At 35.1% G+C, this 144179-nt stretch overlaps 2 protein-coding genes and 4 pseudogenes across 2 annotated transcripts; 1 reads left to right on the forward strand and 5 right to left on the reverse strand.

Annotated features, from left to right (window-relative positions):
- Positions 1–21054: 21054 nt before the first annotated feature.
- LOC120163380 lies at positions 21055–23278 on the reverse strand (annotated as a pseudogene).
- Positions 23279–26295: 3017 nt separating this feature from the next.
- LOC120163379 (autophagy-related protein 18f-like) lies at positions 26296–31485 on the forward strand. Its single transcript, XM_039173333.1, has 8 exons — positions 26296–26688; positions 27200–27655; positions 27735–28154; positions 28591–28827; positions 28920–29747; positions 29966–30132; positions 30463–30831; positions 31224–31485. The coding sequence occupies exons 1-8, from the start codon at positions 26491–26493 to the stop codon at positions 31240–31242; spliced, it is 2694 nt and encodes an 897-aa protein (XP_039029264.1). The 5' UTR covers positions 26296–26490; the 3' UTR covers positions 31243–31485.
- A 181-nt stretch (positions 31486–31666) lies between these two features.
- Positions 31667–39408, reverse strand: LOC120163397 (annotated as a pseudogene).
- Positions 39409–42162: 2754 nt separating this feature from the next.
- On the reverse strand, positions 42163–88809 carry LOC120163382 (annotated as a pseudogene).
- Positions 88810–93172: 4363 nt separating this feature from the next.
- LOC120163398 ((+)-delta-cadinene synthase isozyme XC14-like) lies at positions 93173–95706 on the reverse strand. The gene is made up of 7 exons (XM_039173344.1): positions 95540–95706; positions 95175–95442; positions 94721–95099; positions 94415–94633; positions 94180–94318; positions 93551–93799; positions 93173–93481 (listed from the first exon to the last, which is right to left on the reverse strand). Exons 1-7 carry the CDS (start codon positions 95654–95656, stop codon positions 93173–93175), a joined length of 1680 nt encoding a protein of 559 aa, XP_039029275.1. The 5' UTR covers positions 95657–95706.
- Positions 95707–134035: 38329 nt separating this feature from the next.
- LOC120163399 lies at positions 134036–136569 on the reverse strand (annotated as a pseudogene).
- Positions 136570–144179: the final 7610 nt, after the last annotated feature.

Consider the following 144179-nt stretch of genomic DNA (forward strand, 5'->3'; position numbering starts at 1 on the left):
GAAAAAGGAAGTAAAATTTGTTTGGACTCAAGAATGTCAAGAGAGTTTTGAAAAGTTAAAGAAGATTCTTACAGAAGCTCCAGTGTTAGTTCAACCCGAGTCTGGAAAGAACTTTATAGTGTATAGTGATGCGTCTCATAGTGGTTTGGGATGCATATTAATGCAAGAAGGCAAAGTGGTAGCCTATGCTTCGAGACAACTAAAACCGCACGAGAAAAATTATCCAACACAAGACCTAGAGATGGCGGCAGTAGTGTTCGCTTTAAAGATCTGGCGTCACTACTTGTATGGTGAAAAGTGCTACTTGTATACGGATCATAAGAGCTTAAAATACTTGATGACTCAGAAAGAGTTGAATTTAAGACAAAGAAGATGGTGGAATTTCTCAAGGATTATGATGTGGTGATTGATTTCCATCCTGGAAAGGCAAATATGGTAGCTGATGCCTTGAGTCGAAAGACATTTGCAGCTTTGCGAACTCTTGATGCTAGATTATCGTTAAGAGAAGATGGTGCAATTTGTGCAGAATTGACAGTCAAGCCCGTTTGGCTAAATCGAATTAAAGAATTGCAAGTTAAAGATGAAAAGTGTTTAAAGAGGATACAACAGGTAAAGAATGGAGAGGGTACGAATTATGAGATTAAGTCTGATGAGAACTTGTATTATCAAGAAAGATTAGTAATTCCGGATGATGATGAATTAAAGAATGATTTGTTAACGGAAGCTCATTGTAGTCCATTGACAATGCATCCGAGAGGGAACAAAATGTATATGGATATTAAGAGTCGATATTGGTGGCCGGGAATGAAGAAAGACATTTCGGAATTTGTATCAAAGTGTTTGACTTATCAACAAGTCAAAGCTGAACATCAAGTTCTGTTAGGATTGTTACAACCAATTTCAATTCCTCAATGGAAATGGGAAAACATAACGATGGATTTTGTAACGGGTTTGCCTTTAACTCTAAACAAAAAGGATTCAATCTGGGTAATCGTGGATAGATTGACTAAGTTAGCCAATTTTATTCCAGTACGAACTGATTTCTCCATGGATAGGTATGTTGAATTGTATATTAAAGAGATTATACGGTTGCATGGTGTACCTATTTCCATAGTTTCTGATCGGATCCTAGATTCACATCACGGTTTTGGAAGTCATTACATAGCATTGGGAACTCGGTTAAACTTTAGTACAGCGTTTCATCCTCAAACCGATGGTCAATCCGAGCGAACTATTCAAATTCTGGAGGATATGCTAAGAGCTTGTGTTATTGAATACAAAGGATCGTGGGAAAGGTATTTACCACTTGCTGAATTTGCGTACAACAATAGTTATCAATCAAGCATCAAAATGGCTCCCTATGAAGCTCTATACGGAAGAAGATGTCGTATTCCCTTGAACTGGTATGAACTTAAGGATCGAGAAGTTATTGGTCCTGAGTTGATTCAGAATACAGAAGAGAAAGTTCAAGTAATTAAAAATAATATGAAAGCTGCAGCTGATAGACAGAAATCGTATGCTGATTTAAATAGGAAAGAAATTGAATTTCAAGTCAGAGATAAAGTGTTCTTGAAAGTGTCTCCGTGGAAGAAAATATTGAGGTTTGCACGTAAAGGAAAGTTGAGTCCTCGGTTCATTTGACCTTATGAGATTACTAAGAGGGTAGGATCAGTAGCATATCAACTAGTTTTACCACCTGAAATGGAAAAGATACACAATGTCTTTCATGTCTCAATGCTTAGGAAATATAGATCTGATCCATCTCACATTGTGACTCCTGAAGAAATTGAAGTCCGACCAGATTTAACTTATGAGGAATAACATATTCAAATATTAGCTCACGAAGTTAAACAACTAAGGAACAAGACTATTCCATTGGTTAAGGTCTTGTGGAGGAATCACAAAGTAGAGGAAGCAACATGGGAACGTGAAGAGGACATGAGGATTAAGTACCCCTACCTCTTTGCATAATGAAAATTCGAGGACGAATTTTCTTAAGGCAGGGAGAGTTATAACATCCTCAATACCGGGTTAGTGACTAAATTGGAAAGTTTCAGATTTTGGTGATTAAAATAGAATGAATGAATAGTATAAAGATTCATATGTAAATGATTGTGTAGGATTGAATTGAAAGGAATAAGGAATAGAAGGGCAAAAGAGTCATTTGCAAGGAAAATTAATTAAAGAAGGGATAAGGATATATATGAGTACAAGTGGTATGAAAAGAAGAGAACACCAAAGCCTTCCAGAGTTATCTTCTTCTTCTTTATTCCTTGTACGTGTGAACCAAAGCAAAACTAAGATTTCTGATTATTGAGTTTCTTGTTAAATTTAATATTGGGTTTTGATTATTAGATGATAACTAAGCTTAAGGAAAGCTTAAGTAATCTTAACATCAAAGGATGATTGAGTTAGGAGAGATTTAAGATTTGAAGTTCTTAAATGAAATCTTGGAATAGAGTTCATAACTAGAATTGAAAGTTATTTTTGACTTGTCATCAATCTAGTTAAGATATACGAAGTGTTAAAAACGGAATTCAAACATGTTGATTTATTAATGTAATTCTTGAATTACATATGAAGGATAGGATTTGAAGGTTTAAGATGAATTAAATGAGTATAAATTGTTTTAAGGATGTGTACTAGAGTTAAGAATGAAAAAGGGGATTAAACATGAAGGATTTAATCCAAATGAATGAACTTTCGGGTTCAAAAAGAGGATTCTGGGCAGAGTGCACCGATGCACATTCATGGTGCATCGATGCATCAAGGTTAAAACCCAGAAATTGTTTGAATGTGCACCGATGCATTGGTAGTGCATCGATGCACTCTTTTAAAATAAAGACATCGAATACAATTCGCGCATCGATGCATAAGTAGTGCATCGATGCATCCCATTAATAGTGAAACATCGAATGCAATCGGTATATCGATGCATAAGGAGTGCATCGATGCATCCCAGCAATAATACTACATCGAATACCATTTATGCACCGATGCATCAGTAGTGCATCGATGCATACCTTCATTAAAAGATGAAATTGACTTTTCTCTTAGTCTAAAGAGTGAACCATTAGAGTATATTAGTTATAATACTGATATAGATCCATGTGTGATTATGTAGATACTAAAAGTAAGCTTATTCCGGAACGATCAAAGGATTAGAATCGAATCAAAGAAAAGCTAAGGTGAGTGCATACTATATGTATATTATAATGGAATAAGACTTGTGATAAGTCTAATCCCTATGTTGATTTTTATAATACAGTAGTTGTGAACATGCATACATGATAATTATTGTGATACATGCATAAGATATATATATGTTCATGTGATATGACCTGTGATATGAGAACATGATATGAAGTGATATGAGATACATGATCACAAGAGAAATGATATGAGTACATGAACATATGAAATATAAGAATAATGCCCATAGTATACGATATAAGAATTATAGGTGTATTTGGCATGCCAAGAGTCGAGGGTTCTACGTGGTTCTTCGGGACATATATATAATTATGTGGAACCTATATGTGGTACTTCGGTACACTGATTGGAGCCATTGAATTATGTATGTGGTTCTTAAGGAGAAGTCCTTGGGACGTAGTCCTTCAGGATGTAGGAGTCCTACGGGACGAATACTGAACTAAGGTTCGGTGCCCCATGAGGGAATATATACGAGCTGTGGTGACAGCATTAGTGCACAACCTCAATGAACTCACATACCTCTAATCTCAATAATATACATGGGCTATGCAATTGAAATACCGATTTACAGTGAAAGTGATACAAGAAGGTAAGTTTCGTATGTGCATTATATGTTATCGTGCGATAGATACATGCATATTGAAATGTCATGATCCAATTGTAAGTATGAACATTCATAAGTTTATTGTTGCATATTCATTTATTGCCTCACTAAGTCTATGACTTAGCGTGTAAGTGATTTACACGTAGGTACCAAGAATCAGGAAAAGTGGAAATAGAAGTAGCATGGACAACAATACTACTAAGAGATCAGATCAGAAGTAATTGACAAAGTATGTACTTGGTTATGTATAGAGTGTTGGCATGTAATAAGTGTTAATTACGAATACTCTGATCGATTTTGTATTTTATGGTCTTATGTAAATTAAAGTATTTCGTTTTAATGAAAGTTTTAAAAATTCCCGGGATTTTCTATAAGAGTCAAGGTTTTGAAAAGTCAATGTGACACCTCAGACTTGTATACGGGTCGGATATGAGTTAAGGGTATTACAAATGCGCCGAGGCATAACTCGTCAAACATAAAGGGTTGGTTTTGTTGAAGCAATGTGCACAAGGGCTTAGAAATCTTGGAGAAGTCTTTGATAAACCTTCTATAGAATCCAGCATGTCCAAGAAAACTTCTTATCCCCTTGACCGAAGTTGGTGGTGGCAACTTTTCAATCACTTCAATCTTCGCCTTATCCACCTCAATACCCTTGTGTGGAATTTTGTGGCCTAATACAATGCCTTCAATCACCATGAAGTGACATTTTTCCCAATTTAAGACCAACTCAGCCTCTTCGCATCTTTTGAGAACTTTTGCTAAATTGCCGAGGCATCGTTCAAAATCGTCCCCACAAACATAAAAGACATCCATGAAGATCTCCAGAAAATCCTCAACCATGTCTGAAAATATAGCTTGCATACATCACTGAAATGTTGTCAGGGTATTGCAGAGTCCAAAAGGCATCCTCCTAAAGGCAAAAGTACCATAGGGACAAGTGAATGTAGTATTTTCTTGGTCCTCTGGTGCGATGGCAATTTGATTGTACCCCGAGTACCTCTCCAAAAAGTAATAGAATACTTTGCCGGCCAATCAATCCAACATTTGATCGATGAAAGGTAGAGGAAAATGGTCATTCTTCGTAGCTTTGTTGAGCTTTCTATAGTCCATACATATCCTCCATCCGGTAATGGTGCGAGTGGGTAATAGCTCATTCTCCTCATTAGTAACCACCGTCGTGCCTCCTTTCTTCAGAACACATTGGACAAGGCTCACCCATGAGCTATTGGAGATAGGGTAAATCACTCCAGCATCAAGCCATTTCATAATTTATTTCATCACCACTTGCTTCATAACAGGGTTGAGTCTTTGTTGTTGTTCAATTGAATTGTCGTGGCAATCTTTCAGCAGAATCTTGTGCATGCAGATTGTGGGACTAATGCCCTTCAAGTCGGCCATAGTCCAACCAATTGTTTTCTTATGCTGCATCAACATACTTAACAAACTTTGCTCTTGATTAGTAGTAAGGTTAGCGGAAATAATCACCGATAAAGTCTCATCGCTACCTAAATAAACATATTTAAGATGCTCTGGCAAAGTCTTAAGCTCTAGAGTAGGTGCATGCAATAGTGAAGGCTTAGGAGGAATGAATTCATCAAAATTCAAAGGTTTAAAATTCATACCTGATCTAACTTGTAGTAAGCTCAATTGCTCTTCCAAAATTGAAAAGTTGTCGGACTCCACTAAGCTTTCATCATCCACCAAATAATCATTTTCTACTAGCTGAATGAAATTGTTCTAGCAAAGATATTCAGTCTCTTCTTCAATCACTGAGTTCGATTCAGAAATACCTTGGCATTCTTCAGTGTCATCGACATATTTGAGCGTTCGAAACACATTGACAGTTACACACTGATCAGCCACTCTCATGGTGAGTTCACCTCTTTCACATTCTATCAATATACGTCCAGTGGCTAGGAAAGGTCTTCCCAGAATAATAGGTGCCTTGGCATCAACTTCACAGTCCAAAATTAAGAAGTCGACTGGAAACACAAACTTATCCACCCGTATTATAGCATCCTCGACTCTCCCTTCAAGTTTAACATGGGATCTGTTGGCAAGCTGTAAAATAACCGAGGTGGGTCTTGCATCTCCTATGCCAAGCTTCAAGAATATCGATTTTAGCATTAAGTTGACACTTGAGCCAAGATCACATAGTGCCTTTCCAACAAAATTAGCTCCAATAGAACAAGGAATTATGAAGCTGTCCGGTTCATTTCGTTTTGGCGGCAACTTACTCAATGAAGAACAAAATTCTGTTGCCGTGGCAACAGTCTCTACTTTCCTCTTCTTGGTACAGATTTTCTTCATAAATTTGGCATACATCGGCATCTGTTCAATAGCTTCCAAGAGAGGTACATTGATATGGAGCTGATCAAGAATGTCCACGAACTTCTTAAACTGAACTTAATCACTATGCTTCTTCAATCTTTGCGGGAAGGGTGGTGGAGGTCTCGCTTCCTTAACTGCAGTAGTAGGAATTGCTTTTGCCTTGGCATCAGAATCTGGTGCCTTAGTTGAATCATCAGTAGAACCCTCATCCTTGTCATTCTCAGTAATGGTATCGTCATGCAATTCAGCTTCACCACTTTCAATAGTGGGAGTAGAGTCATCATGTTGTGGCGCACTAGTCTTGACTTGTTGATTGATTTGTGTTCCACTCCTAAGGGTTAACACATTGCAATACTCTTTTCCAGGCCCTTTAGTGACTTCAGTATCACTTGGCAATCACCCTTGCTGACGCTCTTGCAATGTCGTAGCAATCTGGCCAACTTGACCTTCTAAAGCTCTCAAAGACGAGTTATGGCTTTGAAGTAAGGCGCCTTGACTATGAAGTAAAGCTCCTTGATTTTTAATTGAAGTAGAATGGTCTTGCAGCATTGTCTTTGTAGTAGATATGAACTCTTAAATTGTAGCTTCCAAGGAACTCATGTTTGCTGAAGTTAAAGCTTATTTGTTAACATTATGCCATGACATAGCATTTTGGTAACCTTGAGGCTCATTGTGAGTCTGATGCCGAGTAGGTTGACTAGCATTATGGGCTCCTTGATTTCCCCATTAGAAATTGGGGTGCTGACGTCATCCAGCATTATAAGTGTTAGAGTAAAGATTGTTGTTGCCTCGATTGTAATTGCCTACAAAGTTGATGGACTCATGATTGCTTGGGCATTCGCTCTCATGATGATTACCTTGGCATAACAGACATGCCAAGCTAGTTGCTTTCACTTCCTTCACCTCAATAGAACTTTGTAAGTTTTTCAACATATTAGTGATAGTTGAGAGTTGAGCGGACACCGAATCCTTGGTATCTAACTCAAATGCTCCAGGTGCTCTCCTCCCACACCCAAGTCTTGAGAAAGGAAACTGATAATCGTTATTAGCAATTTTGTCCAATATAGCAAACGCCTCAGTAGGTGATTTATTTAGCAATGTCCCATTTGCCGAGACATCCAATAACATCCTTGTGGGTGCATTGACTCTATTATAGAACATGACTACTTGAGTCTAATCGTGAAAACCATGATTTGAACACTTTCGAAGCAAACTCTTGTAACGATCCCAACACTCGTACATGGATTCATCGTCGCCCTAGAGAAAATAATGATATGTCATTCCTTAGTTGTGTATTCATGTTTGGTGGGTTATACCTCAATAAGAAACTCTTGCAAAGATCAACCCATGATTCCATCGTATCGGCTGGTACACCACTCAACCAAGCCCTTGCTCGGTCACGCAATGAATACAAGAACAACTTTAACTTTAGAAAATCCTCATGTACTCCCTCTTGGCGAAAAGAATCACAAACTTCTAGAAAATTGCGAATGTACTGCCTGGCATCTTCATTTGGCATACCCCCAAACTGCCAAATAGAATTCAACATGTTGAACATGACTGGTTTCAGCTCAAAATGTGCAGCTTGTATTTCGGGTGCCACAATTCCAGGATTCAGATCATCCAACATCGGATTTAAGTGATCACGAATAACACGCGGCCTACCAGCAGGTTCAGCATTGCCTAATGCCGCAGCATTCTGATTTCCGTCATCCTGACCAATGCCTTGGTTTCCAATCTGATACATATTTCCTCTAGCGCGTTGTGCTCATCTCCTTTGTCTAAAGAGTCTTTCAATCTCAGGTTCTATCAGTTCTAAAGGCTCTTCAGAATTTCTTCTAGGAATACACTAGATAAACCTGAAAAATTAAACAAAAATATCAAGTAAACTATACACAAATAAAAATGCAAAACAAAATAAAATGCTATGGCAAAACTAAATAACTTCAGGATGTCAATCCCCGGCAACGACGCCAAAACCTTGTTGCGTGTTGTGAGTACTATAAAATATACGCAAATAATGTGCAAGTATACACAATCACTCAAGTAATACAGTGATGAGTGAGTATCGTCTTCACAGGGATTGGGTGAAATTACGAAAGTCTAACCAAATTTAAGCACTAATCTATCTATGTATAATTAGTCTTTATATATACAAATGTCACGGCAAAATGAAAATATGTATGAAGGTGGATGTAGATGAATGGTCTGATGGTGTAGCAGATGGAAATGTAATGGCAAGATAAGATGTTTAGTGTTGAAAATGATATAATATCGAGGTAATGAAAGATGATAAATAACAGTAAATAAAATGAAAAGAATATAATCCTCACGTGACAAACTTCCAATAAAATGAATGGTAGAGATTGATCTAAGGATGCTAAACTTAATTATCAGGTATATCTAAGTTATCTAGTCTTTACTTCCTCGACAGGGCTTTCCTAAAATGTTCTTAAAAGAACCTAACAGAATAGGATGCCAAGGCATCTACTCTCACTCAACGATGTTGGCCAGCCTACTCTATTGATAAAAACACCCTTTTTAGTCGTTGAAATCCTATCTTAGTCTCTCCCGATATCTAAGGGATTAGGTTGTAAAATCCCTAGGCCGGTTCAAAACCCCTAGGAAATACTATAACCCATTGCTTATGAGGATCTTATCTTGCGGTTCTCTCGAATACTTACAAGTATTTCTAGCTTAGGTTTCTCCCGAGTACCTAAACTTCATCTAAGAAATGGACATTTTTATGCCTCTTACAAACCTAGATGGTGAAGCATTCATAAGCAAAGCAAATAAAGAACCAAAATAAACTCAAATATATCATCAAAATAAAGTCTAAACATCCATTAAACCAACCACCACCAAATAAATTAGTTCATGGTGGGGTTCGAAATATCCAAACACAAAGTCATGCAAATATTCGTTCCAACAACCCACAAATAAATAAAAAAATAGTAGCAAAAAGGGAAGTGAGAAGAAGCATTCGACGCGCCACTAGAGGTCTCCTCGGCCACCACGAATCATCTTAGCTCGCTAGCTCCTCTCGGCACCTAGCTTGCTACTCCTTGGAGCTTAATCAATGGAGGAAAACCCAAGGAAAAAGAAAAGGAAAAGGAAATAAAAATCTGATTTTTTTTCTGCTCTATGTGTGTGCCTCTTCACCTTTCTTCCCTTCTCTCCCTTTAGGTGTCATTATAATAAAATAAAAATCAACCACCGAGGGTTAGTTTTTTTAATTATTTTTATTTTGAAATTTTTGTATTATTATTAGATTTTTCATATTTAAATTGATGATATATTTACTGGTAATTTCAATAATAGATTAACCATTTCACTTAGATTGCTTAGTAAATTCATTCGGTTGCTGCCAATACTGCTAAACTGTTTAGTCCTGTGAAGTTAGTATTTGTCTTTGTTTTGTCTTTTGGTTGAAGTAATGCAATTCATTCAAGTTTCAATTTGCAGAAGAATAGTTTTTGAAACTTAAATTCGCAACACGAAAATGAAAATTGCAACGCGAAAATGAAAATTGCAACGCGATTTTAGTTTCGTGTTGCGATTTTAAGTTTCAGAAACTACTATTCTTCTGTAAATTGAAACTTGAATGAATTGCATTACTTCAACCAAAAAACAAGGACAAATACTAACTTCACAGTGTTGCGAATTTAAGTTTCAAGAATAAACTACTACTCTTTATGTTGTCCTTGAACCTGCACTAAACCTATATGTTGTCCTTTTAAATCTTTATATAAGTACTTACTTCTGGAATGTTATCTGATGCATTTTAACTATGATAGAATAATGACTTGGGTGAATATCGTGCTAGTTTGAAACATATTTGGCTTTGTTTTCACTGTTTAATATCATGTTTTTTTATAGTGTATAATTTGTAGTTTTTGGTATATCTAACTTGGTATGTTTATTGTTTTTGTTAGAAATTTTTTTCGGCTTCATTGAATCTAAGGAATAAATTAAGCCTAGCCACTACAATTACGTCGACACTTACACCTGTACAAAGAAAATTATTTGAGGATACTTGCTTCGGGCTATGGCTGAAAGGTGGAGATGCTATATTGACCCATTTGTTTCTTCAGACCATGACTAACGATCTACCCGAGAGAATACAACATGGAGATGAAGAGATATGGTTTCATTTTCTACCGGCGTATACTTGATTTGGGTGGGAGAAGTTTTGCTTAATCACTGGTCAACGCTTTGGACACGATTAAGTAGGTCGGTACACTAGTCATATCGCTCGCCCATCATGGTTATCTCGGGTTTTTCCTGAGCTGGCAAGGGCGAAGCCCAGTTTACACGTTGTTGCGTATTGTGAGTACTATAAAATATACGTAAATAATGTGCAAGTATACACAATCACTCAAGAAATACAGTGATGAGTGAGTATCGTCTCCACAGGGATTGGGTGAAATTACAAAAGTCTAACCAAAGCTAAGCATTAATCTATGTATGTATAGTTAGTCTTTATATATACAAATGTCACGGCAAAATGAAAATGTGTATGAAGGTAGATGTAGATGAATGGTCTGATGGTGTAGCAGATGGAAATGTAATGGCAAGAGAAGATGCTTAGTGTTGAAAATGATGTAATGTCGAGGCAATGAAAGATGATAAATAACAGTAAATAAAATTAAAAGAAGATAATCCTCACGTGACAAGCTTCCAATGGAATGAATGATAGGGATTGATTTAAGGATGCTAAACTTATTTATCAGGTATATCTAAGTTATCTAGTCTTTACTTGCTCGACAGGGCTTTCCTAAAATGTTCTCAAAGGAACCTAACAGAATAGGATGCCAAGGCATCTGCTCTTACTCAACGATGTTAGCTAGCCTACCCTATTGATAAAAACACCATTTTTAGTCATTAAAATCCTATCCTAGTCTCTCCCGAGATCTAAGGGATTAGGTTGCAATATCCCTAGGCCGGTTCAAAGCCCCTTGGAAATACTATAACCCATTTCTTATGAGGATCTTATCTTGCTGTTCTCTCGAATACTTACAAGTATTTCTAGCTTAGGTTTCTCCCGAATACCTAAACTTCATCTATGAAATGGACATTTCCATGCCTCTTACAAGCCTAGATGGTGAAGCATTCATAAGCAAAGCAAATAAAGAACCAAAATAAACTCAAATATATCATCAAAATAAAGTCAAAACATCCATTAAACCAACCACCAAATAAGTTAGTTCATGGTAGGGTTCGAAATATCCAAACACAAAGTCATGCAAATATTCGTTCCAACAACCCACAAATAAATCAAAAAATAGTAGCAAAAAGGGAAGTGAGAAGAAGCCTTCGACGCACCACCGGAGGTCTCCTTGGCCACCACGAATCACCTTAGCTCCCTAGCTCCTCTCGGCACCTAGCTCGCCACTCCTTGGAGCTTAATAAATGGAGGAAAACCCAAGGAAAAAGAAAAGGAAAAGGAAATAAAAATCTGATTTTTTTTCTGCGCTATGCGTGTGCCTCTTTACCTCTCTTCCCTTCTCTCCCTTTAGGTGTCATTATAATAAAAGGATCTAGGGGTAATGATTTGGTTGTTAGGTGCGAAATACCCCTAGAATCACACCATAAGTATGAACTTAATTCTCCATATGGCCTTAGTCCTCTAGAAGGTGGCTACAACCATCATTCCACGTGCAGTGCCAGCTGTCCTCATACAACTGTATCTTTTTGTCGTTTTCTGCGCCAGAAATGCCAAGGCATTTCAATCTGCTTCAGTAACGTGTGATGCCATGGCATTGCTTCCCAACGAATCCTTTTTGCTTGCTATTCCTGCACATTATAGACAAATTGCACCTTTCCCTCAAGAAGCATCATTAAGAAATAAAATAACACTACCACCACAAATGCAACTACATGATCTTAAAATGCCTAAAATAAACTTTTAAACAAACAATAACTTAAGTGAAAAGGGCCTTAAAAGTAGCCTTTTTAGGAAGTTAACACACGTCGACGACTTGAAAAGATTACTTGTTAAAGATGGTTTTACTCGGATGGATGACCTCAATGTTGTCCGAGTATGCCTTTTATTACTTTTGCATGCCGACTTTTTAGGCAAAGAGGCCAGACAACCTATTTATGATGACCTAATATTATTGGTAGAGGACCTAAATGCATAGAACGTGTTTCCGTGGGGTTCATATATGGAAAGATGGTTTTACTCGGATGGATGACCTCAATGTTGTCCGAGTATGCCTTTTATTACTTTTGCATGCCGACTTTTTAGGCAAAGAGGCCAGACAACCTATTTATGATGACCTAATATTATTTGTAGAGGACCTAAATGCATAGAACGTGTTTCCGTGGGGTTCATATATATGGAAAGCTACCTGGAAAAAGTTGTCGTCTGCTTTTGAGGACCGAAAAAGTTTGCGTGGCCATGGTTCCAAATACACTTTGGCAGGCTTTATTTGCCTTTAAGGTAATAATTTTATATAATATTTCCAAAATTATAATTAATTATTTAACAATTACTAATGTTTGTGTATTATATTGTTTATAGATTTGGATATTTGAGGCTTTTCCCAGCATACAGACATATGCAATCAAAAAATTCAAATGATATTCCTAGGGCTATTTCCTGTAGGAGGATCCAACTGTTGGATTGGGAAGAGTTACTACCATATACGATGATGAATGATGTAAGTTAACACAAATACTACCATATATAAATAAGTTATTACTAGTAGACGTTTAACTTTGTTTGAGCTTTTATATTATTAGAAGGCCAACTATCCATTACTGAGTCTGAGCTTGCCACTGATTGGTGGCAAGCTAGTAAGCGTTTTTTATGGCATAGATGATGAGCACCCCCCACTTCGAGAGCCATCACATGATCGAGCCGATTCTACAGCTTGACACCCATAACCATCACCTGATCGAGCCGATTATACACCTCCACAACGAGAGCCATCACCTATTCCATCACATCATCGAGCCTCTTCTCCACCATCACCTCATGATAGGCGACCGACAAAGATGCCATAACATTTATCTCTCTGTTCTCCACCTCCACGGGATGAGTTAGGAGAGTTACGTGATGAGGTCAATGCTTTACGTGAGGAGATCGGTACTTTACGTGACGACAATGGTGCATGGCGAGATGAGGTACAGTCTTTACGTGGTGAGGTAGAGGTTTTACGCGATGATAATGGTGCTTTACGTGGTGAGGTATCTACTTTACGTGATGAGGTAGCCGCTCTACGTGAGATTGTTGCATCGTTGCAGAATGAGGTTCATACTCTACGCAATGAAGTAAGTTTGTTTAATACTATACTAAAAATGCAAATAACCTTTTTTCGGCATTATTTATTTGTTTATTTACTGATTTATGTATTAATTTATTTTTAACGACCCGATAAGGTAGATGCTTTACGTCGGGTTTTTTCTTGCACGACGGGGTTCACGCATCAGACACCGTGCACGTGCCATTATGTCTTTTTTCACCCCAATACTTTCAAGACTCTGTAAGAAGAAGCCCGATTCACCTGTCATCGTTCAAGAGGCCCCCTATTTTTCAAGAGGCCCCTCTCATCCACATAGCATATTATGTCGACATATTGATAAACCCCCTCACGTGCCCGATATGATGAATTCGAGTTGACTTTCGTATCAGTTACCGGTCAGTACCATTTCGGTATCTGAAGTGGAGAGGAGAACACTACCGGACACAATTAAGGATAATACCCTTTGGGCTAAGACCGCAGTTGATTTTTATCTACATGAGCGGAGCTAGGGGTGTTACGCTGACATATGCAAACTCGATGATGATATGCATTTGTTTCTTGATCGGGATGATATGCATTTGTTTCTTGATCGGTCTTGGTGGGGTGTTTTATTAGGGGTTGAAGACAATGGCTATTTTGAATGGGGGGTAAGTATTATATTCTTCTTATATTGTATTTTGATTTTTTTTTTAAATTTATTAAATTCACTAATATATGTATTTTTTATAAAATAACATATTGATGTATGGGCGTCACGTCTTCTGATAATAAGAAAATTGAAGAAAATAAAAAATACGCGATGGACTATTATGCCTTCGTCTTTTCACGTAGCTCACTTGAAGGATCAGAGAGACGCTTCATATGTGTTGGGTAATGGATCAGCTCTCATCCCTGAAAATGATAGTATATGACAACATGTTGAATTACATATCATTGTCTGATCTGAGAGATATTATTTGTAAGGGATGGAGTGCTCATTTGGCTAAATACTTGGATGCGATTGATTATTAGACTAATTCTGGAAACAAGAAGCCAAAAGAGTTCAAAGTTACAATGATCAAAGACAAGACAACGCCACAACAAACGAAGGGAGCCAGAGGGGATTGTGGTCATCTTGTATGCATGTGCTTGGAATGTTTGACGATAGGAAGTAAACAGTTTCTACCTCCCACAGATAGAGATAGAGGTGCAGTAGGGTTGTGGTTTCAGCATTTTATGGCTAGAGCAATATATGCGAGACGTTGCCTACCTGCATCCGCCTGCTGAAAGTGTGCATAAACAACACAAATTGGTAAGTTTGAGCAAGTGTTGTTAACATATATACTCTTTGTTGGTTTGAAAATGTTTGGTTTAGTACCTAGATAATTTGCTGTTTGTTGGTTTTATGTGTAAATAAGAATTATTTTTTTCTTGTTTAATTGATTTGTAAAAGTTGAATTGTTGTTTAAGAAAATTGCAATATTCATTATGTTGAAGGCAAAAAAGACATGTTGAAGGTATACTTTCACAACGCGAAAATCAAATCGCAACGCGAAAGTCAAATTCGCAAAGCAAAAGTCAAATGCGCGTTGCAATTTTCGCGTTGCGAATTTTACTTTCGCGTTTCGAATTTGATTTTCGCAATAATCGCAACGCGAATTTGACTTTCGCAACAATCGCAACGCGAATTTGACTTTCGCAACAATTGCAACAAAATATCGCAACGTGAATTTGACTTTCGCGTTGCGAATTCAAGGAAAACACATTCGAAAAGATAACATACAACAATCTAATAAGTGATAACAACTGAATAGATCATAGTAATATTCAAACTCAAGTTACTAATGAATGTCTAACTGAAAATGTATGTATTCACACATAAAATACACATAATACAACGTTTGTATTTAAAAATCACCTAAGTTAATAAGTCCCAAAAGGGGAGGCCGGTTGTGATTGGGATTTTGATTTTGATTGTGATTTTGATTTCCTTTTGCTTGGCACCATATGAGCTTTGGATTTTGATGAGGATTCATATTTTGGTAGAAGAAAAGTTGATTGTGATGGCACTGGTGATCCACAGGTCAACCTTGTATGACCACTTTCCTTACATCGACTACATGTCGATATCCTCTTCTCTTCACCCTTAGACGGTATACAATCGTGATTTTTTGGTCAGTCAGGTAGTCTGCTATCCATGACTGGTGGCAAAACTGTTTGTAAGTCATCTGGTATGTCCCACTCAGAAGGATGTGGAATAGGGTAAACAATCTCGGCATAAGTCTGTCGATATACTTCTGTAGTGTAGCAATCCATAGCATATGCGCTTGAATCATCTTGGTTTAGATGAAGAATAACTTTATAATATGGCCACACGGATAACCAGATGTTTGTCATTTCATACAACTACATGTCTTTGCATTTAGATCAACAAGCCCATTTAAGTTATTATCCAATACTTCAAACAAAGTGTTTGAACATGGTTCAACTCTCCATGACATTGACTTCACAACACGTTTCGTTATCTTTTTTTCAGTCCATGGTGTAACACGACGTTCCAATGTTCCTGTAAATTTAAATAAATAATACTTAGTAAAATATATAAATATGATAAGTTACGAATTTAAAGAAATAATACCTGCATGGTTTCTTTTCTTGTAGTACCACTGTTGAATAGAGGCTCGAAAAAACTCCATTAACATAGTAATGGGTAATTTACAGGAATGACGACTTAGAGCGTTGATTGATTCTGCACTGTTAGACGTCATGAAATCATATCTTGCTCCAAGTTTATGTACTCTTGACCATTTTTCAAACGCAACATCTTCTAGTGTTTGAGCACATTGAGGCAAAAAACGTCTTAAACAATTTATATGTTTATTAAAATCCACTTCCCGATAAGCTTTTACAGCCTTCCAGTATGTCCATCTGTGATTTTTTATACCAGCAGACCTTGATTTTAGATTCATGTACAAATGAACACCATAAAGTCCATGAAAAGCATCTGGGAAACACCTTCTAACAACATTGTCAATTGAGTTTGCCCTATCGGATATGATTGTCAGATTGCTAATAGGACTTATGCAATCCCTAAGATGCCCCATAAACCATGTCCATGAATAAGAGGTTTCAGATTTGCCAACCCCGTAAGCTATTGGCAGTATCTCATTGTTAGCATCTATGGCTACTGCTAATAAGTTTACTCCAAGGTATCGACCTTTCAAATGTGCTCCATCAACTATAATAACTGGGCGCATGCAAGTAATAAACGAACAAATCTACAAAATAATATATACAAGAAATATAATCATTTAAATGTGAAATGCATGTAACTAACAAAAATGAGTCAACAAAATTATATTGATTTACTAACCGCAGCACCAATGGCGATAAACAACAACTCAAAGTGTCCATCTCTATCTGTTTTGATATGAGTTACCAACCCAGGATTTTTCAGCTTTAAATTGTGACAATAAGCCGACAGTTGGGCAAACGATGCTTCTGGAGATCCCCTCAATAATTCCAAGGCATAACATTTGGTTCTCCAAGCTTGAGAATATGAGATACTAATCTTGAACCGAGCATTCATGTCAGTCATAATTTCATGTCTCCGATATACCCTGTCAATCAAAAACATTAACTCAGCCAGAAAACTTGGGTTCTTGAACATGTATGTTTATCAATAAAAGTCCTAACTTAAAACATTTCGTAATCTTTTATCCTTTTTGCAATCATACGCCATGTACAGTTTTTGTCAATGTTTCGAAATGATCTTTGCTTGATTTGTTAACTTTTAGTTGATTGTCATCTTCCACACATTTCGTATACAAAGTTATCTTCAAGACTTCCTTTGTATCAAAACAATCATCTTTCTTGATACAAATAACTTTTGTGTCACAATCAACTGCTATCTTTACCAACTCTTCTTCCGGTATCTGAAGTAATTTGGCATATTCCAGTTATACTCCAGTGGCATTTTCTTCTTTTTCTTTTCTTCGGGAACTTCTTCAGGGTTATATGAATTACAAAATGGATGTTCAACATGTTCATTCACAATCGTAACTTCCTCTTTATTATTATCAACAACATCTTCCTTGGCAGTGGCTGTTTCATCATCAAAATTTGGGTTTTACCAATATCAAAATCATTACACGCAGGGTCTGTTTATTCTTCTGAAACATCATCAAAATCCGAGTATTGACCAAGATCAAAGTTCGGGTATTGACCAAGATCAAATTTCGAATACTGACTAGTACTCACAATTTTTTCTGTTGGCTCATAATCATCTAACTGGTCAATACGAAAACCGAAATTTGGTGCTGAAAGTTGATTGAGATTTGGATTAGGAAAAGGTTGTGGGTTTTGAGATTGTGTTTGGTGTTGGAAATGTGGTGAAACAAAATTTTCTTGGTGATGAAATTGTGGTGAAACCATTAAATTTTGAGGTTGATAACAACGTTGTACATTGTGAGCACCATAAACTGGGGTTGAAGAACTTAGTTGATTACTACCCGCTACTGACCCAACTTCACTACTTCTAGGTTCAACAACATACAATGTAACATCATGTTCTTGCGAAACACTAATGTAAGCAATGAATCGTTCAACATCTTCATTGTCGGTTAACAAATAAACTTTACCTTTTCTCTGATAAGATAGCCTAAATCCAATTAGATGCTCTAAATTCAATTTCTTTTCAACACGTAACATTAGAGTTTCATAAAGTTAACTTTTTTAATGACAGTTTTAGTTGAAGATTCATGGGTAAAGGCATATATTGTAAAACACCATGAACATTCTCCCATGACCCTCCAAAACAAAAATATATCCAAACATGATCAACATTAGATGATTTCATTCTACAAATTGTAAATTAATTTACTAAACAAACGAGCTATAAACTACATATCATCACTAACTTAGAGAATAACATACCTTTATTAAGTTGATAGTTGATAATTTGGGAGAGAAATCATTGAAAAATTATATAGAAATAAAATTATGTAAAAAAAAATTTAGAGATGGGGAAGGATGTCGTTGGATATAGGAACGGATGTCGCCGGAGAGAGTGATAGATGAAGATGGAATGAGTTACGATTTAGGGATTTAGGTTATGAGTTGTTGCTGCTGCGTAGTTATATACCCAAAACATTTGTGTTGCGAAAATAAAACCTGTTGCGAAATTAAAATTCGTGTTGCGAATTCGAAAATCGAGTTGCGAATTTGAAATTCAGTGTTGCAAATTTGACTTATGTGTTGCGAATTTGACTTTTGTGTTGCGATTTACATATTCGCGTTGCGAATTTGGAAACTGAGTTGCGAAATTAGAGTTCGCGTTGCGAATTTGTTGGTCATTTACACAAATACAAAAAAAAATTGGTTAAAATTGTATATTATAAGACATTTTCGGTCACTGAAGTTATCTTCTCTAAAAATAAATATTTTAGTCCTTTATTATATTTATATGTTCATTTAGTTCATCTACTATAAAAAGGAGCATTTTAGTCCTTATATATTTGAAGGTCCTTTTAATTTTAAATTTATAGCTACCTAATTTGAATATTTGGTTTAAACATTCTATTCTCTGTCGATTTTGAAATTAAGTCAATTGATCCTCTTAAAAAAATGATTTTGCTCAAAAAGTGAGTAAATAACAACGTTTTATGATGATGTTATCTTTTTTTCGTCGGTATATGAGATGTCCAACTGTGATTGGATAATTTTCTTAAACAGAATAATTTTTAATATAATTTTAAAATTAGTTAATAAAATTTCAAATATTTTTCATAAATTTTATATCATCTTTTCAATTAAATTCTTATTCTAAACCTAAAAATTATACGAAAATTCAATGTAGTTTTTTTTATTAATATAAGGTAATGTCTGTTAAAAAAATTCTTAAAACACACATACCCGTAGCATATGTGGTGCTCAAAGTCGAGATCTCAAAAAATAATAACAATTCCTTAATCACCAAGGTTGTTTGATTCGTGCTCAATGTACATTTGTTTAACTCCATAGTTTATATATATATTTTTTAATATTTTTAACTTATAATTATAATATTAAGTTTATAGTTAGGATAAGAATTAACTTTACATTTAGATATCATAAGTATTTAAAAAAAATTATATAGAAGTTCAAAAAAAATATGTCGAAAGAAATTAGTTTGCTCTAGTTCAAAATTGAAAAAGGATCAAAATATTTAAGTCAACCAACAATAACTTTAACATTTTGAATAAAAAAATTTAACTTTTCAAATATAAAAGAAATAAAACAAACTTTTAACTATAAATTGATGGGTAAACTAATAGAAAATAATTTTTATAACGTTATAAACAGTAATAAATACTGATAAATTTAAAAATTATTTTAAAATGATTAAAAAATATAAAAATTATTTTATAAAATTTTGATATATTTGAATAATTATTTTATAACATTTAAAAAATTACGGATAAAAAAAATCATTTTGACAAAAAATGTATTTTATCGAATCTAATTTTTCAGGTTATCAGAAAATCTTAAAATGTTAATGAAGATGTCTGAAAACCAGACTCAACGTTCATTCAAGGGTGAGGCAAGGACTTGAATATTAAAGGTATATTTGTTAGACTGTATTGATTTTCTATAAATTAAATTTTAAAAAATAAATTACTGAAATTTAAATTCTAAAAAATAAATTATATTTCTGGAAAACGTTTTTCGAAAAATATTTTTCATAAAATAAATTATATTTTTCTGAAAAACATCTAGAACACGTTTTACGATGTTTGTAATATATTGTTTAAATATTTTTTCACTAGTTGATGAGTTTTTAAAAAAAATATTTATTACAAATATTAAATACAATAAATAATATTATTTATCATAAAACTTAATATTATTATTTTTAAAATATTAAAATAATTTATTTATTATTAAATAATATTTTTATAATTTTATTAATAAAAATATTAATATTGATATATTTTATTGAAATAAAAATATTACAAATTATATTAATTATTTATTAAAGTAATAGTGTTAGATTATATTTTAAAAATATTAATTAGTATATTTTAAATATCTTTATTAAAATATTATTAGATTATTATATTAATATTAAATATATAAATAATATTTTTCATTATTAATAATTTAATAATATTATTCCTATGAAATTAATAAATAATATAAATTTTATTAATAATCTATTATATATTATTAAAATAAAAATATAATATCTTATATTATTATAATATAATTGATTATTTTATTATAATATCATATTATTAGAAATATTAATAAATATATTTTAAATATTTTAATAATTAATATTTTGATTAAAATGATATTAAAATATTTTATTAATATTAAATTCATAAAATAAAATTATTTTGAATATTTATTCTTTGAAATTAAAAGTTCGGAAAAAAACTTAAGAAAAATCAGACCATAAGTCATTTTCCAGAAAACACAAAGAAAATTTTGTTGACCAGGAAAATGTTTTACGTTGACAAATCAGTTTTCCTCCAACTAAACACTGGAAAATATTTTTCAAAAAACGAATTACGTGAAACAAACAAAGAAAAACATTTTTCGAAAAACGAATTACGTAAAACAACACGGGATTTCAGGTAATTGGTTTTCCCAAACAAATAGACCCTAAGACAAAATAACATATATTCTTATAGGAGACAGATTAACAAATATTAGAAAGAATGAACATCAAAATAAGTAAAGATCAACAGTTTCAAGTACATAACAAGTTTCTTTAACAACATGGGTCTGCAAACTTCATCCAAATCCAATGGAAAATTCATGTCGAAACCGAGTTCCCGAATTTCAAGGCACAAATTATTCTTCAACTACGCTACTGTATAAAACAGCATACCTGATACTTTCTCATACATGTAACTAAACGGGTTGTAGAAGATGATTGAGAAATTAAAAAGAGTGCTATGGCTCAACAAACAGTCACCTGTTGCCACTCCCCATCTACAGCTTCTTTCCACAATGTCACGTTGTTGTTCCCATCAGCCACAGCCAATATGTTTCCGGTCAATGACCATGAAACCCTCCACACAGGGGTACCGAAATCGTGCAATACTTTACCTTCCCACTGGTCCCCTTCCTTGGCCACTGCCCATATAATTACTTTCCCGTCCTGGGATGCGCTAGCGATGGTGGATTTTGGTAGCCCCAAATTGGGTGCCCAAGCTACATCCCGTACCCAATCGGTATGCATTTGAAGAGCTGGAAAGCAGTCCATCTTCCAGATTCCGTTGTAGAGCTTCCACACCTTTACAGTGCTATCACATCCACCAGAGCAAAGTTTCTGAACAGGGTCCAACAAGCCAGAAATCGATCCTTGATACATCCCATCCTTCGTCTGCCCTTGCGGTAAAAACCGATATATTTCCATCAGAAGAACCACACGCCAAACAAAGTCCAAGTTCATGAGGAGCCCAAGCAATCGAATTAACAGATGACTTATGGTCATCAAACACATGAGCCTGACTCCATTCATTCTGATTGCCTTCCTTCCAAATAATCACTCGTCCATCATAACAACAAGAAGCAAGTAAAGAGCCAAACTTTGGATGAGCCCAAGCCACCTGCCATACTGGTCCTTGGTGACCTGTTAGAGTTGCTAAATGCTGATGCGTATTGTTGCTCACCCCAATTATCTTAATCGTGCTGTCTGATGAGGCGGTAGCAATACGCTTACCATAATAATCCATGACCACATCATGGACTGTGTCCTGGTGGCCAGTTTCAATCTTCTGCGAAGGCATTTCTCCTTTTCCTGTGAATTATTCAGTTTCAGTATTAAAAAACTGAGCTGGGATTTTCAGTAAAAATCCAGACATTCCATTAAAGAACAAGAACAAAATAATAATCAAAAGAAACCACAACAAAAAAAGGCAATCGAGCATAAAAATAACAAAATCTAAGGAACCCCATCACAAACGACCGGGCAACTCTGGTTAATTCTTTGTTTCACTATGATTTTCTTTCTTATGGGCCTTGGGTTTCATTTGATGCCTTAGGTTTGTCACATATCTTAATTTAAGGATACAAAGGAGGCAGTGGCAACCAACGAAGATCCATTTGCAGTGGGTTCTTACTCTCAGGCCATCTGTTACAAGACTAATTCCATCACTATTTGACCTTGTAAATATACACATTTCATTAAGGGTAATGTTAGGATAACCATGTAAACTGGTCAATACCAATACAAACAGGAATGAAAGGCTCTTAGATTAGTTCAGTTGAGCATCATGAAACACAATATCTTCCTTGAATCTTCTTCTTCTTCACTTCTTTCCCTTTTTTATCCCTAAATCTTCAGCCCAAATATTTCGGCACACATCACCATCAAGGCCAATAAATCTTCTATTTCATCTCAATTGCTCTAGCTCTCATGTCCAAAGGTTTGTGTTACATATTCATTGAAATTTATTGACATGTTAAGGTTTTTCAGTCCTAGATTTCCTTGTATACCCGAGGTAACAAATATTAACCATGGCTATTGTTTTGAATTCCAGACTACAAAATTCATATCATCTTCAGAATTCCTAATTTGGAGCTCAAATCAATATACGCTGGTTATCAGCGCTTATATACAAATCTATAGGTAATCAAAAAATAAGACAGATCTATGCCAAATGAGAGTACAGTAATATAAAAGGAGGCCGAAATCTTACCGGTAATCGGCGGAAGGAACAGTGGCTTCGATCGGATCAGAACTGCATAATGTTCAAAACAAATAAATCATAATTAGATCTAATAAAACTGAAATAAAAATGCTAACAATTTTTTAAAAAAAGAAGAAGAAGAGAGAAATTAAATTAATTAACCTTTAAAGGGGTATTTGATCTATCAATGAATTCGAAGATTTTTGACTTGTGATGGAAATGGCAAAGGCCTAGGGCTTTATGTGGTTTAGCGAGAAGTGAAATGACGAGAAAAAGCTCCAGTTAATAACGATGCTATGGGGGTGACGTCAAAATTTGAAGAAATTTAAATTGAATTTCTCCGTCTCATTCTTTCTTTGACAAACAATTTCTTACAATATCAAACTAAAGGATAAACTATATTATTAGTCACCAACGGATCATTTCTCTCTTATTTCTATTCATTTTTAGAAGAATATCATTAATTTATTTTTTTATGTGGACGTGATATTTTTATTACTTTTTTAAATCTTCACATCATTATTTTATTTCATCAGTAGTCCAAGTGTTAATTTTATATCTATTTTGTATTAAAAAAGAAAAAGGTATAATGTAAAAAAGTCTTTTTAAAGCACTTTAAGTCTTAATATTCTATTTTTTTCCAAATAATTTTTTATAAAAAATATTAATTAATTATCGGTCAACGTTTGTTGTTGACATAGTACATTCATATATTTTTTGGTAAAGGGACTAATTTCTTATTATCAATTTTTTAATTTGGTTTTCTGATTGTACGTTAAATTAAAGAGCTACAAGTTCTTAATCTCAACATAAATTTCATCAGATAAATCAATATCAGCCAAATTCAACAATTACATCGAATTAAATTTACTATTTGACGATGGAATATTTACTTTCAGATTATTTTTAATTGGTATTGCACCTTCGAATTCTCTTAGGTGACGTTTGGTTAGCAGGAATCCGTTGGAATTAAGGGGAATTGAAATCCAATTCTTCCATTTTTCTATGTTTGGTTCAAGTTTTCCAAGGGAATTGGAATCTCATGACTTCAACTTTCCATCAAATGAGGGAAAGTGAATTTCATCTATTCTATGATGGAATTCAATTCCCTTGTTGGAGGGAATTGAAATTTGACCATACTACTCTCATCAATCTTTTGGTAACTTATTCATATATTGAATAAAAATATTTTTTTTATTATTTCGGGTCGGGTCGGTTTTCTAATTCATATATTCGGGTCGGTCGGTAAAACTTTATTTTGGTCGGGTCGGCTCATTTTTTAAGTGTGATATTCAGGTCGGGTCGAGTTTGGATTTAGGGTGAAAAATACCCGACCTGACCCGACCCGACCCGAAAATATATATAATTTTACCTTATATATTTAGGAATAATTACAATAATACCCCTCTATATATATTTTTTTTCAATTAAGTCATTGTTTTTATTGAATAAAAATATTTTTTTTATTTCGGTCGGGTTTCTAATTCATATATTCGGGTCGGGTCGGGTGAAACTTCATTTTGGTCGGGTCGGGTCGGTTTTTTAAAGTGTGATATTCGGGTCGGGTTCGCGTTTAGGGTGAAAAATATCCGACCCGGCCCAAAAAATATATAATTTTACATTATATATTTAGGAATAATTACAATAATATCCCTCTATATATAATTTTTTTCCAATTAAGTCACTGTTTTTATTGAATAAAAATATTTTTTTTTTATTATTTCGGGTCGGGTTTCTAATTCATATATTCGGGTCGGATCGGGTGAAACTTTATTTTGGTCGGGTCGGGTCTCGGATGGAGGTTCCCTTGTTCTCGGGTCGGGTAGACCAGAAACCCGACCCATGACCATCCTTAATTGAGATGATTTTAACTTATGATGTTTATTAACATGATTTTTATAATTTATTGAAATGAATAATTAATCAATAAAATTAAAATTTAATATATTTTTTAATTTTTATAATATATTGTTACATGTAATTTATAAAACAAACTAAAATTAAGTAAAAAAAAACAATAAGGGCAATCATGTCATTTTACATTACTGAAATCAAATTCATCTAACATGTCTGCGAATCAAACAGAATATTGAATTGGATTCCAATTCAATTTACTGTCAATCAAACGTAATATAGAATTGGATTCCAATTCCTGACAGATTCCAATTCCTTCACGGATTCCAATTCTCTCATAAACATTTTAACGAACCAAACACCATCTTAGTATTCATCGTACCGATATCGATAAAAGTTAGTTGAGCTCTCCCGATATCCCACAAAACAGTGAAAGTTGAATGATGTTTAAAGTTTAGGATAATATCAAAAGAGATGGATTTAAAATCTAATTTAGGGTTTTGAAATCCTTAATATATATATATATTTAAGATAATTATTATTATTTTGTTATAATATGTTAAATTAACAAGTTGTCCCTTGTTCCTGTCTCATCATTTTCTTAATTTTTATTCCTTAAATCAATCAAATGATGTTGTTAGAATTAATTAAAAATTAAAATTAATTTTATAACTTTTATTGAAATAATATAATATCTGTCAGTAGTAATACACTCTGAATATCAATTAACTAATATTTTAGAACGAAACCTACTTAAATAATTATCTAATCAACTATATATACTTAATACATTATATTAAAATATAAAGTTATGTCTATTTTTTTATACAATTTTTTTTTATTTTGAAGGTAACAAGAAATGAGTTAGGCTAGGAAAAACAAACAATCAAAAGAGAAAAAATATGAAAGGGAGGGGTTGAAGTGAGATTTAATTTGAGTATCTAACAGAGGAAATCCACAGGCAAAAGGAAAAGAGAAAACCCTTCGGGAAAAAGAAGACCAATAAAAATAAAATTCTTTATCTCTTTCTCTTCGCTAATTTTTTCGTAAGTTCTTCTCGTTTTGTATTCCTTATTAATCTCAATCGTCTCTTCTTTTTTGTTTTATTTTTCTCAATTCCCAAATTTATTTGTTCAAAGAGATTGATTTTTATTTCTCAAGTCCCCAAAAATTGTATTTGTGTAATATATATATATATATATATATATATATTTTAATTTTTTTCGTTTTTATAAAATAAATAAAATTTTGGGTTCGTCTTCTTCTTTGTTTTGTTTGGATTCGAAGTTTGTTTCTTTTTTAGTTTTCCTTTATTATAAACAATTCCCCCTCTCTCTATATAAGTATTTTTTTTACTGATAGAGTCACTTCTAAACCCGGAAATCTCTTCGATTAAGAGGTTTGTATCAGTTCCTCTTAATTTCTCCGTTTAAGCAAAAACCCAGCTATTGTTTCTTCTTTTTAAAGGAACATCCTTTGGTGTTGTGTTAGAAGAAACTGGGGGAACTATCGGAGAGAATTTTGATTTTTCTGGGTTGTTTCAATTTTGGGTTTTCTTTGTTGGGTGTTTGGGATTATGAGGAATAGTGGAGATGGACAGGGGCAAACTAAAACGCAAGGTGGTGGCGTCGTTTCCAAGTCAGCTTGGAGTTCATTGCGTGCAATTTCCAGTTACTTAAGGATTGTTTCTTCCGGGGCTTCCACTGTGGCGCGGTCGGCGGTGTCCGTGGCATCATCGATCGTGGACAGGGAAGATGATTCTGTGTATGATCAGGTAATAACTAAGAAAAGAAGTGTTTTTTCTTCTAATTTTAAAGTGGAATTTGTTATAGAGTTGGAAAGTTTGTTGTAGTTCAATTTGATGTTTGTTAAAAGAGAAAATTGTTCGAGTATTATTGGTATGCCCATTTTGAGTTTTGTTATACAAAATTGGAATGTCTTAGTGGGTTGAACTTTTCATAAGAGGAATATATATATATATATATATATATATATATATATTACTTTATTTGGAGAACTTTAGTATGCCCATGTTGAGTTTATTTTCTTCAAATGTTCAGTTTTCTTAATGGTTCTTTGCACGTGTGTTTCTTTGTGTTGGTGTTTTGTTTTGGGAAGGGAAGGAAAGTAAGGAAAATTGTGTGATCAGTGGTGTGTTTTTTGTTTGAGATTTCGACTTACTTTTCTACTTTTAGGTTTGTCTTTCTATAACGTGCTTTAAAATTAAGAACATAGTGCAAATATGAGTAATATCATAGTCCTCTGTCACTTTGGTTGATGTAAAGGTTAATTGGGCTGGCTTTGACAAGTTAGAAGGTGAGAAAGATGTCACTCGAAAAGTTCTCCTGCTTGGTTATCGATCTGGTTTCCAGATTTGGGATGTTGAAGAAGCAGATAATGTCCTTGGCTTGGTTTCAAGGCGTGATGGTCCTGTTTCATTTATGCAAATGCTACCAAAACCAGTAGCAGCGAAGAGATCAGAAGACAAGTTTGCAAACAGCCGTCCCCTTTTGGTAGTTTGTTCCGATGGGTCCCTTTATGGGGGCACTAACATTCAGGTTCATTCTTGCAATGGAAGCATCCCACACAGCAATGATTCAGGGAATGGTAGCACTGCCCCTGCCATTGTCCAATTTTATTCGTTGAGATCCCAATCTTATATACATGAGCTAAAGTTTAGATCAGTTGTTTATTCTGTAAGGTGCAGTTCTCGAATTGTTGCTATAGCTCAAGCAGCTCAGGTATGTTATCTTATGCATATATATTTTTAGCATCATTACATCTAATCAGATTTTGAGAATTAAGTTCTAAATCTTGCAGATCCATTGTTTTGATGCCACAACATTAGAAAAAGAATATACCATTGTTACAAACCCTATAGTCACATCCTGCCCTGGTTCCGGATCTGTAGGTTTTGGACCTTTGGCAGTTGGTCCTAGGTGGCTGGCTTATAGCGGAAGTCCAGTTGTAGGTTCCAATTGTGGACATGTCAGTCCACAGCATCTTATGCCTTCTGCAAGTTTCTCTGGTTTTTCTTCAAATGGTAGCCTGGTCGCGCATTATGCAAAAGAATCCAGCAAGCAACTTGCTGCTGGGATTGTGACCTTAGGAGACATGGGATATAAGAAACTGTCGAAATATCTGCCGGACTCGTACAGTTCTCTGCAATCAGGAAATCCTGGCTGGAAAGGGAATGAAAATGTCAATGGTCATGTTCTCGATACCGATTACATGGGAATGGTACATATTTTCTCCCCAACTCTGATTAAACCCACATTTTAGATATTTATTTTTCAGAACTCCCTTTTCTCGTACTCTTTTCATTTGGCCTCATATATAATCTTTAATTTAACATCTGCAAATTGCTATCATTTGTGTTGTTAGACGTGTATAAACTTTCCTGTTCAGTATTTTATGTATTTAGTAGTTATCTTTTAGTCCGAGGCTTGTGTTCTTCTTATAAAGGGTATTAGAAAATGACTTTTCAGTTTTGCTCTGTTCAGTATTTTATGTATTTAGTAGTTATCTTTTAGTCCGAGGCTTGTGTTCTTCTTATAAAGGGTATTAGAAAATGACTTTTCAGTTTTGCTCTCTTGGGTTTTAAATGATCTGAAAATAATGCAAGCAAACCCCTTTTTTACATATCACTTATTATTTTCTTGCATGGGCTTATCAGGTTATTGTCAGAGATATTGTCAGCAAGGTTGTTATTGCTCAGTTTAGGGCACACAAGAGCCCCATTTCAGCATTATGCTTTGATCCCAGTGGTACTCTTCTTGTGACAGCTTCAGTTCAGGGTCATAATATCAACGTTTTCAAGATTATGCCTGTACTTCAAGGAAGCACATCTGCATGTGATGTATCAGCATCATATTCACATCTCTACAGACTGCAGCGTGGTTTTACAAATGCTGTAAGATTAGCTTTAATGTTCAGTGTAATCCGTACCTGTTCTTAGCAACTTGAATTTTTTCTTAATTTTTTCCCATTCTTTGGAGATTTCAGGTAATACAGGATATTAGTTTCAGTGATGATAGCAACTGGATTATGATTAGTTCTTCAAGAGGGACAAGCCATCTATTTGCTATCAATTCAATGGGTGGATCTGTAAGTTTTCAGTCTGCTGATGCTGGTTTTGCTACTAAAAATAGCGGTTTGGGTGTTATGACTAAGCCACAAGTTCATTGGCCTCCTAATATAGGAGTGCAAACACCTAGACAAACAAGTCTTTGTGCTTCTGGACCTCCAGTGACACTTTCTGTTGTTAGCAGAATAAGGAACGGAAATAATGGTTGGAGAGGCGCTGTAAGTGGTGCTGCTACGGCTGCAACTGGAAGGATGGGTTCCCTTTCAGGGGCAATTGCTTCCTCTTTCCATAACTGCAAATGCAATAATCTTGTGTTTGCCGAGAGCAGCTCTTTGAAGACAAAATATCAGCTTCTGGTTTTCTCTCCTTCTGGATGTATGACACAGTATGCTTTACGACCATCTCCTGACCAGGATCCAACACCAGTTGTTTCTGGATTAAACTCAGCATTTGAATCATCTGCAGAATCTGATGGAAGGTTAGTAGTTGAGGCAATGCAGAAATGGAATATTTGTCAGAAACAAACCCGAATGGAACTAGAAGATAATATAGACATATATGGAGAGAATGGAGCATCAGAAACTGGTAAAGTATATCCAGAAGATATCAAAGAGGGAACTACATTCCCTGACCCATCCACAATTGACAAAGCAGATACCAACCCCGAGGAAGAGCATAATTTGTATATTTCAGAAGCTGAACTACAGATGCATCAAGCTCAGGCACCATTGTGGGCAAAACCAGAGGTATTATTCTGCAGCTGCCGGCTAGGATATCTTAGACGTTTCGTTGTGGAGATATATACGCTTATACTTGAAGGTGCCAGTTAGCTCAGTTAGTATAGTCTTTTGGTGGTCATATGCCTAGGATTTGGGATTGAATCTCAGTTTCAGTAAGACTTGGAATGGCAATGTTTTTTCTTCTCCCTGAAGTAACTTATCTTTCTTGTTATATATCTTTGCAGTTATACTTTCAATCAATGGTGATGGATGGCATCAACATGGCTGAAGAAAATTCTTCTGTTGGGGAAATAGAAATTGAAAATTTGCCAACTCACATGATTGGAGCACGGAAGAAAAGCTTAGTTCCAGTTTTTGATTACCTTCAAACTTCTAAATTCCAGCAAGCAAGGTGTGGTGAAAGCTATTTATGTCGGCCTGTTTTACTGATTCCAAGGATAGTTGTCAATTGACTCAATTCTTTATACCTCCTCCCAAGTCATGATACTTATAGATCATTTTGAAATAAAGTATCCTACATCTTAATGAAGGAGTTGTTAATTAACAGAGTGTAGCTGTGTAGGATCCGTTATTTCAATCAGTTGCTTAATGTGTATCACACTTTTGGTTTTTGGCCCTTGTTTTTCTTCGCTTTATCATCAAGGGAATTTCTTGCAACTGCTCTATTTGCTTATGTTGGCATCCATGGATATGTTATTAACTCTTATAATCTGGTTTACAGGATTCCAACTGTAAATAGCAATAGCAATGGATACCTGCTGCATCAAAGGTCTGGTGTATCTGAAAATGGCCGGCTTTCATGTAGAAGTAGCTCTGGCTCTCTTATCTCTATGACTGGAAATGGTGCTATGCTTGCTGAACTTCAAAATGGCATCAAGGAAACTAGATTAAATGGTCCTCAGATGCCTTTAGGAACCAAGGGCTGTGTAAATAAAAGTGACAGCCTTAAAACCAACTCCCAGGTTGATATTGTAAATAATAGTGAGAACTCAAGAATGGAAGCTGAACTCAAGTTTGTAAATAATTACAGTGAAGACCTCCAGATGGGGAATCTTTTTGAAGAAGATGAAGGTGATGAGTATGACCAGAGGTAATCTTATTATTTCTAGTTTAAATTATTTGTTTAGTGCCTTTGATGTGCCTGAACATATCATCTTCACTAGAACGAGCTTGCACCGAGATATTCATTATTCCTTATCATTTTGATGTGTCATCACTTTCCTTTTGGTTAATTTAATTGCTTAATAAAGCTCTGCACTTGGGACACATAGTCTTCTGCTTGAACATGGCATTAAACCATGCCATTGTTATGACATTTGAGGCGAGGCCGCTCTTGGGGATTCCATCTGCTGAATATTGATTATTTTTCACCTATACCATCTCTATCCCTCTTTTTCCTCGTTATGCTTTTAGTTAGATTAGATAACAAGCTTTTCCGATTATGATTATGAACTGAAGTTTGGCCTTAATCTTCTATTTCAGGTGTGCATTTATCATTTGATTCTCCAGAGACTGATTAACATTGTTTCATAGTATGGTTTTAATACCATGTTTAGCAATGTAAACAAGACAGAAAGGGTGCTTTGACAGTGAATTGTTTAATACTATGTTGGGTTTTTTCATAGGTTTACTCTGTAAATTACAGTCAGTGAATTTCACAATAGTTGTGATCTGTAAATAATAGAATTACAAACACCAACTCTTTTATTCTATTAATTTAAAAAGCTTATTTGTTATCATTCAATTTAGATTTTGAGAAAGCTTATATCTGATCCAACAAGAATAATCTGGTATACCACAAGCCAATAAAACTGAACCAGAAGAGATTTTTCTTACTTTTTATTTTATTTTACAGCATTGGTTTTTTTTAATCAGTTAATGTTTTTATTGCAAAATCCTGAAGCAGAATATCTAACAGCACCTCCGGTCTAAGCAACATCAAGAAAATCAAGTGCTATTCTGCCATAATGTTTATTGAGCACCATTTTCCAACTACTTTCTTCCCCAGCAACTAGGCCTGTGAACCAGGAAAAAGAAAAGAAAAGTGTAAGAAATACTTGAGAAAAGAGATGGCAAGCATGTATGTTATTGGGACTCTTCGTTCATGTCGAGTCCAAATAATATAGTTCATAACTATATTGTGTGCTAATGAAAAGGACATGTTGCTATCTTACCCATCTATCATATATGTCTGAGCATTGTAGAGGTTGCAGTGGTTGAAACCATTGCTGAAGACTGTCTCTTATCTTATCATTGGTGCAAACAACAGAATTCCACCATTGGTGCTCCCCTCTTATTTCTTTAAGAGCGGCTATTCCGTTGCTTGTCGCGAAAGGAAGCTTCGTTAGCATGGGACAGTTTCCGACTTCAAGTGTCTCCAAAGCAGACCAAGCAGGTAGCCTCGAACAAATGCTCTTCAACATAGCCAAATCACTCAATTCTATGACTCAACTTAGGGATCATTTCAGAAGACACTTGTCCTGCCATGATATATTTCATTTTTCTGCAGTTTTTCACCTTGATTTCTTCAAGGTGTTTCATTTGTTGAAGTAAAGCAAATGAAATGAGGGTCTTTAGCTTCTTACAATTAACCACTTCAATGGTTTTTAACCATCTGAGGCATCCTTTTCTAGGGACCATACCACACAGAATTTCGCCCAAATTTTCTAATCGATTGAGGCTTAAATGCTCCAACTTTGGTAAGATCGTCCTTGAGATGTCTCCGCTTATCAAACTAGTGATGCAATCACATTTCGATATAGAAAGTGACTTCAAGCTTTTCAGGCTTGACAATCTACGGCTGACAGAGAGCTCAGATATAGCACTTATGCCTCCACATATAACCAGGTCCAAGGCACTTGCAGTGGTTAGCAACCCATTGATTCCTTTGATTCCCATGAGGTCAACCCATCTGAGAATGGCTCTCTTTTCATCATGCTGAGTGGCCAAATGGTTTGAATCACAACTCCCTGGGCTAATTTGTATGGTGAACTCTCTCAGTTTCGTCAACCAAGCGGCATCCAGGACAAGAGAATCAACCTGGGTCTAGTCTTAGTTTAACTATTGAAAGATGCTCCAGTGTGAGTATTTCATTGAATGAAGCTAGACTGTCTTCTGCATTGCATCTGGTATCCCACTTGTATGCACTACAAGACATGTCTAATAACTCCAGGCTTTGCAACCCTGAAATTGTACCAGCTTCGATGGTTTCTAGATGGTGTGTCCGAGACAAATGTAGTTTTCGCAGCTTATTCAGCTTACTCGTCCCTTTTGGTAGTTCTCTTAGTCGAGTGCCCGAGAGATCCATCGTCTGGAGTTTATAAAGAGCTCCAAGTGAAGGGAGTTTCCCTAGATAACAACAATCTCTTAGTAGAAGAGCTTGAAGCTCGCATAGTTGACTAATAGAAGCTGGCATAGAAACTATATGAGATTGGCTCAAATTAAGGACCAACTTTTCTAAGTCCTGCGAAGAGATTGTCATGGATTTTGTTAATAGGATTACCTACAAGGAATAGCACGTTTAGCTTGGAGAAACCTGAGAATTACTTCGGCAACTTGGTGATATTTGTAAACGAAATACTCGTGCGTGGCTCTTCTGAGCCTTGTTTTGTTGATATCCATATGGCTACATCCCTGACCACAACATGCAATTTCACAGTTCCAGCATATTCACCTTCTTCTAATAAGCAAGAGTCCCTCAGAGTTTCGATCATTGCTATCCCATCGTTGAAACATTCCTCTAGAGGCTGGAGCTCATTGATTGATCTATTCGCTATCCAGCATTGAATCAATTCATTTGTTCTTATCGAATAGTTCTCCGGATATAAAGAACAAAACAGAAAGCATGACCGCAGGGTCTTACTTGGTAGTGAGTCGTAATTCAACTTTAAACGATGATAGACTTTGTCCTCGATGTGTTTGATGTGAGGGTCCGGCCACCGTAAATGCTGAAGTGCGTGTCTCCACAGCTCAATCCTTCTTTTTTTCCTCACCGACTTCCCGACTGTCTTGAGTGCTAACGGCAAACCACGGCATTCTCTTGCAAGTGCCCTTGCTAGTGGATTAATGCCTGGCACTTCAACCACATCTCCAGCATTTTGAGCAAACAGATTCCAAGCTGCTTCTTTTAGAACATCCAACTTGATTTCTTTATCCGTCATCATGGCCCGGCAGACATCGAGCGATCGAGTTGTCAAGAGAATCTTGCAGTTGGCTTGATCATCACTTTACGGAATCCCGACGATGTCCACTTCGATTTGCTCCCAAACATCATCCAGGATCAGTAGGACTTCGATTTGCTCCCAAACATCATCCAGGATCAGTAGGAACCTTCCCTTCATCAATCTTTTAAGCAGCAGCTTAGCCCTTTCCTCTATGGAATCATTGGCATCCAATTCCAACTTCAATCTCTTGGCTATTTGAGATTGAACCTTTTTCAAATCGAAGTTCTTCGACACTGTGATTCAGATGACAATATCTATCGATTCCATCAACGACGATGACTCAAGCTTGTTGTTCAGGTTCCGAACCAATGTAGTCTTCCCCACTCCGCCCAAGCCCCAGATGGCTATCCTATTTTTGCCATCCCCCTTCAACAATTCCATTAGTTTGTATATCATCTCTTCGGCTTCTCTCTGTCCCTCCAGAGACAGTCCTTGCTGTTTCTCGACAGCTAGTACCGGAGACTTCTTGTCGGTAACAACATTGTCGAAATTGCAGGTGTTAGGAAAAATAAACCGAGTAAAAGTAATTTCCCTATAACCAGATTAGTGAGAATGCGAAATAAAAGCGGAAAAATAATACCCGAAAATTGATAACGGAGTTCAGCCAATTGTGCTTACGTCTCCGGGCTACTGCAGATCTTTTACTAAGAGAGAAAATTTACAGGTGTTTACAAAACACTCACTACTCACAAGAAAGCTCTCTATTATAGGAAGAAAGAAATGTTTTGGGATGATTTTGAAGCTAAATGGGTAAGGGTATTTATAGTAGAAACTTAGGGACTAATCTTTGAAAATACCTAAAGTGCAATGACTAAAGTGAATTTACCCATTCCTATTTTCAACAAACATCTACCAAAATTTTACCAAACTTTGAAAAACATTTTTCAAAGAAACATTTACCAAACTTTGAAAAAATATTTTCCAAAGTTGGTTGCCAAACTTTGAAACTTTTAACAATCTCCCACTTGAAGACTGATTTTAATATGTCTTCACACCTTGATCAATGCAGCAGCATGTCTGGTCTTGTTATTCTAGCATGCCAACTGAAGCTGAACACAACTTCAGTTTGTCTGTAGTCACCGTCTTTGTCAACATATCTGCCGGATTTTGAGCTCCACTGATCTTTTCAAGTTTCAAAATCTCATCTTCCAGAAGAGACCGGATAAAATGATATCGCAATTGTATGTGCTTTGTCCTGGAATGAAAAGACGGATTCTTTGCTAGATGTATAGCACTTTGACTGTCGCAATACAAGACATTGTTTTCTTGTTTCTTGCCTAACTCTTCCAAGAAACTTTGGAGCCAAACCATCTCCTTGCTAGCTTCCGTAACAACGACATATTCTGCTTCAGTTGTGGAGAGAGCAACTATCTTCTGTAGTTGAGAAACCCAACTCACTGCGGTTCCTCCTAGAGTATAGAGTATAGACTCACTGCGCCCATATCCTTCATGGCAAACTGCTTTGACAATTTTTGCTTCAAGTTTATAATCTCTTGCATGTCTGAGCCTGCAACGAGCATGTCATCAACGTACAACAATAAAATAATGAAGCTATTGTCGAACCTCTTGATGTAGCAACAATGATCTGCTTGGCATCTGGTAAAACCACTGCTACTCATGCAACTATCGAACTTCTTGTACCACTGTCTAGGAGCTTGTTTTAAACCATACAAGCTCTTATTCAACCTGCATACTAGGTTTTTCTTGTCTGCCTCTATGAAGCCTTCTGGCTGCCTCATATAGATTTCTTCCTCCAAATCACCATGAAGGAAAGCTGTCTTTACATGTAACTGCTCAAGATGTAAATTCTCTGCAGCTACAATTTTCAACACCAGTCTGATTGTAGACAGTTTCACGACTGGAGAGAAAATTTCATTGTAGTCAATACATTCTTTTTGCTGAAAACCTTTGACAACCAATCTTGCTTTATAGCGTTTGCTCCCATCGTGCTCTTCTTTGATCCTGTAAATCCACTTATTGTGAAGCGCTTTCTTGCCTGGTGGTAATTCAGCTAATTCCCACGTCTGATTTGACAAAAGCGAGTCCATCTCATCTTTCATGGAAGACTCCCACTTGACTGAATCCTCCACTTGCATTGCTTCATCATAGCACTCTGGTTCACCATTGTCAGTCAGCAACAAGTAGTGCAAAGAAGGAGAATACCGTTGGGTTGGTTTAGGAATTCTGGAGGAGCGTCTTAGTTCCGGTGTGCCTGGTTCTTCTTGAACTGCTTCAGGACTGATCTGAACATCATTTCCAGAAATCTCCTCAAACTCAGCAAATTCCTTTGTTTTAGCTTTGGTATTGGAGCTGCTTGATTCTACAGTTGACCTGTCTTTGTACATCACATTCTCATTGAAAATGACATCTCTGCTTCTAATGATCTTCCAATTTTCATAGTCCCAAAAAACCGGTAACCGAACTCATCACCGCCGTAACCAACAAAGGCACATTTGTTGGACTTAGCATCAAGTTTACTTCTTTTAGCAGAGTCTATGTGTACATAAGAAATACAACCAAACACTCTTAAGTATGAAAGGTTTATTTCTTTCTTGCTCCAAACTTCCTCTGGTATTCTGTCATCCAAAGGAACTGAGGGCCCACAGTTGATCAGGTAAGCTGCAATGTTGATAGCTTCAGCCCATAGAAATTTGGGCAATCCGGCATGTATCCTCATGCTTCTGGCACGTTCATTCAGAGTTTTGTTCATGCGCTCTGCTACGCCATTCTGCTGCGGTGTCATGGGAACTGTTGTCTCCATCTTAAAATCCCATTGTTTGCGCAAAAATCTCTGAATCTCCTATTTCTGTACTCTCCTCCATTGTCAGACCTCAACCGCTTGACTTTCATACCATTCTCATTTTCCACCATGGCCTTCCATTTTCTGAAGGTATCAAAGACTTCTGATTTTTTCTTCAGAAAATAAACCCACACCTTCCTTGTAGAATCATCGATGAAGGTGACATAATATAATGAGCCTGCAAGAGATGGAACTGGAGATGGTCCCCATACATCAGTATGAACTAACTCTAACTTTTCAGCCTTGGGTGTCTTACCAATCTTTGAAAGCTGACTTTCTTTTGTTTGCCAAAGATGCAATCCTCGCATAGTCCGACATCTACATTCTTTAGATCCGGGAGCTTCCCCTTTGACAAAAGTGTCTTCATCCCTTTCTCACTCATATGGCCAAGCCTTTGGTGCCATAGGTTTGATTTTCCATCAGCATCTGCTACTGCAATGATATTCTCTAAATTTGAGGTTACATAGAGAGTACCAGTCTTCTTACCACGAGCAATGACGAGTGCTCCTTTGGTAATCTTCCATTCACAACCTGAAAAGGTTGTACTGTATCCTTCTCCATCAAGCTGTCCAACAGAAATCAGATTTCTTTTGAGGCCAGGAATATGTCTCACTTCTGTCAGCTTCCAGGTGGTCTGGTTTGGCAGCTTTAATCGGATATCTCCTTTTCCAACGATCTTCAAGGTTTCATCATCAACAAGATGAACCTTTCCAAAATCACCACTGACATAGTTCTCCTTGATTTCTTGGCATGAGGTGGAGTGGAAAGATGCCCCTGAATCCAAGATCCATGATTCAATCGGACTGTTGACGCTTAGAATCATGGCATCACCTGTCTCCTCTGTCACGTTGACAGATTCCTGTGCACCGGTATCCTTCTTCAGTGCTCGGCAATCTATTTTAAAGTGACCTTTCTTGCCACAATTATAACAGGTAAAATCTTTCTTTCCCGTTCTGGATTTTTCCCGTCTGGATTTTGATCTGCCACGATTTGAATATCTTTCTGAAGTTCTCTTCCTCTAGACTCCGTGTGCAAGGCTGAGGAGGTTGATGCTTCACCCGATTCTCTCCGTCGAATTTCTTCACTCAATACCAGATCCCGAACATCGTCGAATTTTAATTTGCTGTTTCCCGACGAACTGCTGACTGCTGTAACAGTAGCATTCCAACTGTCTGGTAGAGATGATAAGAGAATTAAAGCTCGAACTTCATCATCGAATTCAATTTCCACTGAACTCAACTGGGTTGTGATTGTGTTGAGTTCATTTAGGTGTTGTGCCACCGATGCTCCTTCCGTCATCCGCAAATTGAATAATCGCCTTATCAAATGAACTTTGTTTGAGGCCGATGGCTTCTCATACATACTGGAGAGAGCCGCCATAAGACCCGCCGTGGTCTTTTCCTTTGCTATGTTGAAAGCAACATTACGGGATAACGTCAATCGGATAACTCCGAGGGCTTGTCGGTCGAGAAGAGCCCAGTCTTCATTCTTCATGCCTTCTGGTTGCTTTCCTGAGAGAGGTTGATAAAGATTTTTCTGGTACAGAAAATCTTCAATCTGCATCTTCCAGAAGCCAAAGTCCGCACCATCGAACTTTTCAATTTTCACCTTCCCTTCGTCTGCAGCCATCGCTTCCACTCGAATCTGGCTTCTTTTGGATCGTTTCTGACAATTCTTGCGAACCACCGTGTATTAGAACACCACCGTCGACAAACTCGTATCGTCGACCGAATTTCACTATTCACGAAATTCACTATTCACGCGAATAGTAATGAATAGTAACCTCGCAGAAAAATTGACAAAATTCACAACCAAAAGCTCTGATTACCAGTTGTTAGGAAAAATAAACCGAGTAAAAGTAATTTCCCTATAACCAGATTAGTAAAGAATGCAAAATAAAAGCGGAAAAATAATACCCGAAAATTGATAACGGAGTTCAACCAATTGTGCTTACGTCTCCATGCTACTGCAGATCTTTTACTAAGAGAGAAAATTTACAGGTGTTTACAAAACACTCACTACTCACAAGAAAGCTCTCTAGTATAGGAAGAAAGAAATGTTTTGGGATGATTTTGAAGCTAAATGGGTAAGAGTATTTATAGTAGAAACTTAGGGACTAATCTTTGAAAATACCCTAAAGTGCAATGACTAAAGTGAATTTACCCATTCCTATTTTCAACAAACATCTACCAAAATTTTACCAAACTTTGAAAAACATTTTTCAAAGAAACATTTATCAAACTTTGAAAAAATATTTTCCAAAGTTGGTTGCCAAGCTTTGAAACTTTTAACAATGCTTCTTCGCCAAACGTCTGCAGAGCATGTACCTTGGAAAAACGTTGCAGCAAGGATTGCATCCTTGAACAGCAATCCTATCAGCCTTGTCTAGCAATGGCTGCACCTCCAGTTCGATCTCTTCGACCTTCGGGATCCATCCTTTGACTTGTTCCGTTGTGCATTTCCCTTCCGTCTAAGCTAACCTGATATCCTCTCCGATTACATCCTTCCGGTCCTCGAGTTTCTCGATCTCTTTCCACAGGCAGTTGGCGTTATGCCGGAGTTTTAGAAGGGTCGCAATGCCTGTAAAAAGGAAGGTGAAAACACATCTACCGGTTTCAACAACGACTGCATTCAGGGAATCCATAGCTAGCGGCGTTGTAAAGCTTCGTTTTCCGAAATGATTTATACAGCATTTTTTGTCGAGAAAAAGACAAAATCATTGGTTGAAACAAGAAACAAGAGTCCAATATGGTCTTGTCGCCTCCTATGATGAAACTTCATAGAAAATCTATATTTTGTTTCTATAATGAATCGAAATTTGTTAAAATCTATGAACTACGGGGAAGCCGATACAAACAGCATATACAAGGAATCCATCATGAAAGTGGAATATCTTTTCTTGAGGTTTTCGTTAGGTTATGAAAACACGAACACGATACGAACATGTAAGGTCGAATGGACAGATACCATGGTCTGACAAATCAAACTATCATGTTACAAATTCATGTCCTTACAAATGATAATTAACATCTGAGATTTGAGTTCTAATAGGTATAATCTTTTTAATCTTCAAACTGCAACTTATTACTAAAAAATATTTGTTGAGGGGTTTTCTAATCAAGTATTATATTTTCAGAATGACATTGTCGTTAAATCCTTAATATTTTATCTCCTGTTGGATTATCAGCTGACATGATAATTTATTTTTAAAAAAATCTTTTTATATGAAAAGTACAAAAAATATAATATCACTTTAGAAAAATATTAACACCGTAATTTAAATTTTCTGACTGTATCTTCGTTCTGGACCATCTAAAGGATAGGAAGATAGTTTTAAAGATTCAACACTGGTATTTTTAATTGACAGATTTCCTCTGTTCTGTTGTGTATACATAATCAAAAAAAAAAAAACATGGGGTTAGCAAATGTAGTGTATAATACGAGAAATCATTATTAAAATTGAACTAAACAAATACATTCAATCATGATATGGAGTTGATTGACCGGAAACATTGAATCACACGTTCAAATCTCATGCTTAACAGAGGCAAATAAGAGAAGTATAGGTTGGCAGATGAACTTGATACGAATTTATATGTCATTTACTAGCTTCAGATCATTGGATTACAACGGGTGTATCCAAGAAATCCAGTTAGAAAACTTCAGTAAAGCTAAAAATCTCTGAACAATGACGAAATGAATGCAATTGTTTGCACCAACATGCAAAACCAAATCATTGTAGGTTGCCGGCTTAGGCAACCGGAGAGAGGAGTACATGATCCTGTGAGGTATCCCTCGATGCAGGCGGCACGAATTGCCACATAGCAACTCCGGGATAACCAATGAGAGGAACCAACTTGTTTACGGCAACTTGACCTTGTGTGGTAGCGAATGCAGCAGGGATAGCGGGTGCAGGAGGCATAAAGCTAGGTTATGTGTTCATGGCCTTGAGACCGAGCCAATATTAGAAAAGCAATCCCTCCACCACAACAACCAAAAGAGAGAGTGAGAGAATCTTGTTTATCCCTAATCTGGATGGATCTCTCTAAGCAATCGAAATCGAAGAGAAGTAACCTCGAGAGTTTGGTCATAGTTGTAGTGATGCTCATAAACATTGAGCAGTGCTTCCTCTATCTCTCTTTCGAAATGGTAACTAACTTCATTTTAATATATATATATATATATATATATATTAAAAAGAGAAACCCTAACTTCATTTTAAAATTTTAAGATAAATAACCAATCATTTCACAAATTTTACTGAAAATGCTGCCAAGCAGTAACTTTTAAGTGAAGAGAACGGTGCAAAATGTATTCTATTATCCTGAGTTGATTCAATTCCAATTTAATTCAAGAATTTAAAGTTTGAAAAAAAAAGCATTTAAAAGATTTTGAGTTCGAATTTCAGTAAGAAATGTATTCTGTTATCCTGAGTTGTGAGCTTGTTTGTGCAATAACTGAATATGTTCTATTTGGTAACCTTTTCTCAAGTTAAGTTCTTCATGTTTAACTAGCTGAAGTTGTAGAATAAAATAACCAATATTGTTCTTATATAATTAATTTTTTTAAAAGAAGTTCTAAAAACAATTAAAAATCTTAAAATTTTATTTAAATTATTAAATTTGTTTTTTAAAAAATCATATCCACTCCCTTCACAACTGTGAAACACATTTCTTTCTTGCTTGGTTGGCCTATCGTTTCATAATTATTCAGATGATAAAATATTAGGAATTCATGAGAAAAAATAATTAAAATGATATCTACATAAAAATAAGACACACACAATATGTAAAAAGGTAAGATTTAACGTAGCTCAATTTTGTCTACCTCAACAGATGAGAAGAATAACAGTCTATTATAAACGTAGAGATCACTAAGGATACAAATACATGATATCGAATGTATCCTAAAATCAGATATCTATGGCAACCCAAAGTATCACAAATCACTTTCTCAGTATTCTTACAAAACTAATCTATGTAATATAAACCTCAAAAAATTACAAAGACTAAAAAATAATTATATCTCTCTAAGGTAATTCTATCTTATTAATTTTAAAAATTAAGACTTACTCTATATTTATAAAGTCAATACATAGTCACCAAAATTCTGTATTCAATAAGAAGTTTTTCCTAAAATAATAAAGAAAGAACACCAATATTTAAAGTGAAAAATGCTTTCAGAAAAAAATCACAATAAGAAGAAGAGAATTTTACTAACATGAAAAAATGAAATACAAGAGGACGAGGAAAATGAAAATTTAATATCTAACACTCGATATCTATTTCTAGGAATAAATAATTGATTACAAAATAAGCTTACAGATTAGAAATCTACTTAAGGAGGCCAAGGTGTAAGAACTAAAAGCAAAATAATCGCAACATAACTTCTCGATCGGATGGATTATTATTTTTTTGAAGTCGAGACTGAGATTGGATCAATGAGCAAAGAATTGATCCCACCTTTTGTAGTTTTTTCAACGTGTGTATACCCATCTCCAGCCTTATACCTGATTCACATGCCCTTGTAAGATTGAGAACTCGTGTAAGAACTATCATTGGAACAACCTTAGATGTCTCACCAAATATCTTCTCATAGTTTATATCTTTCCATGCATTATCCGCTTGCTTCTTTAATTCAATGCATGCTTCTTCTTCTGAAACTCCATGTTCTCTCATGTAGCATTCAACTGCCGACGCGCAGTGTCCTATCTCTTGCTCAAACTACACACATATATAAGTTAATAGAAAATGCTCTTACGAATTTTTTTATATAAAAGAAGTACCTTGTGTGAAACAATATCGTCTGCGAGGTGGCCATGAATGCAGCAAGCAACAATGATTATAAGGTTATTAGATGCCCAATTGAAAATCTCAAGTGACAGAACATCTCCCATTCCAATAAGAGATGTGACACTTAATATAGTAAGGGCAACAGATATAATTGCGACCCTCATATATTCTTCCATTGTTGGTACATAGTATTTATGGTACCATTTCACCTCCGCAAAATAACTCTCACTCAATTGTTTAAACTTTAAAATGAAAATCAATAAAATAAGAAGTTGATATTTTAAACTGACTTGGGCATGGAGAAAGAGGATATGTTTAGTTACTTTGTCCAAGTTTGACCTACAAATACCTCTTGTTGCGTGCATTACATATACTCATCTTTTATACTTTTCTTGGATAATATACGAGAAAAAGTTCTTAATTTAAGTTGTTATGTAAAATTATAAAAATGAGATAGGTGCATAACTACTTTATTTATAGAATATTGGACACGATATGATTGTTCTTGCTTGTGTCATTGCCTCCTTTTATACTTTTCTTGGATAATATACGAGAAAAAGTTCTTAATTTAAGTTGTTATGTAAAATTATAAAAATGAGATAGGTGCATAACTACTTTATTTATAGAATATTGGACACGATATGATTGTTCTTGCTTTGTCATTGCCTCCTCTGCTTCTCTATAGACATCTAACAATGGCTTGTAGAACAGTTTCATGTAATCTGGAAGTTGATTTATACAATCATCGTCTCACCTAAAAAAGAATTAAAATTATAAGAGATTTAGAAATATTGAAATTCGAGTTTAAATATATTGAATAGCATCTGATGAACTAAACTAAATAAATTAATCAAATTAAATTTTAGATTCAAAATTCAATTAGTATACATAAATTCATGTATGAATATAGAAGAATTGCTGATCTCTGAATTGCATCCGCAAAGAGATGAAGTTCTTCCAATGTGCCATATAAATCATATATGTCATCCATAATTGATACCATAGTTACTACTTTTGTTAATATCTGTCTGGCAAAAGAGTAATTAGGCTCTAAGTACACTCCTAACATCCAAAAGTATAATTCAACCAAATCTATCTCGCGTAAACGATAGTTTTGTAGCAAAATCTAAATCTTTCCACCACCTGGAACAAAACACATAATTATTAATTATTTTCCCTTTAAATTAGGTTAAAATCGAATATTAAATGGTGTTAACGGAGTAGTATGTTTCCTAGAGAGCTTGAATAGCTCTTGCTTGTGTAAATTCTGTAAGAGGTTGAAATCCAACACTGCAAACTTCAACAATGTTTTTTCACGTGAAGCATCGTCTTGATAAATGGCAATGTATCGCCTTGCCTCCAACCTTGGCAGGGCCTTGCGGATGGGTTGGTATAGAGCATTGGAGACTAAGGCTGAAAGAGGATACTCCAAATTGACAGCACTCCATATGAGTAGTGGTGAATGCAAGGGATTCTTCGAGAATGTCTTCCCCATGAACAAGTAAATGCGCAGCTTCGTATAGTTCGAGCAAACCTTTCACATCACTTGTTAAGGACTTGCTGAAGTTTCCTTCATCATCTTTGAACTTGTTGAAAGTTTCTGTTCCATCCAATAAAAGAATTGTTTTGTTAACCCTAATTACCCACACGTAAGCAATATAAAACTGGATTTCATTTGCAAAGTAGAAGGTGCAAGACTCACCACAGAGAGCATTAAATCCACTCTCTCTAAGCAATCGAAATCGAAGAGAAGTAGCCTCGAGAGTTTGGTCATAGTTGTAGTGATGCTCATAAACATTGTGCAATACTTTCTCTATCTCTCTTTCGAAATGGTACCCAACACCTAACCGTTTGATTGTATCAATCAAACGCAATTTGTGTAGTAACTCATCATCCACGTCTACCTTAATCATCCTTCTTACTTCTTCTTTCAATTCTTCGTGTTGTAGTTGAGTTTCACAATCCACTTTTTGCACAACTGAATACATTATTAGATATGGTTACAACATATTCTACTAAATGGAATTATTATATAAACCAACGTGTATGGATACAGTCAGGGGAACAACTATATATAAATACGATAAAGAGGAACAAATTATTATAACACTTTTAGAGGTGCAGACCGGAAAACACACATATATAGTATATAAATTCTTTACCATTTTAGAAGGACGTAAGAAAATATCGCCCCAAACGTCAGGGAGAAAGTTGGCTAAGGGGCGATTGCGGTTGGAGATGGGTCCATGAGTTGAAGAAGGAAGCTTTGACGAAGGCATTTTTTTAGCATGTAATTATGTTGGAAACACTACGAAATGAGATGAATTGTTGTGAGCCAAACAACTCTTGTGTTATTGTACATATAGGACCTTTCCATATTTACGTGGAAGAGTTCCCTATTCGATTTTATTTTATTTAACTACTTAGGATGGGCTATCAACAAATTATAATTTATTTTTAAAGAATAAAACTAGTTTTTCATTTAATAAAAAGGTAAGATATGATAAATACAATACAATCCTAAAGAAAATCAAAATCTTCCTTTAAATATATGTTACATCTTCCATAAAGACATGACAATTATCAATTACGAGGGAGAAACTTATTGATCTACGAATGGGATTTGTGGCTAGGAGTTGGATAAAAAACATAAGGTACTCAGAATGCCTTGGATTTGAGAATGATGGGTGGGTGTGTTGACGAGTTAATGGCCTATGGGTGCCTTTAAAGTTTGTATTTTATGGCTCAGGTGATTCTTTCTTCAAGTGTTTTTGTAGGGTCATTGTCCCGAAAGTTTCTTTGATTCTAGCCACTCAACCTGGGCTCACTAATTGTCAGGACAATGATCCTACGAAAACACTGTTTGTTTGGTTCACCCTCGACAATTATTGAAACGTGAAAATTTATAGGTGTAATACAATTTTAAGTGTCTAAACTATATCTCAAATTGACTTTTGGTGCTTAAAGAATTTTCATTAGAAATAGGTGTCTAACATTTCCAACGTTATATTTTTAGGTGTCTGGACCGTAACGACCGTTATCTACCATGTATCACGTATGTAAAATTTCAAAAAATTATTTAAAAAAAATATTTAATATTATAATTTAATTTTTTTTTATTTTGAGATTCTCTTCAAACTAAACCATCTCTCCTTGATATTTTTCTCGTTCCACTCGTTTGCTAGCGTTTCTTGAATGGAAAAGGATTCCATTTCTTTGTTTGTGGATAACTTACCAAACTCTATTCACTGGAAAGGGTTATGGCATATTGTGGGTCGTTATGGTGAGGTTCTGAGTGTGTATCTCCCGTCGAAGAGGAGTCGAGCAGGCTCTAGGTTTGGTTTCGTAAAAGTTGGCAATATGGTAGAAGCCAATAGAGTTAAGGAACGTTTGAATGGTCTTATGGTGTATGGTAGTCGCATCTCAGTGAGTTTTGCTAAGTATTCTTTGAAGGCTTCGAAGGAAAAATGTGAGCAGTGTAAGTTGTCATGGAAAGGTAATATCGCAAACCCTTTCGCAACTGGTATTTCTCAATCGAAGGAGGCTAGTCTTGCGTGTGCTTCCAGAAAGGAAGTTAAGGGGCATGTGGATGAGGACGAAGTAAGAAAGTTAAAGAGATGTTTGGTGGGTGTTATGGCTGGTGTTTGTACTGTTGGTAGTATTGTTGATAGATTACATAACTGGGGTTTAGGGGAAATCAAAGTTCAAAGACTTCGTGGGAACTCTTTTCTGCTCACCATCGATGATGAAGATCTTTTTATCATGCTTGAAGACCTTCGGTGGTCTTACTTGAAGGAGATTTTCGTGGATGTTATGCTTTGGACAGAGTCTTTGTGCCAGAAGGAGAGAGTTGTTTGGTTAGAGATAGAGGGATTACCGTTGCATTGCTGGAATGCTGTCACTTTGAAAAGATTAGTTGGCTTGTGAGGTAGATTTGAGGAATTTGGAGATAATGTTAGCCATTATTTAGATTGTGAGAAAGTTAATATACTGATTACTACTTCATCGGAAGCTCGGATTGATGAAGTTGTAGATGTAGTGGTGGAGAATAAAAAGTTTGATGTTCGTGTTCTTGAAGTTAGGATGGTGGACCATTCATTAGGCAATTTGTCTAAATCTGAAATCCTGAAGAAAATAGAGATTGAGGTTGAGAAGAATGTGATTGAGGTTGGGGCTAATAATGTAGGTGTTTCACCGATTAAAGATGATTTGTCGGTGGCTTCTGAGTCGAGTAGTTCTGATGGTAAGAAAGGGTCTCCTGCGTGCTCTGGGGATATCCTTTGTTACCGTAAAAAGGTTAGTATTGGGAAGACGATTGAGGTCGAGTCTGGTGTCGAGGATGGTGGACAAAGTTTTGGCTTTCAAATTTCAGATCACTGCAATCATGTGGGGTTGTAAGGTTTGGATATTGATAGGGTTGAGACTTTCGTTGTAGAGTCAAATGTGGCCAGTCCTATTTTAGATGGAATTTCAAAGTTGGAGGATAGAGTATTGGTGGGTGCTTCTGATGTAGTTTCTCCAGAGATAGAACTTCCTTTAAGGATGGGATTAAATAATAAAATTTTATTGGATTCTCATACAGATTTTCTGGTGGATTCAGGGGGAGGAGTGTCGGTTTAGTTTTGGGTCCTGTTAACTCTTTGAAATTAGGCGACATAAGTAAAATGAAGATATCTGAAAAAGAGAGTTTTGGGGGAGTCTTAGAAGATGTGTCATGTGTGCCAGAAACGCCCAATAGGAATAAAAAGAAGATGCATAAATTTGGTTCTATGATGGATATCCAGGACTCAGTCCTATCGAAAGCTGAGAGGAGTCGAAGAGATCGAGCGTTGAAGAGTTCTAAGTTAAAGAAGTCTGATCTAGATTCTACTGAATTATCAGGTAGATCTATTTCAGATTCGGTCTTAAAGAAAAAGTGGGTTGTTGCGTATACTGAAGCAGAGGAGACTTTGTCAGTAGAGAAGAGATGCATGGTATTATGTTTGCTGGGCCTGAAAGGAAGGTTCTTGAGGAGTTAGTATCGTCAGAATTGTGTTCAGGGTAGTGAGGGAGTTGTAGGGCAGGCGGTAAGTTCTTTTGCTTTTGATAGTTGAGGTCTCTGCCGTGGTTTTTTTTGAGGTCTTGGAGAAGATTAGATTAAGGGTTTTTTTGGATATGTTTCGACCTGTAGTGGGGGTTTAGGTGTCGGGAGATTTTCAGTTTCCTATAGTGTGTAAGTCGTCTACATTGATTTTTTAGTAGGGGTTGGTGTGAGTTTAAGGATTTATATTGGTTGCTTTTATTGGGAACGTAGTTGAGAGTTTTCTTGGTATGTTCGTGAGTTTATTTTATTGGCTTCTGAGGCGTTTTTGGTGGGTTCTGGTTTTCCAAAGCTAGAGTGCTGTTATCAAGGATTTCTGGGTATGTTCATGAGTTCTGTTTCTTTAGTATGGGGAAGGTACATGCGACTTTACATGTCAGAGGAGTGGATATATTTATGCTTTGGAGAAAGGTAATGGGGGCGGTAGTGGGAGCTAAGGCTGAGTTCTGAGCTGCTTTTGAAGGCAAAATGTATGAACAGGCCCTCATATTGCGTTATGGGGTATCTAAATTTTGTCTTTCTTTGTCAGAGTTGTGATTTTTCTAGTGCATATTGTTAGATTTGTCTAGAAATTAAGTTGACAAGTTGGAAATTTCATCTTGGTTGGTGGCCAACTTATTGGAAATTTTATATTGGTTGGTGGCCAAACTTTGAACATGTGAATTTCATATTTGGTGGCTAACTTGTACACATTGGAAAATTCTTTGGTAGGTGGCCAAACTTTGAACATATTGTTCTTAAAACTCAACTATAAATAGGCCTAAGTATTTCCATTTGACATCAAGCTAACGAACCACCAAGATAATCTCAACGATCGGAAATGCTCCACCTCGAAAACTATCAGGATAGGTATACTCGGAAAAGATTTACGGTCGTTTAAGGGTCGGTCAAAGCCATTTTAAGTTTTAGTCAAAGAAAGTCAACGGTCAACGGTCACGGTCAATGGTCACGGTCAACGGTCAACGGTCGGGTCGGGTCAACAGTCGGGTCGGGTCAACCCGGTTCAGACCGGTCAAACCGGTCAAACCGGTTCGAACCGGTCAAACCGGTTTTCTAGCAGCTCACTCTCCCTGCGGCGGCGCGTGCGGCGCGTGAACAGTGCCACGGTGTCGAAAAATTCCCTGAAAAATTTCTAAAAATTATTTTGAGCGATTTCGAGATACTTACAACGATCGGTTCAAATTTTTGAACGGCGGAGAGCTCGTATTTCAACTCGGCCGAATCTTTGACTGCTCCACCTCCTCACGCGCCGCCGTCGACGGCGAACAAGGTTGACACCGGCGGACTCGCAACGACACAAGGAACACGATGGTGCAGGAGGTGTCGTAAACGGAACAACGATCGGCGGTGAATTTAAGTTTTTCCCGACGATAGAGCTAAAAAATTTGCATTTGACATCACCCTCCTCACTGGTCCAGATGAAGAGCTTGATGTCTCAACTGATCCGTATTTTGGCATTTTAATTCTAACGAACAATATTCAATATCACGAACTGTATCTTTTCAGCAACGGACCAGTGAGGAGGGTGATGTCAAAGGCGATGATGAAGGGCATCAGGAAAAATAATTTGTATTACTACCTAGGTAGTATAATTATTGGAGCAGTTGCAGCAGCTTCCGGAGGTGATGATTTGGACGCAACCCAGTTGTGGCATATGCGGTTGGGAAATGCTGGAGAGAAATCCTTGTAAATTCTGGCAAAGAAAGGATTGTTGAAAGGTGCAAAGGCTTGCAAATTGAACTTTTGCGAGCATTGTGTTCTGGGAAAGCAGAAGAGAGTGAAGTTTGGCACCACTATTGTTGGGATTTTTGGAAGCTCGAATCGACAACCGGAACGGTTTGCAAAGAGGGGTCGGAACGGTTTTGTGTTTAGGGAGTAAGGAGATTGAAAGATAGAGAATTGCACATCGATTTATAGTGGTTTGACTTTCTCAATCAAAGTCTACGTCCACTACCTTAGCTCCTCACCAAGGATTTTCCAACAAATTCACTAATTTGTTCTTTCTTTTGAGGATAAAGAGTAACCTTACAAACTCCCTGTAACAACCCGGAATAAAATTTAGAAAAAAAAAATTTAATTAAGTAATTTGGCAAAATTTGAGGATTAAATCGGAAGTTTTCAAAATTGTAGGCCATTTTAGAAGTTAAAGGAAATTCAGGGACCAAGCCCTGCATTACTCCTTTTAGTGTCGGCAGAAAATTTAATATAAACGTAGAATGGTTTTCTGTTTTCAAAACAGAAAATTGTGAAATTCCTCCTCCCGCACTCTACTTCAAAGCCGATTCCGACGCCGTTCGACGTCCAATCGTAAAATTGAAACCATCGTTGTGTTCATCATCAAGCGAGGAACAAACCCTTCAAATTAATTGAAGTGAAACGCTGCTAAACGTCGGGAATTTTCAGTCAAAGCATCGTCGTTTTTTAGCTCTATCGTCGGGAAAAACTTAAATTCACCGCCGATCGTTGTTCCGTTTACGACACCTCCTGCACCATCGTGTTCCTTGTGTCGTTGCGAGTCCGCCGGTGTCAACCTTGTTCGCCGTCGACGGCGGCGCGTGAGGAGGTGGAGCAGTCAAAGATTCGGCCGAGTTGAAATACGAGCTCTCCGCCGTTCAAAAATTTGAACCGATCGTTGTAAGTATCTCGAAATCCTCAAAATAATTTTTAGAAATTTTTCAGGGAATTTTCGACACCGTGGCACTGGTTCACGCGCCGCACGCGCCGCAGGGAGTGAGCTGCTAGAAAACCGGTTTGACCGGTTCGAACCGGTTTGACCGGTTTGACCGGTCTGAACCGGGTTGACCCGACCCGACTGTTGACCCGACCCGACCGTTGACCGTTGACCGTGACCGTTGACCGTTGACTTTCTTTGACTAAAACTTAAATGGCTTTGACCGACCCTTAAACGACCGTAAATCTTTTCGAGTATATATCCTGATAGTTTCGACGTGCCAAATCCATTTCCGCAGTCCGTTTTGCCAAATTCAAACCCGAAGGTCTCCAAATCGACGGTCAAAGTGGTTGACTTTGACTTTGACCAAGAATCTGAATTTCCGAAAAGTCATACTTTATATTTTTCGACGTCCTGATTCCGTTTCCGCAATCCTTTTGGCCAAATTCAGACTCGAAATACCCCAAATTGATAGTCAAACTCAAAAATGCTTATATACTTAGAAGACTAGCTTTGAACAATTAAATAGGATTTGGGACTGATAGATTATTATTGTTTGAAGGTACAAGAGACTCTCCGGATCGTTCGACAGCTCGCCCAGCTCTTCTAGATCAGTTAAACCACGTGTGCCAGTATTCACCCGTTCGAAAATTGTAGCAGAGCGTGGTGAAACCATCAATCAGTAAATTTGCTATTTGAACCTATTGTCGAGGTGTGTTCCCTGCTATTATTGAACTGTTTTATTGGTTTTAATATGTGGTACACCGAATTCATTGGCTTGTTTTATGGATGCACCAATTTAATGACAATTTATGGAATATGGCTGCTATCTAATTTTTGTTTTGAAATGGTATATGATTACCATGTTTTTGGATTGATGGAATTTATGTCACGGTGCAATTGAATTTTGGAATTGAAATACGATGGAATAGCTCTGATCAAGCTAACTGGGCCTAATGTGACTCTTGAGGGCCCCAAGATGTTTCATTAGGTCGGCTTTCCTTTGCTGGTGCTTAGGGTAAGCTATATGGACTTATTGACTTGGGCTTAAGGATACAAGCTTCAGAGCCTATCCTTAAGTCGGCTTCTTTTTGCTATGTGAGTAAGCTATATGGAAAATAATTTTGGCAACTACTGATGGTGTACCAGAAAAGGGTTTAAACTATGATTTTCAAAAAGTTAAACTCTTTTACGAATTTGTGAGATTACTGGACTATGATTTGTACCTATTGTGATTTTATGGAAATGTTGGGACACACTGAGCCTAGCTCACCTTTTGAAAATGTTTTCCCCTTTCAGATACTGTTGGTTAGATACCTTGGTACGAGCACTTGGAGGATCAACATATCTCTTGAAGTAAATCAAATTGTAATATTTTTATCTGGCAAGTTGACTTTATTTTGGTGACATGGACCTTATTTTAAAATATCGGATTTTATAATGATAACTCTTTGCTAATACTGCTCGGTTTTGTTGTGATATTGAATTTGAAGACGTGTTTTAAATTAAATTATTATTTATTGGTACTATATTTACGAGTTGGATTTTGATAGTATAATTTGTTTATAATTTCATGTTATTTATAATGTGATTTTATATTGATGGAATAACGGTTTCGAAAAATGTCTTAATACATAATGTGATCCACTAGACTTAGTCGAAACGCATAGGCCGGGTCTAGGGGGTTACATTTATTGTATCAGAGCTTTTGATTTTTAACCCTCGGACTGTATGAGTCCACATTGAAAATACAGTTTTAAAATATTTACAAAACGAGTTACTAAGGCCATGTCACAAAGTTATTAAGATTTTAACTATGTTCGAGACTCCAAATGCTTATCTAACCTTAAGTTTATCTTCTGTAGTAATCTCGAGATCTACCAAAATGAGTGCTAGACGTGGTCGTCGAACTAGTCGTGGATGAGGTCGAGTAACTAGATTTGCAGATCCGATTGATGAGATTCGAGTAGATCCCCCACCTCCAATAGGTGATCCTGTCCTACGACACCAACGAATATGCCCACCTACCGATGGTATTGGCATGACTACACCGATCATAGGAGCGACCGATTGAGTCAGAGTCTACTGGAGTTGCATTGGATGAGAATTTTAGTAGACAGTTTCTGCAGTTAATACAGGAGCAGTTAGAGCTACTGGTGTTGTATCTGAGGTTCCTATTTCACAGACGTTGATTTCCAATGGAGTTAGAACTTTTGGGGGACAGATTGGTGGAGCTCCTACTGAAGCTGAGGATTGGCTCCAGGATACAGAGAGACATGGATCAGTTGGGTTTGGACTCAACTAAGAGATATCTGGGTGCTGTAGCAATGTTAGATGGTAATGCCTACACTTGGTGGGAGTCAGTGACCAGTAGTGTTCCTACCGATCGTTTGACCTGGAATTTCTTAAGGATCGCTTTCGGAGTCGTTTTCTGGGAGAGCGCTACTTAGCTCAGAGACGACAACAGTTTCAAGACCTGGTTCAGGGAGACATGACTGTTTCTGAATATGAGAGAGTTCGAAATTGCTGAAGTATGGATTCAGTATGGTACCTACGGAGAGAGATCGATGTCGTAAATTTGCCCTTGGACTCAGATACGAGCTGCGTAGGCAAGTTGTAACCCATTAGGATGAGATATTTGATGTGCTGGTGGGCAGAGCCAAGATGCGGAAGAGGTGGAGGTTTTAGCTTCTGGTAGAGAGCGTTGATCAAGATCGATCTAAGAATTTTCAGGCCCGATGGAGTCATCAGCACAGTCCGGAAAGAGGACTCGTACTTCAGCCCCTCAGAGAAGCAATACACGTTTCAGGCCTGCAAATCCTCACCTTTAGCTGTCAGTCGAGGCGGTTCCTCGTCGTATTATAATGGGCCCTTTGTGAGTATTGTGGTAAACAGCACTCAGGAGAGTGTCGTAAGAAGATGGGTCTTTGCTATCAGTGTGGATCTAGTGGTCATTATCGGAGGGATTGTCCTCAGTTAGTTTCGTTTGAGCAGACCACTACCCTCCTGTGCGTTCGCAGACTACAGTACAGACCCCAATTAGAGATCGTAGTCAAGGAAAGACTCGAGGCAGCGTCCAGGACAGACAGTAGAGCCCGACCTCAGCAAAATAGAGGGCCAACAGCTTCTGAGGCTAGACAGCCAGCTTTGGTTTATGCAACTAGACGTCGTGATGACAGAGATGAGCCTGAGGTTATTGCAGGTACATTTACTATTTATTCTACCCCATACTTTGCATTATTGGACAATGGTTCCACTCACTCCTATGTATCAAGCTCAGTTCTCGAAACCTTCAGATTCCAATCGAGAACACTGAAAATACTGTTACAGTTACAAGTCCAGTAGGACAAGCGGTATTAGTGAATAAAGTATTCCGGCGTTGTCCTCTCGAGGTTCAGGGAGAAATTTTTCTCGCTGATCTTATGGAGCTTCCTTTAGAGGAGTTCGATTTAATTCTTGGAATGGATTGGTTGAATAAACACAAGGTAAAGCTGGATTGCGAATACAAGCGGGCTACTCTGAAGACTTCAGATGGTCGGACTGTTGTGTGTTAATTGGTGAACGCGTGGTTATCTCTCCAATATAGTTTCAGCGATGGAAATTGATCGTATGATCCGGAAGGGATATGAGACTTTCATTGCTTGTATTTTGAACACCAAGGGTGCATTGTCCACGATCGAGGAGATTCGTATAGTTAGCGAGTTTCCTGATGTTTTTCCGGAGGAGTTGCCTGGGTTACCTCCTGATAGAGAGGTAGAGTTCGAGATTGAGACTTATCCAGGATCGTCACCTATTTCTATGGCACCTTATCGTATGGCTCCAAGGGAACTTAAAGAGTTGAAAGTCCAATTGCAAGAATTATTCGATCGAGGATTTATCCGACATAGTACTTCACCATGGGGAGCTCCTTCTGTTCGTGAAAAAGAAGGATGGGTCGCTAAGATTGTATTGACTATCGGAAATTGAACAAGATGACGGTCAAGAATAATACCCACTACCAGGATTGATGATTTATTGATCAATTGCGAGGAGCTATTGTATTCTCTAAAATTGATCTTCGTTCGGGGTATTATCAATTGAAAGTTAAAGGATCAGATATTGCAAAAACGGCTATTCGCACTAGATATGGTCATTATGAATTCTTAGTGATGCCTTTTGGTTTGACGAACGCTCCTGCAGCTTTCATGGATTTGATGAATCGGGTGTTCCGACCATATTTGGATCAATTTGTGGTGGTCTTCATTGACGATATTGATTATTCTCGTACTGAGGCAGAGCATGACGAGCATTTGAAGATCGTTCTGCGGACTTTGAGAGAGCATCGTCTATATGCCAAACTAAGCAAGTGTGAATTTTGGCTTCAAGAAGTGTCGTTTCTGGGGCATATATTTCTGCGCGAGGTGTTCAGGTCGATCCCAGCAAGATAGAGCTATTATGAATTGGAAACGACCTAAGAACGTATCTGAGATCCGCAGTTTCTTGGGCTTGGCTGGTTATTATCGACGTTTTGTTGAGGGCTTCTCGATCATTGCTTCTCCTTTGACAAAGTTGTTAAGGAAGAATGTGCCGTTTAACTGGGGCGAGGCACAACAGGAGAGCTTTGAGAAATTAAAGGCGGTTTTGACTCAAGCACCGGTGTTGATTCAACCAGAGTCCGGAAGGATTTTACAGTGTATAGTGATGCTTCACACTCAGGACTTGGCTGTGTTTTAATGCAGAAGGTAAAGTGGTGGCTTATGCATCCCGTCAGCTGCGACCTCATGAGTGTAATTATCCTACTCACGATTTGGAGTTAGCAGCAGTGATTTTTGCCTTGAAGATTTGGAGACACTATCTTTATGGAGAGTGTTATATTTTCACGGATCATAAGAGCTTAAAGTATCTCCTGACCCAGAAAGAGCTTAATTTGAGACAACGACTGGCTAGAGCTTCTGAAGGATTATGATTGTGTGATTGATTATCACCCTGGTAAAGCTAACATTGTAGCGGATGCTTTGAGTCGAAAGACGGTATCAGAGTTGAGATCTTTAATGGCCAGGATGAATTTATATGATGATGGCACTTTGTTAGCAGAATTGCAAGTTAAGCCGACCTTGGTTGATGAGATCAATGCTAAGCAGCCCTTTGATAGCTCCTTGCTTCCCATCTTTGAGCAAGTAGAGCAGGGGATAAGCTCAGATTACGCCCTTAACCGGGATGAAGTTCTATGCTTCAAAGGTCGGTATTGTGTGCCTGATGATGCTGAGGAGACAGACTATCCTTACTGAGGCTCATAGTAGTCCATATGCTATGCACCCCGGTGGAGATAAGATGTATCGGAATTTGAGAGAGAGGTATCATTGGATCGGCATGAAGAAGGACATCTCAAATTTTGTAGCGAGGTGTTTGACTTGTCAACAAGTTAAGGCAGAACATCAACATCCATCAGGTTTGTTACAGCCTATTAAGATTCCTGAATGGAAATGGGAGCGTATTACTATGGATTTTGTTACTAGCTTGCCTATGACTCCTTCGAAAAAAGATTCAGTTTGGGTGATTGTTGACAGACTTACAAAGTCAGCTCACTTCATTCCTGTGCGAGTAAATTATACTTTGGACAAGCTGGCAAGATTGTATATTTCAGAGATTGTTAGATTGCATGGTGTTCCATTGTCTATTATTTCTGATCGAGATCTGAGATTTACTTCGAGATTTTGGAAGGCGCTATATACGGCTTTGGGAACAAGATTGGATTATAGAACATCCTTTCACCCAAAAACTGATGGTCAATCTGAGAGAGTGATTCAGATACTTGAGGATATGTTGCGGGGTTGCGTAATCGATTTCATGGTAGCTGGGAGAAATTTTTGCCTTTGGCTGAATTTGCTTACAATAACAGTTATCAGACCAGCATTCGTATGGCACCCTATGAAGCACTCTATGGGCGTAAATGTCGCACTCCGATCTGTTGGACTGAGTTGCGTGATAGGAAAACGTTGGGACCTGAGTTAGTGCGAGAGACGGAGACACATTCAGATTTATACGTGACCGTTTGAAAGAGGCATTTGATAGGCAGAAGTCTTATGCAGATCAGAGAAGGAAAGATATACAATTTGAGGTTGGTGATCAGGTCTTCTTAAAAGTTTCACCGTGGAAGAAAGTATTGAGATTCGGGCGTAAGGGTAAATTGAGTCCACGATTTATTGGGCCGTATCGTATTCTGAAGAAAGTTGGACCTGTTGCTTATCAGCTTGAGTTGCCTTCCAACCTCAGTCGTATTCATGATGTTTTTCATGTGTCTATGTTAAGGCGATATCGTCCAGATCCAGGTCACATTATTCAGGTTGAAGAAGTAGAGCTGAGACCGGATTTGTCATATGAGGAGGAGCCCATTCAGATTTTAGAAAGAGATGAAAGAGTTCTTCAACTATTCTCAATACTTGGGAGAATTGTAACAACCCGGAATAAAATTTAGAAAAAAAAAATTTAATTAAGTAATTTGGCAAAATTTGAGGATTAAATCGGAAGTTTTCAAAATGTAGGCCATTTTAGAAGTTAAAGGAATTCAGGGACCAAGCCCTGCATTACTCCTTTTAGTGTCGGCAGAAAATTTAATATAAAGTATGAATGGTTTTCTGTTTTCAAAACAGAAAACAATTGTGAAATTCCTCCTCCCGCACTCTACTTCAAAGCCGATTCCGACGCCCGTTCGACGTCCAATCGTAAAATTGAAACCACGTTGTGTTCATCATCAAGCGAGGAACAAACCCTTCAAATTAATTGAAGTGAAACGCTGCCAAACGTCGGGAATTTTCAGTCAAAGCATCGTCGTTTTTTTTAGCTCTATCGTCGGGAAAAACTTAAATTCACCGCCGATCGTTGTTCCGTTTACGACACCTCCTGCACCATCGTGTTCCTTGTGTCGTTGCGAGTCCGCCGGTGTCAACCTTGTTCGCCGTCGACGGCGGCGCGTGAGGAGGTGGAGCAGTCAAAGATTCGGCCGAGTTGAAATACGAGCTCTCCGCCGTTCAAAAATTTGAACCGATCGTTGTAAGTATCTCGAAATCGCTCAAAATAATTTTTAGAAATTTTTCAGGGAATTTTCCGACACCGTGGCACTGTTCACGCGACGCACGCGCCGCCGCAGGGAGAGTGAGCTGCTAGAAAACCGGTTTGACCAGTTTTGAACCGGTTTGACCGGTTTGACCGGTCTGAACCGGGTTGACCCGACCCGACTGTTGACCCGACCCGACCGTTGACCGTTGACCGTGACCGTTGACCGTGACCGTTGACCGTTGACTTTCTTTGACTAAAACTTAAAATGGCTTTGACCGACCCCTTAAACGACCATAAATCTTTTTCGAGTATACTTATCCTGATAGTTTTCGACGTGCCAAATCCATTTCCGCAGTCCGTTTTGCCAAATTCAAACCCGAATATCTCCAAATCGACGGTCAAAGTGGTTGACTTTGACTTTGACCAAGAATCTGAATTTCCGAAAAGTCATACTTTATATTTTTCGACGTCCTGATTCCGTTTCCGCAATCCGTTTGGCCAAATTCAGACTCGAAATACCCCAAATTGATAGTCAAACTCGAAAAATGCTTATATACTTAAGAAGACTAGCTTTGAACAATTAAATAGGATTTGGGACTGATAGATTATTATTGTTTGAAGGTACAAGAGACTCTCCGGATCGTTCGACAGCTCGACCCAGCTCTTCTAGATCAGTTAAACCACGTGTGCCAGTATTCACCCATTCGAAAATTGTAGCAGAGCGTGGTGAACCAGCAATCAGTAAATTCCTATTTGAACCTATTGTCGAGGTGTGTTCCTGCTTATTATTGAACTGTTTTTGGTTTTAATATGTGGTACACCGAATTCATTGGCTATTGTTTTATGGATGCACCAATTTAATGTGACAATTTATGGAATATGGCTGCTATCTAATTTTTGTTTGAAATGGTATATGATTACCATGTTTTTGGATTGATGGAATTTATGTCACGGTGCAATTGAATTTTGGAATTGAAATACGATGGAATAGCTCTGATCAAGCTAACTGGGCCTAATGTGACTCTTGAGGGCCCCAAGATGTTTCATTAGGTCGGCTTTCCTTTGCTGTGTGCTTAGGGTAAGCTATATGGACTTATTGACTTGGGCTTAAGGATACAAGCTTCAGAGCCTATCCTTAAGTCGGCTTTCTTTTTGTTATGTGCATAAAGTAAGCTATATGGAAAATAATTTTGGCAACTACTGATGGTGTACCAGAAAAGGGTTTAAACTATGATTTTCAAAAAGTTAAACTCTTTTACGAATTTGTGAGATTACTGGACTATGATTTGTACATTGTGATTTTATGGAAATGTTGGGACACACTGAGCCTAGCTCACCTTTTGAAAATGTTTCCCCTTTCAGATACTGTTGGTTAGATACCTTGGTACGAGCACTTGGAGGATCAACATATCTCTTGAAGTAAATCAAATTGTAATGTTTTTATCTGGCAAGTTGACTTTTTTTGGTGACATGGACCTTATTTTAAAATATCGGATTTTATAATGATAACTCTTTTGCTAATACTGCTCGGTTTATTGTGATATTGAATTTGAAGACGTGTTTTAAATTAAATTATTATTTATTGGTACTATATTTACGAGTTGGATTTTGATAGTATAATTTGTTTATAATTTCATGTTATTTATAATGTGATTTTATATTGATGGAATAACGGTTTCGAAAAATGTCTTTAATAATCATAATGTGATCCACTAGACTTAGTCGAAACGCATAGGCCGGGTCTAGGGGGTTACACTCCCTAGTTTTTCCGGGATAAACTAGAACATTTTCCTAGCTTTTACACGGGATTAGCTAGAACCTTTCCCGTTTACAAAAGGATAAGAAATGTAAACAAGAAAACCTCTCTAAGGTAGGTGTTTACAAGATTGAGCTCACAAGAACAAAATATATACAAGAGAAAGATGAAATAAGAATAAAAAAATCTTCTCTTGTGTTTCATTGCTTGGATAGTTGTTCTATTACTTCTTCAAGTGTCCTTAGCTTGTATTTATAGCTTGGAATGTGTTTGAAGTCATATCTAGCCATTGGGGATGTTTTGGAGCCGTTTGGGAACGATTTTTCTGTAAAAATAGGCTGCCCAAAAAATTTTGTGCTCAATTTTAAATTAAAAGAACTTTAAATTATTTTTGTAAATTTTGAATAAATTCAATTAAGTCAAAATACATTTTGTAAATTCAATTCAAGTCCAAAAACCATTTTGCCTTAAATTGTTATATCGAAACATAGTTCAACAATCTTCCCCTTTTTAATATAACAAAACATTTGAAAAATTGTTTTTGACAAAAACTCCCCCTTAATAAAATGTTTAATGAAAAAGATACTAGTTGTTGGAAAACATATGAAAATGTTAAGCTCCCCCTTTTTCATTAAGAAATTGAATTTTTCAAACTAAACTTCTCCCCCTTTTTGTTATATCAAAAATAATTCGATCTTTGAAGTTTAAATACTTTGGAGAGTAAGTAGTAAATTTTCATTTAAAATTCATTTGAAAAATCAAAGCTCCCCTCAATAATGTATTCCAAACAAAATTAAGCTTTTAAGATCTTGACACTTAAACAAAATATTGAATTTCTAAAAAGAATAACAAACATGTTTGTAGCACATGAAATTCAATATATCCAAGTCTAAAATACTTTATGCAATACCGATTTTTGAAATTTGATATTAATACCAATTGTTAAAATTAAGTGCATTTGCATAAAGTTTTCCAAAAATGTTATGCAATTTTAAAAATTTGATATCAATTGCTAGAGAGATATCATTTCATTTAGACCACATGCATAAACATTCAAATTTAGGCCAAAAATTAAAATTTATAAAATCAAAGTATTTGAAATTTGATATCAATTGTTAGAGAGATATCATTAGCATTTAAAACCAATTTTGACCAAAATTTCATTATGATGAACTAAAAATTCTCAAAAATAATGTTCATCATAATCATCTTTTCAACATACATGAGATTAAAACAATGATGCATAATCATTTAAAACCAAAACTCATGCATGCTTAAATCCAATGAGCAACCAAATAACCTAAATTAAAAGCATTAAGCTTAGAGGTTACCCATTCCTTTTTCATGTGTGGCTAGAGCATCTTGAATATCATCACTCTCATCACCATTGCTCCCACACACCTACAAGAGACATTTAAGTAGATTTGGTATCCAAATTGCTTTGGATCCTTGGACGTTAGTTTCAATGCCCCTTGTTCCTTTCGGAACCCATACTTGCCTAATTTTAAAACGTTTTCCTTTCTTCAAAGGACAAGTATGTTCCAAATGACCATGAAAATGGCAATGTGAGCATTTTGCCATTTTTACACATAATAGGCAATTTTTAGAAATTAATTCTTTTTCTTTTGTTAAGCCTTCAGCTTAACTTCTAACTCAAAATTTTTCTTTTCTAAATCATTTATTTGATTTTTGAAAGCTCTAAATCATTTTTCAAAATTTCATTTGATTTTCAAAATCAACTTTTGCTTTCAAAATCAAATTATCTTTAATTTGAGTTTTGAAATTAATTTCGTATATTGGAATTCATGGTCTCAAATCCCAAATACAACATATTTAAGCATCTTGTAACTCATCAAAAGTAAATGAATTAAATTCGTTTGAGTTAGAAGATACCTCAACTTCTTATGTGGCCATGAGGCATAGGTTGACTACTTCATCTTCATCATTGGAATCATCTTCATCACTCCAAGATTCAACAAATGCCTTCTTCCCCTTTTTCTTTAGAAGAGGACATTCATATTTGACATGCCCTTTTCTTTGACAATTGAAGCACACCGGGGGACTCTTCTTATTGGTTGATTCATGTTTTACTTCCTTGGAAATCATGAATCTCTTGAGTTCCTTCAAGAGCTTGACCATCTCTTCTTCTTGTTCATCGTCTTCTTCATCCACCTCATCACTTGATTATTGATAGCTTTCATTGGTGGATTTGAAGGTAATGCCTACTTTTTTCTTCTCTTCCCTTTCTTCATCTTCCTTCACCATCATCTCATGAGTGAGAAGGGAACCAATTAGCTCTTTGAGAGTGAGAGACTTTAGGTTTTTAGCTTTGATAATGGCCTTCTTCTTCGATTGCCACTCCTTTGGAATAGAGTAAATCACCTTCCTCACAAGCTTCTCATTAGGGATTGCTTCTCCATATCCCTTGAGACCGTTGACAATTACGGAAAATCTATTCGTCATAGCTTTGATGTCTTCATTGGGTTTCATCTTGAAGTTCTCGTAGCTATGGTTGAGAAGACTTTTCTTTGATTCCCTCACTTCGTCGGTTCCTTCATGAGTGACTTGGAGTTTATCCCAAATCTCTTTGGCACTGGAACAAGATGAGACTCTTCCATATTCATTTGGGCCTAAAGCACAAAATAGAATATGTATAGCCTTAGAATTACGCTGAAAATTTTTCTGCTCTTCTCTACTCCAATCGTTGTACTTTCCGGGTGGAGAGGAGTAACCGTCCATGATTGAGTACCAAGCTCCTAGATTATATGATTGAATGAAGTACATCATCTTATTCTTTCAATGTTCATAATTTGCTCCATTGAAGAAGGGTGGCTTATTGACCGGTTGTGAATCCATAATAGTATATTCTTCAAGATAATAAGCACCAGAGGAAAAAGTCATTTCTTTGTCGGTTGCATCGAGAATTGGTAGAGCTTATTCTAGGATCGTCTCAAGGTGGTTAAACTTTCTTAACGAGTTAGGCTCTGATGCCAATTGTTGGGATTTTCGGAAGCTCGAATCGACAACCTAAACGGTTTGCAAAGAGGGGTCAGAACGGTTTTGTGTTTAGGGAGTAAGGAGATTGAAAGATAGAGAATTGCACATCGATTTATAGTGGTTTGACTTTCTTAATCAAAGTCTACGTCCACTACCTTAGCTCCTCACCAAGGATTTTCCAACAAATTCACTAATTTGTTTTTTCTTTTGAGGATAAAGAGTAACCTTACAAACTCCCTAGTTTTTCCGGGATAAACTAGAACATTTCCCTAGCTTTTACACGGGATTAGCTAGAACCTTTCCCGTTTACAAAAGGATAAGAAATGTAAACAAGAAAACCTCTCTAAGGTAGGTGTTTACAAGATTGAGCTCACAAGAACAAAATATATATACAAGAGAAAGATGAAATAAGAATGAAAAATTCTTCTCTTGTGTTTGATTGCTTGGATAGTTGTTCTATTACTTCTTCAAGTGTCCTTAGCTTGTATTTATAGCTTGGAATGTATTTGAAGTCATATCTAGCCGTTGGGGATGTTTTGGAGCCGTTTGGGAATGATTTTTCTACAAAAATAGGCTGCCCAAAATGGGGGGAATCGGTACCCCTTCATAGGGAATCGATACCCCTTCATAATATTCAAATATTATGACCGTTGGGCTGATGAACAGTGAGGGAATCGGTACCCCCTTGGGGGGAATCGGTTCCCCTTTTACATACTGGAATTTTTTAGCCTCGGATTACTGTTCAAACAGTGATTTAGTGTTCAAATAGTAATTTACTGTTCAAATAGTAAATTACTATTCATACAAACATTTTTGTGCTCAATTTTAAATTAAAAGAACTTTGAATTATTTTTGTAAATTTTGAATAAATTCAATTAAGTCTAAATACATTTTGTAAATTCAATTCAAGTCCAAAAACCATTTTGCCTTAAATTGTTATATCGAAACATAGTTTAACAACTATACATAATACAAAAAGGTATTGTAGATTATATTCACTCAGATGTATGGGGTCCTTCAAAGACATCGTCTTTAGGAGGAAACCATTATTTTGTAACTTTTGTAGATGACTTTTCCAGAAGAGTTTGGGTGTATTCGATGAAGTCTAAAGATGAGGTGCTTCAAATTTTCCTGAAATGGAAAAATATGATCGAGAACCAGACTGGTAGAAAGATCAAACGTCTTAGGACGGACAATGGAGGGGAATATAAAAGTGACCCATTCTTTGACGTTTGCCATGAGTATGGTATTGTTCGACACTTCACTGTTAGACATAAACCACAACATAATGAGGTGGCAGAGCGTATGAATCGAACACTATTGGAGAAAGTTCGATGTATGTTGTCTAATGCTGGGTTAGGCAAGGCATTTTGGGCTGAGGCTGTGACATATGCTGGTCATCTCATCAATCGTCTGCTGTCATCAGCGATAGGAGGAAAAACACCATTGAAGGTATGGTCTGGAAAACCTGCTACTGATTATGATTCCTTACATGTATTTGGATCCACTGCTTATTATCATGTGAACGAATCCAAGCTTGACCCGAGAGCAAAGAAGGCTCTCTTTATGGGAATCACCCATGGAGTGAAGGGATTCCGCCTTTGGTGTTTAGACACCAAGAAGATAATTTGTAGCAGAGATGTTACCTTTGATGAATCTGCCCTAGTAAAGAAGGTAACAAGTGAAGCTGTCCAGACAAGTAGTACTCCGCAGCAGGTGGAGCATACTCCAAAACAGGTAGAGTTTCAGCAGACGATAATCCCAGAAGTTGATGCAGCTGATTCTTTAACTCCAATAGAAGAATCAGAAGATGAAGAGGTTCAAACCCAAAAACCATTGGAGACACCAGAACCACTTGCAGTTACAAGGCCAAGGAGAGAAATTCGTAGACCTGCTCGATTTGTTGATATGGTGGCCTATGCTCTTCCAGTTGTTGATGATGATATCCCTATCACTTACCAAGAAGCAATACAAAACTTGGAAAGTGATAAGTGGAAAAGTTCCATGGATGAAGAAATGCAATCTCTCCAAAAGAACAACACTTGGAAACTGGCACAATTACCGAAAGATAAAAGAGCCATTGGATACAAGTGGGTATTTGTAAAGAAAGATGGATCTCATAGCAAGAAAGATGTTTGCTACAAGGCACGGTTGGTAGCTAAAGGCTACACTCAAAAGGAGGGAATTGACTACAATGAAGTATTTTCCCCTGTTGTGAAGCATTCCTCTATTAGAATATTGTTGGCCTTGGTAGCACAGTTGAATTTGGAGCTAGCTCAACTTGATGTAAAGACGGCTTTCTTGCACGGTGATTTAGAAGAGGAGATCTATATGACTCAGCCAGAAGGATACAAAGATGGTGGTTGTGAGAAATGGGTTTGTAAGCTGAACAAATCGCTATATGGATTGAAGCAATCTCCGAGGCAGTGGTACAAGCGATTTGATAGCTTTATGAGGAGGCAAAAGTACACTAGAAGCAAATATGATCATTGTGTGTATTTGCAAAAGCTCAAAGATGAATCTTTCATTTATCTTCTCTTGTACGTTGACGATATGTTGATCGCTTTGAAGAGTCAAAAGGAGATAGACAAATTAAAGGTACAATTGAATCAAGAGTTTGAGATGAAAGATCTAGGTGAGGCCAAGAAGATTCTTGGTATGGAGATAAGCAGAGATAGACAGAGAGGGAAGCTTTATTTAACACAGAAGCAGTATCTGAGAAAGGTATTACAATGTTTTGGCATGAATGAAAATACCAAACATGTAAGTATCCCATTGGCTTCTCATTTGAAACTTAGTTCTCAATTATCTCCTAAAACTAACGAAGAACAAGTGTATATGGCAAAAGTTCCATATGCTAATGCAATTGGGAGCTTGATGTATGTAATGGTGTGTATGCGTCCTGATATTTCACAAGCAGTTGGAGTTGTGAGCAGGTACATGCATGATCCTGGAGAAGGACATTGGCAAGCTGTGAAATGGATTCTACGGTATCTCCAACAAACCGTGGATGTTGGTTTAGTTTTTGAACATGATGAAGCACTTGGTCAGTGTGTGGTTGGATATGCTGATTCCGATTATACTGGTGATTTGGATAAACATCGATCAACTACTGGGTATTTGTTTACTCTTGCTAAAGCCCCAGTAAGTTGGAAGTCTACATTGTAATCTACGGTGACCTTGTCTACTACAGAGGAAGAATACATGGCAGTTTCAGAGGCTGTAAAGGAAGCAATTTGGCTTAACGGGTTGATGGAAGACTTGGGAGTTGTTCAAAGTCACATTAGTCTCTATTGTGACAGTCAGAGCGCTATTCACTTAGCGAAAAATCAAGTCTACCATTCAAGGACTAAGCATATCGACGTGAGGTATCAATTTGTGCGGGAGATCTTTGAAGAAGGAAAGATTATACTTCAGAAAATTGCGACATCAGAAAATCCTGCAGATATGATGACCAAGGTCGTAACAGTAATCAAGTTCAATCATTGTTTGAACTTGATTAACATCCTGAAAGTATGAACACCTTCGGGTGTGTGGCGCTTGTGAGCGCAATTAGAGGCACTACAAATTTGGGGAGTTGAAGAAGTTGAGTAGGCTTGGCAATTTCAAGCCAAGGTGGAGATTTGTTAGATTTGTCTAGAAATTAAGTTAACAAGTTGGAAATTTCATCTTGGTTGGTGGCCAACTTATTGGAAATTTTATCTTGGTTGGTGGCCAAACTTTGAACATGTGAATTTCATATTTGGTGGCTAACTTGTACACATTGGAAAATTCTTTGGTAGGTGGCGAAACTTTGAACATATTGTTCTTAAAACTCAACTATAAATAGGCCTAAGTATTTCCATTAGAAATTATCCCAAAAAAACAAGTTCTCTCTTCCTCTTGTATTCTTCATTCTCCCACTTTGGGAATTCTAAAGAATTCCATTTGTTGTAATATTGGCGATATAGTGAAGTTATCATCCGGTGTGGTGCCCGAGGAGTAGACGATATTCTCGTCGAACCTCGTAAATTTGGTGTGTTATCTCCTTTATTGTTTTTATTCGGTTCTTTTCCATTGTGTTTCAATATTCAATAGTTTGACAGGTTTATCTGTTGTGCAACCTTTGGTGGTTTTAATTTTGACATTTTAGGTCAATTTTAAAACTACGTTCGGGTGGGAAATAACCTGTTTTCCCCAACACATATTGCATTGGAGGTGGGAAGTGGAGTGCATGTGCGTGACTATTGGGCTGATTTTGATCGTATTGCGTAGGTTTTTTTAGTTTTTAAGCGTTGGGCAGTTGGATTTTTGAAATCCAAAGCAATGTATAGTGGGGAACCAATGCATTTTCCATTGCGCCATTTGTTTGGTTTTAATAATTTATTGGATGAGGTTAGTGGGGCGCAAGGGGACATTGTGGGGGAGCCGTGCACAACTTTGGAGGGTAACCATGAAGACTTCCCATAGTTCCCGAGGCAGTGCAAAGTGGAGGCCTTAAGCATTTCATTCAAAAGTGATGAAGAGCGTGGCTGCATTACTCAACCGTTGAAGAAACAATTTATTGATCAGATTTGAATGTTGTTAATTAGGTGGAGAACGGTCTTGAATTTGGAGAAATCAACTCTTCACCACAAAGATATACAGTTTAGCAATGGAGACTACCTCCCAGGAAACATATTCATCAAGTCAACCGAATCACGGATCCTCTTCTGTTGGAATCCCAGGAGACTACTCTTCGGTTGGAATTGTTATGTGATTTTAGTTGGTTGACGTTTTGGCTTTGTTTGGTCGATTGGAATGTTATTTTCCCTTTGGAATTGTCTCTTTTCGCTTTTTTGGTCTCTGTAGTCCTGGCTTTCGTTAGTGGTTTGTTTGGTTGTATTGTTCTATTATGTAGCGCTCTTTTCCTCCAATTAGATTAGGGAAGTTTTTAACAAGGCTCATAAGTTGTTCTTCGAATCTTGATTTTAATAAATCTACATTCCTATAAAAATATTATAATTTGAAAAATGCAAAATTTCTTGTTTTTTTCACCATCAATCGACCACTGTCGATCCGTGGCCATCACCATTGACACCATCAGAACTGTCTCGCCGCCGCGACCAAAACTCAGTCTCCCACCCACCGTGAAACTGTGCCGATTGTCGTGAAAAACGTTACGATTGGTTGTCGAATTTCTAAGTTTTTCTTCGTTGTTTTTCGGCGATTTGACGACTACAGCTAGTCGTACGTTACACGTCCGTCACCATTGAGATCCTCGTCTTGCTCCGAACAACCCCCAATCGATGGTGACCCTTCATTGTCGTCGAAGGTGGAGGGACAGGAGAGAGAGGGATGATGCAAGGCTTTTTTTAATTAAAAAAACATTTTTATTATTAAAAAAAAATTATAACAGTAGGTACCTAAAAGTGTAACGGAGAAAACGTCAGACATTTACTTTTAGCGAAAAATTCTTTAGGCGCCAAGTCAATTTAAGATATAGTTGGGGCAATTAAAAGCGTATTAAGCCAAATTTATCTAACATCTTAAACACAAAACAAAAATAGTCTCTCTATAGAAGGTAAGATCAAATGCATACCCACCTTTCATCAAAGGGTGAGTTATACCTTTAAAAATTCATTGTTTAGTAAACTAAAATGTGTATGCTTTACGTATGTTCTTCTGAAGCTCATAGTTTATCGGTTGCTATGACCAAAGGTGGTGTTTATTGTATGCATTTAGTTTTATGTTCGATAGAGAGATTATTGCTATGTGGGTGATAATGGTATTCTATTGTCTTTCTTCAAAGAGGTTTTGGTAGATAAATTTAGTTTCGTTTCTATAATTTAGTTTTTTTTCTTAGTATGTATTTTATTCTAATTGGACAAATATGCTTTATTAGTTCTTTCATCTTAATATAATCATTTTCTGAACCAAAAGAAAACATGTAAAAGCAACATAATCACGAAATGTATTATCCGATGGTATAGATTATTAACTTTCTGAAGCCGTGACTGAGATTGGATCAATAAGCAAAGAATCGATCCCATCTTTTGTAGTTTTTCCAACATGGGTGTGCCAATCTCCAGCCTTATACATGAACTCAGTTCCCCTTACAAGATTGAGAACTCGTGTAAGAACCGGCATTGGAACAGCCTTAGATGTCTCACTAAATATCATCTCATGGTTTATATCTTTCCATACATTATCCACTTGCTTCTTCAATTCAATGCATGCTTCTTCTTCTGAAACTCCATGTTGTCTCATGTAGCATTCAACTGCCGACGCAGGGTGCCCTCTCTCTTGCTCAAACTACACACACCCACGCATATATGTAAGTAAATTGAAAATACTCTTACAATTTGTTTTTAATAAAAAAAAGTACCTTGTCTGAAACAATATCGTTGAAGAGGCGGCCATAAATGGAACATACATCAATGATTTTAGGGTGTTTAGATGCCCAATTGAAAATATCAGGTGCCAGCAAATCTCCCATTCCAACAAGAGACGTGATAGTTAATACAGTAACTCCGATAGATATAATTGCCACCCTCATGTATTCTTCCATCGTTGGTACATAGTTTTCATGGTACCATTTGACCTCCGCAAAATAACTCTCACTCAATTGCTTAAACTGTAAAATCAAAACCAACAAAATAAGAAACAATTACATATAAGTTTAATAATTTTCCAAGTCTAAAGTCATTGACGGGCTGTTTTAACCAAAATTCTTTTATATAATTGTATTGCACATGTATTCAAATCTATAAGGAGTTAGGTATATATAAAGCGTTGAGCTAGAAAAATTATTTTTCGATATCAAATTTAGAAATTGTATGAAGAATTATTTAAAGTGGATGAAAATAAATAATATGTTTCAATTTAGGGTGTTGTTCATATGTAACGCCTTTCTTAGATTAATAGATACCTAAATTTATTGATACCTAAATTTTTTCCTTAAATCTATTTGGCACTTCCACTTTTTTCTAACCTACTTTATAACTGAATTTAGAAACCGTTGCACACACTAATCTAAACCTTTAACTCCATTGAATTTTTATTAACATATAATCTTCAAGAAATCAATTGAACCCATAAAGTGAGTTCAATTGTTAAAGGGAGTGTGTTCTTTTTAGAAGTTTTAGATTCAAACAGTTACATTTGCAAAAATGTGCGTTATTAATGTTAGAGTATTGTTCTAAAATATTGTTCTAGATGTGGCAGTTAGTTAGCTGACAGTTGGTTAGTTGTTATAACATACTTCTAGTAAGTTGGGCTAATTAGTTAGGCCCTGATTGTTGTATATGTAGTGGGCTAGTCCACTAACCCGAAGTTGTATGAAACTCTTCTCTTAGCCTTTCGTATATTTCAGCTATCATTCAAAGTGTTTACTGTTATCTTCAACCTTGATTCTTTCGCTCTCCCTTAATCAATCTCTGTTATTTTACTGTAGCACATTCTGCTTAATTTTTGTTAATTAATGGTTAAGAATATTTTGAACAAATCCTACTTTAAAATCATCCTAGACTATTAAAAAAATCAATTGGTCATGTGTCATTAAAAATTATAATTTAAATTTTAATAAAGTTGAGATTTTGGATAGGTTAGGAAGGTCCTGGTTTTGGACTGGGTCAAACCTAAACAAAGAGGATGTGTATAGTTGTTTTGTCCAAGTTTTACCAAAAAAATAACTCTAGCTATATACATATTGTAACCCCTTCAGATCGATGCGGTTAACCCGATACGATCTGGAGTGTCACATTAGGGCCACCGGAACAACCCACCGTAAAAATAGCGGAAAATTTAAATTTTTTCTTAAAACATGTAAACTCATAAAATCATTTATGAATACAAATAAAATTTATCAGTATTCGAAATAAAATAGATTTTCAGACTCTTAAATAAAACAAAATACAATTACATGCCCGCTAATCACATGTATCATACTCTGCAAGTAACGCCGGAAGAACTCCCTGATTGATGTTGATAGCTGTACTGGTACAATTCTTTTAACCTGCAACGATGAGTAATAGAGTGAGCTTCGAAAAGCTCGGTAATACAAAACTACCAGATGATGCTGCAAGACATGCCGATAAATGGAAAGCCATATCATTTCTTATTTAATCAAACATATACCGGTTTTCGGAATAATCTGAAGTTCCACTGGTAGTTCAACGAATAGAAGCCATGAATATCTCAGTTCATAGGAAACATTTCATAGTATCACATTTTTAGGAGATCGAATAGGATGTTTAGTGTGTTCCAATCAAAACCAGTGAAAATATATAAACCTTTTTAAAACCATAGTGGAACCCTCCAACCAAACTCCATTATGTAGTTCCGCAGAACTGTGTCCGTAGGGCTTACCCTAAGCACACAGCAAAGGGAGCCAACCTAAGGATATACCTTGGGGCCATGGGCCTACCCAAGGGTATCCTTAGGTCCATAAGGCCAGTTGGATCAGGGTTGTGCCTCCATACTCCAGCATCCTATCCATATAAAAATCCAGTAGAAATCAGTTTTAGCCATAAATCGTAATACCTGGACCGTTATCCAGTAATATGTCATAATCATAATAATGAAATAAATCGTATAACTGATTTCCACTTGTACACCATAGGTAGTTCCATGGTTAACCCAAGAGAGTGCCTAGGGGACTGAGAGCCTACCCAAGGATCACCTTAGATCCGTAAGAAATTTCCAGCTTGATCAGAGTTGTATCTCCAGTCTACCCATATAATATCTCAATAAACAGTTCCATAAGTAACCAGTATATTCATGGTCCATAAATCAATAACAATTCATAGTTTTCAATGAAAACCGTAATCAGATATCACATACTATGTTGCCATGGTTCATAAACCAGTAAATCAATAGTTTTGCTAAAACTCATTTCTAAACATATAAAACTGTCACGTAGTACATGTGGAACACACTAGAGTATCCAAGTATTTTTCAGAGGCATTTTATAGTTATAAGTATGGATAACATGAAGGTTGTGCAATTTGATCGGATTACAGGAACGAGGTTCCATTGGAGAGGATTGATTCATAATCGATCTAATCGGACACTTAAAGTTGATTCTTAGAATCCCACTATGTTTTCATGTGCATCAGGAAAGTGGTCAAGAACGCCTGGAGTGATTTGAGTTGATAAAGAAGAAATGAAGATTCAGGACATTTACTATTTATAATAATCGATCGAATTATCAAACAACTCTAGAACTGATGCTTGTCAACTGCTCAATTCATTGTTCTTCTATGGCATTAACTCTTTAATACCAAAATGTATATACATAGATCATCTCCATAATCATCGTTGAATATATACTCCAATAGTCTCTATTTCATTTCCACGTTTCAAAGGTATCAAGAAATGCTGACGTATTTGATTTGTGGTTCGTTACCATAATAACAATACATTATGCAAGTTCATTAGTGTTCCCAGACTCATCCAAATCACTTATTTAATCCTCAGTCATAAATATTAATTAATTCCTTTAGCAGTCAAGTTATCTCGGTTACTTCAGAGTTTTCCAAAGTAATTCAGATGTTTCTAAATTTCGAATACATATAGTACTTCCGTTCAGTTCAATATGGTCTTCGTGGTAGAATTGTCTAACGAATATCAACTTCTTAGTACCGAATGCTTGTATCGAATGCGTTGTAGAGTTGAGCTGAGCTAAGTAATTACAGAATTATCATCGATCCAAACTTGAGAAGACGTACACGCATTCAAGTGATATCTATGTCATTCAAGTATTGATATAGTATTATCGTTGATCGACCCGCATAAGGTGTTTTCCATAACTTTTTAAGGCAATGCCACATCCATACTTATTTAAATTCCTTAATGAATCCAAAACATTTACTTATTCTTGGCCATAAAGGTATTTTGGTCCTTTCGATGCTCAATGTTTTTCCATTCATTTCAAAGCTTGAGGATATGCATTCATTCCTGGGCTTGGTGATATTCTTGATTCATTTCCATTATATGAGTATTTTGGTCATTTTACAGATCCAATGTATTTCAATCCTCTCATTCCATCTAATCTTATTATTAATTCAAACGTATCATCTTTTCCAGTCCTTTCGAACAATTCTAACCAAAGTACACCCTCGATAATTTATTCTTCAAGTATTTACTCATAACTTGGAGATTTACGGATTATCAAGAATTTTCTATATAAACGCGTGCACTTAACGATGAAATTAGTAATTAATATATTTATGCATGACTTCTTGAGTACTTTTCCATTCAGGATCAATTTGTGTTATTTTTCCCTCTCAAGGGTAATCTCGTAATTTCTTAACCATATCATTTCGGTATTAAAACTCTTAACAAAGATAATTATAATTTAGAGATTCTAGGGTTAATTGTTTTCCCGGATAATCTCTAAACTTTAAATTATTCCTTATCAACTTCTAGTATCTTGTACAAGCCATATTGGGTTTAGAAATCAATTATTTAGATTTCCTAAGCAAAACTAGTATTTTCCATACACATCAATAGTTTCATCAGATCAATAAGTCTTTACAAACCCATTATATATCTTCCGTGGTCAAATCTTGTCTTTTTACAACATAAGGGTATTTTCATAATTTTACCAGACCAGAGTTTTCTCAATTTTCCATCCAAGTACCTTTAGTATTTAACCTTTGATGATATAAATTATAAGTTACAAAACCAGACTGATTCATTTATCACATAATCACAAAACTTAGTTTAATACCAACTATCCTCCAACTTCTTATATTAGTCATCTGAACCATATTCTGTTACTGTATTTTTACCGTATTTGGATCAAGTGTATAAATTAATTAACTACACAAATAAAACCAAACCTTATCTTATTCATGCATTTACCAATATCAACATATTCTATAAAGCATAAAGAGGTAGTAAAGTATTACCTCAATTTTCGTGTCATACTGATCGACCATTTAAATTCCATTCGAACGTCCTCGATCCTTAATTCATCTTCCAATAATTCCTCAAATACATATCAATATAAATTTCATCAAAAATAGGACTTAATTTCCTAAAAACACGGATCGAATTAGTGATAAATCAGTGAAAATCAGCTTACCGGGTTCGAATTTGATGAAACAGACTTCAGATTTGGATTCAGGACGTCGAAAAAAATGATTTTTCAAAAATTTTGACTTTTTCGGTCAAAGTCAACGGTCAATGACGGTCAACGGTCAACGATTTTATACAAATATCACCATAACAGAAATTAATTACAAATTAGGTACCATTCTTAAAATATTTACAAAACTAGCACCCGAATTTTTTACACAAATATCACCTTGCGGCTAATACTTTCCCAAGGGCAGGGGGTGGCGCGTGGGGCGCGTGCGGCATCGTGGAGTGTCCAAAAATTTCCGAAAAAAATCCTAAAAATTATTTTCAGGCATTTTGAGAAATTTACCAAGCTCGGTTCATAATTTTGAACGGTGGAGAACTCAATTTCGAAACGTTAAAAACTTTGACTTTCTCACCCCTCCACGCGTCGGCAACGACGGAGAAATGGAGAACATCAGTGAACTCAGAATGATGCAAGGAATACGATGGTGCGGGAGGTGTTGAAAACAGATGGCCAGATCGACGTGAATCGACGAAAAACCAATGGAAATTAAGTTAAATCTGATGATACTTCCAACTGAAATTAACGACAAATGATAATGATTCACGACAAAAGGTTTAAGGGTTCTTGTTCATCGATCGACAATGAACACGATGGTGGTTTCGTTTCGTCGAACGGACGCCGAACGGTGAGTAGATAGGAGTTGAAAGGAGGGTTGAAGGGGGAAAAACTGGGTAAAAAAAAAATAAATTTGCAACACGGGGAGAGAGTTTATAATTCTCTCCTAAACAAAAATGGGCAAATCAAGAGTTAGCCACTGGATTTTCTACACTTTATAAAATGGTCTGCCAACTTTACGATTTTACAATTTAATCCCAATTTCTTCCAAAATACCAATTAAATCAAATACTTTAAAATTCTTAAATTTTAGCCCCTAAATTGGGGTGTTACAATTCTTCCCTCCTTAAAAGAATTTCGTCCTCGAAATTCATTTATGTCACATAATTGCAAAAATAAAAATTCCATCAATTCTTTCATATCTTAAAGTAGATTTTATAGAAGTATGAGTCCTCTACAATCCTTTACCAGTTGATTTTATATTCTTATCGGAACTCTCCCTCAGTCCAATAAAATAATCAGAACAAATTTATCCTTGCGGAAACAATTCAACCTTGTTTACGAAAATAGGCTCATAGAGTAGTAATATATCCCAATTTCATTTATGGAGTCGGGTTATAATTTCTCAGATGAGTAACTCTCACATGGCTCGTGAGGTACTTTATAGAATTCAAATAAACATTTTCTGGTATTCCTTTATGCATAGGTAGCGCCTTAATGGATAAAACTTAAGGTTTACTCATTACAGATTGGGACTCAACCTTAGAATTCCGGCTCAGAGAGGTACGATTGTAGTCTAGGGGCATTTACTGATCAAACATCTTTTGAAATTCGACCAGCCAGTCTATCATGAAAATTTTGACTCAAACCAAAGCTCTGATACCACTAAATGTAATCCCCTCAGACCGATGCGGTTAACCCGATCCAATTTGGAGTGTCACATTAGGGTCACCGGAGTGACCACCCGTAAAAATAGCGAAAAATTTAAAAATTTTCTTAAAACATGTAAACTCATAAAATCATTTATGAATACAAATAAAATTTATCAGTATTCGAAATAAAGAAGATTTTTAGACTCTTATATAAAACAAAATACAATTACATGCCCCCTAATCACATGTACCATACTCTGCAAGTAACGCCGGAAGAACTCCCTTACTGTTGTTGATAGCTGTATTGGTACAATTATTTTAACCTGCAATGGTGAGTAATAGAGTGAGTTTCGAAAAGCTCAGTAATACAAAACTGCCAGATGATGCTGCAAGACATGCTGATAAATGGAAAGCCATATCATTTCTTATTTAATCAAACGTATATCGGTTTTTGGAATAATCTGAAGTTCCACTGGTAGTTCAACGAATAGAAGCCATGAATATCTCAGTTCATAGGAAACTTTCCATAGTATCACGTTTTAGGAGATCGAATAGGATGTCTAGTGTGTTCCAATCAAAACCATTGAAAAGATATAAATCTTTTTAAAACCATAGTGGAACCCTCCAACCAAACTCCATTATGCAGTTCCGCAGAACTGCGTCCGTAGGGCTTACCCTAAGCACACAACAAAGGGAGCCAAACTAAGGATATACCTTGGGGCCATGGGTCTACCCAAGGGTATCCTTAGGTCCATAAGGCTAGCTGGATTAGGGTTGTGCCTCCATACTTCAGTATCCTATCCATATAAAAATCCAGTAGATATCGGTTTTAGCCATAAATCGTAATACCTGGACTGTTATCCAGTAATATGTCATAATCATAATAATGAAATAAATCGTATAACTGATTTCCACCTGTACCCCATAAGTAGTTCCATGATTAACCCAAGGGAGTGACATGGGGCCTGAGAGCCTACCCAATGATCACCTTAGGTCCGTAAGAAATTTCCAGCTTGATTAGAGTTGTATCTCCAGTCTACCCATATAATATCCTAATAAAACAGTTCCATAAGTAACCATATAATTCATGGTCCATAAATCAATAACAATTCATAGTTTTCGATGAAAACTGTAATCAGATATCACATACCATGTTGCCATGGTTCATAAACCAGTAAATCAATAGTTTTGCTAAAACTCATTTCAAAACATATAAAACTGTCACGTAGTACATGTGGAACACACTAGAGTATCCAAGTATTTTTCAGAGGCATTTTATAGTTATAAGTATGGATAACATGAAGCTTGTACAATTTGATCAGATTACAGGAACGAGGTTCCATTGGAGAGGATTGATTCATAATCGATCTAATCGGACACTTAAAGTTGATTCTTAGAATCCCACTATGTTTTCATGTGCATCAGGAAAGTGTTCAAGAACGCCTGGAGTGATTTGAGTTGATAAAGAAGAAATGAAGATTCAGGACATTTACCATTTATAATAATCGATCGAATTATCAAACAACTCTAGAACTGATGCTTGCCAACTGCTCAATTCTTTGTTCTTTTATGGCATTAACTCTTTAATACCAAAATGTATATACATATCATCTCCAGAATCATCGTTGAATATATACTCCAATAGTCTCTATTTCATTTCCACGTTTCAAAGGTATCAAGAAATGCTGACGTATTTGATTTATGGTTCGTTACCATAATAACAATACATTATGCAAGTTCATTAGTGTTCCCAGACTCATCCAAATCACTTATTTAATCCTCAGTCATAAATATTACTTAATTCCTTTAGCAGTCAAGTTATCTCGGTTACTTCAGAGTTTTCCAAAGTAATTCAGATGTTTCTAAATTTCGAATACATATAGTACTTCCGTTCAGTTCAATATGGTCTTCGTGGTAGAATTGTCTAACGAATATCCACTTCTTAGTACCGAATGCGTGTATCGAATTGAGCTGAGCTAAGTAATTACAAAATTATCATCGATCCAAACTTGAGAGGACGAACACACATTCAAGTGATATCTATGTCATTAAAGTATTGATATAGTATTATCGTTGATCGACACGCATAAGGTGTTTTCCATAACTTTTTAAGGCAATGCCACATCCATACTTATTTGAATTCCTTAATGAATCCAAAACATTTACTTTTTCTTGACCATAAGGGTATTTTGGTCCTTTCGGTGCTCAATGTTTTTCCATTCATTTTAAAGCTTGAGGATATGCATTCATTCATGGGCTTGGTTATATTCTTGATTCATTTCCATTACAGGGGTATTTTGGCCATTTTATAGATCCAGTGTATTTTAATCCTTTCTTTCCATCTAATCTTATTATTATTTCAAACGTATCATCTTTTCCAGTCCTTTTGAATAATTCTGACCAAAGTGCACCCTTGATAATTTATTCTTCAGGTATTTACTCATAACTCGGAGATTTACAGATTATCAAGAATTTTCTATATAAACGCGTGCACTTAATGATGAAATTAGTAATTCATCTATTTAGGTATGACTTCTTGAGTACTTTTCCATTCAGAATCAATTCGGGTTATTTTTCCCTCTCAAGTGTAATCTCATAATTTCTAACCATATCATTTCGGTATTAAAACTCTTAACAAAGATAATTATAATTTAAAGATTCTAGGGTTAATCGCATTCCCGGATAATCTCTAAACTTTAAATTATTCCTTATCAACTTCTAGTATCTTGTACAAGCCATATTGGGTTTAGAAATCAGTTATCCAGATTTCCTAAGCAAAACTAGTATTTTCCATATACATCAGTAGTTTCATCAGATCAATAAGTCTTTACAAACCCATTATCTATCTTCCGTGGTCAAATCTTATCTTTTTACAACATAAGGGTATTTTCATAATTTTATAAGACTGGAGTTTTCTCAATTTTCCATCCAAGTACCTTTAGCATTTAACCTTTGATGATATAAATTATAAGTTACAAAACCATACTGCTTCATTTATCACATAATCACAAAACTTAGTTTAATACCAACTATCCTCCAACTTCTTATATTAGTCATCTGAACCATATTCCGTTACCACATTTTTACCGTATTTGGATCAAGTGTATAAATTAATTAACTACACAAATAAAACCAAACCTTATCTTATTCATGCATTTACCAATATCAACATATTCTATAAAGCATAAAGAGGTAGTAAAGTATTACCTCAATTTTCGTGTCATACTGATCGACCATTTAAATTCCATTCGAACGTCCTCGATCCTTAATTCAACTTCCAATAATTCCTCAAATGCATATCAATATAAATTTAATAAAAAACAGGACTTAATTTCTGAAAAAATGATCGAATCAGTGATAAATCAGTGAAAACCAGCTTACCAGGTTTGAATTTGACGAAACGGACTTCAGATTCGGATTCAAGACGTTGAAAAACATAAAATATGACTTTTCGAAAATTTTGACTTTTTATGTCAAAGTCAACAGTCAATGATTTTACACAAATATCACCCTAACAGAAATTAATTACAATTTAGGCACCATTCTAAAAATATTTACAAAACTAGCACCCGAGTTTTTTACACAAATATCACCCTGCGGCTAGTACTTTCCCCACGCAGGGGGAGGCGCGTGCGGCGTCGTGGAGTGTCCAAAAAATTCCCGAACAAATTCCTAAAAATTATTTTCAGGCATTTTGAGACACTTACCAAGCTCGGTTCATAAATTTGAACGGTGGAGAGCTCGATTCCAAAATGTTGGAAACTTTGACTATCTCACCCTCCACGCGCCGGCGACGAATGAGAAATGGAGGACACCAGTGGACTCGGAACGATGCAATGAACCCGATAGTGCGGGAGGTGTCGAAAACGGATGGCCGGATCGACGTGAATCGACGAAAAACCAACGGAAATTAAGTTAAAACTGACGATACTTTCGACTGAAATTAATGAAAAATGACGATGATTCACGATAAAAGGTTTGAGGGTTTTTGTTCATCGGTCGACGACGAACACGATGGTGGTTTCGGTTCGTCGAATGGACGTCGGACGGTGAGTATATCAGAGTTGAAAGGAGGGTTGAAGGGGGAGAGAAACTGGGTAAAAAAAATGAAATATGCATCACGGGGAGAGAGTTTATAATTCTCTCCTAAACAAAAATGGGCAAATCAAGAGTTTAGCCACTGAATTTCCTACACTTTATAAAATGGTCTTCCAACTTTACTATTTTATAATTTAATCCTCAATTTCTTCCAAAATACCAATTAAATCCAATACTTTAAAATTCCTAAATTTTTGCCCCTAAATTGGGGTGTTACACATATGCTCATATGTAACACCTTTCTTAGATAGTCTTAATAGAATTTTAAGTGATTAAATTATACTTCAAATTGACTTTTGGTACCTAAAGAATTTTTCATTAAAAATAGGTGTCTAATGTTTTCTCCGTTACACCTTTAGGTGTCTACCGTTATATTTTTTGATTTTTTTTATTAATAAAAATATTATTTTTTAAAAAAAGAGGAAATTTTGAAAAAAATAAATCCCCTCACGTCGTCCCTCTCCCTCCTATTTCCACATCCAACGACGATGAAAGGTCACCACCAGCTGATATTTTCATAGAAAGATGAAGAACTCAATAGTGGTGATTGTGTAATGTACGACCAGGTGTAGACGTCAGAATCGCTGAAAAGCAGCGAAGGAAAACTTAGAAATCTGACAATCCTTCACAGCATTTTTCACGACGAATTACGCAGTTTCACGGTGGGTGGGGGACTGAGTTTTGATCTCAATGGAGAGACGATTCTGATAGTGTCAACGGTGACGGCCATAGACCGACGGTGACCGATCGACGGCGAAAAAAATAAATTTTGAGTTTTTTGATTTTTAAATTATAATATTAATTTTTTAAAATATATTTTTTAAATTTTATATGCGTTACATGTGATAGATAACGACCAAATTTAATGGTCATTATTGTTCAGACACCTAAAAGTATAACATTAGAACCGTTAAACATATTTTCTTTAGATACCAAAAGTTAATTTGATATATAGTTTAGGCACTTAAAAGTGTATTAAGCCTCTTAGATAATATTAGATAATATAGGAAAAAGTAGTTCTTATTTTTAATAGTTATGTAAAATAGTGATAAGAGTAAATTTACTTTGTTTATAACATATTGGACACGACATGATTGTCCTTGCTTTGTCATCGCCTCTTCCATCTCTCTATAGATATCTAATAGTAGCTTGTAGAACAGTTTCTTGTAATCTGGAAGTTGATCTGTACAATCAATATCCCACCTAAAAAACAATTAAACTTTTAAGAGAATATATTACAAATAATGAAATTTAAATTTAAATATATTGAATAAACTTTCTTAAATATATATTCATGCACGAATATAGAAGTTACTGACCTCTGAATTGCATTCGTAAGGAGTTGAAGTTCTTCAAATTTACCATATGAGTCATATATGTCATCCATAATTGTTATCATAATTATTACTTTTGTTAATATCTCTCTACCAAAAGAGTACTTTGGCTCAAAGCATATTCCCAACATCCAAAAGTAGCCTTCCACCAATTTATCTCGTGCAAACGGTAGTTTTGTGGTAAAATCTAAATCTTTCCACCACCTGAAACAAAACACATAATTATGAATTATTTTTCCTTTAAATTAGGTTAAACATAAATATTAATTGGTGTTAAAGAAGTAATGTGTTGCCTAGAGAGTTTGCATAGCTCATCCTTGTGTGAATTTTGTAACAGGTTGAAATCCAATTCTGCAAACTTCAACAATGTTTTGTCGTGTGAAGCTTCGTCTTGATAAATGGCAATGTATCGCCTAGCCTCCAACCTTGGCAGGGCCTTGCGGATGGGTTGGTATAGAGCATTGGAGACTAAGGCTGAAAGAGGATACTCCACAATGCCAGCAGCTTCCGCTAACTCTAGATGAGTAGCGGTGAACTCAAGGGCTTCTTCGAGTATGTGTTCCCCATGAACAAGTAAATGCGCTGCTTCGTATAGTTCGAGCAAACCTTTAACATCACTTGTTAAGGACTTGCTAAAATTTCCTTTATCATCTTTGAACTTGTTGAAAGTTTCTGTTCACCCCAAAACAATATTACTCTTAAGGATCGTGATGGGCGATTTTTTTTCTAAGAATAACTTCAATTGATGACCAACCCTTATTTAACACTAATTACCCTCACCTGAACAAGATAAAACTGGATTTCATGAGCAAAATAGAAGGTGCAAGACTCACCACACGGAGCATTAAATCCACTCTCTCTAAGCAATCGAAATCGAAGAGATGTAGCTTGGAGAGTGTGGTCATAGTTGTAGTGATGCTCATAAACATTGTGCAATGCTTCTTCTATGATGTAAGGCTAACGAGGCTTCTTCAATAATGGAGAAGTTGGCAACCTTGTTGTTTCCCGATCTAGGAGAGACACCAAAATGCTACACTTTGAATTGATAAGTAATCTGCAAAAATTAAAGAAAGAAATTATTAAGACGGAAATATAAATAAGATATGGAAGAAGAAAAGAAATGATAAGAATTGAAATGGATAGAAATGTTTTCAAAGATGGAATGCGGAAGTGTTGTTGAATTGTCCTTCAAATGTCGATGAATTCGACAACCATTGGTGATGATGCATGTAATTCTTGATGAATGTTGATGGATAATTCAATGGTTAAGGAATTGGTGATGAATATGGTAATGGGATGGTGATAGAGTTGGATGGATAATGGTGAAGGAAATAGTATCTTATAAAACTAAGAAGGAACCAATGTTATAAAGAACAAAGACCTGTTTCTTATAAGTTTTATAAGGGATGGTAGCAAGGACTTTGACCCACTAGTTATATGAACTAGGATCCAGAAGTATCAAGGAAGGGATTGACACCACAAACTTTAGAAAAAAGCTTGCTTAATCGATATAGTTCTAAAAAGAACTTGAAGATAGAATAATCTCACAAGGATTTTTATATTATCAAAGGGTTGTCTTACAAATGAATATCAAAGCCCTATTTATAGGCTTGCATAGGTTTGGCCGAATAAATAGGTGTCCATTCGGCTATATACATGACTTTTAAATGTAAATACATGTTGTTTTAATGAATGGGGATGTCCTTGGCCGAATGGTCTCCTTGCTCTTCATCTTGGCGCCAACTTTGAACAAAGATGATGCTTTGGCCGAATAGGGAGAAGCTTCTTCATTTTGGTGCCTATTTCATCCACACGCATGTCACATGTATGGGCTGGTCATAAGGCACTCACATGGGCGGCTTAGGGAGTTTATGATGTGGCTCCTCCTTGGCGTGAATATGATCAGCAACTAGTTATGACTTGGCATCCATCTAGCATCTAAGTGACAAGTCATCAACGGGGCAGCAACTAATTATGAAAGGGCACATTTGTGTGAAGCATCCTTTCATCATTTGAGCTACTTCCCATAGGTTTGAGCTGAATTTGAGCTGGCCATAGATGAAGGACATATGTATAAGTCTTAGGGCAGCTCCTTGTGAAAAGGCACTTCTCGGAATGGCAACTCTTCGCGGAAAGGTACATATCCACAAAATTCAACCTATACCATATTTGTAGTGCTCTGTGTGGTGAAGATGATGGTGTAACTCTCCAGCTGAATTGAGGTCTCTAGCTAGCTCAAAAGTCCAGATCAAGTGAGCTATGAGCTCGGGGGCCAGCTAGCAACTTTGTCCCAAAATGATCTTAAGCTGTCCCGAAGTTGTCCTAGTCACATTTCCTTAGCTTGTTAACTCTAATGCTAACTTTAAGTCAGCTCCCATTATGTGGCCGAACATGTACCTCCAAAAGAAAGCATTTATAAGCTAAGTAATATAAGATATACTCATGTAAATATATGGTTCATAGATTATATTATATGTTAACATAAAAATAATATATAATCTATTGTTTGGGGATGCATTTCTAAATGATTCAAAGGTTTTAATGCATTTGGTTGTAAGAGCTTCCCTGAAAAGTTTGGCTCTTGATCGAGTGATTGGTCCTTGTGGCATTACTTCCAAATCCTTTGAAGATGGCGTTGGTGTGCTCACATCATCCCCCCTTCTTTTATGTGATTTTTCCCTAAATCGTCACCATCCTTGATTGAAGATAGATCTGCTATATTGAAGGTGGCACTTACATTGTATTCTCCAGGAAGATCCAATTTGTATGCATTGTCATTAATCTTCTCAATAATCTGAAAAGGACCATCACCTCTTGGTAACAACTTAGACTCCTTTTAGTTGGAAATCTTTCCTTACGTAAATGCACCCATACCCAATCTCCAATTTCCAAATGGAGTGGTTTGCGTCCCTTATTGGCTTATTGTTTATACTGCCTTGTTCTTCTCTCAATATTCTGCCGAATCTGTTCATGTAACTTCTTGATGAACTCAGCCTTGTTCTTATCATCCTTGTTAACCAATTGTTCTTGAGGTAGAGGAAGAAGATCCAAAGGAGTTAAGCGATTGAATCCATACACTATCTCGAATGGTGAAGTTTTCGTGGCTGAATGAACTAACCAATTGTAAGCAAATTCCACATGTGGAAGGCATTCTTCCCAAGTCTTCACATTCTATTTAATGATGGCTCTCAACGGTGTTGATAATACTCTGTTGACAACCTCTGTTTGACCATCGGTTTGGGGGTGACAAGTTGTTGAAAACAACAATTTAATTCCAAGTTTGTTCCACAATGTCCTCCAGAAATGACTAAGGAACTTAACATCTCGGTCATAAACAATGGTCCTTGGTATGCAGTGTAACCTCACAACTTCCTTGAAGAATAGATTATCCACATGGGTTGCATCATCATTTTTGTGACATGGTATAAAATGGGCCATTTTGGAGAACCGATCAACCACCACAAATATAGAATCTCGTCCATTTCTTGTTTTTGGAAGACCCATCACGAAATCCATGGAAATATCAACCCATAGTGCTGTAGGAATGGGAAGATGTGTGTAAAGTCCATGAGGCATGACTTTTGACTTAGCCTTTTTGCAAACGATGCATCTTTCACAAACCCTTTCAACATCTCTTTTCATCTTAGGCCAATGGAGATGTTCTTTCAAGATTTCCAACGTTTTGCTGATTCGAAAATGTCCCATAAGTCCTCCTTCATGGGCTTCTCATACCAATACTTCTCGGAAGGAACCTTGTGGAATGCATAACCTTTCTTCCTTGAATAGGTACCCTTCATGTCTATAGAATTTCTCAACTGCACCTTTTTCACAAGATTTGTATTTTTCTCCAAAATCATGGTCATTAGCGTAGTAATCTTTAAGGAGAGAAAAACCAAGTAATTTGGAATTCAAGGTGTTAAGAAGTACATACCTTCATGAAAGGGCATTTGCAACAACATTCTCTTTTCCTTTCTTGTAATGAATGACGTATGGAAAGGATTCAAGAAATTCTACCTACTTGGCATGTCATTTGTTGAATTTGCGTTGGCCTTTAATATGCTTCAATGCCTCGTGATCAGTATGGATGACAAACTCCTTGGGTCATAGATAGTGTTACCACATTTCTAATGCCCTTATAAGAGAATACATCTCTTTGTCATAAATGGGGTAGTTTAGTGAAGCACCACTTAACTTTTCACTAAAGTATGCAACTGGTCGTCATTCTTGAGTCAAAACGGCACCTATACCAATTCCAAAGAATCACATTATATTTCAAAAGTTTAATCAAAATTAGGAAGTACCAGAAGCGGTGCTTGAGTCAAGCATTCCTTGATGGCCATGAATGCTTCTTCTTGTTCTTTGCCCCATTCAAAGGTGGAATTCTTTTTAATTACCCCGGTTAAGGGACAGGCAATAAAACTAAAGTTGGGCACAAATCTCCGGTAAAAGCTTGCAAGTTCATGGAAACTTCTGACTTGACTTATTGTTGTAGGTCTTGGCCAGTCCTGAATTGCTTTAATCTTTTCCGGATCTACTTCAAGTCCATGTGAATTTACAATAAATCCTAAGAATGTAAGTTTGTTAGTGCAAAAAGAACATTTTTGAAGGTTGGCATAAAGTTTCTCTTTTTGGAGAGTTTCAAGTACTGACCTCAAATGTTGCACATGATCATCCAAAGTCTGGCTATAAATCAAATATCATCGAAATATACTACACAAAACTTACCAATAAAGGCTTAGAGTACATGGTTCATTAACCTCATGAAAGTACTAGGTGCATTGGTTAGTCCAAAGGGCATAACCAACCATTCGTACAATCCTTGCTTTGTCTTGAAAGCGGTTTTCCATTCATCTCCTTCTCGCATCCTAATCTGATGATATCCACTTTTAAGGTCAATTTTGGAGAAGATGGTGGCACCACTTAATTCGTCCAGCATATCATCAAGCCTTGGAATTAGATGTCAATATTTGATGGTAATTTGATTAATTGCTCGGCAATCTACACACATTCTCCACGAACCATCCTTCTTTGGTACAAGCAAAACAGGAACAACACATGGACTTAACCTTTCTCGAATGTACCCTTTTTCCATTAACTCACCAATATATTTTTGAAGTTCCTTTGTTTCTTTCGGATTGCTTCTATAGGCTGGTTTATTTGGAATGGTAGCCCCGGGAATGAAATCGATTTGATGTTCAATTCCTCGAAGGGGTGGAAGTCCTCTTGGTATATCTTCTGGAAACATGGCTTCGAATTCCTGTAAAAGAGAAACAACAGAAGAAGGCAAGCCTTCTTGGAGATTAGTTAAAAGTAGACTTTCCTTGTACATTAGTAAAATTAAAGCCTTATGTGACAACAAGTATTTCTGAATCTCCTTTCTTCCAGCATATATGTTCAATGCTTTAGTTTTCTTTTTTTCATGGTTTTTGAATGACTCCATGCTTTTCTTCAAATGAATCTGATCTTCATTCACTTGACTAGGAGATAGTGGCGTCAAAGTGAATTTCTTTTCGTTATGAATGATAGTATATCTGTTGATAAACCCATTATGGATTGCTCGTCGATCGAATTGCCATGGTCTTCCCAAAAGTATATGTCCAACATCCATTGGTACAACATCACATAGGACTTCATCTTGATATTTGCCAATTGAAAATGGAATGACAACTTGCTTTGTGATCCGAACTTCTCCACCGTCATTTAGCCATTGAAGTTTATATGGATTTGGATGTTTGGAAGTCTTCAGGCCAAGTTTTTACACCATAAGAGTGCTTGCAACGTTCGTGCAACTTCCTCTATCGATGATCATGAAACAAACTTTGTTGTTTAAATGACAACGAGTATGGAAGATGTTTTCTCTTTGGTCATCTTCTATAATTTGAGTGCTTAAAGCCTTTTTAATGACAAGAGTTTGTTTTGAAACTGAATGGAAATCAAACAATTCTTGTGACATGGTTAGTAAAATAAAAAATAAATTAAAACCTTACCAGCACACTCACAAAACCTCACTTGATCACTCCAAAGAAAATTTCAGATTGCACTCCACTCACACTCGTGTTTGCACTCGGGGACATGTTCTTGGCTTTTTCTGATCCCCCTTCTGATTTCACCCTCTCATTTGCCTTTTACCACTCAATTCTCTCTTGTGGGTCCTTTAAAGAACTAACTCAAGATTGAGCAAGTTTCTTAGTTTGTGTGTCGGCTTAAAAAATATGGTTAGGGTATAGAAATGGTTATGGCAAAGGTAGGATAGAAAAGGTTAAGAAAAGGATAAGGTAATGAAATAATAAAAGATGAAAGAAAAGGAAATGAAATAGTAAGAAAGTGAAGATAACTTACAACTCAAGTTGCAACACTTACTATCTTCCTTCACAAGAAACAACAAGGATACCTCCATCTAGTTTGATGTTGGAGCAGATTGTAATGTGCTTCTCTTTAAGTGTAATTTTGCAACTTGCTTCTCTTTTCTTTGCTTTTGATTCTTCTTTTTCTTTTCTTTCTTTTGCATTCCAAATTTGTTGTATGAGTCTTTTCTTTTCTCTTTTGTTTTTTTTCTTATTTTTTTTCTTCTTATTGCTTTGGTTGCAGCACTTGATTGTCAATCCAACAAAGCTCTGATTATCTCTTGATGTAAGGCTAACTAGGCTTCTTCAATAATGGAGAAGTTGGCAACCTTGTTGTTTCCCGATCTAGGAGAGACACCAAAATGCTACACTTTGAATTGATAAGTAATCTGCAAAAATTAAAGAAAGAAATGATTAAGATGGAAATATAAATAAGAAATGAAGAAGAAAGGAAATGATAAGAATTGAAATGGATAGAAATGTTTTCAAAGATGGGCTGCGGAAGTGTTGATGAATTCGGCCACTATTGGTGATGATGCACGCAATTCTTGATGAATGTTGATGGATAATTCAATGGTTAAGGAATTGGTGATGAATATGGTAATGGGATGGTGATAGAGTTTGCGTGAAAGTGATGGATAATGGTGAAGGAAATAGTATCTTATAAAACTACGAAGGAACCAATGTTATAAAGAACAAAGACCCGTTTCTTATAAGTTTTATAAGGGATGGTAGTAAGGAGTTTGACCCACTAGTTATATGAACTAGGAACCAGAAGTATCAAGGAAGGGATTGACGCCACAAACTTTAGAAAAAAGCTTGCTTAATCGATATAGTTCTAAAAAGAACTTGAAGAGAGAATAATCTCACAAGGATTTTTATATTATCAAAGGGTTGTCTTACAAATGAATATCAAAGCCCTATTTATAGGCTTGCATAGGTTTGGCCGAATAAATAGGTGTCCATTCGGCTAGTTACATGACTTTTAAATGTAAATACATGATGTTTTAATGAATGGGAATGTCCTTGATCGAATGGTCTCCTTGCTCTTCATCTTGGCGCCAACTTTGAACAAAGATGATGCTTTGGCCGAATAGGGAGAAACCTCTTCATTTTGGCACCTATTTCATCCACACGCATGTCATATGTGTGGGCTGGTCATGAGGCACTCACATGGGAGACTTAGGGAGTTTATGATGTGGCTCCTCCTTGGCGTGAATATGATCAGCAACTAGGTGTGACTTGGAATCCATCTAGCATCTAAGTGACAAGTCATCAATGGGGAAGCAACTAATTATGAAAGGGCACATTTGTGTGAAGCATCCTTTCATCATTTGAGCTATTTCCCATAGTTTGTGCTGAAGTTGAGCTGGCCATAGATGAAGGGCATGTGTATAAGTCTTAGGGCAGCTCCTTGTGAAAAGGCACTTCTCGGAATGGAAACTCTTCGCGAAAAGGTACGAATCCACAAAATTTGACCTAGACCATATTTGTAGTGCTCTGTGTGGTGAAGATGATGGTGCAACTCTCCATCTGAATTGAGGTCTCTAGCTAGCTCAAAAGTCCAGCTCAAGTGAGCTATGAGCTCGGGGGTCAGCTGGCAACTTTGTCCCAAAATGATCTTGAGCTGTCCCAGAGTTGTCCTAGTCACGTTTCCTTAGCTTGTTGACTCTAATGCTAGCTTTAAGTCAGCTCCCATTATGTGGCCGAACATGTACCTACAAAAGAAAGCATTTATAAGCTAAGTAATATAAGATATAATCATGTAAATATATGGTTCATAGATTATATTATATGTTAACACAAAACATAGTATATAATCTATTGTTTGGGGATGCATTTCTAAATGATTCAAAGGTTTTAATGCATTTGGTTGTAAGAGAGCTTCCCTGAAAAGTTTGGCTCTTGATCGAGTGATTGGTCCTTGTGGCATTACTTTCAAATCCTTTGAAGATGGCGTTGGTGTGCTCATATCATTCTATCTCTCTTTCGAAATGGTAACTCACTCCTAACCGTTTGATTGTATCAATCAAACGAAGTTTGTGCAGTAACTCGTCATTCACGTCTACCTTAATCATCCTCCTTACTTCTTTCAATTCTTCGTGTTGTAGTTTAGTTGCACCATCAATGTTCTGCACAATTGTATACAGTATTAGAAATGGTTAGAAAACAACTTTTGAATTATAAAAACATATTTACTGGTTTAGACGTGCAAACACATATATACTCCCCCAAACGCTAGGGGGAAAGTTGGCTAAGGGACGACTGTGGTTGGAAAAGAATCCATGAGATGAAGATGGAAGCTTCGACGAAGACATTTCTTTAGCAATTACTTATTTTGGAAACACTACGAAATAAGATGAATTGGTGTGAGCCAAACTACTCATGTGTTGTAGTACTTATAAGGCCTTGCCAAGAGTGGCTATTTTATTTTAGAGAAAATAACTTCAGTGATCGAAAATGTCTTATAATATACGATTTTAACCATTTTTTTTTGGATTTACGAAAATGACCAACAAATTCGCAACGCGAACTCTAATTTCGCAACACAGGTTCCAAAATCGCAACGCGAATATATAAATCGCAACGTGAATATGAAAATCGCATATCTTTATTTATAAGATATATTATAAGATATACCACCAACTACTACTCATCTAGGACCTTTAAACAATAATCATGTGTTAAAAAGAGTATTGCTCTATCTTGAGGTATTGGGTTCTAACTCATATGTTTATAGGTACGTGCATTATCAAATATTAAGAAAAATTATTAACATATATTATTTCCTAATCATCTCGTACTATTAGAAAAAATAAAGTAATAAAAATATTCGTTTAGCTTAATAGTTGCATATAAAAAAGACAGCTATCGACAATATTGGAGTGATTGATATTGTGTTAATTTGCATGGAATCTTTTCAGTGGCAACTTAGTGTGCTCGAACCACACTGTGAAACACACACCACAAGTTGCAGACCTGGTGGCGGCTAGGAATTTGGGTGGCTCCTTCTCGTCCGTTGGTTTGTGTTTATTGCCGGTTAATGTTTGTCTAGTTGTCATACTGGCAATCTTCTCTCTCAGTTATCCTGCTACTGCCGCTCTGCTTTTAAACTTGTTAGAAAGCTGCCTTTCTACATTGTCAAAACCACAAACAAATACCCTCTCCAACTTAATTAAACTAATTAAATCGTTATGGAAATGACTAGATTACCGAGGAAATGTCGCCTATCAAATGCTGTATAGTTTCACGACCGGATTAATCTAAAGGTGCGTTTGTTTCACGACTGGAATAATCTAAAGGTGCGTTTAATTCACGGAATGTAAGATTATCAGTGGGAATAGGATTATCGGCGAAAATAAGATTACTGAGAATGTTGTATTTTGTGTTTGATTTGTTTAGTGGGAATGTAAGATTACAGTGTTTGGTTAAATGAATAAAAGATTATTGAAATATATATTTTACCAAATTGTCCTTGTTATATATTTGTTTTTTAACAAGTTGAATTCTACTATAATATTACTTTAATTAATTTATATATTTTCTTTAAAAATTTTAAATTCATAAAATTTATATAATTTTTTTTTACAAAATTAAAAAGATAAATAGGTTTAATGAAAGGGTAAAAATTTCATTTTAATCCCTGAATTTCATATAAATTTTTTAATTATGGACTTTTTTTGTAAATCTAAAATAGTTTAAGGATAAATTTGTAATTTAATTTTCGTAGATTTTTTATTATTCAACGACAGAAGAATGATATTTTAAAAAAAAATTTAAAGGCATTTTAGTCCAAAACACCGATAATCCAACAATACCTAAACGATGGGATAATCACATTTCCGGTAATATACCTAAAAAATATCACTATTAGAAATAAAAATTACCGGAAAATAGGAGAAGAAGAAGGAGAATAAAGAGAATACTAGCCTTTTTAACTTTTTCCCCTTTTCTCTCTTAAATTCCCTAATAAAAAATGAATTTTAAATCTATAAGCCTCTAAAGGACTAAAATGTCCCTTTCATTTTTCTATTCTTACTAATTGGTATTAATTAAATCGTTTCTTATATTTTACCATTTAATCAATTTAATCCTCTAAAATTTTAAATCCTTTCAATATAGTCACCGACCTAATATTTGGGGTATTATTGGAGTGATTGATATTGTGTTAATTTGCATGGAATCTTTTCAGTGGCAACTTGGTATGCTCGAACAACACTGTGAAACACACACCACAAGTAGCAGACCTGGTGGCAGCTAGGAATTTGGGTGGCTCCTTCTCGTCCGTTGGTTTGTGTTTATTGCCGGTTAATGTTTGTCTAGTTGTCATAATGGCAATCTTCTCTCTCAGCTATCTTGCTACTGCCGCTCTGCTTTTAAACTTATTAGAAAGCTGCCTTTCTACATTGTCAAAACCACACACTAATACCCTCTCCAACTTAATTAAACTAATTAAATCGTTATGGGAATGACTATATTACCGAGGAAATGTCGCTTATCAAATGTCGTATAGTTTCACGACCGGATTAATCTAAACACAAATCATTAAGGGTAAGATTGACGTGTTTGAAAAACATCATTTTCAAAAATGTCGCACGACATAACGACCAAACTGAGAAGTTATATATGTCAAATTATACTCATAACTTATCTGGATAGTTAAATGCTTAACGGCATTATAATCAAACATTTTTATTTCTTGACGATGAAATGTCGCTTTTCAAATTTTAACGGTGAGGAGGTGGAGAAATAGAAAACTAACTATATATCTTGACTCCACAATAATCGGATGATAAATATTATAGATCATAGTGATTTTGAGATTTGATGAGTTCTTAGTTTAGAGTTGAGTTTTAAAGTGATTTAGTAAAAATTTCAATTGATAGAGGATAGGAGACAATGAGACGAAATTGTTGATATCTTCAATGGTCGAAGAAAATGTCAAGGAATGATAATTATTGCATCGACGTGACAAATAGATAAGAAATTGTAAAACTTTCATCTATGAAGAAAGAAGATAAATTTAAAAAAAGAAATAATAAAAAGAGAAAACAACATGCATGATACATAAATTGTATATCAATAAACCAACATCATCACATGTGGTTGTCACGTCACCCTTTTATTTTTTAATTTAACACCTGAGTGATTAAAATAAGAGTAATTCAAAAGTTTCGTAAATAAATTAAAAAAAATTTAAACTGTAGCGATCAAAATAAGAATAAAAATAAAATCAAGTGATGAAATTTATCACTTGCCCATAATTACAGTGTAATGAAGGATTTGATTCCTTTTATATGAATTTAATTTTAATTCCAGATTTCAATAAATATTGATATTGCGACTAGGATAGATTTTAGGACTAGCTGGGTAGGAGAAACCTGCTGTGTCCTCCTTCCAAGACAAATCAATGCCCTTATTGGGAAATGGGGTGAACGTGAAACCCATAGAGATTCATAGAGATATTTTAATGTTAGCACTAAATACCAACAAAAAGATTTGCTCATTGGACAGGATAATTTTAATATTGGGTAGCGGAAATTCAAATTAAATAATATAAAAAGTATTTTAATTAAATATAATTTATTAGTGTAAAATGCAATAAAAGTTGGGAGTGTACAGAAAAATATAGAGAGCTGGTTTAGGCGGAGCTGAACTCAACGTGGATATAAGATGATCCCTAAAGAGATTCATACAAGATGATAAGGTACTAAATTATACTCGACACTCACCCGAACAACCACGAGAGTGCAACCGGGACAATCGAGACTCGCCCACTATCCCGCAAGCTGAAAAAATACACCATGCTGACCCCTATTGAGAAATTCCACAAGGTTGCAGTCTGTAGTCTGCTTCAAGAGGTTGCGTGGTGGTTGGTTCGGTTATTCTGTTCAAGGGTTATGGTTGTTATGCGGTTTAGCCCAACGAGTCTTTGTTGGGTCAAACTCTTTTTGTGTTGATCCGCTAGACTCGGTTGGGGCAATATAAAGTGCCTTAATGGTTAAGGGCCATAATATTCTTTCGGCCTACATTTTTTTTGCTTTTGTTGTTTTCGATAGTCTGATGGTCAAGATTTGAAGAATGTGCAGAATTGCAGATTATTACTCTTTATTATTGCATAGTCCTTCAAAGCGAACTCCTCACTCTTTTATTATAAGCATGGTGATGTGGTAATTTATCGTATTAATAAAAATTCTTATTTTTTGCTCGTGATTTTTTTTCTACAAAAGTTTTTGGCATAAATTTTTGGTGTTTCTTTGTACAATCATTATGTATCTTTTAACAAATCATATGTCGAAATTGATGATAATTGAATAAAGAGATTTTGAAGTTAAAGGTGTTAGTAGAAATTTAACCGTTATGGTACTTCTCAATGGATATACCAAGGATAAAGTTGTTAGGTTGATTACTGTGGATAGTGGCAAACATGTTACTTTGAATGGGAGTGAGGTTAAGAACTCATTAGAAATTAAATTATTTTTTGTCATATAAGATGTTTGGTTGTGTTGCAAAAAGGTAGAATGAGTTCAGGTTTTCTAATCATTGCAGTAAAAAATTGTAGCATGGAATCATATGGCTAATGAAGTTGAAAAATAGATTTTACAAGTTATTCTAAAAATAATTTTACAAGTTATTCTAATGAAGTGAATATAGGGTTGCTTTTGTTGATCGTAATTTACAATAAAGGGAAACTGCTATAAGATACTAAAAACAACATAATCATGAAATGGATTATCCTAACAGATATATCATTAATGTCTTCAAGCTGAGATAGAGATTGGATCAATTAGCAATAAAGTGATCCCATCCTTTGTAGTTTCTTCAACATGAGTGTACCCATCTCCAGCCTTATACATGAACTCAACGCCCCTTATAAGATTGAGAACTCGTGTAAGAACCGACATTGGGACAACCTTTGATGTCTCACCAAACATCATCTCGTGGTTTATATCTTTCCATACATTATCCACTTGCTTCTTCAATTCACTGCATGCTTCTTCTTCTGATATTCCGTGTTCTCTCATGTAGCATTCAACAGCCGACGCACAGTGCCCTCTCTCCTGCTCAAACTATACACACATATATACAAGTTAATTGAAAATACTCTTACTATTTGTTTATTTTATTGAAAAAGGTACCTTGTGTGTGACAATATCGTCAAAGAGGCGAGCATGAACGGCGCAAGCAACAATAATTTTAGGATCATTAGATGACCAATTGAAAATCTCAGGTGTCAGCAAACTTCCCATTCCAACTAGAGATGTGACATTTATTGCAGTAGTAGCAGCAGATATAACTCCTACCCTCATATATTCTTCCATCGTTGGTACATAGTTTTCATTGTACCATTTCACCTCCGCAAAATAACTTTCACTCAATTGCTTAAACTATAAATTGAAAACCAACAAAATAAGAAACTTGGTCACGTATATTTAATTGGTACTTGAATTTGACAATCAATACATATATTAATACAGAAATTGAATTCCATTAATAAAATTAATGTGTCACGCATCAATCAATATATGTCACATGCTTTAAAATGTACCTTTGAACCTAATTTTAAATCCTTTGTTGGTATTTGAATTTTTTTCTTAGACCTATTTGGTGCCTTGTATAATTACTTAGTTTAAGTCTGGTCCACAAATACTTCTTATTGTATGCATTACATACTCATATTTGACATTTTTTAAGATAATATACAAGAAGAAATAGTTGTTAACTTTAGTAATGTAAAATCACAAAAATGAGATGGGTGTAAATTTACTTGGTTTATAGAATATTGGACACAATATGATTGTCCTTGCCTTCCCATCGCCTCCTCAACTTCTTTATAGAGATCTAATAATGGCTTGTAGAATAGTTTCATGTAATCTGGAAGTTGATTTACACAATCATCATCCCACCTAAAAGTCAAATAAAATTTTAAAATATAAGACAAAATGTTGTAAATGCTAAAATTTAAATTCTAATATTCATGTATAAACATATAAGCTGCTGACCTTTGAATTGCATCTGTAAGGAGTTGAAGTTCTTCAAATTTGCCATATGAATCGTATATATCATCCATAATTGATATCATAGTTACTACTTTTGTTAATATTTCTCTGGCAAAAGAGTACTTAGGCTCAAAGTACATTCCCAACATCCAAAAGTATAATTCCACCAATCTATCTCGTGCAAACGGTAGTTTTGTAGCAAAATCTAAATCTTTCCACCACCTGAAACAAAACACAGAATCATTAATTAGTTTTCCCTTTAAATTAGGTTAAAATCGAATATTAATTAGTGTTAGAGTAGTATGTTGCCTAGAGAGCTTGCATAGATCTTCCTTGTGTGAAATTTGTAACAAGTTGAAATCCAACACTGCAAACTTCAACAATGTTTTGTCGTGTGAAGCATCTTCTTGATAAATGGCTATGAGTCGCCTAGCCTCCAACCTTGGAAGGGTCTTGCGGATGGGTTGGTATAGAGCATTGGAGACTAAGGTTGAAAGAGGATACTCCAAATTGCCAGCAGCTTTGGCTAACTCTAGATGAGTAGTGGTGAACGCAAGGGCTTCTTCGAGTATGACTTCCCCATGAACAAGTAAATGTGCAGCTTCGTATAGTTCAAGCAAACCTTTCACATCACTTGTTAAGGACTTGCTAAAGTTCCCTTCATCATCTTTGAACTTGCTGAACGTTTCTGTTCAATCCAATAAAAAATTATTCATAAGGATCGTAAAGGGTGTATGTGTAAAGTAGAAGGTGCAAGACTCACCGCAGGGAGCATTAAATCCGCTCTCTCTAAGCAATCGAAATCGAAGAGAAGTAGCCTCGAGAGATTGGTCATAGTTGTAGTGATGCTCATACACATTGTGCAATGCTTCCTCTATCTCTCTTTCGAAATGGTAACTCACTCCTAGCCGTTTGATTGTATCAATCAAACGTAATTTGTGCAGTAAATCATCATGGACGTCCACCTTAATCAGCCTCCTTACTTCTTCTTTCAATTCTTCGTGCTGTAGTTGAGTTGCACCATCAACGTTCTGCACAATTGCAGACAGTATTAGGGGAGCGAATTATTAGAACACTCTTAGAGGTGCAGACGCACATACACACGTATATAGTATCTAAATTCTTTACCATTTTAGATGGACATAAGAAAATATCCCCCCAAACCTTAGGAGGAAAGTTGGCTAAGGGACGATCCCGGATGGAGATGGATCCATGAGTTGAAGAAGGAAGCTTTGAAGAAGACATTTCTTTAGCTATTAATTATGTTGGAAACAATACGAAATGGGATAAATTGCTGTGAGCCAAACAACTGATGTGTTATAGTACTTATAGGGCCTTACCATATATACGTGGAAGAGGCTATTTTATTTTGTTCTTTTTTGGTGGGCGATGAACAATCATAAATCTTTATAAAATATATTATAAGGTATACCACCAAGTACTATCACCCATTTTTAGATTTTGATGGCTCTCTGATTAACCAAAAACTTAGGTAACTAATCAGTAATTTAAGTTATAGTTTACATGTGTGTCTTTGGTTGCGTTGTGTTTATCATTATTGCGAATATAACTGATGATATTACAGTTACTGCAAGTATCGTGGTTATGAAATTTTAATAACATATGCTATTGTAGGCATAACAGTTGTGGATACTACGTCTTGGACGATGTCGTTACCACTACATAACGGTCGTTGTTTTGGTTACATACTGTTATTTAAGTAATTATTCATAATATCAAGTGTTGAAAATAAATAAATTTTAAAGATAACTCTATAATAACAAGTATTGGAAAAAATTGGATCCCTAATAACAAATATTAAAGAAAAAATAAATTTTAAGAGTATGATCATAATAACAAATATTAAAAATATGGATCTCTAATAAAAAGTAATGAAAAAATTGGACTCACAATAACAAACAAATATTAGAAAATAAATTAAATTTTAAAGTATTCCCCTAATAAAAAATATTGAAAAATATTAGTTCGTCGATAATAAATATCGAAAAAATTGGACCCTTAATAACAAATGTTAGAAAAAAAATATTGGAAAAAAAGTAGACACTTGTACAAATATTAGAAAAAATAAATTTTAAGAATAGGTCCCTAATAATTAATATTAGAAAAATTAACTCACAATAATAAATATTAGAGAGAAATTAAATTCTTAATGACAAGTGTTAAAAATAATTGAGCCTTGTAACTGATATAAACTATTTTTTATAAGTATAATACATTATTGGAGTGATTGATATTGTGTTAATTTGCAGTGAATCTTTTCAGTGGGTTAGTGTTGCGGAAGACGGCTATCGGATAGAGCAAAAACGCAACTGGTAATTTGAGAAAATAAAAATTGAAGATAAAAGAGACACAAAATTTACGTGGAAAACCCCTAAATAATATAGGGTAAAAACCATGAGCAACGGTAGAAGAATTTCACTATGAGAAAATAGGAATTACAACTTCTCTCGATCTACCAAGGAGAAAACAATGATAATTTTCTCTTGATAAAAAGGAGAAAACAACTCTCAAGAAACTCTATAAATTCACTATAGTATTGGAAGAAAACTAGAATGCTTTGGGATGCTTTTGAAGCTAAATGAGCTAGGGTATTTATAGTTGAAGCTTTAAGGACTAAATTTGTAAATATCATAAATTTGAATGACTAATTGCATAGTTTTACCTGCACCATTTTTCAACAATTTCTGCATCTACCATTCGGTGCCTACTATTATTGACTTCATTTATTTTTCCATGCACTTTCGATGCATGTGCATGGTTTTTCAATAATCTCCCACTTGAAGATTTGATTGGAACAATCATATCTTCACACCATTCTTTCTACCTTGTATCTTTATGTTGCTTACGTCTCTGACAAGCCATAAGAGGATCGACACCAAGTAAATTTATCGGTATTGATTGCCTTCGTCATGAAATATGCTATATTGTCTTTGGTATGAATCTTCTGCATATCAACCGTCCCTTCTTCCACCTTTTCACGAATGAAATGGTATTGAACTCGTATGTGCTTTGTCCTTGAATGAAATGTTGGATTCCTTGCTAGATGCAAGGTGCTTTGATTGTCACAAAACAGAGAGATACTCTTGATTGTGCCCAAGCTCCTCCAATAGCATCTTCAACCAAATTGCTTTTTACTGGCTTGTGTAGTTGCTACATATTCTGCTTCTGTTGTGGATGTAGCCACAACTGACTGCAATTTTGAAACCCAGCTTACAGCTCCACCAACAACTTTGAACACATATCCTGTAGTAGATTTGCTTTTATCCAAATCCCCTGCATAGTCAGAATCTACATACCCATTGATTAGTAAGTTTGATCATCCGTAACATAATGCAACATTTGAGGTCCCTTTGATGTATCTCAAAATCATCTTTACTGTATTCCAATGCTCTTTTCCTAGATTTGCCATGTACCGACTAACCACTCCCACTGCTTGTGCAATGTTTGGTCTTATGCATATCATAGCGAACATTAAACTTCCCATTGCTGATGCATACGGTACCGAGACATCTCCATCCTCTCTTCTTCCTGCTAGGACTCATACTGGAAGATAATTTGAAGTTAATAGGAAAAGGGGTAGAAATTGGCTTACAATCTTGCATGTTGAATCGTGACAAGATCTTTTTCAAGTAATTCTTTTGTGAAAGCCAAATCTTCCTATTACTTCTGTCTCGGTGAATTTACATCCCTAGAATCTTGTTTGCTGATCCCAAGTCCTTCATTTCAAATTCCCTAGCCAGTGCCTTCAATTCTTCAATATGATCTTTGTTGGGTCCTGCAACCAACATGTCATCCACATACAACAACAATATAACAAAATCGTTATCACCAGACCTCTTGAAATAAGCACAAGGGTCTGCATTAAGTCTGTTGTATCCAAGGCACATAATGAAGGAATCAAATCTCTTATACCAACACCTCGGCGCCTGCTTTAGACCGTACAGAGATTTGTTCAACTGCAAACCAAGTTCTTCTTTTCTTTTTCTTCAAAACCTTCAGGCTGGAGCATGTAAATCTCTTCTTCAAGATTTCCATGAACAAAAGCTATTTTAACATCTAGATGCTCTAGATGTAAGTTCAATGTAGCACACATTGCCAAGATTACTCGAACTGTTGTTAGCCAAACCACAGTAGAAAAAATTTCATTAAAATCAATACCTTCTTTTTGAGCATATCCTTTGACCACCAGTCTTGCACGATACCTCTCCACTTGATCTTCACCATTTCGCTTGATTTTAAAGACCCATTTGTTACCAATTGTCTTCCTTCCTTGTGGTAGTGGCACAAGGTCCATGTATTATTTTTATGAAGGACTTCGATTTCTTCTTGCATCGCCATCATCCACAGTGAAGCATCTGAGTTGTTTATTGCCTCCTGGTATGTTGATGGCTCACCGTCCTCTGTTAAAAGGCAGTATGCAACATTTCTTCTATAACATAATCTGAGTGCCAATTAGGACGTCTTCTCACATGATCTGATTGACGAGTTGTTGGAGCTTCAGAACTCTTTGGTTCTTGTTCATCATGTGCTGGTTCTACTTCAGAAGAATCTCCTTGTTCAACCTCTTTTTCCACATGTATTTGTGTAGTCTCTGACTTTTTAGCACTATCATCGTCTTCTTTTCTTTGTAGCTTATCTTCTACAAAGATAACATCCCTACTGATGACTACTTTGTGGGCAGTGGGATCCCACACCCTTGACTCCATCAGCATACCCCAAGAATTTGCATTTCCTGGATTTTGGATCCAGCTTTGAGATTTCTTGGGAGTTGTACATCACGTACACAATACTTCCAAATATATGGAGGTTTGAATAATCAACTGGTTTACCAGTCCACATCTCCATTAGTGTCTTCAGCTCTATTGCAGTTGATGGAGCTCGATTCACCAAATACATGTGGTATTGACTGCTTCTGCCCAAAATGATTTTTCTAGGCCTGCATCCCTTAACATTGCTCTTGTTCTTTCTAACAAGGTTCTGTTCATCCGCTCTGCCACTCCATTTTGTTGAGGAGTGTTTGCCACTGTGAACTATCTTTTGATGCATTTTTTCCTGTAAAAGTCATCAAATTCTTCGTTTGTGTATTCTCCTCCATTATCTGTTCTGAAACACTTGATTTTATTTCTAGAATCAAGTTCCACCCGCAGCTTGAAGTTTTTGAAAGTTGAAAACACGTCTGGCTTCTTCTTAATATGGTACACCCAACATCTCCTGGAGTAGTCATCAATAAATGAGACAAAGTATTTTTCTCCACCTAGGGATGTAACTGGTGCTTGCCATACGTTAGAGTGAACCAATTCTAGAATATTTTTGCCTCTAGAATTTGATTTGTTTAATTTCAACCGGTGCTGCTTACTTGTTTTGCAATGGTCACACAAAGGAAGTGTTACATTTGTTAAGCCTGGAAGTAGGTTTTGCTCCACAAGGACTTTCATTCCTTGTTCTGACATGTGTCCAAGTTTCTGATGCCATAGCATTGCAGAATCTGAACTACATGAGGCAACAGAGGCTTATGCTTCTACCAAAGTCTCTCCCTTCAGCATATAAAAGTTTGCTGCTATCTTTTCGCCTTTAAGCACCACAAGCGCTCCACAGAACACTTTCATGATTCCATTATGTGTTTCAATCTTGCTTGCATTATTATCCAACAATCCGTAGGATAATAAATTTTTCTTCAGGCCTTTCATGTGCCGCACATCTCGAACAACTTTAATTGTTCCATCATACATATTTAATTTGATGGAACCATTCTCTTCTTGAGGTCATATGATATGTTTCTCCCGAATCAATGAGCCATATATCTGCATATCTCTTTCTGCCTTCCACGGTGGTTGATGCTTCACAACATAGAGCATCTCCATCATCTAAAGTGTTTGCGGTATTGCCTTGTGGATTGGAGTTTTTATTTAGACTCCAACAATCATTCTTCAAGTGACCATTCTTTCCACAGTTTTAACACTTTAAATTCTTCTTGCTCCTTGACTTCGATCTACCATGTTTGTGACTGCTGCTTTGGCCTCGTTCTGTTGATCTCCCTCTCATCGTTGTCAACGCTTTTGCTTGTTGCAGATTTACTTGTCTGTCTTCCTTGTTCTTGCGTCGATTTTCTTCTTGGAGAACAGCAGCTGCAACGTCATCGAAGACTAGACTTGTGACATTATTGTTTGTCAAGTTGATGATGAGTTGATCATACGAATCAGGTATACTTTGAAGTAGAAGTTCAACACGTTCTTCTTCTCCTATTGTACATCTTAAGGATGTAAGCTGAGAAAATAACGTGTTCAGTGTGTTTAAGTGCTCCATCACTGAAGTAGATTCTGACATACGGAGAGTGTACAATTTCCTCTTAAGAAAAATTTTATTGTGCAGCGATGTGTCCTCGTACAATTTGGTGAGATGATTCATATCTCCTTAGCTGTCTTCTTCTCCTCGATGCTTGACAATACTTCATCTGCTAATGCTAGATGAAAGTTTGCCATAGCATTCCCGTCCATTTCGATCCATTTGTTGTCATCTGTGAAATCCACTGGTCTTTCACTGATAGCTGCTAAACAACCGTCTTTCCTCATGACGGCCTTCATCTTTAATTTCCACAATGAGAAATTTCTCCCATTGAATTTTTCAATATCAAATTCCATTGTCATAGCTTCTTTTACGGATAGCTCCCACTATTTCACTATCGTGAATAGTTCTCTGGAACCTTCAAAGAATGGGTAATAACTTCTTACTTTCTTATGTTGAAGGATCCACCTTTTGGTGGCAACCACAAAGACAATAAGCATATATTACACACTCAAATCTAACTCGGATACCAATTGTTGAGGAAGACGGCTATCGGATAGAGAAAAACGCAACTGATAATTTGAGAAAATAAAAATTGAAGATAAAATAGACACAAAATTTACGTAGAAAACCCCTAAATAATATAGGGTAAAAACCACGGCCAACGATAGAAGAATTTCACTATGAGAAAATAGGAATTACAACTTCTCTCGATATACTAAGGAGAAAACAATGATAATTCTCTCTTGATAAAAAGGAGAAAACAACTCTCAAGAAACTCTCTAAATTCTCTCTAGTATTGGAAGAAAGCTAGAATGCTTTGGGATGGTTTTGAAGCTAAATGAGCTAGGGTATTTATAGTTGAAGCTGTAAGGACTAAATTTGTAAATATCATAAAGTTCAATGACTAATTGCATAGTTTTATCATCACTATTTTTCAACAATTTTTGCACCTTCCATTCGGTGCCTACTATTATTGACTTCATTTATTTTTCCATGCACTTTCAGTGCATGGTTTTTCAACAGTTGGTGCATGGATTTTATTTTGGGATTTATGCTTTTATATTTGTTGTAAAGGTGTTGAGTACGGTGGGTGGTCAATGGTATGCTACTGAATATGATGCTCTCGTTACTTGTGATACCTTGGTCGGAGGTGTTATTGTTTACGATAAATTAAAATTTTTAATATTCAACTTTATTCTTATTTTTATTTTAATCATTAAATATTTTTAAAAAAAATTAATTTGATCATTCAACTTGAATTTGCATCATTTTCTTTCACACGACTGTTAAATTATAAATGGTTCAATGACATGAAAGACAATCAGATGGTACTAAAATAACATCATTTTAGACCTCTAAAAAAAATCAAAATGACGTCTTATAAATCTTAAAAGAATCCTTTTATTTTTCTCTTTTCTTAAAAGAATCCTTTTATTTTCCTCTTTCTCCTTTCATCTTCATCTTCATTTTCATCTTTCTCTTCTTTTTTTCCCTTTTTCTTAACCAACTCAAATTCTAATCACCATATCAGTCATCGTCAACCATCAATGTGACAATTGATTTATCTCAAATTTTTCATCAAAATCGTTTCTTTCTTTGAATGTGAATTTAATGTATGTTCAGGTGAAAAACGCTCTAAACTTCATGATTGCAGCATTGAACGCTTTTATTTTTTATTCCTTGATCTTCTTCTTCGATCATTATATGTATCTCAAACATATATATAGTGCTTCTTGTTAAGATCTTCAAATAATGACTCTGATCACTATCTATGATTCTTGTTGGTATGCACTTATGAAAAATATATTAAATTTTTGTAGATCAGTTTCCTCATATTAGCATCTTGTATGTTAATCTTTATTTTTATGACAAGATAGATTTTATAAAACTCGAAATGAGGAAAAGATGAAATATTCTAACAAAATTATTTATGTGAGAGTTGGATATATATATATATATATGATTACACAATAAAATAAAATAAAAACTCTAAGATGGGCAGGAAAAAAAGAAACTTCACTCATGTCAAAAACAATAATACAAGAGGTTGCATATATGTGCAACTTAACTAACTTATATTTTGATCCTAATCTAGTATTTATATATAAAAATAATTATTTAATTGTAAAAAAAATATGCATAGAATAAATCTACTCAAATTATGTTCTTAACTATTAATCAACCTAGAAAAATATAAGTGTGATTCAAACAAAATTAGATTTACAGAACTCTAACAGTCTCCATCTTGAAACAAATTCTAAAAGTGTAAGGAGTCCAAAACTAAAAACCCAAATTCGATGAAAAGTCTAAACCCAAGAAAATAAATTAATTATTCTCCTTAACGAACAAATTCTCTACCTTGAAAATATATTTTTCAACTCTTTCAAAAAATCCCTTAAAGTATTAATTAACAATGAATGTCGATTAGATCCAAGTCATGCTCAAGTTTGGATGTAGGAAGTAATTTAGCCTTCATATTGGTAGGTCATCATAAGTGCTAATTTTACAGACAATTATATCACTACGAGCAATATCATGCACAAAACGATCACGATCATCAACAACCACCCGCACCTGATATGACATATATATATATATATATATATATATATGAATGAATGAGATAAAATCAATCTCAGTCATCTATTTTCACTTATCAAACAGTCTTAAATCTTTGTAAAACTAAAGAGTTTTACATTGTCAAAGTGGATCATAACACTATATATATATATCATTTTTATTAGATTAATAAAGACCTAATTAAAAAATAAAATAGAAATGAGTATTATTTCAATCATCTCTAAAAAATATAAGAGATAATTATAATATCATGTCAAGTCGGGTTGGGTTATATTTTTTCACTCTAAATTTGAGATGTCGAAACGATTTTTTTTTCTTTAAAGAGTGAAAAAGTGAGATTTTAAAAACCATTAATTTTAATTATCCTCTTTTTAATTTAAAAACAAATGCGATTTAAAAGATCTCTCATTTCGAAAAATTTTGGATTTCCTTTACGATCGAAAAATATGGTTCGAAGAGTCGCCAATCTTTGATTAGGGTGTGATTGGGCACCCAAAAACGCTTTGTCATTTTAAATAAAAATTAATTTTAATTAAAACAAAAAATTGAGGTCTGCGTTACCAAAACAATGAGTTCGGGAGTCGGTTACGTGTGGAGAAGGATTAGCACCCCCACAACGCCCTAAATCGGTACCTAGTCGATTAATTAACGTCTTTACAATGAAATTTTCAAATTCGACTTTAATTTGACTTTTGATCCCATAAAACAAAGATGTAAATTTAAAAACATTCAAAAGCACTCAAATAAATTAAATTAAATTAAAATTACCAAGTCATTTTAGAAAGATAAAGAATGTTCGATTATTTACAAATATTGAGACTAGATCTTAAAAGCTATAACAATCTTTTCTCGATAAATTTAAATAACCGAACATTTCCTTTTCTTTCGTTCCCAAATTTTAAAGTGATGAATCAATTTTTAGGTGTCACTAATGGGATACACTTTTAATTTAAAATCGTCAAAGCAGATCTCTAATCAGTTAAGACAACCCACTTAAAACAATTTTAAATTAAAAGGGTATTACCCTTAATCCAATTATGTAATAGTCGAGTTATGCACATGAGGATATCATACAAATTCTGCAATGTTATGTGACCAAACTTTCATGTAATGAAAAATATCTAAAAAAAACCCTTACACATATTTGTACCTATATATACATATTAGAAACAATGGACGCACATCCAAGGGGAAACTCATATGTTCGCATATTTATAAAACATAAGGTCTAATGAATTTAACACACCTGATATAATATATCGTACACATTATACTAAAATATGAATACAAGTATATAATATATAAACCTATATTTACAAATGATGTGCCATAGAGTGATACGTATATACATGAAATCATACATCCAAAATTATGTGCAAAATATATGTGTTAACATACCAATGCTCATATATACCCACTATTCATTGTTGACAGGATTTTGAAAACAAATGCATTCATACATACATATAATACATATCTAAATAATTTAAGCACAAACAAACCCATGCATATATATTTTGTATGTATACGTATTTAAAATGGACCACCATGCCAAATGACAAACAAATAAAATAAATACACTTGCGGGATTAAAATGCAACTTAACCAAACAACAAGTACTGGAACCATAATAAACCCCCCAAGATCACAGTGGCTAAACCTTAATTTATCCAAAACCTTTTACATAAAACCTAAACTAATATCACCTCTGCCGCTCAACTCCTCTCCATTTTTTACTTCTCTCCCTTCCTTCTCGATAGACAGAGAGTTACAAAACTCTCTTCGCCTGCCAGCATATTCAACAACCACGGTAATGACCTAAAATCTCTACCGAAACGAAGCAACCATTGCAGCCCTCTATCGTTCACAGCTCCCCAACGACAGAAAGAAACTTACAGACGAAGAAGAAAGGTAATTTCTATTTGGATTTTTCATTTCTATGGACAAATTCTTACTGCCTATTTCTAATTTATTTATGTTTTGTTAAACTCTCTTTTTTCCTTGACAATGGAACCCCCACCATGAACAAACGGAGTCAACAAGACCCCACTTGTGTTCGAGCAGTCTAGGTAAGTCACAGCTTTAATTTTAAAAACAATCACACGCATAAAAAACGAACTGGAAAATAAAGAAATTGGAGAAGAATTCCTCAAAAAAATGTACCTTTATTGCTTTCTCTATTTTTGGAATTGCAGGATTACACTATGATTTTCTTTCGTATTCTCTTTACATTGCAAAATTGCTAATAGTTAATTCGATTTTCTCTTGCTCGTCCTCTCCTGATGGCTGATATCTCCCTCGGCTAATATCTCTCCCTCGTTCTCTCGGTTAATTCTTCTCTGGTTTTTCTTTGTCTCTGTAATCTCTTAACTTGTGATCGTTCCCCCTTTTTTTTGTAATATGTGATGATTCCTCCCTTTTCTCTCCCTATGATCTCTGTTTTCTCCTATTTTTCTGCGTGTCCTCCCCTCTCCAGATATTTTCTAGTGGTTAATCCCTTCCTTTTCCTATGGCGGTTAGACCCTCACCCCATTTACAGTTTCTTTCTCTCTGTTTAAAATCATGGACCCCAATTCTCTTGGTTAACTCCGATAATATTTGTTAACCTCCATAACTATCCTTGTTTTCCAGAGAGTAGTCACGTGGGTTGGAGTTGGGCCTTCAACTGGTTTGGGGTTGGGTTAAGTTGCCATTACTTTGAGTTTGTTCCGACATAACCCTGGAAAAATCGAGTATCTACAGTTGCCCCTCTTTGCTCATTGTCGTGTAACGAGAATAGAGCAAAGATCAAAAGATGATCGAATTTGTCCGGTCATGAGAACTTTAAAAGATTAAACCTCTCCACTGTTATTTCGGGATAAATAAGACTTGAAAAATCTTCGAATGACGTGTCCACTCCCTCTTGTTCAGGGATTAAAGAACTCAAACAATCTTTTAAAAATGGGTTCGCTCCCTATTACTTCAGGGAGTAGAACTCGAACAATCTTCTGTTTACGGGTTCACTTCATCTTGCTTTAGGAAGTAAACTCGAACAATCTTCTGCTTACGGGTTCGCTCCCTTTTGCTTCAGGGAGTAGAACTCGAACAATCTTCTCCCTACGGGTTCTCTCCCTCTTGCTTCAGGGAGTAAAACTCGAACAATCTTCTGCCTACGGGTTCGCTCCCTCTTGCTTCAGGGAGTAGAACTCGAACAATCTTCTGGTGTGATTCTGCTTCACTATTCTTCCATGAAGGCTCAACTTCAAAGGTTAAACCTGAAAATCAAACGTTTCCACTTATTAATGTATGCTTGAAGATTTGAAAAATATTATACTAGAAAAAATTTAGAATTTAAGAGAATATTTGAGAATTCATTTCTCTTGAGGGAGCTTGTCTCGCAACAACTAGATATGAGAATCTTTTTGGAATCGACTGCCATCTGAACCTCTCTTTTCCTGGGACCCTGAATTGGTTAATGACTCCTCCTACGCATTTGCTTTAATCAACTGATCCGTTTCTTTGTACTCGAGAACCTTCGCTTTTCTCCCACATCTGATGATCTGATGGCTTGCTCAAACACTCTTCCGAGAAGGCTTAAAATGGCTCGGAGGACTTATCATCTCGCTCGAAAGACTTACAAATGACCCGAAGGATTTCATCACCATGCTCGAAAGACTTACTGATGAATTTGCTTCACTACTCTTCGGTGAAGGCTTACAAATTACCCGAAGATTTTAATCATCATGCTCGAAAGACTTACTGATGGCCCGAAGGATTTCATCATCATGCTCAAAAGACTTACTGATGGCACTTACTGATGGATTTGCTTCACTACTCTTCGGTGAAGGCTTACAAATTACCCGAAGGATTTAATCATCATGCTCGAAAGACTTACTGATGGCACTTACTGATGGGTTTGCTTCACAACTCTTCGGTGAAGGCTTACAAATTACCCGAATGATTTAATCATCATACTCGAAAGACTTATTGATGGCCCGAAGGACTTAAATTGATTACTAGGTAAGAAATCTTTCTTAATTTTCAAAAATTTCAATTTTTAGATTTTAATGAGAAATCCTCTATGGATTGACCCCTGCGTTCCTCAGGTTCTGTCTCTCTAAACATAATTCCCTGTATTTGATGTTTAACTTCTACCTTTCAATTGTCGGGATTTTAACATCCTGCATCTTCTCTTTTCACTGGAGGATTTGTCAAAACCATGTGTTTATGCATGAAACACGAATGCAATTAAATGTATTAGCGTAATGCTTTTTCTTTTATGCAAATGATGTTCTCATGAATGCATAAATGTCGATTCTATCTTTATTTGACTTCAAAATGGCGAACTCAATCTTCTTCTACTTGATCATTCCTCTCCGAGGTTTGTTTTAGATATACGTATAACAACTCATAATTTTCAACTTGCATTTCTGAAGAGCAATCTGACCTTCTTCTACCTTCTTGTTGTCTTTGTTTTCTATCTTCATTTCGGAGAAATTGCTTTCTCTCTCAACTTTTGCTATGATCAGAAATACCACGGTGTTGCCCCATTTCCGTCCTTGGCTCAATTATGCTTTCTAAGTTGTTCTTTCTGGACTATGTCATTGATTGATACTCGGTTGGTTTGCTTTACAAGGTAAGCTCTGCTCAAATTCACAATTTTCCCCTGACACTTTAAGTTGTGAGACTCATTCTCAATATTTCTTTGTCTGAATCTTGTCATCTCAACATGATCTGGGTTTCTAGTCATGCCCCAAAGTGGGTACTTATGGATTTCTTCGTGCCCAACATATCATAACTTGAATGTTCTCATTCTGGTGTCTCTACACAGTGGTGTTGTCAAGTAGGTTGAAGGCGTCTATTCATATTGTCATAAACACTTAAGAAGTTACCAATTTTTCTAGCAAAATGTCTTGCATTTTGTACAAGCTGTAATAGGTGCCCCTTCTGAATAATGAGATCATCTTTTCTTGATGAGTAATTGACAACGTCATAAGGAAATTTTAAGTTTCATTCTTCATTCATTCTGTTCTCTTGGACCATCTACTTCAAGATTGTGGAATGCTTCATGTTCTGGCATTGCTTATTCCTTTTCTCCAATAGAGGCATAATGAGTCACACAAGCTTCAAGGATCTTTCACACTTGAAACTGACATGTTTGAAAATGTTTTTCCCCTTTTTTTTATTATAGGGATCAAAGAATGAAAGAATTTTATAAAACATTGCCCCTTAATTCAGGCTCACAATCGAATCGAATCATAAACATGAGTTCACATAATATCAAAAGAATCAATAGTTTCTTTAATGTTTTCAAAGTTATACCTCTTTGACAAGTGTCAAAATTGATGGGTTGGCTTCCTATTTTTTAAGGTTTCGACCACCAAAATTTCATTTCCCTCTCGATCATCGTGAATATTTTAACATGCACCTCTTTCTCGTCTTGGTATTTTAATCGGATACGGACAAAATGACGCAACTTGCATAATCAATTACTAGACTTCCTAGAACACTTCTATTTCAATTCTCTAAAATCTTCCATTTGTTCAAGCCTCTTAGACTCCTCTAACAAAAGTAGTGCAAAATATCGGTCTAAAAATGAAATTCCTGAGTGCTCGTGTGAAATTGACTATAACAGGTGTTCCTTAACTCCCTTAGTTCATTTTTACTAAACTCTTATTCATAAAATTGATTTAATTTGTCATTATCTGGCTAGCTGAAATCAGTTTTATTGTAATTTGCCTTTATTGGGCTAACTGAAGGTTCATCTCATCACAAAGTCTTTGACTTGACAATCACAGTGGAGCATACACCGAATTGCCAAGTACCAGATCAGGTCATGGTTTGAATATAATCTATTCATAAAGCCAGGGCTTTCGAGTTTCCTCTATAACCAATTGCTTTAGCAGAATAGCTCAGCTTTATTGTAGACATATAATATAATCACTTTTATCAAGCTAGCTAAATTCTATCTATAAAGCCCGGGCGTTTAACCAATTACTCTAGAGGGACAACTCAAGCTTTATTGTATACATATAATATTATAATCTGGGTATAAGGATCCAATTTCTTAAGCTTGTCAAGAAGAACCTGTCATATTCCAGGTGTTGTTGAAAGTCAGAAAATCTCATCGTTAGAGTCAATTTCCAAGCAACTGACCTAAACTAGACTAATCTACTCGACTATTCCATCTGTAAAGATCATAATCATCATTGAACATCATCAACAGAATTGAAATCTAGTTGGTTTTGTAACATCATACACAAAAGATGTCTCATGTTGTCCGCTCCTATACATACCTGAATACCAAGCCTCTTGTCATTCCCTTATAAAGGATAATGTTATATCCTATAAGAAAGGGTATGGTGTTCGATTGTATATTTTGGGGGTAAGGTTCAGGGTCCTTGTTTTATCAGGTTTCAATCATGTCACTTTGTCAAAGAACAATAACTCTGACCATTTACAGAGTTTTTTTAATTCAGTTGATATTCAAAGAATTTCAAATCGCAAATTTAATTCAATGATCACCATCTTTAAAGTAGCATGAATTCATTTAAATATCATTATAAAAAACTGAGAAAGGATAAAAAACAAGTTCAAACATGATGTTGCAAATGGAATAAAGCTTCATGATAGAATGAAATGATCTCTTCCTACCTAGGATGCCCATTACTCATCTAACGTAGCAACACCTGACCTAAACGGATGCTACATTATGTGCTCTGATGCCCCACTCAAGCTCGTCGTCCACCGTTCCACCAATTCCTCTGTTAACATCCCATTTGCCACAAGCATCTCTATCTCCTTTAACTGTGGCCTACAGTTTCCCGTAGAATGTCCCAATGCCCCCAAGTGGAAATCACAGACACTATCTTGATCATAGCTATAAGCAGAAGGGTTTGGTTGCACTTTCACTGGCCTCGGTGTGAGGTATTGGCCTTCAATAAAATGGGGATACAGATCTGAGATATGAGTTTGGAACACTTTCAAAGCATTTTTCGATCTTAGGACTTTCTTTGGATGTCTCGAGTAACCCGCTACCCCTTTTCTTTTACGGCTTTAAGAGCTCTGGACGTAACATTCATTCACCTCATCAGTTTGTTCCTTTTGATCGGTTGGGTTTTTAGAAGTGTCTTTCAAGTTTCCTTTGTTGATTGCATCCTCAATTAACTCTCCAGCTGTCATAAGATCCTTGAAGTTATTCGTCGACTTTCCCAATATTAACTCAAAGAAAGGAGCTGGAAGAGAATCGTGAAACATATATGATATTTCTTCTTCTAACTAAAGAGGTTGAACTTGTGCTATCATTCCTTTCCATTTTAGGGCATATTCTTTAAAGCTATCAGTAGATTTCATTCTTATCCTTTGAAGGTCATGACGTTTTGGGGCTAAGCCTTTAACATATTGATATTGCCCCAGAAAAGCATCAGCTAGGTTGACCCATGTCTTGATCTGTTCTTTGTTCAAACAGTTATACCATACTACAGCTGACCCAACAAGACTATCATGGAAGTAATGAATCAACAGATTGTCATTATTTAGGTACCCTTCCCTCTTTCTAAAAAACATCTTCAGATGAATTAAGGTACAACTAGTGCCATCATATTTCTCAAAATTAGGCACCCTAAATTCATGTGGGATGGCCAAATTAGGGACCAAACTGAAACTGAGTTCTCTAGCTTCTAACTCCTTGTGAGGGGTATTAATAACCTTCATATCTTTAACGGCTTCATTCAACCACCTGAATTTGTCTTCAAATTGCTCATAATAGACGAGGCTCTTCCATTGGTTTAAGTTAGATACTCCAGGGAAAATTATCACTCTTGATGTACCAGTCTGATGAGATTGATTTCCTTTATCCTCCATTTTCTCTTTACCAGCAGCCTGTGGTACCAGTACCTGGATCATTTGATTCGATACGCCTTGCAAAGAACCCGATGCTTGATTCCTCGTATCTTGTTGTGACCCGACTAACTGATCTTGTGATTCCTTATGAGATTGATCCATTGTTTCCATTTGTTTGTTCATGACGATGAGGAAGTAGAATGAATGAATGATCTTGTTATTACTGTCACATAACCTTCCATAAATTATTTCTGTGTTTTTATAATTAATGCATGTAAAATGCTTAAATAAATACATGTAATGAAAATGCAAATGTCAAATGCAAATACTAAAGGTGTCATTCCAGAGTGACCATCTTAAAACAACTTTCATTGAACACAAAGGTCTCGGTACATCAAACAAACTTTACATATAATGGACAGCTTTCACTCGAACTTTTCTATCTCCTTCAAAAGCCAATTTAATTTCCACTCATGCTCGGGGGTCGAGTTGTCAATCTGCTTCAATTCTATTGCAAAGCTAGCTAAATCAACCCATTTATGAGCCACATTGCTTGCTTGGGTCATAGTTTATTTCATGACGTTGTCTCTTTTCTCTATCTTGAGTGCCGATTCTCAGAGCTGTAGACACTGCTGTTGAATCTTCCTTGTAAGAAAGTCATTTTGGTTATGAAGCTCTTGTATAAGATCACTACAATCATCCACAATCTTAATCAACTTCTCGTTCTGGCTCTAACGACTTCTAGCTCAGCTTCAGTCTCCCGCTTGTGGAGCTGATATGAGATTTCCATATTAGCAATGGATCTGTTCAACGTCTGAATTTCAGCCTGATATCTTCCCAAATTATCAACAACTATATTGCGTCTTCTTTCTGCAATCTGTAAATCATGAGAAAACTTCTCGGCTCGACCTTCGTGCATATTGCAATTCTTTCTCCACTGTTCAGCCTCATTCTTCAGTTTAGCGACTCCTGTTATCCACTCATATGGGACATTTTCTATACCATCAAATTTAAAAGCTTGACTGATCCTTTGAAAATTATCTCGCATGGCTTCTATCTCTCTGCTCAATTTATCATTTTCACTTCTTAAATGACGTATCAGAGCTTCGTATTTTGGAAAACAATTTTCTTCCTAGATGTCCTCACTGATACCCTTACCTTTGGTGACTTTTGGTTCGAACCCAATAGGATAATCCGTTTTCAAACTGGGTTGTCCTTTCAATTCAAACTCCAATACTCCATGATCTAGTAGAAGTTGGACTCGATGTTTGAAGGTAGAACAATTCTCAATAGAATGTCCTTGAACTCCAGCATGATATTCACAATGAACGTTGATGTCATACCAACTTGGATATAGAGGTCGCAAAGGTTTCACATAATGTGGTGCCACTTCTCGGGCTTTTAACAGTTCATCATACAATTCCTTATATGATATTGGGATGGAATCACAACGAGAGCCACCTCTCAACTTGGGTTGAATTGGAGTTTCTAGTTTTATTTCCCCTGATGTTGGAAGTAAACTATCAAACACCAACGAGTTCTAACTGCATGTCTTCTTTTCATCCTTCTGAACTTCTATAATTGCCACTATTTCCTTGGTATTTCCAAACAACTTGTTGATACGAACAATGATTGTGTGTGATTTCTCATACTGACTAGAATCAACAGGTTCTAAAGTAGTCCCTTGCGTATATGACACCTCGAGATTGTTTTCATTGAGTTCTTTCTTTTCTTTTGTAGAAGTCTCTATTCATTTGGACAAAACATCTATTCTATCCATCATCTTGGACATTTTCTCTTTTATATCTCTTATCTCCTTGTGTTATTCGTCAGACATATGATCTTTATGTGAGCAACTCTCCACTATTTTCGAAGCTTTCTCAGGATGCCATTTCTTGACTGTGTTATAGTCTGTTTGATCACGAAACCCCTTGTCCGTCATGAAAACCTTTTATTATGATGACTACTCACAAATCAACACCTTTTGATTATGTCATGATCATGCAATGCAGACAAAGAGAAAAACAACATCAAAAAACAGGTTAGTACAAATAAGATAACAAAAGGACAAAAAGAAATAATAACAAAATAAATAAATTAATGCTAATAAGAATGCAAATGCACAAGGTGTTAATTCCAAAAGTGACCACCATAGAACAACCTTCATTTAGACAACAATAATTCAGTATACCATGTAGTCAAAATATAAATGTGATTCTTCATTCCTTCATTTCCTTGAGTCGTACTCTTCATGGAATCTAATATTACACTCAAAGTTGTCGGCGTACTTTATCACCTTTGTCGACGTCAGATGTCCTTAAATTGAATCTTGAGGTCTCCATTTTTACTTTCAATACGAAGTGATCTTGATGTCTTTATGAAGGGTCTTCTTGTCCTAAGTATAATTGTATTATCTTCTGAGGGAATATCTTGGCCTTCACCCTTTAAAGAAGTCTTCAATCAGCTTCAGATTTCTTCATTCATCGGATGTCCTTCTTCATGGATCATTTGAATATCTTTAAACCTCCTGATTTTGACTACATGGTTGAGAATTTCTTGTCTCAATATGTCCAACCATCTTATTAGTCAATCACTTACGAATTAAAACCTTGTGATGACATGAAGATGCAAATGCAATAAAATCAAAATAAAATAGACATAGAACAAAAATGGGTTAGTGCACATAATATCAACAACAAAATAATAAGTATCATAATCATTAAATAAAACCTACCCTCACATGCTGGCTACCCAATCATGCTTTAGTAGATCCTACCCAACATGATATCTACCCTCATGCTTTGTTTGAATGTTAAAACCCTAACCGCATGATATCTAATTCGTATGCTTGCTTGACAAATAAACCTAACCGCATAATTTCTAGTTCATATGTATTTATTCGAAAAGTGAAAATAAATGACTCATAAAGCTTTTCCTTGTGTACCCTCCTCATGGGACTCTTAAGGTTCGGGTTAGGCTCGACCTAAGTTCGGGCTCTATGTTCACTATATGCTGGGTTCGGTTCTAAAGTAATAGGTTCTTGAATTGTCCTTGCCGGTGCCCCCTTGGGCTGCCGAACCCTTATTCTTGGCCCATCACAGGCTTTAAGGGATCGAGTTCAATTTCAAGGGAACACACCTCCTTATGTCCATGCAGAGGTGATTACCATCACGAGGACCATAAGGCGTGAGCTCCAGGAGCGATCCACTATCCCATACGGAGGTGAAAACCATATGAGGGCATAGTCTCTCACTCCTACTTAAATAGGACGGAGCGGGGTTTTAGCTCATGTCATGAAAATGCAGTTATGCAGTGTGTGAGGAAAAGCGAAAAAACACATAATAAAAACACTCAAAATTTCCTAAATTCACACAATTAATCTGAAACCATTAACAAACAAATCAGTACAACTATTTATTAGTTAATCGAATTAAATTAAAAAAATCATAATACAAACGAAAATTATTAAAAACCAAACAATGTATCAAAAACCAAATTAAAACGAATTTATAATTTTCAATTGCAAAGACAATTAATTAATCGACTATCGGCCTGACTCTATAAAAATATCCCAAGCGAAGTCGCCAAGCTGTCGAAACGATTTTTTTCTTTAAAGAGTGAAAAAGTGAGATTTTAAAAACCACATTAATTCTAATTATCCTTTTTTTAATTTAAAAACAAATGTGATTTAAAAGACCTCTCATTTCGAAAAATTTTGGATTTCCTTTACGATTGAAAAATACGGTTCGAAGAGTCGCCACCAATCTTTGATTAGGGTGTGATTGGGCACCCAAAAATGCTTTGTCATTTTAAATAAAAATTAATTTTAATTAAAGCAACAAATTGAGGTCTGCGTTACCAAAAAAATGAGTTCGAGAGTCGGTTACGTGTGGAGAAGGATTAGCACCCCCACAACGCCCTAAATCGGTACCTAGTCGATTAATTAACGTCTTTGCAATGAAATTTACAAATTCGACTTTAATTTGACTTTTGATCCCATAAAACAAAGATGTAAATTTAAAAACATTCAAAAGCACTCAAATAAATTAAATTAAATTAAATTACCAAGTCATTTTAGAAAGATAAAGAATGTTAGATTATTTACAAATATCGAGACTAGATCTTAAAAGCTATAACAACCTTTTCTCGATAAATTTAAATAACCGAACATTTCTTTTTCTTTCGTTCCCAAATTTTAAAGTGATGAATCAATTTTTAGGTGTCACTAATGGATACACTTTTAATTTAAAATCGTCAAAGCGGATCTCTAATCAGTTAAGACAACCCACTTAAAACAATTTTAAATTAAAAGGGTATTACCCTTAATCCAATTATGTAATAGTTGAGTTATGCACATGAGGATATCATACAAATTATGCAATGTTATGTGACCAAACTTTCATGTAATGAAAAATATCTAAAAAAACCCTTACACATATTTGTACCTACATATACATATTAGAAACAATGGACGCACATCTAAGGGAAAACTCATATGTTCGCATATTTATTAAACAAAAGGTCTAATGAATTTAACACACCTGATATAATATATCGTATACATTATACTAAAATATGAATACAAGTATATAATATACAAACCTATATTTACAAAATGATGTGCCATAGAGTGATACGTATATACATTTAAACATACATCCAAAATTATGTGCAAAATATATGTGTTAACATACCAATGCTCATATGTACCCACTATTCATTGTTCACAGGATTTTGAAAACAAATGCATTCATACATACATATAATACGTATCTAAATAATTTAAGCACAAACAAACCCATGCATATATATTTTGTATGTATACGTATTTAAAATGGACCACCATGCCAAATGAAAACAAATAAAATAAATACACTTGCGGGATTAAAATGCAACTTAACCAAACAATAAGTACTGGAACCATAATAAACCCCCCAAGATCACAGTGGCTAAACCTTAATTTATCCAAAACCTTTTACATAAAACCTAAACTAATATTAAACCTAAACTAATATCACCTCTGCCGCTCAACTCCTCTCCATTTTCTACTTCTCTCCCTTCTTTCTCGATAGACAGAGAGTTACAAAACTCTCTTCGCCTGCCAGCATATTCAACAGCCACGGTAATGACCCAAAATCTCTACCGAAACGAAGCAACCATTACAACCCTCTATCGTTCACAGCCCCCAACAACAGAAAGAAACTTACAGGTGAAGAAGAAAGGTAATTTCCATTTGGGTTTTTCATTTCTATGGGCAAATTCTTACTGCCTATTTCTAATTTATTTCTGTTTTGTTAAACTCTCTTTTTTCCTTGACAATGGAACCCCCACCATGAACAAACGGAGTCAACAAGACCCCACTTGTGTTCGAGCAGTCTAGGTAAGTCCCATCCCTTTCAAACTTTAATTTTAAAAACAATCACACACGGATAAAAAACGAACTGGAAAATAAAGAAATTGGAGAAAAAATCCTCGAAAAAATGTACCTTTATTGCTTTCTCTGTTTTTGGAATTGCATGATTACACTATGATTTTCTTTCGTATTCTCTTTACACTGCGAAATTGCTAATATTTAATCCGATTTTCTCCTGCTCGTCCTCTCGTGATGGTTGATATCTCCCTCGGCTAATATCTCTCCCTCGTTCTCTCGGTTAATTCTTCTCTGGTTTTTCTTTGTCTCTGTAATCTCTGTAACTTGTGATCGTTCCCCCTTTTTTTTTGTAATCTGTGATGATTCCTCCCTTGTCTCTCTCTATGATCTCTGTTTTCTCCTGTTTTTCTGCGTGTCCTCCCCTCTCCAGATAGTTTCCAGTGGTTAATCCCTTCATTTTCCTATGGCGGTTAATTCCAATAAAAACCGACCCTCACCCCATTTACAGTTTCTTTCTCTCTGTTTAAAATCATGGACCCCGATTCTCTTGGTTAACTCCGATAATATTTGTTAACCCCCATAACTATCCGTGTTTTCCAGAGAGTAGTCATGTGGGTTGGAGTTGGGCCTTCAACTAATTTGGGGTCGGGTTAAGTTGCAATTGCTTCGAGTCTGTTCCGACATAACCCGAACAAATTGAGTATCTACATGAGAATTAAATTAAATATGAATTTTTAAAATAAAAATTAACCCGCTGCGTTAGATCAAGTCAAAATCCGCCAATTTTAAGTGAAAACACATCCTTAATTATGCTTACATAATTGAACTCTCATTTACTTTTCAAAATTTTCATTCCCATGAATATAATTCTTTTTTTATTCTCATAATCGTGATGCATATTGTTGTTTTGTTCAAAATGATTTTCATAATTCTTTTAAATAAATTTTAAAACATAAAAATTAAATAAGAAAATACTTAATATCATCTAAATATTATTTTTCACATGAAATATATCATATAACAAGAAATAAAATCAAATATGTTTAACATAAAAAATCAAAGAGTCTAAATCTTTAGTAGGTGTGTTTGGTACTAATAATAGAAACCATCAGTAAAGTTGTAATTATTTGGCAAAACTTTAATTATTTTTTCCTCAATATGAATTATTACTTTATTCTAGCACCAAGCACCGACAAAAAGTGATTAAACATATAAACAAAATAATTTTTGATTCAAATAGTTACATTTATAAGATATATTATCAAAGATAAAAATTAATCTTAAACATATACTATTTATAATCACATCATACTATTTAAAAAAAATTCTTTACCTCTTGAAATATTTTATTTATAGTTTTTCTCTACATAAATACATACTTTGATTTCTTTTATTAATACTATTTTAAAAAAATAAAAGTAAATAATAAATGCCGGTACTGGGAAATGGGAATGGACTGTGAAATTATAAAATCATTTTAATTTTAGCACTAAATATCAGCAAAAAGATATGGTCATTAGACGGGATAAGTTTCAACCTTGGGGTGCAGAAATTCAAATAAAATAATATGAAAATATAATTTATTAGTGTGAAATGTATTAAAAGTTGAGAGTGTACAGAAAAATATAGACAAGTTGAATTAGGTGGACCAGAATTCAAATCTGGGCATGATTTTTTTCAAAAAATAATATCAAATAATACTTAATTCGATTCACGAGTAAATCGATTTAAAAGTTTAATATATATAAAATAATTATTTAATATATCATTATTAAATTTTACAAAAAAATATATTATTATTATATATTTTAAATTGATATTTTTAATTAAGTAAAGATAATATATTCCAATATAAATATCAGAATTAGAGTCCATACAATATAAGATAATACGAGTATTTTTGACCATTTAATTAATAAATAAATTTTGTTTTAAATTAATATGTAATGATATATTACGGAAGATTGAAGCTACGACATATAACAAATTTATTAAAATTCGTGAAAGAGAATACTCCCTGATTATAAGGTTGGTTTAAGTAGTAAGCAATTTGATATCACTTAAACAAGGTCTCAAGTTCGAGTCATTATGTATATAAAAAATCTCTATTATGATCCACCACCAAAATTAGGTGTACGGTGATCAATCTAAATTACACAAAACGAAACATTGGAACCGTGATAAGTTGAAAGGGAAATATTTGTTCGAGTTGAAAGGGATAAGTTTCATGAAAACCATGTGATGATCAGATTAATGACTAATTTTTTAATTTGGTTAATTATCATAACAAAATATTCCTTTTCTTGTTTAAGTTTATACTTTATTATGATGCTGTACACAACCGACAAGACAATACATTGCCAAAAGCAGATAGAACACGTTTCAACATTTTAAAATATTTAATTAAAATAATAATTTTATTCTAAAAACTCTTTATCAGATTCCATCATTCTTTGAATCTAACTTCACTTGAATATAGATTATAAAATCAATAATAGATTACATAAAATTTTATCCTTCTATCATTTAAAATTATATTACGTTCATTTACGTAATCAATTAATATGAAAGCGTCACTTAAATATTAATAATTATTATATAAATGGTTTGACATGTTAATAAAAATAATTCATTTTAAATTTTATCCCTGAAATATTATGAAGAGCAGAAAAATAAACATCCATAGTATTCGAATAATTCTAAAGATGATGTTGAAACTTCAAATTTGAAGATGTCTAGTCGTTCTATTGATAAAATAAAAGTTGCATCGATGGATTTTATCGATATACACATTAAAAATAAAAAATTAATTAATCTAGTGAGATGATATATTAAATCTTTTGAATAAGGTTAAAAGTTTGAAATTTTACATTTACGAATGGAACAAATTTTATTCAAAAGATTACCCTTACCTCAATTTAAATTAATCGATTAATAAATAAGATATCATAATTATACAAAGAGAAAGATAAAAGTAATTCTAGATGATTTTCTTTTTTAAAAATCGGATTAAGCTTTTCTTTCCTTCGAGATATTTTATTATTTCAATTCTATTTCTACATGTTTCTTAAGGCTTTTTAGAGTTCAAGTTTTTAGTGTTGTAGCCTTCATGATTGATTGCACAATTGATTTTATTTCAATTGATTATTCAAGTATGGATTAATTACAAGTCAATAATGAAGGTTTGTAAAAGCTTTCTCAAGCCGTCTAATCGATGTTTTGTATGCTCGTTCTTTAGAGGCTATTTCGATAATAATTAAGAAAAAATCCATAATAAAGAGATTAAATTAAAATTTAATTATAATATTATAATAACAAATAAAAATAAAGGTTGAGATCCCTTTTTTAAATTATTTTGTCAATTATTTTTTCAATATGTTAATTATTGGCATACATATCTGCAATGAGGTTTATGTGTTGGGAGAGTTGTTGTATTGGTTGTGATTGAAAGATTTTGGTATATTTAGGTTCATTTTGGTGAGGTTTTCTGTTGTGTTAGGTTCAATATGCTTTAAAGATTGTTGACAAAACATATGATTTATGTTATGTTAGATTTAATATGCTCTAAAGATTGTTGACAAAACAAGTGGTGTTAGGTGAAATTTTTAAATGATTAATAAAATTATTTAGCCTATATTAGATGGGTCAGAAGAATATGAGTGATGACAACAATATACTGAAACAATATCAGATGAGTAATGGGGCATCCTAATTATGCAGATATCATTTCATCCATCATGAAGCTTCATTCCATTTGCAACACCTTGTTTGAACTTTTTTTTTCATTCTTCATCTTTTTGTAAGGATATTTAAATGAACTTATGCAGTTTTAAAAATGGTGATCATTGAATCAAATTTACAATCTTGCAGTTCTCTGAATATCAACTAAATTAAAAAATCTTTAAATGATTAAAGTTATGGATCTTTGACAAAGTGACAAGACTAACCCTTGACCTTACCCTAGATGATACACTCAAATACCATACCCCTTTTTTGTAGAGATCGATATAACCTTCTCCTCTCATGAGGAAATGATCAAGAGGCTTGGTATCTATGTATGCGTAGGAGCGGACAAATTGGAGCATCTCTTGTGTATGACATTGCAAAACTGACTAGACTACACTTATATTGAGGACGTTCAATGATGATCTTACTCTTTACAAATGGAAAGACGGAGTGGATGAATTTAGTATAAGTCAGTTTGTTTGGGAACTGAACCTAACTATAGGATTTTATGACCATCAAAGACACATAGACTATAACAGATTCTTCTCGACAAGCTTAAGAAATTCTAAATCTGACTACTCAAAAGGTTAATAAATTATTACTATAGATTATAAAATAAAGTTGATCTATTCCACTAAATAAATTGGTTATAGAGGAAACTCAAAAGCCCTGGTTTTATGACTAGATTGCATTCAAACCATGATATTACTCGGATACTCGGCAGTTCGATGTTTTCTCAACTGTGATTGTAAAGTCGAAGATTTTATGATGAGACGAACCCTTCAGCTAGCCCAATGAAGGCGATTATAATAAAAATGAATTTAGCTACCCAAACAATGGCAAATTAAATCAAATTTATCTAATAACTAGTTTCAGTAAAATGGACTAAGGGAGTTAAAGAACACCTGTTATAGTTAACCTCATACAAGCACACATGAATTTTATATGTAGACTGATGTAATACCCCAAATATCATATTAGTGACTAAAATGTAAGAAGTTAAAATTTAGTGGTTTAATTAAAATAAATTGAAAAGTTCAGTGACTAATTTTGGAAATTTTGTTTAGGACTTGATATCAAAGTTTGAGTATTGGAAGGGCATTATGGTATTTTTCTAAGGAAAAGAGTTTTATATTCCCTTTTAAGGGATATAAAACACGTGGGAGAAGGTAAAAGAAGAAAAATCTGGAAACCATTGTTTTCTTATTCCTCTTGGTTGTGGAAACCATTTTCAAGGTGTATTACTTTCAAGTTGTTTATTCCTTGAATTTTTAAGTTGGTTCTTGTTCTTTGGGTGATATATAAGCTTAAGGAAAGCTTATGGTGGATTAAAACTAAAAGTTGAGTGATTTAAGGATGAATTTGTAAAATGGGTCTTTAAGGGATTTGTTGATATGATTTAGTATTTGGATTCCTAAGGATAAATTTGACTTGTCAATGGTTTATTTAAGGAGTTAAAAGTATTAGAAATGATTAAGAACATGTTTGAAAATTTGGTAGGATTTTTATATTCAAGTGTTACAGTGAGATTTTGGATAGTTAAGAGTATTAAACTGAGATAAGTCGGTTTTGATAAGCGTAGTTGAGTTTAAGGCATGAAAGGAGATAAGAGTGGGAGATTTTGGTAAGTTTTGGTTAATTTTCGAAATGAAATAGGTAATTTATGGGAAAGAGTATCGGTACTGGAAGAATAGTATCGATATTTCAAAGCAAAAATAGGATAAATCTGCGTTTGAGTATCGATACTGGAAGAAAAATATCGATACTATAAGGTGAAATGGTATGAATTAGTAATAACAATATTGATACCGAAGGAGTAGCATCGATACTGACAGTATCAATACTAAGGGTTGGGTATCGGTACCATTTTTGGAAGATGAATTCCATAATGCAATTAAGGTATCGATACTGAAGGGTAGTATCGGTACCATGGAAGGAAAGTATCGGTACTAGGCATAGAGTACCGATATTATTGTAACACCCTCAACCCGTATCCGACCCGGATCCGAGTCTGAGGAGTCACATTGACTTTTTAAAACATTTATTTGAATAAAATAGTGAGTAATTTAAAACTTTTATAACATATAACTTATTCAAAACGTTTACAGAACTATTCAGAGCTTATACACTATATTCTTTTGAGTACATGCCAACTAGGACTTTATATATTAAAATACATATTATTCACATCTCTTCTGATCTGACCTTCAGTAAGAAGAACTGACCTGTCTTGCTCCACATTGCTCTTTACTCTTTTTCTCGTTTCTGTAACCTACGTGTGAAACAATCACACGCTAAGTCTATGACTTAGTGAGGCAATAAACATATAATGTAAACTATAACTTGTAATCATGCATTAACAATTATTGCTATCACATCATACCCAAACATATATCCATTCATATATCAAATCTGCACATGCATATAATTATCTTATTTCCTATCATTATCATATTATTATCATTCATATTTCTATTCCCTTGTTTATATGATCCATTATGTTCATATCATATATCTTATAACATATATAATAATCACTAACACACATATATCATATCATATAATTCATATCACAAAACACATATATATATCACATACATTGTATTCAATGTTATCTCTTATTAGCCCATGTACACATGTCACTAATTCTTTTTATTGTATAAACCTATACTAAACATTTCTATACACATCGTGGTACACATATATCAGTTCACAACTGAACATACATCGTATCATATCAATTGATTTATTTACTCTCTTTAAAGTCTATGTATTAGCCCAGGTATACTTTTGAGAACTTAAGGTATGTGAGTACATTGAGGTTGTGCACCACTATGATGTCACCACAACTCGTATAAATGTCTCAAAGGACCTATCCAGAGGTCATAAAGAACCTCGGCAACTGTCCATAGGTCCCGAAAAACCTAGGTAAACTGTCATATGTTCCTTAGAACATAGGTATAATGGCCATATGTCTCGAAAGACATAGATAATTCTGTCCATATGTTTTGTAGAACATAGGTAAACCCTCGACTCTTGGCATGCCAACAATACCCCTAGCTCTCATATCACATAACATGGGCATTATCATTTATACATTTCATATCACTTGTTCTTTCACATAGCTCTTTATCACATTTCATATGATCACATATTTTTTCTCTTTTGTCACATACCATATATATATGTAAACATATATCACATATGCATATAACTCATAACTCTTTTATTTTATATCATGTAATATTCTTACAGAGTATCATATCTTCTTATCATATATTTCATGTCACATATTATTGCTTTCATATAGTCACATAGCTCATGTCAATTAGTCACTTATGTTCACATATCACATTCACATCACATAGTCACATTTCATATAACACTTATATTACATATTCCTATAATTACTTATATTAATATCACATATATCAAAGGTGTATGTATTCACGTAGATCATTTCATATGGCTTATATAATTTCTCATTTGTTCATGTAAACTCGCATGTCATATCATGTAACCTATAAGAACATACATCCATTTCTATATACTAATGCACACATAATTATCACATAACATTTTAGAAGTTACTTCTTACCATAGTAACTCCATCACTGGCTCATCGCAAGCCAATGTTTGTTCAATAATATAAGTACAATTAAAATTGCACTCACCTTGGCCTCACTAAGTTCCAATCCACTTTTATGATTTCCTCTCTTTCGATCGAATCTTAACTTGATAATCATTCCGGAACTTGTTCGTGCTCGATATCTATATAATCATACATTGATACATATCAGTATCCAATTGATATATTCTAATCTATCATTTCTTAGACCAAAAGAAATGTATAATTCTATTTTCCCTTGAAGTGCATCGGTACATTCTACAGTGCATCGATGCATTCTTTAACATGTGCATCGATGCACTATCCATGCATCGGTACACAATTCACCTTCGATGTTCTAATCTTAAGGGGGTGCATCGATGCACTCCTTATGCATCGATACACTAATTGCATTTGATGTTCATTTATTTGAGAGTGCATCTATACACATTGAAGATGCATCGATGCACACAACCCATAAATTACATTTTGAGCCAAAAAATTCTTACTTTGTCCTCAAATTCTACTTATTAACCCCTTCTTATACCATAAAACTTATATACATATGTAAACCTTATTATAACATTATAACACTTCACTATCCCTCAAAATTCACTATAATTATTGAATCAAAGAATTTCATCAAATTTTCCATGTGTTCTTAATTCAATTCTATCACCTCAAACTTCTTAATTAACCTTTTAACAAGTCAAATTTAACCTCCAACTTCAATTACTAACTCTTTTCCAAGATTTCAATTTAAAACCTCTTATTTTCAATCTCTCATAACTTGATAATCTTTGAGTTTTAATCCATCTTAAGTTTTCCTTAATCTTTTCTATCACTCTAAGAATCAAAACCAACTTTAAAAAAAATTAATCAACTTGGAACCAACTTACCTTTGCCATGGAGCTTACAAAAAGAGAATAGGAAGAAGATAAAACAATCTCCAGAATATTCTTTCATTTCTCTCTATTACCATGTGTTGCTCTCCTATATAAAGAAAGAAATAAAATCCTTCCTTAGAAAAGACCATTTTACCCTTATTACTTTCAAACTTTGTTATTAAATCCAACGTCAACACTTTTCATTTAAATCCCTAAACTTTTAATCTTTTTTTGAGATTGGTCACTAAATTTTAGAATCTTTTAATTTAGTCACTAACCCCGATTTTGGGATATTACAACTATTCGGCCTGAAAATGTTGAATTAGATGTTTCATTTCCAATTATGTTTATGCAAATTGGTTATTCGTTATTGGGAAGTAATATTGATCTTAGATATATTGATGTGTAGATTTGGAACAAAAGCGTTATAATCGAATTGAATAACAATAGACTGAACAAAAGTTAAAAAGGACTTCGTTTAAGACTTCAGTGAGGCAAATGTGAGTGCAACTAATTTGTTTTATATTCAATATGGATCTTAATTTAATATTACAATAGAAACATGTTTTGGTATTCAGTATGGATCGATCTTGGATGTACAATATTGATAGTTTGATAAATAGTCACATTATTAATCTTATTTTGAGGGGCCACTGTTAGAATTCATCACATTATCTTTAAGTAAGCCTAAATTTGCAAATCTAGGAAATATTAGGTGTCCATGTAATCGACCTAAATGCAGAAATAAAAATTTCCGATATCCATAAACGGTTAAAGTTCATGTGATCACTGAAGGGTTTGTTCTGCATTATCACAATTGGGTGCATCATGGAGAGCCACATTTTTCTTATACTGGTTACCATAACCATATGACGGATTTTAATACTCCAATTCCAGAGGATACATACAATTTGTGTGGTAGTAATCATGAATCCAATGAGGCAGATGTTGCTGGTCCTGAATTAAATGCATATAATTTAGAAGATGATCAACCACCAACTGCTTCAATGCAGATGTTGTACAACAGACTTGGTGCTTCTTATGAACCGATATGGCCCAGTAGCAATCAATCTAAGTTATCAGTGGTTTATGAATTAATACACTTGAAAGAACAATATCTGATTCCTAATGCATGTTACGATGACCTTTGTCGAATAATACAGAGGTTAATGCCCAAAGATAATGTCATGCCCAAAAACATTTACGAAACGAAGAAGTTGATTCATGATATGGGTTTAACGGTTCAAAAAATCCATTGTTGTAGAAATGGTTGCATGATTTATTGGGGTAATGATTTTGAATTGAGCGAATGTAAGTTTTGCGATCATCCTCGGTACAAGGATAATGCTGGTGAAGGATCTAGTAACAGAAAAGCGTACAAAAAGATGTATTAGTTCCCCTTAACTCCTCAGTTACAAAGGTTATATGCCTCAGAAGTTACAAAGGTTATATGCCACAGAAATTTCTGACATATTCACCTATTCCGTCACAAATTTCTGACGGGTCCACACGTTCCATCACAAAGTTTAGAGTTTTTCACCCACTATGTTTTTTTTAATTTCCCTCCATTGCACCATCAAATTTAAAACTTATCCGCTTTTCTCTCCTTATTTTCTCCTATTTAAATCTTTCTAAACTCAATCTTCTCTCAATTCCTTTATTTCATTCCTTCTTAACTTTTGTTTTCTCTCTCTAAAAGTTCTCTTAATTTCATCCTCTTTTATTATCATCAACTATCAATATTGATATAAGTTCTAACTTTGTTTAATGTAATTTTTTATTAATACATGCTTTATTTATTATATTATTTTTAATTATTCACTAACATCTTTCATTATATTTTGTAGGTTGCTTAAAAACTTTTAAATGATAATAATTCTTTAGTGTACAAACTTTGTATTTTACTATTTCTTTATTATTGAATATTGTATTTTTTATGTATAGTGTACAATCATATATTTATTTTTATTAGAAACATTGTATTGTAAAATATATGTTGTAAAGTCATGTTTATCTTAGTTAATATGATGAATTTAATTTTGTATCATATGTTATTATTTTCTTATTAAGACATTATCAAAATACAATATGAACTTGTTAGTATTATTATTACCTAATTTTTCAAATTAATCTAATTATTTGAATTATATTATTATTAATTTTTGGTACATTAATTAATTAAACAAAAATTTGGATTCATAATATTTTTTTTGGAGGGAATGAATATAATTTCGGGTAGAATCTCAATAAATTTTCCTTCTTTTTTTTAAAAAAATTAAGATTTAAATTTTCGACGGAAACATATTTTCTTTTCATCTTCATAAATATCCCGATAGAAAAAGATAAATTTATCAAAAACATAAAATATATTATTATTATTATTATTATTATTATTATTATATATATATAATATTTGACGAATTTTAAATATTGTTTCAATAATATTCTGATGAATTTTCATCAATAAATTATTAACGGACTAATTTATGTCCTGAAATATTGATTTCGATCAACGTTTTAGTGACTACCGTATTCCCTCGAAAATTTACATTACAAAACTTAAATTCTGTCAGAACACTTTTTTTTATATAGTGTTTTCTCTTTTAAAATAATTGGCTCCTGCTACTGACGCTCTGCTTTTAAACTTGTTAGAAAGCTGCCTTTCTACATTGTCAAACCCACAAACAAATACCTTCTCCAACTTAATTAAACTAATTAAATCGTTATGGTATTGACTAGATTACCGAGGAAATGTCGCTTATCAAATGTCGTATAGTTTCACGAACAGATTAATCTAAAAACAAAGCATTAAGGTGCGTTTAGTTCATTAAATGTAAGATTATCAGTGAGAGTGTAAGATTACCAGGGAATAAGATTAATGGCCAATGGAATGTTGTATTTTGTGTTTGGTTGGCTTAGCAAGAATGTAAGATTACCGTGTTTGGTTAAATGAATAAAAGATTATTGGAGTGTATATTTGACCAAATTATCTTTATTATATATTTATTTTTTTAACAAATTGAAAAATATTTATATATTTTCTTTAAAAAATTTAAATTCATAAAATTTATATAATTTTTTTACAAAATTGAAAATATAAAAAGGTTTAATGAAAGGGTAAAATTTTATTTTAACCCCTGAGCTTCATATAAAATTTTAATTATAGACTTTTTTATAAATCTAAAATAGTTTAAGAATAAATTTGTAATTTAACCTTCGTAGAATTTTTATTATTCAATGACAGAAGAAGGATATTTTTGGAAAAAATAATAATTTAAGGGTATTTTAGTCCAAAACGCCGGTAATCCAACAACACTTAAGGATATAGAGATAATGATATTCCTGGTAATATACCCCAAAAAATCCACTATTGATAATCTTACATTACCGGGAATGAGATTCCCGGGCTAACCAAACGGGAATGTGAGTTCCATTTGTAACACTCCAATTTATGGGCTAAATTTAAGAAATTATAAAGTATTGAAATTAATTGGTATTTTAGAAGAAAATTGAGGATTAAATTATAAGATTTTAAAGTTGGCAGACCGTTTTAAGAAATACAAGATATTCAGTGGCTAAACTCATGATTTGATCTTTTTTATTTTTGGGAGAACTATAAACCACGTGCACGCAGGCAAATTCAGCAGAATGATTTCCAATTTTCCTCTCCGTTGACCTAATTTTCAACTTTGATCTACTCGCCGTCCGATCTCCGATCGACGAGCCGAAATCACCATCGTGTTCGTTGTCGAGCGAGGAACAAAACCCCTCAAACCTTTCGTCATGAATCATCCGTTTACGACACCTCCCGCACCATCGTGTTCCTTGTGCCGTTCCGAGTCCACCGGTGTCCTCCCTTTTATCCGGAGGCGGCGGCGCGTGTGGAGGTGAAGCGGTCAAAGTTTCCGATTCGTTGAAATCGAGCTCTCCACCGTTCAAAAAATTGAACCGAGCTTTGTAAGTATCTCGAAATCGCTCAAAATAATTTTTAGAAATTTTCTGTGAATTTTACGCTGCCGGAACAGTACCCACGCACCCCCACGCGCCGCCACTACGCGTGGAGATGGTCCAAATGACCGGTTTGACCGGTTTTGGTGCATAGTTGACCGGTTTGACCGGTCATAACACGACCTAACCCTACCCATTGACCTGACCCGTTGACCCTACCCATTGATCCGACCCGTTGACCGTTGACCGACGTTGACTACTGTTAACCAAAACTTGGACGGGCTTTGACTGGAAATTAAACAACTTTTTACTTTGACCGAGTATACCTATCCTGACATTTTTCGATGTTCCAAATCCGATTCCGTTGTCCGTTTTTCGAAATTCAAACCCGAAGACCTCGAAATTTCCGGTCAAACCCGTTGACTTTGACCAAAAATTCCAAATTTTTGAAAAGTCATATTTTATGCTTTCGACGTCCTGAATCCGAATCCGAAGTCCGTTTCGCCAAATTCGAACCCGGTAAGCTATTTTTCACTTATTTATCACCCGATTCGATCCGTTTATCGCAATTAAGCTCCGTTTCTGATATAATTTATGTTGATATGTATCTGAGGAATTATTGGAAGTTGAATTAAAGATCAAAGGCGTTCGAATGGAAGTTTTATGGTCAATCAGTATTGCACGAAAATCGAGGTAATACTTTACTACCTCTTTATGTTTTATGGAACATGTTGATATTGGTAAATGCATGAATAAGATAATGTTGGTCACTTTTGTGGAGTTGAATAATTTATACACTCGATATGAATGTGGTAGAAATTCTGCAACTGAATACAGATCGAATGACTAATATAAGAGATTGAGGAATTGTTAGAATTAAATTACAGGTTTGCGATTAGTGATAAAGAAATCAGCCCTGGATTTTTAGCTTATATTTTATATCATCAAAGGTACTTAGATGATAAATTATGAGAATATTTCGATTAGGTAAAATTACAAAATTACCCTTATGTTGGAAAATGACAAGAATTGTCTCTGGAAGTGGATTAATAAATCTGAAAAGACATGTGATCTGATAAAACTATTGATATGCATAAGAAATATTAGTTTTACTTGGAAATTCTGGATAACCAGTTTTAACCCCAAAAGGGTTTATACAAGATACTAGAAGTCTGTTAAGGAATCATTTCAAGATCAGAGAATGTTCGAGGAAGCAATTAACCATAGGATCTCTAAATTATAAGTATGTTCGTTAAGAGTTAATACTGCAATTATTTGGTTAGGAAATTACAAAAATGCCCTTGAAAGGTAAAAATAGTCCGAGTTGACTCTGAATGGGAAAGTAACCAGAGAATTTGTACTTAAACCGATAAATTACTGATTTGATTGTTTATACCTACCTTTGTATGGAAAATTCCTGATAATTCGTTAGTAAGATCTGAAAAGACTTTTAACCTGGAAATCTCTGATTTGAGAATAAATTATCAAGGGTGTTTCTTTTGTCAGAACTATTCAAAAAGATTCTGAATACCTCATCTAAAATCACTTCGGCCATGTTTGAAAACGCAAGTAACGCAGAAGGAAAAGATTCTGAATACCTCATTTGATTCAATTGGGTTGAAATCCTATGAATTCAAAGTATATTCTTGAATACCCCTGATTGTTTGGGTAATGGAATCACTCGCAGTAAATCTGAATTTAGAATTGTTATGTATAAAGGTTCCTGAACGTTTTCCTGATGCACATGGAAACTTAGTGGAATTCTAAAGTATCAATCTGAAATGTCTGATTAGATCGGTTAGAAATCAATTCTCTTTAATGAGATCTTATTCCTGGAATCCGAACAAATTACACAAGTTCATGTTATCCATACTGATGACTACAAAATGCCTCTGAAAAATACATGGATCCTCTAGTGTGTTCCCTAAGTACTATTTAATTATTTTATCTATTTTGAAATATGGGACATTGAAATCTATGATTTACTGTTTATTGATACACCGACTTACCGGTGATGGTTTATGGACTATGACTAATATATGATTATTGGTTTTCATTGATATATGATAACGATGATTACAGATTTATGGAAATTATGCGTACTGCATAAATTGTATTTTGAAATACTGATTTTGGATGGATTGAATTACAGAGTATAGCTCTGATCAAGTTGGTAAACCTTACGGACCTAATGTGACTCTTGGGTAGGCTCACGGGCCCCAAGATGCTCCATTAGGTTGGCTCCCTTTGTTGTGTGCTTAGGGTAAGCCCTATGGACTTATGGACTTAAGGATACATGCCCCAAAGCCTATCCTTAGGTTGGCTTCCTTTTTGCTGTGTGCTTAAGGTAAGCCCTATGGACGCAGTTCTAGGAACTGCGGATGGTGTACAAGAGAATGATTTAAACTATGAGTTTCAAAGGTTAAACTTCATTATGATTTTATGAGATTTACTGAACTGTCATTTGATAAATGTACCTATTATGATTTTATTGTACTCTTGGAACACACTAGACATCCTATTTGATCTCCTGAAAATGTGCTACTATGAATGCTTCCTATGAACTGAGATATTAATGGCTTCTATTCGTTGAACTACCAGTGGAACTACAGATTATTCCGAAAACCGATATACGTTTGATTAAATAAGAAATGATATGGCTTTCCATTTATTGACATGTCTTGCAGCATCATCTGGTAGTTCTGTATTACTGAGCTTTTCGAAGCTCACTCTATTACTCACCATTGCAGGTTAAAAGAATTGTACCCTACCACTATCAACATCAGTAAGGGAGTTCTTCCGGTGTTGTTTGCAGAGTACGATACATGTGATTAGGGGGCATGTAATTGTATTTTGTTTTATATTGAGTTTGAAAACCTGTTTTATTTCTGAATAATAATAAATCATTTTATGATTTGACATGTTTTAAGAAAAGTTTTAAAATTTCCGCTATTTTTACGGTGGGTCGCTCCGGTGGCCCAAATGTGACACTCCAGATCGGATCGGGCTATCCGCATCGGTCTGAGGGGGTTACACCATTCCCATGTGAATCCCACATTCCCCATCCAAACGCCTCCTAAGGGTAAAGTTGATGTGTTTCAAAAATATCCTTTTCAAAAATGTCTCACGACGTAACGACCATACTGAGAAGTTATGTATGCCACGCCATACACATAACTTATCTAGATAGTTAAATGCTTAACGGCATTATAATCATTTTTTTTAAAGATTATGAAATATACTCAAAATTTCTATTATTTTTTATTATAAAAACCACTAAGTTTTGTTTTTTTTTTAATTTATTGATAATGAAATATCGTTTTTCAAATTCTAACGATGAGGAGGTGGAAAAAAAGGAAAACTAACTATACATCTTGATTCCACAATAATCAGATGATAAATATTAAAGATCAGAGTGGTTTCGAGGTTTGATGAGTTTTGAGATTAGGGTTGAATTTTAAAGGGATTTAGGTAAAATTTAAATTGATACAGGGGAAAGAGACAATGAGATGAGATTGTTGATATATTGAATGGTCGAAGAAGACTTCAAAGAATGATAATTATTGCATCAACGTGACATATAGATAAAAAATTGTAAAACTTTCATCTATGAAGAAAATAGATAAAATTAAAAAAAAGAATAAAAAGAGAAAACAACATGCATGATACATAAATTGTATATCAATAAACCAACATCATCACAGGTGGTTGCCATGTCACCCTTTCATTTTATGATTTAACACCTGAGTTATTAAAATAAGAGTAAATCAATGGTTCTATAAATAAATTGAGAAAAAAATTAAGTTGTAGTGACCAAAATAAGAATAAAAAGAAAGTCAAGTGATGAAATTTATCACTTGCCCATACTGTGTAATGTAGGATTTGATTCCTTTTATATGAATTTAATTTTAATTCCAGATTTCAATAAATATTGATATTGGGACTAGGATAGATTTTAGGACTAGTTGGGTAGGACAAACCTGCTGTGTCCTCCTTCCAAGACAAACCAATGCCCTTATTGGGAAATGGGGTGAACGTGATACCCATAGAGATTCATAGAGATATTTTAATGTTAGCACTAAATACCAACAAAAAGATTTGCTCATTGGACAGAATAATTTTAATATAGGGTAGCGGAAATTCAAATTAAATAATATAAAAGTATTTTAATTAAATATAATTTATTAGTGTAAAATGCAATAAAAGTTGGGAGTGTACAGAAAAATATAGAGAGCTAGTTTAGGTGGAGCTGAATTCAACGTGGATGTAAGATTATCCCTAAAGAGATTCATACAAGATGATAAGGGACTAAATTATACTCGACACTCACCCGAACGACCACGAGAGTGCAACCAGGACAAACGAGACTCGCCCACTATCCCGCAAGCTGCAAAAATACACCATGCTGACCCCTATTGAGAAATTCCACAAGGTTGCAGTCTGTAGTCTGTTTCAAGAGGTTGCGTGGTGGTTGGTTCGGTTATTCTGTTCAAGGGTTGTTATGGTTGTTATGCGGTTTAGCCCAACGAGTCTTTGTTGGGTCAAACTCTTTTTGTGTTGATCCGCTAGACTCGGTTAAAGTGCCTTAATGGTTAAGGGCCATAATATTCTTTCGGCCTACATTCTTTTTGCTTTTGTTAATTTTCGATAGTCTGATGGTTTTCCTTCGTTAGGTTCATGCATACAGCTGGTCAAGCTTTGAAGAATGTGCAGAACTGCAGATTATTACTCTTTATTATGGCATAGTCCTCCGAAGCGAACTCCTCACTCTTTTATTATAAGCATGATGATCCGGTAATTTATCGTATTAATAAAAATTCTTATTTTTTGCTCGCGAATTATTTTCTAAAAAAGTTTTTTACATAAATTTTTGGTGTTTCTTATTGTAAAATCATTATGTATGTCATCATCTTTTAACAAATCATATGTCGAAATTGATGATAATTGAATAAAGAGATTTTGAAGTTGGTGTTGGTGGAAATTTAACCGTTATGGTACTTCTCAATGGATATACCAAGGATAAAGTTGTTAGGTTGATTACCGTGGATAGTGGCAAACATGTTACAAGAACTCTTTAGAAATTGAATTATTTTTTTGTCATATAAGATGTTTGATTGTGTTGCAAAAAGGTAAAATGAGTTCAGGTTTTCTAATCATTGCAGTAAAAAAATTGTAGCACGGAATCATATGGCTGATGAAGTTGAAAAATAAATTTTACAAGTTATTCTAAAGATCAAGGGTAAATCGGCCTTATTGAGCTGGAGAATATAGGGTTGCTTTTGTTGATCGGAAATTACAATAAAGGGAAACTGCTATACGGCACTAAAAACAACATAATCATGAAATAGATTATCCTATCAGATATATCATTAACGTCTTCAAGCTGAGATAGAGATTGGATCAATTAGCAATAAAGTGATCCCATCTTTTGTAGTTTCTCCAACATGAGTGTACCCATCTCCAGCCTTATACATGAACTCAACGTCCCTTATAAGATTGAGAACTCGTGTAAGAACCGACATTGGGACAACCTTTGATGTCTCACCAAACATCATCTCGTGGTTTATATCTTTCCATACAGTATCCACTTGCTTCTTCAATTCACTGCATGCTTCTTCTTCTGAAATTCCATGTTCTCTCATGTAGCATTCAACAGCCGACGCACAGTGCACTCTCTCCTGTTCAAACTACACACATATACAAGTTAATTGAAAATACTCTTACTATTTGTTTATTTTATTGAAAAAGGTACCTTGTGTGTGACAATATCGTCGAAGAGGCGGGCATAAACAGCACAAGCAACAATGATTTTAGGATCGTTAGATGACCAATTGAAAATCTCAGGTGTCAGCACACTTCCCATTCCAACAAGAGATGTGCCATTTATTGCAGTAGTGGCAGCAGATGTAACTCCGACCCTCATATATTCTTCCATCGTTGGTACATAGTTTTCATGGTACCATTTCACCTCCGCAAAATAACTTTCACTCAATTGCTTAAACTATAAATTGAAAACCAACAAAATAAGAAACTTGGTCACATATATTTAATTGATACTTGAATTTGACAATCAATACATATATTAATACAGAAATTGAATTCCATTAAAAATTTATTAATGTGTCACCATCAATCAATAGATCACATGCTTTAAAATGTACCTTTGAACCTAATTTTAAATCCTTAGTTGGTATTTGAATTTTTTTCTTAGACCTATTTCGTGCCTTGTATAATTACTTTGTTTAAGTCTGGTCCACAAATACTTCTTATTGTATGCATTACATGCTCATATTTGACATTTTTTAAGATAATATACAAGAAAAAAGAGTTGTTAAATTTAGTAATGTAAAATCACAAAAATGAGATAGGGTGTAAATTTACTTGGTTTATAGAATATTGGACACAATATGATTGTCCTTGCCTTCCCATCGCCTCCTCAACTTCTTTATAGAGATCTAATAATGGCTTGTAGAATAGTTTCATGTAATCTGGAAGTTGATTTACACAATCATCATCCCACCTAAAAATCAAATAAAATTTTAAAATATAAGACAAAATGTTGTAAATGCTAAAATTTAGATTCTAATATTCATGTATGGACATATTAGTTGCTGACCTTTGAATTGCATCCGTAAGGAGTTGAAGTTCTTCAAATGTGCCATATGAATCGTATTTATCATCCATAATTGATATCATAGTTACTACTTTTGTTAATATCTCTGTGGCAAAAGAGTACTTAGGCTCAAAGTACATTCCCAACATCCAAAAGTATAATTCCACCAATCTTTCTCGTGCAAACGGTAGTTTTGTAGCAAAATCTAAATCTTTCCGCCACCTGAAAAAAAACACAGAATCATTATTATTTTTCCCTTTAAATTAGGCTAAAATCGAATATTAATTAGTGTTAGTAGTATGTTGCCTAGAGAGATTGCATATCTCTTCCTTGTGTGAAATCTGTAACAAGTTGAAATCCAGCACTGCAAACTTCAACAATGTTTTGTCGTCTGAAGCATCGTCTTGATAAATGGCTATGAATCGCCTAGCCTCCAACCTTGGAAAGGACTTGCGGATGGGTTGGTATAGAGCATTGGAGACTAAGGTTGAAAGAGGATACTCCAAATTGCCAGCAGCTTTGGCTAACTCTAGATGAGTAGTGGTGAACGCAAGGGCTTCTTCGAGTATGACTTCCCCATGAACAAGTAAATGTGCAGCTTCGTATAGTTCAAGCAAACCATTCACATCACTTGTTAAGGACTTGCTAAAGTTCCCTTCATCATCTTTGAACTTGCTGAACGTTTCTGTTCAATTCAATAAAAAATTATTCATAAGGATCGTAAAGGGTGTATGTGTAAAGTAGAAGGTGCAAGACTCACCACAGGGAACATTAAATCCACTCTCTCTAAGCAATCGAAATCGAAGGGAAGTAGCCTCGAGAGTTTGGTCATAGTTGTAGTGATGCTCATACGCATTGTGCAATGCTTCCTCTATCTCTCTTTCGAAATGGTAACTCACTCCTAACCGTTTGATTGTATCAATCAAACGTAATTTGTGCAGTAAATCATCATGGACGTCCACCTTAATCAGCCTCCTTACTTCTTCTTTCAATTCTTCGTGCTGTAGTTGAGTTGCACCATCAACGTTCTGCACAATTGTAGGCAGTATTAGAGGAACGAATTATTAGAACAGTTTTAGAGGTGCAGACGCGTAAATACACGTATATAGTATCTAAATTGTTTACCATTTTAGATGGACATAAGAAAATATCCCCCAAACCTTAGGGGCAAAGTTGGCTAAGGGACGATCCTGGATGGAGATGGATCCATGAGTTGAAGAAGGAAGCTTTGAAGAAGACATTTCTTTACCTATTAATTATGTTGGAAACACTACGAAATGGGATGAATTGCTGTGAGCCAAACAACTGATGTGGAAGAGGCTATTTTATTTTATTCTTTTATGGTGGGCGATGAACAATCATAAATCTCCATAAAATATATTATAAGATATACCACCAACTACTATCACCGGTTTTTGAGATTTGATGGTTCTCGGACTAACAAAAACTTAGGTCCTTATTAGGAATTTAAATTATAGTTTACATGTGTGTCTTTATAAGTTGCGTTTGTTTATCACTATTGCAGACATAACTGTTGATATTGAGGTTACTGCAAGTATCGTAGTTGTGAATATTTAATAACATGTGTTATTGTGGACATAACACTTGTGGATACCACGTTTTGGACGATGTCGTTACCACTACATAATGGTCGTTGTTTGGGTTACATACCATTATTTGTAATTGTTCCTAATAACAAGTGTTGAAAAAATAAATTTTAAAGACAACTCTATAATAACAAGTATTGGGAAAAAATGGATCCCTAATAACAAATATTAAAGAAAAAGTAAATTTTAAGAGAATGATCATAATAAAAAATATTAAAAAAATATGGACATCTAATAAAAAGTATTGAAAAAATTATACTCATAATAACAAATAAATATTAGAAAAGAAATTAAATTTTAAAAGTATTCCCCTAATAACAAATATTGAAAAAATTAGTCCACTGATAATAAGTATTGAAAAAATTGAACTCTTAATAACAAATGTTAAAAAAATATTGGAAAAAAATTAGACACTTATATAAATATTAGAAAAAAATTTATAAGAATAGGTCCCTGATAATTAATATTAGAAAAAATTAACTCATAATAATAAATATTAAGTAAAAATTAAATCCTTAATGACAAGTGTTAAAAATAATTGAGCCTTGTAACTGATATAAACTATTTTTTTACAAATATAATACATAATTAAAATTTTGGGTCCTAGGCAGATGCTCCTCTTGTCCAGGCTTAGATATAACCCTGACTACTACTCATCTAGGACCTTTAAAGAATATTCAATGAACCTATTGAGTGAACTCAATGGTTAAATGAAATATTGTTCTTCCTCGAAGTCTTTTGTTCGAGCAATTGTCTCAGTAGGTTATGTGCATTATCAAAAATTAAAAAATATTATTAATATATATTATCTTATAATCACCTCGTACTATTAAAGAAGTAATAAAAAAAATATGTTTAGCTTAATAGTTGCATATAAAAAAGACAGCTATCGACATTATTGGAGTGATTGATATTGTGTTAATTTGCAGTGAATATTTTCAGTGGCAACTTGGGGGATTATCTAAGGAAAGTCGGGTTAATATACGGCTAATATACGTCGTTAACAGATACATTAAAATATATTTAACAAATACGGTTTAGCGCTACCGGAAATGTTGAGTAATAATAATGTAGTAGGTGTAAATCATGAAGAAATATTAAAAAATTTGGCAACCGAAAAACTTAGCGTGTCGGTTTGTGTCGATCCAAATTAAAAATGTATCTATCCATATCAATGTAACAGGTAAAAATATGACAAAACCGGTTTCATTATGACAAAACCGGTAAAGCGCTACCGAATATGTTGATAGTATCGATTAGATTGAAATAAGTATCAACACTTTGGGAATTTAAAAGAGAAGCAGTAATAGCGCCTATAAAGTGTCGATACTTTATAAAAATGTATCGATCTATATCAATATAATAGGTAAAAATATGACAAAAATGGTTTCATTATGACAAAACCGGTAAAGCGCTACCGGATATGTTGAAAGGATCGATTAGATTGAAATAAGTATCGACACTTTAGGAATTTAAAAGAAAAGCAGTAATAGCGTCTATAAAGTGTCGATACTTTATAAAAATGTATCGCTCCATAATGATATAACATGTAAAAATATGACAAAACCGATATCGAAATGACAAAACCGATAAAGCGCTACCAGATCTGTTGAAAGTGTCGATACGTTAATATAAGTATCGACACTTTGGGAATTTAAAAGAGAAGCAGTAATAGCGCCTATAAAGTGTCGATACTTTCTAAACATGTATCGATCCATAACGATATAACAGGTAAAAATATTACAAAATCGGTCTCGCAATGACAAAACCGGTAAAGCGCTATCGAATCTGTTGAAAGTGTCGATACTTTAATATAAGTATCGACACTTTGGGAATTTAAAAGAGAAGAAGAAATACACCTATAAAGTGTCGATACTTTATAAAAATGTATCGATCCATAATGATATAATAGGTAAAAATATGATAAAACCGGTTTCCAAATGACAAAACCGGTAAAGCGCTACCAGATATATTGAAAGTGTCGATACTTTAATATAAGTATCGACACTTTGGGAATTTAAAAAAGAAGCAGTAATAGCGCCTATAAAGTGTCGATACTTTATAAAAATATATCGATCCATAACGAAACAGTTAAAAATATGACAAAACCGGTCTCCAAATGATAAAACCAGAATTGGATTTGAACCAATATCAAGCTACGAAAGTAGGGTGTAGCTGCTTTCCCTTTCATTTTATCTTTATCTTTTCCCTAGATAGTTGAATGGGATCAGGGCATGCCTCCATTAGGGATGGTCCTTCAGTTCAGGGGTTTCAGGGGGACCTTCTCGAGTATTAGTCTTGTTGTAGCATGACTCGATACGAATTGGTCCGTTCCACGAGGTTTAACGAAGTCCTCTTCTTTATACGATGAAACCGTGGTCGCCACCCGCGGCGTCTCACGTATCCCTTCTAGCCTTCTCCGTAGAACTAGTCTACCTAATCGTCACCTAAAAAAGTATAGCAGGACCTAAGTTACCATAATGTGAATGAAATGAATAATAGTTCACTTAAGACAAAGAATATTCCCACTGATTTCTCTTTTATTCCTAGGGGCATGAGAGGGATAAGATAAAAAGAAGGAAGAACCGTATCTTTCTCTGTGAATGAATCCTAGTTAGTTAGCTTGGCACTAGGAGGATAAGATAAAGGTGTAACCGCCGTAAGTCTCTTCTGTTAGCACGAATTATGTTATCGAATCTGCTGCAAGGTCAATAGGGGTAGGACTTGAGACTGGGATTGGTAGTTCCGTCACTTCAGGATTCAATGGTTTAGCAGTGAAAGAACCAGGCAAAAAATTCCTAATCAAAGCAGGCGAAATGCGATGAACCAGGCTCCAGGCCAAGGGAAATGATTGAGCGAAAGGGAGTATCCTCGGGTAGTTCAATGAAGAAGAAGCTCTTGTCTCAGCTCGTGTGAAAATAGGTCCCGTGGCCCTTGAAAAATAGTTTCAGATGTTATTTTTTTCCTCTTGTTGAATCAGTTTCATTTGATACCGGATATATTGAAAGTGTCGATACTTTAATAAGTACGCATAATAAATTATCGTACTTTCAAAGAAATAGGTAATTATCCTATCGAAAGTATCGACACTTGGCATTAAAGTATCAACACTTGGGTAGTTGTATCGATTAAATATAAATAACATATCCGATGAAAATATAAAGGGCATAGCTAAAATAGATAGAACACGGACGGGTTTTTGAAATCGAAGCGTAATTGTTGCTGCATTTCAGAAGGCGTTTCTAAAGCGAAGTTTGTTTGTTTGTTGCTACAGTTGAATCAAAAAGTACGTTATCGAAACCCTAGTTTTTTTATTATGATAGTAATCGGAAATATGGTTTTTATGTGGTTTTCTAAGTAAAGAAGCATTTGGGACCGATTACAGGTAGAAAGTGATATTCTAGGTAAAATATAAATATCGACACTTTTATTAAATATTATAGGTAGAAAATGATATTATATGTTGTATAAATGTTCCGATACTTGGAGTATTGAGTGTTCCCATTCGTTTGAAGGAAATAGAGATTAGGGTTTTTGGGTTTGGTTTGGGGATTTCGAATCGAAGCCAAAAAGAATTTTGGACTGATTATATAATATTATATGTAGAAAATAAATATGGATACTTGTTTATAATATTATAGGTAGAAAATGATATTGTAGGTTGTATAATGTGTCGACACTTATTGTAGTGGCCATTCAAATTCTTTTGAAGGAAACCGTTTTACTACAAGAGTAGTTATCGATATTTGTATATTGAACAAAGTGTATGTAACCAGTATTTGATTTGATTTGCGTAAATTGATATATGAAGGAAAAATGAAGTCAAAGGATCTTGGAATTGTTGTTGGCGAATATGACTTTGAAATTGAGGCCAAGGATCAAAAGCAACCAAAGGGTGGATATATGTACTTCTAGTAAGTATCAATGTCCTTTTGTTATTATTGTTGAAATGGTAATTGGATTAAAGTATTTAAGAACTTTAAATTGATTACAAATTTTAAATGTTGACAGTATGATCGAATGCCAAAAGATGAAGGAAGGTGGCAAACACATCGGTTCAATATGTAAATTGAATTTGACATTGAGTATTATTTAGCGTTAATGTATTGATTAAGAAACGTTTATGATTAATATTAGGTGAGAAATGATGTATTGGAGAAATGGAATTTGATGAGTGATGCTCAGAAGGAACCTTTCATCGCACAGTCAAAGAAGAATAGTGAAGAATACAAAGAATGGAGGAAATCACATGAAAAGAAGGTATTCATTAAACTTGTAAATACTTTGATACAAAATATACAAGAACAATAACAATATATACTGTTAAAAAATGTAGGAAGTGTCGATAAGGTGCAACATAAAAAGGGTGAATTCATTAATTGAACACCTTAAGGAGAAGGATCAGTTGAATGTGCTGGAAGAATAGGGTTTGGATCGTTGGTAGGAGTAAGGGATCGACCTATTCAGAGGGAATTGTGTCGATCCTTGATGGAGCAATTTGATGTACAACAATGTATTGCTAAATATGGTGATTATTCATTACCTCTGGGGGTCCCATGTGCTGCCCGTCTTGGGGGTACAAAACGAAGGCAAAAGTGTTGTAGAAGTCTGTAATAGTAAGAACTAGAAAACACTTGCCTCCAAATATGATTTGAAGAAGAAGGTGACATATGCTGAAGTTGAAGAGGATATCAAAAGTGGATCTTATGGGGGGTGACCTGAAGGCCCGAGTTCTATTGTACCTTGTCGGGATCTTTCTTTGTCCAACGGGTGATACGTCAACGAACAAGGACAATATGAAGCTCATTTGCGATGAAAGCTTGAAGGGTGAATTCAATTGAGCTGAATGTGTCCATTCGAGATTGATTAAATCAATAATCATTTTTCAAAAGGGCAGCCAGAGATACCTCAAAGGGTGCATAGCAATCTTAGAGGTAACAGAGTTGAAGAACGTTTTTTATATAAAATGATAAATTTTATTATATATGTAGGTTGCACTGTTCGAATTTTGGTCGGGCTGTGATAGTTTGCCGTCTTATGAAAGAACCGAAGTGGCACACATCCGTGCATGGGGAAGGAAGAGGTGGTTAGAGTGATGGCAAAGTTGAAGTTGGATAGACCGAGGAAGAAAGAAAGGGTAATAAATGTAATTAAATAATATTTCGAATATAATCAATGTCTTGATATTGTAATTTAATTTTGAAGGTTATTGACATGGAGGTAGAGGAGGCAGTAGAGTCAGAGGACAAGGAAGAGAAGATGGTTGTAGGGGTGGATGACGGTCAGGGGGATGACGGTGAGGGAAAACAAAGTAAATTCGACATTTTGATGTCTGAATTGGTTGATATAAAAAAAATCCTTTTTGATATTGTGCAAAGACAATCAAGAGTCAAAGAAACACTTGAGAGACATAAGGGGAAAGTGGAAGAAAAAATAGATGGAGTGGTGAAAGAAGTTGAGGTGTTGAGGGGTGAACTTAAGATGGTGACGGGTAAAAAAATTGATGGAGTGGTCAAGGACGTTGTGGAATTGATGAGTGAACTTACGGGGGTGAAATAGGTGGTTGAGAGAAACTTGGATGAAGGGGGAAAAAATAAAGGGTGAAATAAAAGAGATGAAGAGTTTTGTAAAGCAAAAATACGATGAAATGAAAAAATATGAAGAAGAAAAGATGAAGGAAATGAGGAGGAACGATGTCGATGTGATCTATACACCGGAGAGTGTTATAGATGCAAATTTGGATTCGAAATGTCTTGCACCCGAGAAGAAGAAACATAAGGTAAATTGATTAAAAAGAAAACCTAATTTGATTTTATCATGTTGTTGTGACAAAAATTTGTATGCAAAACTGTAGGTTGAAAAAGCGAATATTCCAAGCGGAATTGATGAGCTCGAAGCTGCAATGTGTGATTATTTATGGAATAGTTGGTTAGAATCAGAGTAAGTGAAATATATTGCTTTGTGAGTGATATTTAAATATTTCATGACAAGATATTAATCCTAATGATTCATACATATATTATGTAATCTCAATGGGAAATCAATACGCTAGTGTATCCGACGTTGCAACGTTGAAGGCTACAGAATGGGTTGGCGGTGCGATAAGTAGAAAGTACAAAATGTTAAAACTATTGAATATGTTTTGATTGTGTAATTAATTTTGTTAGGTTATTGATTTGCTCGCCTGGACAGTATACTATGATTCGAAAAAGTCACTTTGAAGGATTGACTACCTTCCATACCACTTAGCGGTGAGTTAAATTAATAAATGTTGAAAAGTAGTGTTATAGACGGTAAATTAATAATGATTGTCGCGTAATTGCAATAACAGGCGTTAGAGACCAACAAAAAAGTAAATATTGAGGGTATTGTGAGCTTTTGGGGTCCCATATTGGATAACTATATGAAATTCACTGACTGTGAGAAGGTAAGACACCATACGAAATGCAAATGTTGTTTTCAGATATATAATGTTGAATTTTATCAAATTGGGTGTAAATTTGTTGCAGATCATGATCACAATAAACTACCATAATTCACATTGGAATCTGTTGGTGTTGGATATGGTAGAACGTGTTGCCACGTATATGATAGTCTGTCTACATCTAAAGCAGCTAAACAGAGAGTGAATGATGCTAAGAGATTGGTATGTATGAAAGGAAATTATGTAAATTATAATGCATAATTTTTTTGGATCATAACTTCATATTTTTAATGCAGATAAAAATATTAGATAGTTATAATAAGAAACTAAATTGGGTAGAAGCATGTGGCTCTCTAGGAAATGTCCCCTTGAAAAATTTCAAAATTTTGGAGCATAAGATGAATGAGCAATTGAATGGGTATGAGATGTTATCATAAATAGAAAGCTTAATTTATGCAGGTTTCATAATTGACATGTGTGGTATTCAAATTTTGTAACAGATATGATTGTGGCATTTATGTGATGATGCGGATGGAATCCATCGGTTCTAGAGGGGCAACTGATGATTTTGTAAGTGGAATTAAAAATTAGTTTGCAGATAAATTGTTAAAAGTCGTAGATTGAATGTTGTGGTTTAATATACTTAACGTACTAACAATTTGAATATAGGTTGTTGGACATTGGGATCGTATGCGAATATTAAACGATCTCGTAAGCCACAATCAAAATAAACTAAGAGAGGAGATGACAAAAGCTGCCATGAGACACAAGAATAACAAAAGAAAGTGATGATGTAAATGTAGGGTTAATTTTGTATAAGATTAATAATTTTGTATATGATTTATAATTTTGTATGTGAATGTAATTATGTATGAGAT

This window comes from Hibiscus syriacus, unplaced genomic scaffold, assembly GCF_006381635.1.
Source record: "Hibiscus syriacus cultivar Baekdansim isolate YM2019G1 unplaced genomic scaffold, ASM638163v2 tig00111445_pilon, whole genome shotgun sequence".
Lineage (NCBI taxonomy): Eukaryota > Viridiplantae > Streptophyta > Magnoliopsida > Malvales > Malvaceae > Hibiscus > Hibiscus syriacus.

Bases quoted from the DNA above. Each gene is read 5' to 3' on its own strand.
- LOC120163398 (XM_039173344.1), bottom strand. From the start codon at position 95,656: ATGTCTTCTTCAAAGCTTCCTTCTTCAACTCATGGATCCATCTCCATC. The intron at 94,634-94,720 runs GCAACATACTAC...GTTTTGTTTCAG, and splicing joins GATCTATGCAAGCTCTCTAG to GTGGTGGAAAGATTTAGATT. The intron at 93,482-93,550 runs GTACCTTTTTCA...ATGTGTGTATAG, and splicing joins ACGATATTGTCACACACAAG to TTTGAGCAGGAGAGAGGGCA.
- LOC120163379 (XM_039173333.1), top strand. From the start codon at position 26,491: ATGAGGAATAGTGGAGATGGACAGGGGCAAACTAAAACGCAAGGTGGT. The intron at 27,656-27,734 runs GTATGTTATCTT...TAAATCTTGCAG, and splicing joins CTATAGCTCAAGCAGCTCAG to ATCCATTGTTTTGATGCCAC. The intron at 28,828-28,919 runs GTAAGATTAGCT...TGGAGATTTCAG, and splicing joins AGCGTGGTTTTACAAATGCT to GTAATACAGGATATTAGTTT.